Consider the following 123,797-nt stretch of genomic DNA (forward strand, 5'->3'; position numbering starts at 1 on the left):
TGACGTTTAGCGTGTTTGAAGTATAAAGTGAGTGTGTTGTGTAGTGGATAGTTTTGTTGTGTTGTCAGAACAATGAGGTGACTGACACAATTGCTGCCAAAAAGCTACCAAAGGCAGATTTAATTGTAAATACTGTCTCCAGGTTAAAAACAGTGATACACCACCTGCTGTCAGGCCTTTGGGTATCAGGCTTGTGATGTTCTCCTTTATCTTAGTGGACAGAAGTTATTTTTTGGAATGGCAAAAATAACTTGTATGGCATCTTATTTGATGCAGAACACCTGGTTGTTTTGCAAATAGTTTGAAATGGTTATTTTAAAAAAAACACCTTGGCTGCATTTTTAGATAAATAGCTGCAAATAACTTTATTGTTTGCAAAACTCAGTAACTTTTTTGAACAAGTAACTAGTAACTTCTTCATTACTTTTTTTAAAATTACTTTTTCAAAATGACTTGCCCAACATTGTTATTATATACTGTATTTTTCAGACAAAGAGTTACAGGACTCTCTCCCAGTGCACAGCAGGAACTTCATGCAGACTCATAAAGTCGGAGCTTTATATAAAACAACTGTTAAGTGTGTTTTCAAAATTGGAGTTCAAGTTATTTTTCCTTCCAATAGTGTTAACATACTACACAGGTCATGACATTTTTTAATTTTCAAGTTCCAGTATCAATTCGCAGCCTGGTTGTCATGGTCCTGGGTCGGTGACCCAGCGCTTTAAGTTTATTATTATCATTTTTCTAGTTTTTTCTGATTTTGTATTTGTTCTTAGGGTTTGAGTTGTGTGTTTCTATCATCCCTACCTGTGCCTCCCCTCTGTGTTCTGTTCGTGTCCCCAGTTGGTAGTGTAAAACAGTCTGTGAGTTTCCTGTTTTACTTTGTAGGTTTGTGTCTCGTTATGTCCATTAGTTCCAGCTGTGTCCCCGCCTGTCTGCCATTTCCTAATTACCTGGTGTGTGTATTTATCCTGCGTGTCTGCCTGTGCTCCTCGTCGTGTTGTCTGTGTTCATCCTCTGTGAAGCTCCCTGCGTGCGCTCAGGTTTGCTACTCTTTGGTTTAGTTTCTCCCAGTTTAGTTCATCCATAGTTCTGTTTTGCCATCCCTACTTTATGTTTGGTATTCTTAATAAATCACCCTCACATCTGAATAAGTGCTGCATTTGAGTCCTCCTTCCACACATCACATAGCTGCTGCCCCAGTCGTGACAGTACGACGCGACCACAAGATGGACCCAGCAGCACTTAATCCGTCTAAGGAGCTATGGGAGAATCTCATCGATGCCACACAAGAGCTCATCGACCTGTGGCTGGAAAACCCGGATGACAAGTCCCAGCGCGCTATAGAGAGGCGGCTACAGCGTCTGGTGACCGGTCTCCCATGGCTCCTGGGCTCGCTATATCCGTGGGAGCAGGAATTTCTCATTTTTGATCTTGGACTTAACCCCCCGTCTGCATTCACTTTCGAGCAGCCAGATGCGGTGAGTGAGTGGGATGCTTTGGCTTCCCCAGATTCCGGGACTTTGTTTTCTGGGGCTATTCAGAGTGGGATGAGAGACAGTATGGGTAGTTTACCTACCTTCGTGGTAACGGACCCTTCCCAAGTGGGTATCTATAAACCCTCTGCAAAACCGAAAGACTGTGTCTCTGCCACTCCTTCCGAGCCAGGACTTTATTGCCATTCACTGGCTCAGTTTTGTGTCCAGCCACTAGCTTCCCAGTCTGTAGCTCAACCGTTAGCCTCCCTAGGAGCACAATTACCTGTTCTGCCGCCACTTCAGTCAGCCACTCAGCCACCATCACCACTAGCATCGCTACAACCCATAGTTCAGTTAATGGCTGAGTCACAATTTTCACTCGCCCCTCTACAGGAAGCTATGTCCATACACCCCTTAAAGGACTGTTTTTCTACCGCTGTTTCTGAGCAGGGAGACAAACTGTTTCACAATGGACCTGTTCCTCAAGAGCTGGCAACATTAGAGACTACTACTCACTCCAGGGCTTCCCCAGAGGCTGGGTTACAGCCCTCAGCTTACTCTGGACCCCTGGAGGCCAAGATGCCAGCTATGGACTGCACCTGGCTGTCACTGCCTGAGCAGGGTTGGGGCTCTGTGCAGCTACAGCCCTCCTCGTGTGTGCCAGAGGCCCACGTGCCTACTGGTTTTGTTTCACGTGTCCCAGAGGCACCCATGCCTGTTGGTTTTGAGCCTGTTTTCGCTGGGGGGACCGAGGGGCCCATCCAGCCTTCGCCATCATCAGCAGCTTCTGCTGAGGGCTCTCAGGAATCGCTTTGGCCTGCTGCTTTTGCTGGGGGGACCGAGGAGCCCATCCAGCTGTCGCCATCACCTGCAGCGCCTTCGTCTCCGGCTTCCACGCCGCCGCCTGCAGCGACAGCCTCGCCTGGTCCAGCCTCCGTGTCTTCGCCCTCGCCTGGTCCAGCCTCCGTGTCTTCGCCCTCGCCTGGTCCAGCCTCCGTGTCTTCGCCCTCGCCTGGTCCAGCCTCCGTGTCTTCGCCCTCGCCTGGTCCAGCCTCCGTGTCTTCGCCCTCGCCTGGTCCAGCCTCCGTGTCTTCGCCCTCGCTGGCAGCAGCAGCTTCATCATTCTCGCCTGCCGCAGCAGCAGCTTCATCATTCTCATCATCGCCTGCTGCATCAGCTTCAGCGTCGCCTGGCCCGGCCTCTGCACAAACTCCAGCCCCGCCTGGTTCGGCTTCAGCAGCAGCTTCTGCCTCATCCTTCTCCTCATCCTTGCCTGGTTCTGCTGCTGGCACGCCGCCAGCCGGTCCACCCCAGACTCAAGCACATATATGTGTGTGTTTGAGTCTGGGGTGGTTTTGGCTCAGACTGAGCTCAAACACACACTGACTCAAACACTCACATGTGTGTGTTTGAGTCAGTGTGTATTTGAGTCAAACACTTGCTGACTGTAATTTGCAACAAATATTTAGGGAAATCAGAGAAAAACACAATTTGCATAATAATTTGGAACACTGTGTAGATCTAGGGACAAACTGTCATGGCTAGATGACTGAGTCATGTGGGTGTCTTGTGGGGTGTTCCCATCTGCAGTAGTCGGCATCAACAGTGGTCCAAGGAAGGAACAGTGGTTAAAACAGCGACTAATGCACGCAGTGAGTTAAAGGTGGTTCTATCCAACAGAAAAGTGACTGTGGCTCAAACAACCAAAAAGGTTGATGCTGGTTCTGAAAGAAAGGTGTCAGAATGCACGGTGCATTAGTTTGTGTGAGGAGGAGGCTAAAAAATTTGAGGTATTGACTTGGCCTTTAAATTCCTCAGATCTCAGCACACCTTCAGAAGTCCAGTGGAGTCTATACCTCAGTGGGTCAGGGCTGTTTGTCAGTAATAACATCAGTGCACCAATTAGATCTGCAGAGGACTGAAGTAATTATAAGCCAAGGGGTTGAGATCTTGGAACACTGCACATAGTGTATTATGTGTATGTGGGCTCCACCCTGTGAAACACTAGAGTGCACACAAAACCTGAACACAATGAACAACCATTTTGGATCTGACCTTTATATACAATGCAACCAGAAAAATCACAAGGACATTTTTTGTTTTTTTTAATTACAAATTGACAGATATTGGACAAAAACTTAAACAAATAAACAATAAAGACTAAAAGTACAAACATTACTGCTTTTAGTTGTATGGGTGCATGTCTGCTTATTGTATGTTTGCTGATTATGCTGTTTTATAACCACGTTCCTTTAAATGTTAAAAAAAATCACTGCAACAGTAGGAACAATTAAACACAACCCCTTAATGTTAATGTCAAATAACAACTTAACAATGTAAAATACATATAGGGTATTACACTGTCTTTTGAATGGGTTTTTCCTGTGCAGCCAGTTGTATTTAGTTTCAGGCAGTAACACGTTAGTGCTCCAGTTCTGCCCTCGTGCAGATTGTAACACGACTACTGTTGGAAATGTTTCAACAACCTGACTTACAGTGAGCTCAAACTGCACCCGTCTCACAGTCAGCGAGTTGAAGTAAAACATGGTTACAAACAATTTCTGCGCCATTAGGAAATTCTGCAGAAGTAAATCAACACTGCTTAAAATAGATTATTATGAAGGTGTAATTTTACATTACATATTTTGAAATATTAGGTAATTGTTATTTTGTTTCATTGTGTATTTGTTTTAATGAAAATTTACCCTCCAAAAATAAAGATATAATTTTTTAGACATTGATTACAGAGGTACGAAGCTCCAAAATATTGTATCTACATAGTTTTTAGTGCAAACCACTTTTGCTTAAAAACCCCCCAAAAAACACAACAACATTAACAACAAGGAAATAAAGCAACAAAGAGCAATAGCAGATACAAACCTGCACCACTTGATTGTTTTGTTTTTACATTGTTACCCCAGTATCAAGCCAAGCGTTCAGACCGTGACCTCTGAGTCAGCTACAGAGCCACGTCCCCTAAATGCTGCCCATCCTCTTCTGTTCCCATTTGGAAGACACAGGTAGTTTGTTATTATAACCTGTTATTACTCCCAAGCCTGGATAATAGGAGGAAGCATACAACACTTTCAAAGCTGCTCAGGACATGATTCATTGTCATATATTACACATCGAGCAAACAAATCACCAACAAGTTAGAGAAATAGTATCTTTTACAAACTTGTTACTCATTAAATTTACATTTATTTAACTGCAGAAAAAGAAACTTCTGCTATCCTATTTTTGAATTTTTATGCAAACTTCTGCAACAAGACATTATTGTTGGATGTATCAAAAACAAATAAATAATATGTTTGTAATAATAAAACAACATTGCATGATGTAGATAGTGGCCATTTGATTCTCAGTTATAAAGAAAGACCTGGGACAAGAAGTAAATATGGTTTTCTTGTGAAAAACTGGAAACGGAGACATTGGTTGCATATTACTATTCTTACCATGCTGTCCTCTGGGGCCTCCGTGTTAGATTTGAGTGGGATTCCTCCAGTGTCTCCAGAGTCATAAAGCTGCAATTTCTCTCTCTTTTTTAGACAGAAAAATACAAGGACCAGGACTGCAACAAAAAGCAGGCATATTCAAAATCAGAGCTCACAGAGTGCTTTTATGTGTGTTATACCCTACACTATTTTATGCAGCATTGTTCACTTCCTAATATGCAATGAGCAAACTACAAGAGAACCCCCAACTAACCCTTACAACTCAATTATTGTCGGAGACTCACAGAACAGTAGGAGGAGGACCACAGGACACAGTATAGTCATTATTCCCAGTAGTCCGAAGGACACAGACCTGCAGGAAAAGGTGTATCAGTCATTTTTCCAAGTGTCAGGGCAAACATTTGACACACCCCATCTTACCCATCCCCTCTTTTGACATTGACATCCACAGGGATGGACTGCCACGTGGCACTGCTGCCATTCAGTGATGCTACATTTTGTGCAGTGATCTGAAGCTGGACATCGTTGGTCTTCTCATAATCTAATGGCTGGAAAAAAGAAAAACATTTTGAAGTTTATGAATACAAATCAGTTTTATATAGGCTGACTTTGCATTAGATGTGATCCATGCAAAAAGCTTCCACCAACGTAACTAAATGATAATAATGAATTGAATAAGAAGCCAGTCTCACCTTTGAGATGTACAAAAGCCCTTCGTTTGTTTGGGGGTCAGTAACTATCCTGAAATTTCCATTTTCATTTCCTTTTGTAGTGACAAACTTTGACATCCAGTTTGATGTGTTTATCAAATCTTTATCTTGAACAGGAATTTGAAGTAAACGTTTTTCACTTTCAGTGACATTATACTACAAGAAAAAAAAAGCATGGGGGTGTTCTTAAGTTGTTGTTTAATTATGTTGGTAAAAACAAAACAAAACAATGTTTTGGTGAAATAAGTAGAATTTTTTTTTTCAAACACTTACAGATGATTTCATGAAGGTTGGTGGATTGTCATTAATATCACTCAGAGCAATTGTTGCTGTTGATGTGGCAAACAGACCATTTGGTGCACCATTCATATCCTGGATTTTTACAGTCACCACATGGTTGTCTTTTAACTTAAAAAGAAATGTTACAAAGTATTATAATAAAAATATGTTGTAAAGCACTTGCATCATCGATTTCAATGCTATTTTCAATTAAAGTTCACAGGTATCACTGATGCAGAGGCAGTGCTCACCTCTCTGTCTAGGGTGTTGGTTGTTGTTGTGATGACACCTGTTTCTGGATGAATGGTAAACATGTCTGATCCAGATACGAGTGTATATTTAATCTTCACATGGTCGGTGCCAATTTGGTCTCTGTCAGTTGCACTCACCACTCCCACCACAGTCCCTGTATTGTAACCCATAATCATTTAGAGCAACTGCACTGAAAGTCAAATACCACAGAATCAACTATTACTGTATGTTGTCTTTCTCACCTGCACTACAGTGCTCAGGAACTGTAAACTGTAAAGGACCTACGAACTCTGGAGCATTGTCATTGACATCATCTACAATCACTGTCAGGGGCAATTCCTCCTCTAGCTCCACATTAGTATGCTTGTCAAAAGCACGCACTACAAACTATAGAGAGAAGAAAGAAACATTTGACTAGTTTGATGCACACAAATATAGAAAGCAGAGTCAGGAACATAACAAGACTCCATATGTGAACTGTGCCAGTTCCAGGTTTGAATGAAAAAATAAATAAACAAAAATGCTCAGTAGAGGATCAAATATTGTCTAACTATTTGAATGATTAATAAATCACTCCTTAAGAATGACTGTGGAACATTATTGGAACTCTTTACAAATCTTCTAAACCAGCGTCATCTTCACACTCACATCATATTCTGGGAACTCCTCACGATCCACTGCTTTGAGCAAGAACAGAGCCCCCGTGTCTGTGTCCATACTGAACACTCCAGTTGGATACGTATCGACTCCTTCTCCTTCGATAGTATAGTACACATCACGGTATTCTGCAGCGTCTATCACTATCTACATCGCAAACCAAATAAGATCATACATATTAAGGAAGAGAAAACCAAAAAAAGAAGAAAAAAGGATTGTGTTATTCATAACGTGTTTATCATGAAGCAGTCTGCTGTGTGCTCTTTCAGCTCGCAGTGTCATGAAATCAAAAGTGTACGCGGTTTCTGACATGCTGTAGCTCGGATTATCAGATCTGTTGGGGGGACAATATGTATTGACAATAAACATTAATGATATGAATTATACATTCAATTCACCGTTGAAAGCTCTTCTGGATAGTTCCCTTTATAATTCTCCAATATATTTAATGTCGGACGTCTCCAATCACGCCGTCTTTTAGAGCGGTTCAGGGAGCCTTGGCCTCGTCGCTGTGACATTCCAACAAGTTTGGACATGTTAGAAAAAAGATGCACAGTTCCTTCTGATTTCTACAAAAGACTCACAATATTCAGTTGCCTTACATGTCTTTTTGGCATTGTACTGCGGACAAGGTGAACTTCCATCTTACTTTCCCGTCCACTCTTGTCCTGAGCACACACAGAAAATGTCCGTCCTCCTTCTCCCACTAAGACAGACGTTAAAGCTACGACTTCCCCGTTACATTTTATTGTGAAACTCGGGTCCTTCACAGTTAACCGCGTTGATTTCGCATCACAGCCGACGGTTTCAACTGAAAAGTGAGAAAGGAAAGTTAAAGAGCCATAAAACACAGGACGGTCAGGCTACCATACTTTCTCAAGGAAAAGAAATGTAAAAAAACAAGTAAGCGGAGCAGCACTTTTTGCTACATGGTGTCCAGGTCGAAATCTTCCAGGTGAATTTACGTAGAGAGATCTCTGGAGAAAGCACGACTCCACACAGGACAGGATCTGGAGGTGAAAGTGAGTTTCAAACTGACTTGTCATGTCTAAATGTTTTAATGCTTCTGGGCATTAAAATGTTTGCTATGGCAATAAGGAATGACAGACGTCACAGAAATGAAACACATATTAGTGATGCAGGAGTGCTATAAAACCAAACTAGAAGCAGTTACCTGGGTTAGGCAGATGGTGAATATTAAAAATTTCCACATCTTTAGAAGAAAACAATAAGCCTGACTTTGTCCTGTATCCAAGTGTGGAGAGTCCAGTTAGTGTTTAACAAACTAATAGATGACAAATGTGTCTCGTCTACTCCAGAGATTTGTCTCCTGTCTGTTCCTTCACTCCTCTATTAATGCAAAAAGGCAGGTTTTTCTCAGATGGCTCTAACTGTCGCTTTTGGGTGAGTCAGCAGACACATCTTTGATGACACACCCAAGTGTGAAGTGAAGTCCCTTTAGGCCAGGGTAGGGAACGTTAATCCTCGAGAGCCGGTGTCCTGCAGGTTTTAGATCTCACCCTGGGTCACCACACCTGAATCAAACGATTAGTTCATTACCAGGCCTCTGGAGAACTTCAAGACATTTTTAGGAGCTAATTTAGCCATTTAAATCAGCTGTGTTTGATCAAGAACACATCTAAAACCTGCAGGACACCGGCTCTCGAGTTCCCTACCCCTGCTTTAGGCTGTGCTCTCTGTTGTTGCTGAGAAAGCCAACGCCCTCAAAGTTGTGTATATTTACATTTTTTTCCAACAAGCAGGGGGAAACTGTTTTTTACTGCAAGACATTAAACCGATACCAAATGCTTTACTATTTCCCCTTAAACAGTTTTAGCAGGACTATAAGAGCTACAAATACACATTATTAAAGCATGTAGCTTTTTTTGTACAAATCCATGCATATAAAGTGAAAACAATATTCTTATGACACTATGGCATTATGCAGGTAAATGCATTAGACAAAATACTGGTGTGTCTGTTTCTTTTGTCAAGACTAGAACTGGAGCTGAACGCTCTAGTGGGAGAGGCTGTGCTTGCCACAGCTACAGTACGTTGAGTAGGCTAACCACGTTATTATATTAATGCATGTAAGGTGAACTAGCAAACATCATCATAGCTACATGCGGCTGTCTTCTTGTTTGATGGCAGATACTCCCTTCACCCTGGCCAAAAAGGCTAAAATGACCAAAGAAAAAGTGGGAAACAGCTAAACATGAGAGGTTTTTGGACAAAGTTTGTGTTTTTTCCATTGTTTAAGCACTGCTTCCAGCCAAGAGTGATACCATATATGCCCCATAGCTGCAGAAAAGGCTAACATTGTTATCTTTTTACAAAAAAACAGCTGAACATAAGAGGTTTTTGGACCAATTTTGTGTTCTCCATTCTTTAAGCACCGGTTTGAGCACCGTTTGAGCACCGGCACTGTTTCAAAAGTACCGATTTGGCACCGGTATCGGATAAAACCTAAACGATACCCATCCCTAATTATGAACCTGGCTGTCTCTCTGTACACACACACAACAGGATTTATAAGGTTAATGGGTATCCAGTCAGTTAGCTAGTTAGTACCTTGGGTTCAATATCGGCACATGCACATATGACAAAATAAGCAGCTTCTCTCATCCCATTTCAAACAGGACAGTGGTAACAACAGCAGGCTACGGACAATTTTAAGTTTTTGATTTTAAATAGGCTCTAAAAATTTCAATGGGAGCAACAGGACGGTTGAATGTCGCTGATTTTACTGCAGGTATCCAACATCGCTCTAGCAGAAAGGGCACTAGGGGCGAGATGAGCTGGAACAAACCGTTTTTTGGAGGGGGGAGGGGCATATCTATACTTTAGTTGTTAAAATATTACATCTCAACCAGGTACTGTATGGTTTTTATATTTTTAGTAGTATGTCACATAAACAGCAAATATTGTATAAAAAAAGTAAGAAATCTTTGGGGGTGCTTTGATTCATTTTGAAATGGGCTAAAAACGACCCTGGTTTGAACACATGATTCCACGTAAATGCTGGAGAGCTAAGAGAGGCTGTTGTGAGAATCAGTGTTTTAAAGGAAGTTAAAAATAAACTTCAAATGCCCGTATAAAGGGAGTATAAAAGCTATCTAAGCAGCCATTTCAGTGGTTATGGAAAACACATGTTCAAGTCCCTCACCTGCAAGGTTTCCTACCACTGCTGTGAAAGCACAGACTAGTTTGCATTAAGCAGGCTTTGTGTTTTAAGTGCTTATTAATGTTGCACTAATACAAATTATAGGGGTTATTGTTAGGTTTTGTATTGTTGATTGTCATTTATGCTTAGAAATATCTACTTATATATACTTAGAGTTTTATAATTAGTTTTAGATTGGTAGAGGTTTGATCCTTGATAGTCTGCAAACTTTGTGTGCATTAGAGAGCACTCTGGGAGCATAAGAGAGGTCGTACCTTGTCGTATTGTTTTATGGTAGGATTAACGTAGCTATATCTGTCTTAGTCTAAGTGCCTTTTGGTTTGATGAACTGTTGGATTTCCAGACCAGCAGGTTTAGGGAAGTCATTTATGGGGTCACACTCTGACCCCACACACACACACACACACACACACAAAGGCAAGGTACTCTTTGTGTGTATGTAGACGTCATATGTTAATGAACCTATGCATATTCATGTAACCTCAATAAAAGAGCAGTGTTACGGGGGGACGGACGAGAGCAACTGGGGTCAAGCGAAGGAACGGCGTTTGTCCAGTTCTCTCCCGTGCACGAGAAACATGAAGAACTTTGCCTACTTCGTGTCTTGCTTGCTGTGTAATTATATTGTCTTCAACGTTCCAGCGAATAGGTTCAAGCTACAAACCTATCAGTTATTCTATGAAATCTCATGTTTTTATTTCATTTCATAACATTTCATCCCAAAGAATACTCTTGCTATCTTCACTTTTAATAAATTATATTTAAATCTGATAACCTATGTTTTCTTTTTCTCTAAAATGAAATATGAATATGAATATAATGTAAAAAAAAATAAAAAACTTAAAAATTCATGCAGCCTGCTTTCTGAAACTTTAATTAGGGATTAATCTTATGTTTATTAATATCACATAAGATAGCTACACATTTTAAATAGTTTATAGTTCAAAATTTGGTATAAACCCTTATTATGAGTGAATAAACAGCCAAAGCTGATCCTGACTGTGAAGACATGAAATATGAACAATATGCAAGGGTCAATTCAGCATCTCAGTTTATGACAGTGACACACATGCTTGACATTAGAAAGTTTCTGGATCCACCCAAACCAGCTTTCTTCACCCTTTGCATGCGTGACAAATAAATCCACATGTCACGTGTAGGAGAGCAGAATTCTGGTGAAACCATTTGAGGATTAATTCTCTAATGCCCAAATCATTGTTACTAATACCTGGTTTGTTTCTTAAACGGACATTCATGTGGGTGACAGGAAATGACTCGAGACATTCAGCACACCTTTTGTCAGCAATGATAAAATGAGATCAAGTAAAGTGAATTTACATTTGTAGTTTATAAGATTATTATTTAAATAAGATTATGTTTTCCAGCTGGCTCGGAGAAAGTGGACGAAAGGTCGATGTCCACAGTCCTGTGTTGTGTGTGCAGTGACACATGGAGAGGGAACATGTTTGCAAGCACCTCAAAGAGGGCAACATTGTCCTCAGTGCTAAGCTAACAAGTTTAAAAAAAAAAGAAAAAAATCTTCCATTTTCCAAAACTCCACACAGCTCCAGCACATTTGACAACAGAAAAATGGCAGAGATCCAGCCTGAATGTGTATTCTCCACAGTCTAACTGGGAAAATGGCAGGTAAGTCATCCATGAAACAAACAACATAAGGAGACATGGACATCATCTCTTTTGTAGTGAGTTTCCCCATACAAGAAAACCCTCAAAAGGGTCTGGCTGTTACTGAGAGAGCTTTACAGATTATTTTAAGATCAATATTAGTAAGGTGGGAAAAATATCATCTTTCCATGGTTTTAGCAGGAGACTGATGTTGGCTGAATTTGTATTTTCCTTGATTTCATGCAACATTCTGTGGAATAATGGTGCAGAAGTGTTCAGAATTTTGCTGGAAATCCATCTGGACCTGGAGCCTTATTATTAGGCATATTTCTCAGGTTTAAGGACGCTGTGATGAGCGAAATACTCTAAAGCCTGAAATCCTTCAATCAAAAAGCCTCCACATCTGCTGTTTGAAATTCAAAATATATACTTTACCATTTCCAGTGTCTTCCATTTGTGTTTGCTGATTCATAGACAGCAGCATTACCTAAATTAAAAAAATGAGCAACAATTATTTTAATGGTATTAGAGCTAATGAACATGGATAATTTGAAGCAAATAGTTGAGAATTCACTTTAGTATTTAAAGTTTTGTTTAACTTTGATATATTTGTCAGTTGGCTGTTTGACTGTTTGCCCCTTAACAGATTTTTAAGAACAAGGTGTTGTGGATTTGAATACTGACAGCCATGAGCTGCATGTACATCAAGGTTAATAAAGACTTGATGGCAAAATTAAAATCTTCCTCTTTTGGCTGCACCCTTGAAGAGTCACCACAACAGATCATCTGACATCTCAGCATCTACCTGTTATCCTCCACAGTCACATTGACCCTCTGCATGCTTGACTTCTAGTTAGATGACACCTTATGGAGTGTCACATTCCCGTTACTGTGTTGATACAGTGTTGGCGTGTCACTCAATAGCAACATTAGAAAAAACAAATCATTTTAGGCCACTGGGACCCCAGATGATACCAGACTGGAGAAAATGTGTTTTTCTCTGCAGTTTCATTGTGTAGTAAAGGATAAACAAGCCAAAACCAAAGATCGTCTCCTCTCCTCCTGATTCATTAGACATTGTAATGATTTTGCCTTGGTCATGTGATTTTTCTTAAGGCAATACAGGCACCGATTAAACTTTTCTGTGGTCTTCCTCTTTTGCTCCTCTCTGGCAGCTCCATCTTCAACTTCCATTGTCCACTATGTCCACTATCCCCCCTCTGCACATGTCCAAACCATCTCAGCCTCGCCTTCGATCTTGTAAACCTGAGCTGTCCCACTGATGTAACTGATGTAATTTCTATCCTTGTCTATCACTGTCAATGAAAATCGTAACATCACAAATCACCCCTCAGACTTTCCACCCACTCCATCCAGCCTGCACTCTCGACTTCACCTCTTTTGTCCCTTTGCTTTGGATGTTTGACCCCAGGGATTTAAACCCATCCTCCTTTATGACCTTGCACGTTCATCTTCCCACACACATTTATTCTGAGCATACCTCCACCTCTTCACGCTCTCTTCCACCTGCTCCCAACTGTCACTACAGATCACAGTGTCATCTGCAAACATCATAGTCCACAAAGACTCTTGCCTGACCTCCTCAGTCATTCTGTCCAGCACCACTGCAAACAACAAGGGGTTTTAAAAAAATATATAAATCACAAATTTCAAGGAAGAAAAAAACTAGCAAATTGCAAAGCAATGTTTTAAGTCAAGAAATGAATGTTAATTTAAACAAAACAATAAATCAGGGATGAGAAACTCAGTGACGGGATTGTCTATTTTTATACCTCATTATGAAGTCTGACCCCGACACACTTATACAAGTCCATGGATGTGTTGATGGCACTTTTATTTAACCAACAATGTTCAGTATGGTTTCAGCACAAACGCATGGGGCACAGACACCATGCGTTTGTCTCACCACCAGAGATGGGCAGTAATGCGTTACTGTAATCCGATTACTTTTTTCAAGTAACGGGTAAAGTTAGGGATTACTATTGCAAAAAGGGAATTATATTACTGTTACCTTCCCGTAAGAACACTGCGTTACTGCATTACTAAAACCATGATTTTTTGGCGAAAATGTCTCATGACAATGAGAGTATGAGCGTGCAGGTGTAAATAGAGCAACAGGACCGCTGAGTCTTTGATTTTATTTATTTTCTGCTGTGTTTTACTTGCATCTATTTGAAAGACTGAGTGTAAACACAAAAAAAAATATTTCATTTTATGTGCTGGAATGTGCAGAAAATAGGTTAAAATGTTAAACTAATTTCTTCCAGTCAGAGAATGTTGCATATAATGAAACTTTTGCTTGATGCATAAAGTTAAAAGATTAAAACTGATAAAACAAGTTTTAAAAAGAGACTTTTCCATTTGATTACATTTTGTATGATGGATTATGTAGAAAAAGTAGAATTGGGCTGAAAGATCTATCGCTTTATCACCTATTCAGGTTGTAAATCGTGTTTTTTAAAAAGTAACTAAGTAATTAATTACTTTTGAAATAACTAATCAGTAAAGTAACGGGATTACTTTTTGGGGAAGTAATCAGTAATTAGTTACTGATTACTTTTTTCAAGTAACTTGACCAACACTGCTCACCACCACCTCGACTGTCACTATGAACATAAAAAGAGTCACAATCAATCAATTGTCCCAGCACACGTGTTCACCCCGCCTCTGCGCCGCCCTGGGAGCTCACTACGCCTCCTCTGCAGCCAGCCAGAGACCATACCCAAGCCACACTCATATAAAAACTGTAAGTTATCATCTATTATCAAGGTTTACAGTAAACACAGATATTCTCTTTGTAATGAAAATAATCAAAGCTCAAATGCATTACTTGGGCAAAAACTGTCAGTTCAGCAAAGATAATACATAAGTCTTAAGCCATTCTCTTATTTTAGATAAATTGCATCTTAATTTAGACATAATTTGTCATATATCTTATTTGCTATGACAATGTTTTTCTATTTAATTACTTTAAATCTTTGCACCTCCAAAGTTAAGGTTCGAACACAGAGCAGATTATTTCAGTACTGGATGTTATTACCTAAAAACCCAATGGCTGTTTCTGTTCAGTGATAACATTGATAAATGAAACAGCAGGACGACACTCACAGACCAGCTGGAAAAAGCCATTTAAGATTTCAAATAGGCTGCATTTCAGCTGGACGCTGGTATGAATCCTGACTCTGTTGTTGTTTATGTTTTCTGTATATCAAAAATCCAACGACAGCAACAAGAAGAACAGCAGAAAGACTCAGACTGACAATCAGTCCAACAGGTCCATCCTCTGTGTCTCCTCCTGTCTGACCTGCAGGTGAGAAACAGGTGTGAGGTGTCAGCTGTCAGGTAGGTGATGAGTGAAGAACAGAACAGAATCCATTTCCTCTTCAAACTGCTGTCAGACATTATCTACTGCACTCTGATCACATCACTCAGACCAGCTGCTTTCTACAAAGTCTCATCAACAACATCTTTAGAAACAAACATCAACAACCAGGAAGCAGCTTCACCTCTGATCACACACACACTCAACTCTACTCACTCACCTGGAGGATCAACAACACTCAGGTTGATGATGCTGATAGAGGTGTTCTTAATGATGGTCTTCTTGTGGCTGTGAACTCCACCCGGTTCTTAAAAGATGGATGCTGGTCTTCAAGTAAAGACCCTTCATCACGGCACAAAAGAACAAAGAGGTTGAAGGCCAAAGTACAAGTGTTCACTTCTACAGCAGCCGATTAGGGTGAGCAACATTTATTACTGTCTTACCTTTCAGTCATTTATAATAATTTAGAGTAGATGTCATTTAGAATTTTTATAAACAAAACAATCAATGAAAACTCAGTCTGCAAATGAAAACGATCAGCAGTTACAGCCTGATGTGTAGTAAAACTGGGCCACCTCCTTCAAGTTCAGCAGTAACACAACACACGCCTGTAAAAATCTCATCAATAAAAGTTTGCTAGAGGAGTTAAACATTTATGTCTTTAAAATGTTTGAGCATTTTTAATCCAGATCACTACAGTGTCTTTGATTCATGTTTATGATGCAAAATTCCAGTTTCTTAGAGCAGCAGAGTTGCCATGCAATGACAAAATGGCAAATTATCACCATCAGTGTTAATTTAAGCCTACTGTAACATTCATCAGATAACATGTACGTGTTTCCTAAATCATCAGCATGCAGGTCAACTCGGGTTGAGCTACTCGGTGGTATCAGATGGAAGATAGTTGCTTGTGATGTCACAGAAACACATTGATTATAACTTTCTTAAAATATTTGTTATAATATTTTGCGTTATTATCTGGAGATAATATCGACATCTATGCATTCACATGAACTGGAAATAGCAGATCAAAGATTGCAAAGTAAACAAACATGAACAAGTAAACCACTGATGTTAAAAACAGTTAATCTGGAACACCAACAAAGACAGCTGAGGTGAAAAGTGGACATGCAGCCTGCACAACAGAGAAAGGATGCAGGACTTTTTGCACTCACTACAGATGAAGAGTTTTTGAAGTGACTCTGGAGTAAAGATTTAGAATTTGCCAACTGTAATATCAAATATTCCCTGTATCATACGTAGTATAAATTGGGAGGCGTAAGAAAACAGAAATCAGTTAAAAACAATCTAAAATGAGCTGATGGGAAGTGGTTGAAAATGTGGCACACTTAAACTTTAATAGTCAAACATTAACTGAATTACAAACAAAACACCTTAACATGAAACAGAATGTAATAAATTCCGGCGTGCTGAGGAGTACATTGCAGCTCATCTTACCTTGGCTCTGATGAAGGCTGCTGTTCAGAAGGCGATCCTGGTGCAGCTGGGCAGGAATGTCTGTGAGGACAGCTCTGTTTATGTGAGTCCTCGCCTTTGTTCATGCCCAGGATGGGATGGGTGGAGGCATCTCAGATCACAGATCTCAAATCATCATCAGACGTCAGTGTAATCACAGTTAAAGTGGGATTTGGCAGATTTCCAACCCTTACCCGTATTATGAAAACTTTAACCTGCCAAGTACTGTGACGACCTGAGCGGCAGCATTCTGTCGCTCTGAAGATGCTTCCGTGATAAGTCAGCGATGATTCCTGGAGCAGAGGTGCATTCCTTTTACTCGTGCTAAAGTGAGCAGTAGTGCTGTGTGCATAAACCCTGCTTTTCACCTGCTGTATGTGTAATATATATGTGTGGTATTTATTGAACTTAAAGCGAAGAATATGGAACAAACCATCTGTCAGCCTGGTTGTGGCACAACAGACACTGTGCTACAAATGCCAGTTTGTGCCTGTTTATGAGGTTCAAGAGTCCTACAGCTTTGGTTTCACTATTGCAAATAAAGCTAAAAGTCGAACTGCAGTGTGAACTAACCAAGAACTGCAGTTTGCCAATCGTGGCTGCTTAGGAGCTCTTAGCCAGCATAAAGCCAATGTAAAGGGAGAATCTGCCAAATCATAAAATTATTACAAACTGGTAGTTGTCGTTCTGTTAACAGCTGCACTGCAAACAAATCAGTCAAATCAGAGCCTGATGTTCCACTCCTTGTAACTCGTGTAGTTTTGATGCCAAGCAACAACACATACAGTCATACAGTGCTGTGCAAAACTCTTGAGCCTCCTCTCACTTCATAATTGTCATCTTCCAAACAGCATTTTTGTAATTTTTTAAAGTGCTCTTGAGTGATATTTATAGGCTTTCTAAAGGTTTTTCAGTTTTTTCTTTGGACATTAGCAGATTTTTCACTTTTTTCCAGTCCCATCCATGTATCCAGCTATTTTCATAAGAATGTTTCATACAGTTTGGCAGGAAGGTGCACAAGTTGACTCCCAAAGAGCTGAAGACTATCGCAGCATAGTGTGCAGGATTTCCTTAAGAACTAAGAAAGAGAAAAATGAACCAGTGGAGGAGAAAAGAAGTATCAGGCTTGAAAAACAAGCCACTTGCTGACTGAGCGAATGAGACCTATTGTAAGCTGAACTTGCGTCATTACAAATCATGTAGTGATAGTCGAGTGTGTTTATGCTTGTCTGTGTGGAGAGGATTGATTGGAATTGTGATGATGATGTCTGCTATCACTGTCAATTGTCAGTAAACACTAAATCTGGCTGATGAATCTTCACGTGACATATTACATTTTTTTTTATTTTTATACACAATAGGCTATATTTTGAAGTTCTCCATTTAGGAAAAAAGCGTGAATTTGTTTGTATATGGAGGTATCCATTGTTTAATGTCCCAGGGAATCGAAAAGGAGGTAGAGCTGTCGAGAAATGCTAGGAGCTAACTGGGCACTAACCATGTCATTCAAATATATTAACTGTTGCAATGTTGGCAACGACAGGAAGTGATGTAAGATTCGGGCATGCGTGGTACAGATCAGGTTTCCGGTAAAGATCGGGTAGCTACTGAAAACAAGAAATAAAGACAGTCCATGCTATGGGCTGAACACATAGCATGGACCCTAACCCCATAACCCCTAACCCTACCCCCCCCCCACACACACACACACCTGAATTGGGGGGGGGGGTTATGCAACATATTCAGTTTTAGAATTTACATTCAGTGTTACCTGTAGCTAAGCTCGAACTGTTACTGTGTTACTGCTATTTTATTAAACAACTGTCATATGCAAAACTAGGGTGGAACTAGGGGTAGCAAGACATCATTTTAGGGTGGCACATGCTACCCCATGCCCCCGTTCTAGATCTGCCCCTGCTGATGGCTGCTGCCTCTTTTCTACAATCTCATGGGTGTCTTTAATACAATGCTTTTGTCCTGTGAAATCATTTAACAGGAGTGGGATTCCTCTAAAACCTACAAATGAAGAGTGATCCTGGAAGTCTGAGCCAGTGTGACCCTCACCTCACCAGCAAAATGAGAAGAAGGTGTAGAATGCAGGATTAGAACAGCAACCACTTGCTCCAGCTGTGGAGAGTGTGCCTACAAAAACCACTCTACTGTGTTTAGTGCACCCTACAGCTAACAAGAATGCACACACGCGCACAAAATGAAAAACAAATTTAGATCATTTTAGTGGTCATTTGGCCCTTAAACGGCAATTTCTGGTCACTAACGTGCCACATAGGAGTTTCGTTTTGGTCATTCATCAAAAATGATGAATAAAGTAAAAATAAATAATTGTTACAGTTACTGAGCTGTAATCAGTGTTGGGCAAGTTACTGTGGGATTATAATATTATTTTATGCCATGTTACACCCCTAATTAAAGATTGTGAATTATTATGTAGTTTTAGTTTGCATTATTCTCCTGAATTAGACGAAGGTGATAACTATTGCATTTGTTAAACTGATTTGCATTACATTAGACCGCTGATTTATTGTGAATGAATGATATTGTTTTATGATGCATTATACTGCTGAGTTATAAGAAATACTGTTTGCAGAAAGTCATCGCCTTATTTGTCTGATTGGAAGAGAACAGAACATGCTGGAGTTTTCTGCCCCATCTCAGCAGGAGCAGATAAACAGGGAGCCAAGGTCGTAGCTTAGGCGCTGTGTGAGAGAAAGCATGTGAATGTTTAGGCTTTTATGATAAGGTGGGGGCCACTAGAGGCTATAAGAGTTTGATCAATGCTCCACCATTTTGAGATCTGATGCTGTCTGCGTACGGTGTCCATCTCCCACGCGTGTGATCATTAAAATCATCGTTTGACTTAACCCGGCCGGACCAGTGTTGTTTTTTCCTCTTGTATCCATCCCCAATATTTGAATCCGTAACATTACTTGACCAACAACTAACTTGAAAGGAATCAGCGAATATTTACTGATTACTTCCCCAAAAAAGTAATCGGATAACTTTACTGATTACTTATTTTTAAAAGTAATTAGTTACTTAGTTACTTTTTAAAAATATGATTTACACCCTGAACAGTTTTTTTGTATTTACACTCAATCTTTCAAATAGATACAAGTAAAACACAGTAAAAAAAATAAATAAAATCAAAGACTCAGCGATCCTGTTGCTCTATTTTCACCTGTTTAGCAGGGGTGGGGCAGGTGGAGGTTTGCCCTGGTGGAGGTGTGTTGCAGCGGCCATTGGCACGATTCAGGAGTTTCTCTGTGAATTTTATTTTCCTGTGACAGCGTACTCGGTGCTTGCTCAGAAGTTTAGCGTTCTTTTCACTGTAAAAAGAAGTTTTCGTCCCATGCAGTGAACAGCGGACGCTAATGTTTTTGTCACATTTTAAGGAATCAAACTCAAAGTAAGGTCAGTACTTCCACGCTTTAAACCCTGCACAGTCATACTCTCTCACGCACTCATTATATAATCCATTTTTGATCTGCACACAGCTGTTGCCATACACATTTCACTCGCTTACGTCATTTTACAGAAAATAATAGGCCTTTATGTTCCAGGGATAAAGAGATTAAACGTCGAAGACGATGAAGACAACATTTCCAAATACATGAAATATATGATTTTATTAGCTGAGCTTTGTACATTTCCAGACTGGTATTTATGAAGGTATTCAACAAGTAATGGAATCTGAATGTGCAGTATTATAATTACTGTGAAGTGGAGTTGCAGCTGGAATTGGCTGTCAGTGGCAGGGCTGAAGTAGCTACCCTGGACAGTCACCTGCCCCCTACTGCGTACCATTCTCTCACTGCTTTACTCTGTTCAGGACAGGTCATGACAACGATCACCCAAGAAACCCCTCCCTAGTAAACCCCCAGACAGAACCAGCAGGACAACAGCTGCACTTTAACAGATTCAATTCACTGACAGGAAACAAGATTAGAAATAAAATCATCCTTAACTCATCTGCTCCACTGACACTGACACCTTCAACGGCAACACCTTCACTTTACCATTAGTGTAAATGTATGGAATTATTTTATGAGTGAAAGTGTTATTGAAGGTGTGTATGTGTGTGTTAGTGTCAGGATCACAAAACAACAGCTTTCCATTGTTCCAGTCAAGATTCACGCTGATTTTCTGGAACTTCTTCTGAACTGAGAGAGGAGTTTTTGGAGCCAATGGTGAGACTGCGTAGTATTTATCTAATATGTGCCGTATTCCCCATAATCCAGACAGTTTCTCTCCCTTCCTCTCATCAGATTCTGCTAACAGACCCAGTACCCACCCTGTACTGTCTCCAATTTCCATATTCCAGCTGTGAGTCCCTGAGGTAAAGCCCACGGAGCCCAGGATAGAGATGTAATAATCAAACCTCTCTGGATTATCAGGAAACTGCTGCCTCTCTTCTCGTCGTCTCACACTGGTCAGATCTTTAGACAGGATGAGTTGTGGATGAGCAGTGTTTGGGTCCAGAATGAGAGGAGTGTAGGAGACCATGTCGTTCATGTTGTTCCAGATGTTGAAGGTCAGGTTGCCCAGGTGTTTGGCCTGGTCTATCAGAGCTCCTGAGGGCAGCTGTGGATCATCCAGCAGTGAACAGCGCTGGACTATTTCCACTGCAGCCTTGTAGTTGTGCAGTAATGAAACATCTTCAGCTCTCAGCTCCTCCTCTGTGGCTCTGACTGTGTCTGAAAGAGCTGCTATCTCTCTGCTCAGAGCCTCCATCTTCTCCTTCATCATCCCACACTTCTGCTCTATTTCCTCCCTCAGTGCAGCCAGCCTGGCCTCCTCTTCATCTGCTAGAAACTGGTGAAGCTTCTTAAACTGCTCCTTAATCTGCCTCTCTGTGTGTCGGGCCTGGACCTTAATGTGTTTTGCTGTTTGATCAAACTTCACTTGAACGTCTTCATAAATCTTTAACTTCTCCTTTAAGGGCTCCAGAGTTTCCTGTAGTTCCTTCTTGTGTTGTTGTGCAGCTTCATCGATGGGTCTGAATCTGTGGTTGGTGTGTTTGTCTGAAGCACAGCAGACAACGCACACTGGCTGCTGATGGTCCAGACAGAAGAGTTTGAGTTTCTCAGAGTGCAGACTGCAGAGAGCCTCTGGAGCTTTATGATCTCTGTCCTGTAAGAACAACTCACACAGGTTTTTTAAAGCCCGGTTTAAAGGAGGTTCTGACCTTGAAGACCTTCTCTTACAAATTGGACACTCGTGTGTTGGTCTCTCTTTCCACCATCTCTTCAGACAGTCTTTACAGAAGCTGTGGCTACATGACAGAATAACAGGATCTGTAAAGACCTCCTGACACACTGGACAGCAAAGATCCTCCTCTGATCTGGAAGCCATTCTGTGAGTAAAGCTGAAAACAGCAGATAGGAAGTACAGTCAGTCCTGGCTCCTCTCCCGTCAACAGCTTCAAGCAGCAGTGTTGGAGTTTTCCGCTTTTCTGTCCTTTAGCTGGACTCACTCAGAGGAAGCTGATAGTGTTGTCTGAACTCAGTTTGATCATCTGTGTGTCTTTACTAAGAAAGACGAATAGCCTGTTTCCTGGTTAGAGTCGGTTAAGGGCTGTGGAGAAAAATGTTGTTTCACTTGTAACTCAGGTGTTTCATTCCAGACTTTAAATGCCATCCTGCAAGTAGCTAAAACTATGTAAACTAGTTTTTTACAGCTTTTGCTTCACCCATAAACAAGGTTCAAGGATTCAACACATTCGCATCACATGTTAACATGAGGTGGAACAAAATTGTGTACACATGGTCCCGGAGTGAAAAGAAACAAAAATAATGCCGAAAAAGATTTTTTTAAGTAATAAATAAATAGTTGGGTTTTTTTTTTTTTTTTTTTGAACAAACAGAAATGACAAGTAATAAAACAATACAATAAATAATACTATAAGTAGAGTGTAACAACCTGAGTACCAGTATGGAGTATGGGTGTAGAGTGTAGGTATAAATATAGGTGTAAAGAAAGACTTTAGCAGCAAAGGGCATGGTGACCTGCATTGATAAAGTGATAATAAGTGTCAATAATGGTTAAGGTGCTACAATATCAGTTCTTGTCCATTTATGCATTGAGAAGTGGTGGTTTTGCATGTGATGCTCCTCAGCCTCCTGCCTGAGGGGAACGGGACAAAGAGTGTGTGTGTGCTGGGTGAGTGGGGTCCTTCATGGTAGAGGCGGCCCTCTTCCTGCATCTGGAGCTGTATATGTATGTGACTGTTGGGAGGCTGCCTCCGTCCACTCTCTGAGCAGCCTTCACCACCCTCTGTAGAGCTTTCCTCTCTGCCACGGTGCAGTTTCCGTGCCACGCATTGATGCCAGAGCACAGAACACTCTCCACCGCACAGCTGTAAAAGGAGATGAGGACTGAGCTCTCATTTCCTGCACGCTTCAACCTCCTCAGGAAGTAACTTTACTGATCAGGCTGAAAGTGTTATTTTTCCAGGTGAGGCTGCTATCCAGGTACGTACTCAGGTACTTCTAGCTGGGTACTACTTTGACTACAAATCCTCCGATTGTGTGTGTGTGTGTGTGTGTGTGTGTCTTCCCCTCCTGAAGTCCACAATCATCTCCTTCGTCAGAGATCGTTTTGGTTGCACCAGTCCTCCAAGAGTTCCACTTCCTTCCTGAAGCCAGTCTCATCATTGTTTGTGATGCAACCAACCACAGCTGTGACGTCCACAAACTTTACAATATGACAGCCTGGATGGTTGGGCGAACAGTCATATGTAAGCAGCGTAAACAGGAGGGGACTTGGCACACAGCCCTGAGGGGAGCCAGTGCTGAGGACTCTGGAAGATGAGGAGACATTGTGGATCCTCACAGACTGCAGTCTGTAGTCAGGAAGTTCAAGACAAAGAGAGGAGCTCAGTCCCAGGGTTAGTAATTTGTCAACAAGTTAGTTGTATTTAAAGCGGGATAGGGTCCTCAAAGTGGGCGTAGAAGCGGTTGAGAGTCTCAGGCAGAGAAGGGTCCTGGGGCATTGTACATGCCTGGTTTTGTAGTCAGTGTTTCACTTGATACCCCTCCACATACTGTGGGTCCTGGGAAGAAAGATGACCGTGAATCTTCCGTGCGTATGTGGCTTTGGCTCTCTTTACACCTGCAGTCAGTTCTCTGCTAAACCTCCAGAGTCTCTGTGCATCACCAGACCTGAAGGTGGCGTCCCCGGCTTCAGCAGGGCACGGACTCCTGCATTCAGCCAGAGTTTCTGGTTTGGATAGCACATCACAGACTTGATGGTGGTAACATCCTCCACACACTTACTAATGTAGCTGAGGAAAGCCAATGCATACTCCTCCAAATCCAGCTTCCCCTTATACACAGCAGCATCCCTGAAGACCACCAGTTCACATAGCCGAGTTTTTTATGAGAACGTGCATCTAAGAAGTGGCCCTACAACGGCAACTGCCAGGGCTGGCAGTCATTAATAGGTTATTATGAACAGGTGAGTTTTGAGTTTAGACTTAAAAAGAGAGAGGGAAGTGATATTTTCTTATATCAAGAGGAAGGGAATTCCAAAGTTGAGGAGTAGAGAAGCAGAAAGTCCTGCACCCCATGGTGGCTAAATGAGGGGACGGGATGGAAAAAGAAAGAGAGGACGAGGATCTAAAACACTGAGAAGTAATGGTGATCTGAACCATATCAGCGAGGTATGAAGGGATGATGAATAGCATTAAATGTATACAAAAGTATCTTGAAATTGATGTGATATTTGACTGGAAGTAAATGGAGCTGCTGCAGTACAGGGGTGACGTGGTGAATAGAAGGGGTCCTGGTGATAATACGGGCAGCAGAGTTGTGGGCACCTTGAAGTTTATGGATGGACTTTTGACTAAGACAAAAAAGAAGAGATTTGCAGTAATTGATCCGGAAGGTGACCATGCCAACCATGCGATCGGAAAGTCTTTGAAGAAATGATTCAAGCCATACCTTGGATATCAAATGAGCCCTATCAGTCCTACCCAGGTAGCAGACAATAGTTTGGGTTTACTCTAAAGGACAATTCATACTACAGGATGGGGAAACTTTAATTTGCTTCTATTGGCACTCAGTTAAGGGAGCACCAATTTAAGTATTTTCATTAGCTTCTTATTTTATTATATTTTTTTTTTTTAAAGAAGCACTATTACTGTGCAAACTTTGTTTACTGCAATTCATTGTGCAATTGTGAGTGTTTAGGAGTTTTACTGAGACAAATTGGTCCTTAATTGTTCACTTAAGCCCCTTGTGTGAAATCAAAACCTTCTGAACCTAGCTTCAGTAAATGTCTGGGGTCTCTATTTGAATTGATATTGTACTGATCCTGAGAGAGTAGAGGCACTACACAGTCAAGACTTTTAATCTGTTGATTCACATTGCAAACACACTTTCTCCATTTTTTTCTGTTTCCAGACAAGAGTTTGATCCCTTATTGTGGTTTCTCTGAACACCATTTTCCACATGAGCTCTTATAGATGTACTGTTTCATGTTAATGTACAGAAAATGACATTTTCTACTTTTAAATAGTGAAACTTCATAGTCCGGGTTGAAAGGCTTGGCTGGAGACCAGAATCAATAGTTTGAGTCTTAAATGTGTGTAACAAGCTGTCTGAAAGTAGGTGACAAGCAGGGAGTTCACACACAAAGTTTACTTAAATATAAAATAATGTATTACGTGCACATGGAGGACCATGGGGGAATCCACAGCCAGTGAAACAATTAAACAGCATATGAGTGATCATATGCTGTACATAGAAAGAGCAGAGGCCATACTAGCAGAGGTCAGAGAGGGCCTTGACATAAAGAAAATATCTGTAACTGGTTGGGATGCTGGTGGAGTAGTTAGCGATGGTTAAAATGTCACTTGGGGTCTTTTTGTGTGTGCTTCCTCACGTGTTCATCTTCGGCCCACAGTTCACACGTATGCATGTTAGGTTAACTGGTGATTCTAAATTACATATGTATGTGGTGGAAGTGTGTAGTCAAAAGGAGTTTGACTACAAAGCATAATACATTTACTCTAAGCTCAGAGTGGCCTTTCAGTAGATAACAGCACAGAATCACAGCAGGTTCCACTCCTGTCAGCTAACTGGAAGCTGAGGTTACATTTCTCACTGACTCACAAAAAATGCACGGGAGTAGATTAAAGAATGAATAATTCTCAGTTCCTGCTACAATAAAACGCATGAGATCAAACACATTGGTCTTTTTTAATGTTTAAAAAAATGTGTGAATGTCTTCTCTTAACCCTTTAGAGCCGGTAGGAGCGGGCACGCTCTGTTTTGCGTAACTATTTTTATATAAGCTCTGGCGGACTTGGTTCTATGGTAGGTCTTAAAGGGTTTTAATGGCAGTTTGTTTGATAAGAGCTGTCAGGTGTCATGTTCAAGTTTCACCTCGTGGTGGCAGTGTTGCTTCTCTGTTTTAATGGCTGCACCCAGCCTGCAGAAAATCACGATAACAAAATTGTCAAAGTTCTTTGAGTGTTTTCTAAGCTTCAATGCTTTAATGATCAAATATAGATGTACCACAAAAAAATAAAAATAAAACAATTTTATAATAATTCAAAAACCTTCAGAGATTAATATGTGCAGCTTTCACTGTTTTTACAAAATCAGGAATGTGATTCATAAAATCCATAATATTTCTATACAATTTTTTTTCTTTTTATGTTACAACTCAATTCAGCATGAAAGCTGCAGGAAAATGTAATTTCATGTTTTGATTAAACAGAAAAAAATCAACTAAATGTGATTCTTTGCTCCAGTTTTGTTAAGTCTGCTAGTAAGATTTTATTTGAATGCATCAATTGACACATATGTGTGTCTGTGTAGCAGACAGCACTTTTATTTTAGATAAGACTTTACTGATATGATGCACTTAAAGGGAATGAGGGGAGATTTCTGAGAATAAATCACAAATTTGCAGGAAGCAAATTGCAAAAAAATGTTGAGAGTCAAGAAATAAATGTTAATTTAGACAAAAATAATTATAGAGATGAGAAACTCATCAAAATAGTCAGTGATATTATCATGATGATATCTCTCTTTATAGCTGATATAAAAACTGTCAGCAATCATCTATTTTAAAGGTTTACAGTAAACATAGATATACTCTTTGCTGTGAAAATGATTAAAACTCAAAAACATTACTGGGGCAAAAATTGTCAGTTCAGCAGATATGAACCATATCTCCTATAGACATTCTTATTTTATTGGATCTTAATTTAGACTGTCACATATCTTAGTTACTATGGCAATAGTATTCTTTTTAATTACTTTGGATTTTTGCCATTCTGAATCACAGTGGCAGTTATTTTTTCTTGTTGATTTGTTTGTTTTTTAAACCATCACAGATCACCATAATCATAAGAACTGAAAGACGTTACCAGATCCATTTTCTCCAAAGTTAAGGTTGAAACAGAGCAGACTATTCGAGTATTGGATGGTATTACACAAAAAACCCAATATCCGTCTATATTCACTCATAACATTGAGTGTGGAAAAGCAGCAGGAGACTCACAGACCAGCTGAAAAAAAGCCATTTAAGATTTCAAACAGGCTGCATTTCAACTGGAGGCTGGTATGGATCCCGACTCTGTTGTTTATGTTTTCTGTAGATGAGAAAACCAACAACAGCAGCAACAAGAAGCACAGCAGAAACTAACAGACAAACAATCAGTCCAAATGATCCAGCCTCCTTCCCTCCATCCTCTGTGTCTCCTCCTGTCTGACCTGCAGGTGAGAAACAGGTGTGAGGTGTCAGCTGTCAGGTAGGTGATGAGTGAAGAACAGAACAGAATCCATTTCCTCTTCAAACTGCTGTCAGACATTATCTACTGCACTCTGATCACATCACTGAGACCAGCTGCTTTCTACAAAGTCTCATCAACAACATCTTTAGAAAAAAAAACATCAACAACCAGGAAGCAGCTTCACCTCTGATCACACACACACTCAACTCTACTCACTCACCTGGAGGAACAACAACTCTCACGTCCATGATACAGATAGGCTTGTTGTTAATGAGTCTCTTCTTGAGGCTGGGTCCTCTCTGGACAACATGACACTCGTATGTTCCAGCATCATTAATCGTCACATCCTTCAGAATCAAAGACACGTCTCCATCCTTCATCTGTCTGTCCTGCAGATCCACGCGGTTCATAAAAGATGGATGCTGCTGTTCAAGTACAGACCCCTCATCTCTGTACAAAAGGACATACTCATCCAAGTCAGCTCTTCTCCACTCCACAACTATGATGTTGTTGTTTGGAGCTCGACATGGCAGAGTGACGTTCTGTTCAGATTGAGCTGTGATGTTTTTCTGTTCTGAAAGAGGAAACAACACAGAGCAGAGAGGTTAAAGGTCGAAGTACAACTGTTCACCTGAACAAGGTGGAAACACCAAAAGAGCAGAGTTGCAGACTATGTTTTTCTCTGTTATCACTAATCATTTATTTTTAATTCTAACTTATTTGGGAGGCTTTCTCTTTAACGCATGAGATAGTTGATGGCACTGAGTGTGCCTATGGTGAGGTAATAAAGAGGAGGTGCCAGGACTCCAGACTGGAAATAAGTAGAAAGAGGAGAAAATGTGAATTGTTCATTGTGACTGTCAGCATCAGGGCAAATGCTACCAATGCATTGCAGTGCAAAGGCACCCCGACCTCCTTGCATCAGCAGATCTGCTGATACTGTAGTCCTGTTGACAGTGAAGTATTCTCTTCTTGTTAAAGGACAACCTGTAGTTACTTTTTTTTTTTTAAATTATGTGCAAGAATTTTTGTTAGTTAGTTTGGAGAACATTTTTTAAAAAACCAAAAATGTCACACTTTGACAGCACAGGCTGAGAGTTTTGAAGGATGCTCAATCATCCAGGTAAGTAAATCCCAAAAGGTTGATTCTGTTCTTCTATAAATGCTACGTCCAGATTAACAGAACAGAACCATCTTCGCATCAATGCCAGCAAGACAAAGGAGCTGGTGATTGACTTCAGCAAGGAGCCACCCCCTATTACACCAGTAAACATCCAGGGTTTGATACGGTAGAGGAGTACAAATAACTGGGTATTCACCTCAATAACAAACTGGACTGGTCTACAAGCACACATACACTTTACAAAAAGGGTCTAAGTCGTCTCCATCTGCTACGGCTGAGATCCTTTGGCGTGAACAGGACTCTCCTAAGGACATTTTTAAAAAATGTCATTTTAGGACACTGTGGTGGTGTCTGCTATTTTCTATGCTGTGGTCTGCTGGAGTGGTGGAATGGCAGAGAGGGACGGGAGGAAACTCAAAAAACTGGTCAGGAGGGCCAGCTCTGTGCTGGACTGTCCGCTGAAGTCCATTGAGCAGGTTGGGGAGAGAGGATGTTGTCTAAGCTAACATCCATCATGGACAACACCTCCCACCCCCTGCATGAGACTGTACGAGCTCTGAGCAGCTCGTTCAGCAGGAGACTTTTACACCCACAGTGTAGGAAGGAGCGCTGCTGCAGGTCATTCTTACCAGCACCTGTCAGACTCTATAACACAGTTTAACACTGTTATCTTACTCATCACCTGTTTAATTGACGGATCCATATGTTTTTTATTGCTGCTACTTATTTGCAGCTTGTTTGTACACTGTTTATTTCACCAGGAGCATCCATACACCCCCCACACTTACATGTACAAATCTCTGTACATTTTTATCTGTGCATACGGTTGCTTATGTATATAAGACCACTTTGTGTCTTCCTTCTAAATGTCATATTCATCTTGCTATAAGAGCTGTGCGACGGCCAAATTTCTCATTTGTGGGATATTAAAGGTTCTCCAAAAGTTGATTCTGTTCATCTGGACATAGCGTTTTGTGGGAGAAACGTTTCGTCACTCATCCAAGTGACTTCTTCACTCTCAGCTGACTGCAGGTCAGATATTAAAGGTTTATTCTATTCTATGTCCAGCAGGGGGCGTTGCGCTCGTTTGCTATATATTTGTGATGCATGTTTTTCTGTAACCCCCCCCAAACACACACACACACACACACATAAATTTATGATAATCAATAAAGCAAAGGCCATAACTAATGCAAACTGTATTGTACAACTGAACAGATGGTCTGATAAACAACTGATAGTCCCTGTACTACACTGCGCAATAAAGGAATAATGAAGCTCCTTAAGATTAGGAGAACAGAACCGCCACGTACACAGTTTCTGTTCTCTCCACAGGAAGCATCATAACTAATCAACCCACAGATTCAATTATTTGTATTCTCTGATCAGCAAATGAATGAATGGACGTCAGTAACCTCCTGGCCTGGGTTATGTAGGTAAAATATGTCAAGTGCTCACTACCGCAGGTCATTCTTACCAGCAGCTGTCAGACTCTATAATACAGTTTAACATTATTTTGGTCATCTTACTCACCAGCTTGTTTGTTTACTGTACATTTTATACATATCTCCGAACAATTTTCTAAAATTTTGCTTTACATATTCTGTACACTGTTACCTGTATATACGAACTTCGGTTGCTTATGTTTATAGGACCACCCTGTGTCTCCCTTTTATATTTTATTTTCCTTTGCTTTAAAGGCTCTGTAACACTGAAATTTCTCATCTGTGGGATTATAAAGTTTTTTTTCTATTCTATTCTATTCTTTTGGGCACAGGCTGAGCAGTAACTGTGATTCCCCTTGGGTACCTCAGAGGGTTGATGCAGAGCTTTCTATGACAATATCTACAAAAAAATACAATTGTTGTTTTACATGCAACTGCACAGGTTAAATTTATACTGTAGAACATGAAGAAAAAGCTTTGTAGCTGTCTACTGACCCCTGAAACTACATCACACTGACGCAGACATCTTTGTCTCTGTGGTAAAAGCTGCACTTGACCAAGCACTTACATCCACACAGATGCCACCAGACCTCATGATGCCCTCAAAGACATAAGCAAACTGAATATGAAATATGAAAATAATTATTTGGGAAGTAATGTGTAAACGAGGCCGATACTGTTTATTTTTCTTTATAAGAACATGCTTCGGTCTATAAATCTCACCTGCAGAGACAAACATGAAGACACCGACAAACAGCAAAGCCAATGCAGTTATAGCAGACATTTCCGTGTTGTCCAGGTCTGCTGATCTGACACGTTGATTTTCATAAACGTGGGCAGGTTGGTATTTTCTATGATAGAATAACAGAAATTGAGTTTCAAATCTGACTACATGAGATTAAATTTAAGGATTAAATAAAGCTGAACGATTTGTCTATAATATAGTCGCTCAAACTTGACGCTTCTGTATCAGTTCTCTTAAAGAAGTCACATTAGAGTGATGTTTGGTAGTATGGAGGAGGATCAGAACATGTGTCATCTTTAAAGAGCAGGACAGGTGCAGTTCTTGAATGATCTCCACAGAACAACACAAACATAACCTTTGGCTACACTCATCAGCCAAAGGACTTCAGCATGACGTCACTGTATAAAATGTATATTGTACTATGGAGGAGGCAGCATTTAGCTGTAGCCTCCATCAAACCACAGCTGTTCTGGAGAACTTTATCGACCTTTGATTGTCTTTAAGTTGTGTTGTAGCCACAGAGAGCAAATCTTTGTTCTTTATGAAGAACCAGTGAGACTGTTTGGACTTTCCTATGAAACATCACACAGGAGTCTCTCAGGACATCTGTTTACAGTGAGGGACAAAGAAGCAGCAGAAACTCACACAGAGAAAAAAATCATAACAGTAATCAGAGTACAGGAGAGTAACTCAGTACATTTCCTGTTTGTGATTGATGTGATTTTCTTTTTTAGATTGTGTCAGATAAAGTCTGACAGCTTTTGGTACCCTGGGGCGCACTGACAGAGGCGAGGCTGCCGGACACTGACACTGACCACCACCAGCAGGCAACGGGTGAAGTGTCTTGCCCAAGAACACAACGACCGAGACCGTCCAAGCCGGGGCTCGAACCTTCCGATTACAAGGCAAACTCCCAACTCTTGAGCCACGATCGCCCCTAATAGGCATTTGTCCCTTCACACAAAATACTACGATCGCCCCAGATGATAAAACGCATTGAATTCATTTCATATGATGTGTTTTCATAGATGAAACCAGCCAACAGTAAATCAAATGCTTCACACTAACTACACATGACATTCATCTGTAACCAGTAAAGTGAAGCTTTAATCCTGGTTCAGATGGATTAACATTAACAATCTGCTAATCCACTGAAGCTCACAGACTTCAGTCAACCTGTCGGATTAGCTAAAAGACTGAAAGACATCATTTTAAAGACTTACTGTTGTTTTGAAGGATCTCCGAAAACTATCCACTGACAGGTTAACTAAACTGTGTAAGGTTAATTTATCCTGTTGCCTTTTAATCGGTTCAAAGGATTGATTCCAAGTAAAAAGTTAAATAAAAGTGAAAGGTTTAAAAACTAAAAACCAAAAAGATGAAATACATCAAGTTAAGAATCCAAAAGTAAAGATACCTCTGTACCAAACAGCCACCAACAAGTGCACCTTTATTTCCTTGTTAACCTGGTTTACAAGACAAAACTTTGACCTGTTTTAAGCTACTCATCATTATGTGGATTTCCACGTCTCTGCATCCTGGACAAACTGGCTCAGCAGTGACTAATAATAATAATAATAATAATAATACATTTTATTTACAGGTGCCTTTAAAGACACTGAAGGTCACCTTAAATAAGTAGAACAAAAGAGAAACATGTAAAAATAAAAGAACGCAAGTATGAAAGCATAAAAGCTGACCAAGGGGGGAAAAAAAGACTATGATCATGATGAAGGATATGCAATTTTTAAAACATTGGTTTTAAGGCGTGATTTAAAAGTTAAGAGTTTGTAGATGTGGTGGAAGTGGACTGCGTTCTAAACCCAATCTGCCAAACCTTGAACCAGCTTGTTAAATGAAGTGCATAGTTCGCTCATATGTTTCATTGGCTCTTTTGCCAAAGAGCCGGGAAACACGTCACAAAGGTTTCCCAGGTTTCAACTGAGTGTTCTTTGAATGAAAGTCTCTCTCTGATAACAAACAACACACTGTGCCAAATACCAGAATCCAATCTATATTTGGTGGGTGATGAAGTCTTACAAGTATATGATATTTCTGAAAACAACTTTATAAACTTTATAGTACAATAGTAGTCAAGGGCGTAGATTTGTCATGGAGGGAAGGGATATGTCCCCACCAATAATTTGATCCTTTCGAGTAAAGAACAAAAACGATAGGAAGAAGAAAAAAAAAAAAAAAAAAAAGATCTGTCAAGGTCTCGTTCACCCAGCGGTGCAGAAAGAGTTAAATTACGTTCTCTACTGGAGTCCTACCTCATGTGACAAATATGTGTTTGGCTGTACATTTTTACCTGTTTTAGTTTTAAAACTAAACAGAGCTCCATGAAAGCTGCTAATTAGCAGTGGTAAGCTGCAAGGAGGAGAGGAGGATGGCAGCAAAAAGGAAGAACCTGGATATAAGAAAGTATTTTTCAAAGAAACCTGTAAGTCACTTAACCCTTTAGAGCCGATCGGAGCGGGCACGCTCTGTTTTGTGTAACTATTTTTAAATCCCGGTAGCACTGCAACCACGTAAGCTAGCGCAAAAATTTTTTTTGCATATGAAACCAAAGGAGTTGTACTTACATCTTATGCCATCAGCTTGTCCTCGGTCACAGTTTCCTTCCACATATAGCTTTGCAAAAACTGCATAAAAAGCGCTTGCAGGAACAAAAACATAATATTCCAGAAACACGCTTTGCCGATCCGATCAGCTGTTCGTAACACTTCCTACGTTGGAATAGACGTCAGCGCGAACTTTTGCATTTCTGCCATTACCTGCCCGAAACCGGAAGTGACGTCATTTTCGCGGAAATGTAGTCTTTTTTTACCATCAGGGCCTCAGGGCCTATACTGGTCTTTTTAAAAGTTATCTTTGACTTTATGACTTTCTGTGTCGTTTCTGGGATGCTTAGGACTCATATTGCACTGCTGGAAATAGTTTATTTTGATGCATATGCTGCTTTTTTGCAAATTTGCACTATAATATTTATTTTCATTTTTCCTGCAGTATATGAAAATTTGTGTATTTCAAAAATGAAACTATGAAGACACTCAAAATAAATTTCCTGTGGTGGGAAACTATTTTGTGCAATTTCTTTGTATTTACAGTTTTGAGGGATAAGCCTCTTAAATTTCTCTAACTAGAAATATATATAAAAAAAAAAAGCAAAAACGATTTTCAATTTTTTTGTAGTTTATTGCAGTTTTTTGCAATTTATGTAATTACTATGCACGTAATGCAGACATAATATTAAAATTTGGGCTATAATTGTTGTATTGATGTATACCAACTTGAAATGCTCCCAAAAATGGCACTACAGCATGTAAAAAATATAATATAAGCTCTGGCGGACTGACCGTTTGTTTTACAACTGTAATAGATTACAGGAAGTCTCTGGCAGTGTTGCTGAAGATCAGACATGGATGGGGTGCTGCAACTGAGACCTGCGGTTTGTCTTTTCTGGTCAGCGAGTGGAGAATCACACGGGTCTGCAAAGAGAGCTTCAGGATGCTTCCTCCCACTGTCCACTGCATCGTCCATCCTAAATGCGTGTAGATTAAAGGAAATAATTTTACCTGGATATGATTGTCTCTGATGAGCCTATGGTACAAAACGTGCGGGCGATGACGGTAAGGTTTTTCTAGCTCCTCAAGAAATAAAATTGTCCACACAACGGAGCAACATTTGTTGCCCCTAATATAAAAATATTCGCGCTGTGGCGCTAGCAACGGAAAAACGCGCAAGTTATGTTGGATACTCATTGTTTGTTCAATAAAGTTTCTATGGAGGAAAAAAAAGGGGGCTGTCCACAGCCCCTCACTTCCTCACTTCCTGACTACCTACCCACCCACCCACCCATCCATCCATCCATCCATCCATCCATCCATCCATCCATCCATCTAAGGACACTACCTTGTGACGTAGGTAGGTAGTGTCCTTATGCACATCCTTCCCCTGAATTCGGACACAGCCGTGGACATAAATACACAGAGGGTTAACAAGGGAAGTGGGAGCACCCGGGGAACACAGCTGACACAGATAATCATAACGAGATAATCATATTGACGAGAGACTGTCAAAGTAAAACAGGAGGTGCAGACGTGAGGGGAGAGAGAGCACCGAGGAAGAGCACAGACATAACGGGCAGGGCAAAACATGGAATAAAACACAAGGAGGAGAGACGAGGACTCACAGATACACAGAGGGGCACACAGGGGGTATAGTCACAAGGGGAAATCAAATAAGCAACATCTTAACAGAACAACCTAGGAACCATGGCATAAATAAAAAGCTAAGAATGCTAGGTCAACATGACCCAGGATCATGACAATATCAGCTTTAACAGGACCTCAGTTTGCGGTTTCAGAAAGCTGCTGATCTCAGACCTGCACAGCTTCCCTTTTAAACAATGGATGTACTCAGCTGCATGAAGAGCACAGCTGACTTTCTCTGGCACTATTAAATAAAACCTGATGAAGGTCAAAGGTTGTCATTTGTATGTTGAACTACAAACTTGTGATCTGGAATTCTTTCACAGTTTTTTGCAGATAGTGTATTATTTACCACAAAGTAATCCAGAGTTATTCATACCAGAGTAACCAGAGAGGATCATATATTTTTAAATATATTACTTTCTACAGGACTGAATATAATATCTTTATGTAAAAGTCCTTCTTCTTTGTTTGTTTCCACCAGTTTTATAGAAACGACCCCATCGTAAAACCTACATGGTGTGTCGTAAACTCTGTGTTTGTATGAGCGAGCACGTGAGTGCCAGTGTGTGCGCGTACCTGTGTGTGTGTGTGTGTGTGTGTGTGTGAGAGAGAGAGAGACTTCCTGTCGGTCATCAAAGTCCATCTCCCCACACCCAAGCGACACCGAATGTCAGCCCGTATGACAGGCTGACCCCCAGTGTCCATAAATTCCTCTCCCTCTACACCATTACACACACTCTCAGGCCTACAGCTAAACCAAACTGAAACACACAGACAAATCCTTCCTTATTTCTCTGATCTACTGCTGGACCCCCTCATCTAAGCAAATTTAACGCATTATATTCTAATAATTGTTTTTTGTACTCACAGTAGTTTAGACACAAATGTGAGTTGGTTTAAAATAAAGGTTATTCATTCTCATTTCTACAATAATAAAAATGTTGCTGTCATGGTTCTGGGTCTTTTGAACAAGTCTTTTTGTGTGTTTTCTGGCATTTTGTATTATATCTAAGTCACTTTGATTTTCTAAAGGTTTATTCTATAGTGCCTGGGTTGTTCCGCTTAGTTTTGTTTATTGTCTAAGGAGCTTGGAAATAACTTCTGGATGTGAGGCCCAGGATGTGAGTGGGTGTTAAGGCGTCTGGGAAGAGATCTCAAAACTGGATTATAGATGGCAGACAGTTGGTGTCGTAAACCACCGGCTCTGTTCAAAGATGGTCGCTCACAGTGGACGTAAATGGCCTCTTCTGAGCTCACCTGAGCTTCTCGGATGAGAGGTGAAACGTCTTCAAGCAACTCAAAAGAAGTCCAGTCGCTTTTCTTTCCAAGCTCCTTAGACTACGATGACCTGGATGACTGAGAACCTTCACAGACAGTTTTGTTTATATTTTTTCCCCTGTGTCTTTGCCCTTTGAGTCTCCCTCTGTGTGTTTGTGTTTATATAGTTGTGAGAGCCCTTGCGCCTTGTTTCCCCTGCTTTGTGTTTCATTCCATGTTTTCCGTCATGTCTGTGCTCTTCCTCGGGTTCCCTCACTCCCTCTTGTCTACCTCTCCTCCACTCCTGCATCATGTTTCCTATTTTATTATTGATGTCTTGTGTATCAGTGTTTGTTCTGGTCAATTTTGCTTCCCCTGTTTCGTTATGGTCATTCATGTCAGGTGTTTTTCTCGTGTGTACTCACTTCCTTTTAATCCCTCTGTGTATTTAGGTCAGCTTCTCCCTCAGTCCTTCGTCGCGTCCTCCCGTGTTTCCCAATGTGTGTTATCATTAGTATTTCCCAGTTTAGTTTTGTATCGCCTTTTCCATTCAGCAAGTAAAGCTGGTTTTGAGTTTACGTCCTGTTTCTGAGAGTTTGCATTTGGGTCCTTCTCCTGCTTGCACACGGCCAGTTTCGTGACAGTTGCAGCTACAAGAGCACAAAATAATAATTCATTACCAAAAGCTGGAGCATTTTCTACCGCTGTGAAATATTCATGCTTTAAAACACACTGGAGCTAAAAACCCTGGAAAGTGTAAATAATCACAGACACCATGAACCCTGCAGAGAAAACAGGATTCACACACACCAGAGACAAACAGGATAAAAATCAATCAAACTAAACACAGATCCACGGATGCACTTGTTTTTATACCTTAGCAATATGCTGACAATATATTAAAGTTTAGCTTGCACTTGTAATACTAAATATTTAAAATCTTTAGAATATTCTGTCTGACCGACAACTGCTGCAGACTTCAGGTGGAGCCCAACCCTCCACCTCTCTCATTTCTCGTAAAACAAAACTTACTGCATTATTTTGATTTTCTTTGTGAGATTTTATATATATTTTTTTTTATTTTCAGATTCACTTATACATAAACTATGAAATCCCATGAAGTGCAGAAAACTACATTAGAATTTGCTTTTTTATTCTTATGCTTTTTTAACTTATCTTGGCACTGAAGCAGCACACAATACAAAGAAGAGACTGCACATTTTACATGAGCACAAGCATGAAATTTGAAATTCAAATCATTTGTATTTTACTAAGATATGTGGGACTGATTTGCCTAACTTATCCTGACCTGGCTCTCCTCTGCTCTCCATTTTGAGTCCCTGACTAGTTGTAGTCATAATTCAATAATTAGAAAAGGATTTGATTATTAAAACATATTGGGTTCATTTTTTCCTATTTTTTAAGCCAAAAAAGTTTACTTTTTATGGCCAAAAAATGCCATCTGTTCTGTGTGAAAATGTGTTAAACTATATTAAAGTGCTTGGTTAAACTCGTGCTTTTGTAACATTAAGAATGGCCAGAGATAGAGGCTGCATGCCCCGATGGAAAACTTATATTTGCATTTGTTAATCCGAACTAGGAAATTCACAATCAAAGTCACAAACTCTCACAATCCCCCCAAAAAACCCAGCATCTCCCCTCTCTCCCCAAAACCCCGGGCAAGTTAACAGTGTTCTCCTAAAAAAACACTCGGTCTTCGTCCAAACTTACAGCACTCCTAACCTCCATAGCTTCCTAGGGTCTCCCCTGTATCCCCAAAACCCTTATGTGTGTTAACAGGGATCTCCCTGAAAAGCCTTAGTCTTTCTACACAGGACCCCTCTTCTCACATCCTGCGCTCAGCATAAATTGACTCTCTTACTCGGCCTCTCATCTCCCAAATGCTGCCTACCTCATTTCAAAACTTTGTGCCCACACCAACTCCGCCTTACAAGTGTGCCTACCTTCACCAACTACCAATCACATATCAAGTGGGCGGGCCCAGTGGTCCCGAAACAGCCATTTGGCTACAGGTCCGATTTTAGATTAGATTAGATAAAACTTCACGGGTGGGTTCCTCCGGGAAATTCGGTTTCCAATAGCACAACACTGACAGAAGTTACAGAATGTGCGCAGAAATATACCATATATACACATATATAAATACAGACATACAGACATACAGTATACAAAAGGGAGAAAGAGAATAAATGGAAATAAGAATAAAAGGGAATTGCATCAGGTCAAGTAGTGTGAGTCTATCGCACAGTTTGGATATTAACAAAAAGTTATTGCACAGTGAAAGGCCCTACAGCATAGTGTCCCTCCCTTCTTTGTCCCTCAGGTTTTCCCCCTCCCTCTCCCCTCCAGAGAGGAGTTAAACAGTTTGGTGGTGTGTGGGACAAAGGAGTTTTTAAGTCTGTTAGTTCTTAACTTTGGCAACTGAACAGATTCCTCTGGTTGTTTATGGCCGTGTGCAGAGGAATCCCAGCATTGTCCCATAATGTCCGGCAGTTTCTTTAGTGTTAGGGTTAGGGACTGCTTGGGAGCATTGACAGAGTGGGGTGGTTGTAGCTCAGGTGGCAGAGCAGGTCAGCCACTAATCAGAAGGTCGGTGGTTTGATCCCAGGCTGCCTCCTGGCTGCATGCCAAATATCCTTGGGCAAGATACTAACCATGTTTGCCTACTGGTGGTGGTCAGAGGGCCCGGTGGCGCCAGTGTCCGGCAGCCTCGCCTCTGTCAGTGCGCCCCAGGGCAGCTGTGGCTACAACGTAGCTTGCATCGCCAGTGTGTGAATGTGTGTGTGAATGGGTGAATGACTGAATGTAGTGTAAAGCGCTTTGGGGTCCTTAAGGACTAGAAAAGCGTTATACAAATGCAGGCCATTTACCATTTATAGAGAGACGAGAAGACGAGGCTCCAGTTACAGCAGTGCAAGTAAACAAACAATAAGACACGTAAACAGACATAAAGACATTGTCAAACAACAATAAGAAGAGTAAGACAATAAATATACGCTTTAGGACTCGGGGTAAAGGGATCAATAACAATTTAAAATTTACAGTTTGATGATTTAAAGTCTCACACACAACCCGTCGAAAGGGGAGGGACCGGCTGCTTCCGAATAGAGCACATTTCATTTATAATTTTGTAAATCCAAGCCCATTATGTATTCATGATTTGAATCCTGGGTTATGCGAAATCCCAGAAATAAACCCTAGACAAAGTGAATCTGTGAACTAAGGTGTAAGTTTATTAGGTTATGTTGTGGTGATCCTCGGGTTGAGGGATGGGTGTTCATACTGGAGTGCAAAATTAGGTCCTCAGTTTAGAAAAAAGAGAAAAGAAGAGGAGGAGAAACAAGCAAAAGATCCAGGTAAGCAGATGTGTGATTGGATAATGGCAGGTCATCCTGAAACAATCAGAATCAGAATACTTTATTAATCACTAAGGAAATAATGTGGGTTACAGTTGCTCCAAGAAGAAATGGTAAAAATAGTAACAGTAACAGACTAAACTCCAAACAATGCATTATGTTACAGATTTTAATATTAATTAGTCATTGTCAATTGTTGATTTGTCCTGTTCTCAGTGTATGACGAATTATGATGGCTGTTTGGTGGCCGTTTGCACACTATGCATACTCTCTCTCTCTCTTCATATGTGTGTGTGTGTGTGTGTACAACAGCTTTATGTTAATGTACAATCTTTAATATGTTTTGTCTGTGTGTATGTGTATGTGTGTGTGGGGGGGGGGGGCAGAGGGAGTGCTCGCCCAGGGCGCCAAACAGGCTAGGAACGCCACTGTATAGATATGACGGTGTATCATAAAAGATTGATATCCAACTGATCACTTGACCCATATTACGTTACTTGCTCTTCGAGTGAATCAACAAATGAAATGAAAAGCGAACAGAGAGTCTTACATGTGTGTTTATTTCATATTTTCAGTTGTTAACCTCCACGGCTGAACAAAGCACTCTGAATCGGTTTCAGTTGTGTACTGATGAACACATTAATGGACATAAGGGGCTTCTTTCAAAGAAAAAACTCAGGTAGATATTATTTGATATATTATGCTTTGTATGTTGTTCAATATATCTCTATGCAACTCAAGGGAATTTTCAATATACAGCAGTATATTCACATTTGAAACCAAATATTTACATACACTTTAGAGAAAAAACAAAAACTTTTTTTACTGGTAAACATCAATTTAGGGTAAACGTTTTTGTTTTAGATAAATAAATATTGAAATAACTTTTGAATTAGTGAAATTTCAGAATAAAAAACAGAGAGAGAGCTGTCCATTTTTCCACAGCTGTGGATGCGTATAAGGCAAAATACAGAGCCTGTTTCTTTGACATGGGAAAATCAAGAGATGTCAACCAAAACACCAGGAAAAAGTGTGGCTCAATTTTGAATACAATTTGGTGCCATTTGCAATTAAGAAATACAAACAATTTCTCTCTTTACTCTTAAATTTAACAAATATGTATTTTAATATTTAACAATCTAAAAAAGTAAGTAAGTAAAGTTTATTTATTAAGCGCTTTTCATAGACAGGCTGTCACAAAGCACTTTACACAAAGAAAGAAAGAAAGGCAAAAATAGTAAGTTAAGTCACAGAATAGACAAAATACATATAAATAAATTTAAGTAAATAGTGAGTAAATTTTCAGTCAGGGTGCTTTTAGAGCATCCACATTAGCTCACGAAATAAAAGTACAAACAGTAAGTGTACTTTAACATTTGAGGTTCCAATAGAGTCTTACTTAGATAATGTGAACCAGCTCATGGACCTCTTTTTTTTCTATTATGCATCAAACTTATGCAGATCACTTATAATTTATTTGAACAAATGTAGGAACAAGCGACTCCTTTTGGGCTTCTGTTATGCATTTACCTCTCACACCTTTAACTAAATGTTAGTGTTCTCCGAGTTAACATATCTCATGTTAAAATCTTGTATTTCTAATACCCAGCCTCAGTGTTCGCCCTGTAGACCCTCAGATGGAAACACCAATGATCTAGATATTCACAAAATTCATCAGGACATTTTTAAGGTCTTACATTTTTGTTGTTTTTATGTTTTACACAAAAAACTTCACATTTTATATTTCCAAATGAAAGCATGTGTCATGGAAAGATAAATTTCTTTAATGATGTTGCTGCCACAATCTCAAATACTAATTATTCTGGGATTTTATAGTCAAACTATGTGATTTTCCAAATGTGCGTGGAGTAAAATGATCCTTTTCTTATGTAAATGTTGTGACCAAGAATCATTCAGGATTAACAACAAACTTTTTCGATAGCAGAAACAGTCTGTCTTATAGTTCTCATATGTTACCGCTAGTTTTACAAACACATTCTTCTTTATGTCTGTTTACATGTTTTTTATGAAACTGATTTTCAATAGTACAAGTACCTTTGCTCTCCAGTATAATGCAATCACCTCTAAACAATGCAAATATTTTATGGCTTTTTATCAGCTGCAACACCATGTAGTACCAGGATGTTAGATTCCCTTTACCAGACAGTGTTGTTAGCCCCCAACCCCCCAGGCTCCAGGTGTCTGAGCTCTAACCCTGGCTGCCAAATGTGCCCCCTAGGCCCTTGTGCCTTTTACCACCAGACTAAGTTTGTAGTCCTATCTACTAATATTATTTTATTATAGCACAAGGTTCAGCTAGGTTACTACTTTACTTTGAGCACATTTTGTAACCTGATACTTTATCAAACTTTTACTCGAGTATTTTTGACACTAGCAGCTGTACTTCTACGTGAGTAAAAATGCACTTTTGCCACCTCACTTGCCACTTTTCTTGAGTTTGTACAATTTTTACATTGACACTTTCAACGTTTGACATGTTATCCTTGATCACAGTTCTAAACAAGCTAAATTTCTTGACATCAAAGTAACCCAAAAAAAGCAAATATATGTCCAGTTCTCTTTACTCCAAACTTGCTGATCGGAAAATGTATGTAATTACTATGCACTTAATGCATACATATTATTAAAATTTGGGCTATAATGGTTGTATTGATGTATAGCAACTTGAAATGCTCCCAGAAATGGCACTACAGCATGTAAAAATATAAAGTAAGCTCTGGCGGACTTGGTTCTATGGTAGGTTTTAAAGGGTTAAGTAATGCAGGACAGGATCACTCTCTGTGTCTCTAAAATCCGTGGGGCGATCGTGGATCAAGAGTTGGGAGGCTGTGGCTACAATGTAGCTTGCCATCACCAGTGTGTGAATGTGTGTGTGAATGGGTGGATGACTGGATATGTAAAGCGCTTTGGGGTCCTTAGGGACTAGTAAAGCGCTATATAAATACAGGCTATTTACCATTTAAAATCCAACAAACTGGCAATCACCTCTAAATAATGGGAATAGTTTATGGCTGTTTATAACATGCAACACCATGTAACACCTGGATGCTAGACTCTTTTACCTGGCAGTCTTCCTAGCCCCCAACGCCCACCCTTTACTTCCAAACATTGTGTCATGCTGGAAGTTTTTATCCTGCCCACCTCCAAAAGCAGTTTACCTGTAAGCCAAAATATTAGACTTAAACAAATTTGTGAAATCCCTGAACAATACAGGTTGTGCAGTAGCAGTAGTACTAGAACTAGTACTACAGGGTGGGCCATTTATATGGATACACCGTAATAACATGGGAATGGTTGGTGATATTAAAGTCCTGTTTGTGGCACATTAGTATATGTGAGGGGGCAAACTCCTCAAGATGGGTGGTGACCATGGTGGCCATTTAGAAGTCGGCCATCTTGGAATCAACTTTTGTTTTTTCAATAAGAAGAGGGCCATGTGACACATCAAACTTATTGGTAATGTCATAAGAAAAACAATGGTGTGCTTGTTTCAACATAACTTTATTCTTATATATTCTTAATAATCCATAACAGTCATAAAAACACAAACAAAACCGCAAAACACTGGGTCAAATGACCCAGAACCATGATAGTCTCTCTGTCCCTGTCTGTGGTTCCTCTGTTATCCAGAGCACTGTTACAATCATGTACAAGTACACCAAGTACCTGTTTCTCTGTAGGAGCGTCACACATATCTCTGTTCCCAGGATAATAGTGGAAGAATTGCAGAGACTCTGTGTCTCACTTCATAAGAGAGGTTTTCTAACAGGGACCTGGGAAAGAGGAAAATGGATGGATGAATATTCTCAGATTTGTTTTAATATTATCCATCAGTTTGCACTGAGCAGATACAAAGTCTTCACACAGATCCAAAATAACCAAACCACTTTTACACATCATAACTGCCCCTCAGCTGAAGTCTGAATGCTTTGTTTTAATAAAAGAATCTAAAAAAAGGTTCTTTTTTATTAATTTAAGGTTTCTGAAATGTTATGTTTGATATTTTGTCTTCTTCTTGTCTTTACATCAAATTCCATTAGGAATAAACCAAAGAGTAAATCTGAGTCCACAGTAATCAGAATCTATGTAAAACATGGAAATTGTAAAGTGTTTACACTCAATATGTTCATTTGTTCCTTTATGTAAAAATCACTCAGTTCATCAAATAAAATCAGTCGTTGATTGGTTGATTGACAGGGCAGATAATCAGAGGTGCAGAGTTGTTACCACCATGATTCAGACTGGGACCGAAGTATGGGTGGAGTTTGTGAGTGAAGGAGCAGCCAGTAAAGGAGTAGATCAAAGCTGCAGCATCTACATCATAAAAGGAGACCAGACCCTCCTCATAATCCACAAACACCCCCACCTTCTCAGGACCAGGCTGAAGACAGAGACGGACTGGAGGGGCAGCACACGCTTTGTACTCATTTCCATTTCTCAGCAGGACAGTCCAGAAACCATTCTGAGGACTCAGTATAATATTTGACCTCCTGTCGATCGACTCTCTGGCCACTCCTAAATCCCACTCAGTCTTTCCTTTAACCTCAACCTCAAAGTAAAATCTGCCTGAAGAGAAACTCTGCTCTCCTAAAACACAAACACACTGAGAAAATCTCTCTGAGTTGTCTGGAAGTTTCTTCTTCACATCACTATGATACACTTGTTTTCTATCATCACACAGAATGAGAGCAGGATTTGCTGTATCAGGGTCCAGAGTCACATCCACTGCATACTGCTGGACCCTCTTCAGCTCAGCCTTAAACAGCTTCTTCTTCATGGGTTTCCAGAATGTCTCCTCCAGCTGAGCCACAGCTCTCACCACAGTCCCCTCATATGATGGTGGACGGACTCTGACCTCTGTCCGGTCCTTGGTGGGTGGAGCAGCTTTCAGGGAGGAGAAGCTGTGGAGGAGGTGGAGATGGTCTTCAGATTGTGAGAGCTGCTCCACCTCAGAGCTTCTCTTCATCAGCTCAGATATTTCCTGTTCCAGATCTTTGATGAGACCTTCAGCCTGTTTCTCTGTCATTTCCTGTTTGTCTTCGATCTCCTTCATGAGATCCTTCAGCCGTCTCTCAACAGACTCCTTCAGAGCAGTGAGGACCTGAACACCCACTCTTTTCTGTAAATCTGCACGATCTTTACTCATCTTCAATGACTCTTTGATCTCCTGAATCTTCAGTCGTCTCTTCTGGATCTTCTGCTGAATCTCAGCCTCTGTCTTCTCCAGCTCTGCCTTCTTTCCTTCATATTCTTCTTTCAGAGGAACAAACTCGTGGCTCTTGTGGTCTAAAACAGGGCAGAGCATGCAGACACATGTCTGGTCGGTTTTACAGAACAGCTCGAGAAGTTTATCATGCTTTGTACACACCCTGCCTTCAAGGTTCTCCACAGCATCAATCAGCTGATGTCTTTTCAGACCTTTGACTCTCAGATGAGGCTCCAGGTGAGTCTGACAGTAGGAGGTCTGACACACCAGGCAGGACTTCAGGGCCTTCAGTGTGGTTCCAGTGCAGACGTCACAGGGAACTTCTCCTGGTTTGGCAGCTTGTTGCTCTGAGCTGCTGGCGTTCTGCAGAGCTTCACGTCTGCACTGAGCAACCATCTCAGAGAACAAAGTGTTGATGTCTAGTTCAGGTCGTCTCTTGAACACCTTATTACAAATAGGACATATATATCTTCGATTAGTTTTCCAGTGCTGACTGATGCAGTTTTTGCAGAAGTTGTGTCCACATGGTGTGCTGACTGGATCAGTGAACACATTCAGACAGATGGAGCACGTAATCTGATCTTCAGATTGCAGATTACCGGCAGCAGACATGTCTGCACTGTGAAGGAGAAAGAAAACAATTTTTTTTTTTAAATTCCATTTTGTTTCATTTTTTAAAAAGAAAGTGTCAGTATTTTACTCTTTACATGTGTCCATCAACAATTTTGAGTTATTGCTGCTCTGCTGTGACGGTATGTATACTGTGATGAGCAGATGAAGCACTTTAACCCTCTAAATGAGCAAACCTCCAGGTGAGAGTGAAAAAGTGTGAAAATCACCAGAATGATGCCACTTGTCACAGCCACAACAGATGTCATTGGCAGAGTTTCCACTTTCTGATGGTTCGTGGACCGTAAAGTTCTTAGGCAAATTAAAGCAGCAGAAAATGTTATAAAAAGGTACCTGGTGTTGAAAACAAAATATTAGTTAAATTTAGTTCAAATTTAATTTAGTTAAAATTAGAGTAGAATTTGGAAACTCCACAGTTTTGATCTACTGGTCTGAGTCAGTGACCCAGTGTTTTGTGTTCTGGTTCAGTTTCCATTATTTGATATTATTCGTGGTTCTGTTTCCTTGCTCTTCCTCATTTAATCTTTTGTGTTTCCTGTTCTCTTAGTTAGTTTATTCCTCTTTAGGTTCTTGTTACTGTGCCTCACCTGTGTGTCATGTTTAGTCTTAGTCTATGCTGTTTTGTCTGGATGTCTCTCGCTCTCTCTCTCCCTCCATGTTCCTCTCTCTCTGTGTCGCTCGCTCTCTCGCTCCATGCCTTAGTCATGTCTGTATCTGCCTTAGCTGTTCCCATGTTTGCCTCCTTGTGGTTCATCCATTGCCTCCCCAGTCTGTCATGTGCTTCCCTGTCTGATAAGATAAGATTTGCTGATGGTATTGCACCACCATTTATTTAACTTCCTGTTCCTGTTTTTATTATTCATGATGAAAATGGTGGCATGTGAGACAGCTCTACTGACAAAACTCCCCTCACTCTGTGACAAACAGAGTATTTCCTCTCAATGCTTCATAATAAAGGCCTGCCTTCGCTTTGCTTTTAATGTGAAAGAGCTAACTGAAACAAAAGCACTAATAAAAAGAGGAAATGTGGAGTCAGACAGAAGTCAAAAAGACAGAAGGTGCGTTCCAAAACAACCCCCACATTTTTCCAAAAAAACCCCCAAAAACACAGCAATCTGCAAAGAACAACACAAATTATTGGCTCAAAAATCCCAACGAGGGAGTGTGAGAGAGAGTGCCGCAGGCCTGCTGACCACAACCGTCGAGTGTGCGCTCAGGTGCAAGTGTTTCTCTGTGAAAACTGCCGTCCCAGTTATTATGTTACTGTGACACGTGCATGTATGCTCGTATTGCTTCTTAGCTCTAGCAGCATTCTCCACAACAGGTTTTGTGGATTTGGCATTAAATTGTGTGTCATAAACTTTCTAAGTTACATTTGCATGACTCATTGAAATGTCTTCCTGAAAGTAAAACTCTTACAAACACATATTCCTTAAGGCCAACTGCAAAATGGTTTATATGCCATTCATAAAACATTAGCGTGTTAGAAGACCTCTTCTAACTCCAGAGAAGCTCTAGCGTTTTCTAATCTTTTGCCATTCTCAGCACACAGCTCTTCTCTTTTCCTAAGTCCTTATCATATCTCCTACCAACTTTTCCTTGACCTCAGTGACGTCTTCATTAAGGTCAAGGAAAGCAGGTTAGGAATATAAGATAGGAGGTACTTTTGGACACCTCGAGGTTCATTCCAAAGTCCTGAGCAGTGCCTCAGTGAGACTCTTTCAAACAGCAGCTCAGTGTTTCTACAGTGGATCTGTGGCTATATGAGCACATTTCTATTGAACCAATGTGACTGTGATGAACAGAGTAATCAGCTGCACTCACCACTGTTGCTGAGAGAAACCTGATGGACAGCTGAATCTTCTTTCAGAGACAAACAGGACTCAACTGCAGCTCTGCTCTCTCACACGTTTACTTTCACTTCTGGAAAATGATGTTAAATTTCTTGCTCCGCCTCTGGCTGTACATATTTGCATTTCCTGCTTCTCCCATTAGGATCACCTGGTTTGTAGCAGCTAACTGGTGTAGCAGGTGAAAGGAGTGGATCCTGAATTTACACAGTAATGATGGTGTTAGGTGAAACTCAGATGTTTCCTCTGAGCTGAATTGATGCTTTTTTATTACTTAAAAAATGTAAATATATGTTTATATTTATATACATTCATATTTTTAATTAGTGCTCTTAAATGACTACAACAATAATAATAATAGTTATTTTTGATTTGACTAACCAACTAGTCTGGCTCTGGTCGACTGTGAGGGGAAGTAAGGTGGCCAGCAGGCTGACACGCTCTGGTAGTGCAGGGAGCTGCAGTCATGGAGGGGGTCACTGACTTTTTGATGTAGAGTGTATCCTCAGTAAGCAGCCCAGGAAGGTAAGCTCGGGACTGGTGGCGCGTGTAGTTTTTCAGCAGGTATACACTATACACACATCTAGGGGGGGGGTGCCACTCCTCTCAACAGAAAGTCTTTCAGGTTTATGAGCTGCTGCGTGGCAGTTTGAAGCTTCAGTTCCCTTTACAGATTTTCTATAGGGCTGAGATCAGATCTGGAGACTCTCTTTGCTTTGATCAGCGTATCCTATCAGTGTATACGTATCAGAGTGATTTATTTTACTACTCATTATATTACTTTCATGTTATTCTGTAAAATGTCCTGAAATACACTATAGATTTATACTTTTAACTGGTTAGGGAGAAACAAAATGGACTCGCCCTCTCCCGTGATGCACCACTGTCCAGCCCTCAGAGTCCATCTAGGACTTGAATTTTTAAATATTTCTCTTGTAGTAACCACTAAACTCAACATTGATGTTTTTTGTCTCAGCCATTTAATCTCAGATTTATTCTGAATGTTACAAGGACAGATATGGACAGTTTCAATACGAAGCACAATGCAGTGTACATGAATAACGAGTAGGAATTCCTCCCCCTCTATACTTACACTCAATGAGCTCCTCCCTGACAAATACCAAGTTATCATCTCCATACTGTTTGTGTGTGTGTGTGTGTGTGTGTATTCATCGCACTTTTTGAGTTTCATCGCTAAATCGGTGTACTTAAGTGCATAAGATGGAAAAGAATTTATTCTGAAAAAAATACAGCCCTATCGACAGCATAGATCATTTTTTTTAACCTCTCACCAGGTCCCCGGTGACGGTCTAGCCACGTCAGATGCCAGTCATTTGAGGGACTAATATTTTTTGGGAATTTAAATTGTGCTAACTCACTTTGTTCAACACATTCCACAGTAACATTAAAAATAAAACATTAGAACGAATTTTGTTAGACACAAGAACAACCCAAGCATCTTTTTCGGGAGCCGAACTAGGGATTACAAATTTTGCCGTGCCCATGGGGCCAGTGCAAGGTTGTGCAGCAGATCCTGGCATGGAAGCTGAGGGTCCAGCCAGCCCCAGCACCCCCATAGCGCAGACTTTGCTACCTGCACAGAGCGTTTCTGGTGTTGTTGTTCTTATGAAAAAGAGAATTGCAAAAATACAGGTGTTTCTCTGCTCCAAGATTCCCTTTCACACGGTAAGCATGTCTGTTGTATCCTGTGCTTTATAAATGTCTGTTTGATTATTAAAACAGTGTTGAAAATGTGACTCATCTGTTATCCAAAAACATTTTCTCTAGATATGCAATGTTACTGTTTTGAAATATATGTATATTTTCAAGTTTTCAGCTCGATGTCAAACATATGACTGACTCTTGAGCATATTTAACTAGCAAAAATCCACAATGGTATAACCATGTTAAATAAAAGATGCCCAAGTGTGCACCTTAATGCATGTCTTTGAACTGTATGTTAATATGTACATGTAGTGTACCTCTACCTCTGTATGTACTCACTCACTTTTTATTATTATTTGTAAATATGTGTACAAATGGTTGGGTTTTTTTGTACTGTTTTTATCAATAAATCTCAGCAACAAAGGAAATACACCCATGTGTGTTGATTTCTCCCTAAGATGGCAAACTGAAACACAAGTTTCCTTGTGGCTCAGGAAATTAACCACTCCAAGTTGATGACTTTTGGAGATTTATTTCCCTGGATGATTGAGAATGCATCAAGACGAACACAAAAGGAAGTTCACAGCTTTTAGCAGCTCCCCACACACAAACAAAGAGGCAGTTGGCAGTTAGAAATCAGCAATCATTCACACACCCCCGCTCCCCCACTTCTCAGGTAACGACCTAATTTACATATGAATGACTAGCCAATTTAGCTTCCACTTGGCTGAAGCTAAAGCCTAGCTAAAAGCCTGCCAGCCATTTGGCTGGAAGGCGGGTTTTAAAGGTAGAAAGCCAAATGGCTGCTCTCTGGGACTCTAAGTGTTGCAGAGCTTTCTATGACAATATCTACAAAAAATACACTTGTTGTTTGACATGCAACTGCATAGGTTAAATTGATACTGTAAAACATGAAGAAAAAGCTTTGTAGGTGTATACTGACCCATGAAACTACAACACATCACACTGACGCAGACATCTTTGTCTCTGTGGTAAAAGCTGCACTTGACCAAGCACTTACATCCACACAGATGCCACCAGACCTCATGATGCCTTCACAGACATAAACAAACTTAATATGAAATATGAAAATAATTATTTGGGAAGTAATGTGTAAACGAGGCCGATACTGTTTATTTTTCTTTATAAGAACATGCTTTGGTTTATAAATCTCACCTGCAGAGACAAATGTGAAGACGCCGACAAACAGCAAAGTCGAGCAGAGTGACGCAGTTACAGGAGACATTTCCATGTTGTCCAGGTCTGCTGCTGTTATAAATGTGTGAGCCTGTTGGTATTTTCTATGACATACGAGAAATGTGTGGATTTCCATGTCTCTGTATCCTGGACAAACTGGCTCAGCAGTGACTAATAATAATAATAATAAATTGTATTTATAGGTGCCTTTAAAGACACTGAAGGTCACCTTAAATTAGTAGAACAAAATAAAAACATGTAAAAAAAAAAAAAAAACAAGTACGAAAGTATAAAAGCTAACCAAGGTAAAAAATAGACTATGACTGAATCATGAAGCGGGGTATGCAATTTTTAAAACATGGGTTTTAAGACGTGATTTAAAAGTGGAGAAAGAGTTTGTAGTCTGGAGATCTGGTGGACGTGGACTGCATTCTAAAAACAATCCGCCAAACAAAACTTGAACCAGCTTTTTTAAAATATGAAGTGCAACAGCATGGTTGGCTCATGTTTCATTGGCTATTTTGGCAAAGAGCCGGGAAACACATGTCACCAAGGTATCTCCCAGGTTTCAACTGAGTTGAAACTCTGATAACAGACAACACACTGCGCAAAAAAACAGAATCCAATCTATATTTGGTGGGTGATGAAGTCTTAAAAGTATATTATATTTCTGAAAACAACTTTATAAACTTTATAATACAATAGTAGTGACACAGCATGATACCCAATGACACAACATAAATAACATGTAAACACTAAAGTACCACAGGTGATTTTTCTCCTTGGAAATTTTAACTAAACATATAAAATAGCTGCTTAATAATTTAGTTGAACAATTACTGAAGTAACTTAACTTTTTACTTGTCAGTAACTGCAAGACTGAAAAAAATAGTTTTCTACTTATCTTGTACCTGGAGTCTTTAATTAGCCACGTGAACACAGCTTTTCCCACCATGTAACTGCATCATCAATTTCCATCCACGGTTTTGTTCTGTCATATGATGTGAGAACAAATACTCCAGTGATGCTTGTTGGGCTTGTCAGCAGCTGCCAGTATCTCCTCTGTAGCCTGTTGTACTGGAATGCTGTGTTTTTACCTCTAGTTTGTAAAACAAATCTATTGTTTCCACATTTACAGAGAGACATTTTTACAGATGGACATGATAATGATAATGTTGAACTAGTTTCAGGCTTGATGGCAGACTAGGTTCAGATCTTATTTTGAACTAGACTGAGATTTTATGTCAGATAAATTTTGAATGTAAAATTACTTCCAGATTTGATGTTTAGTTGGTTTCAGACTTGTTGTCTATTGTGGAAATCGTGTGCATTAAATAGAGGTAGTCACATTGGTAGCATTTTCTCAAGTGTTTATTCTTGTGAGAAGAATTGTGAATATCTCTAAAATATCGATATTCTGCGTTCTACTAAGAAATTCACCAGAAGAGAGGAAACTGACCCTATTACCACAATGTCTTCCTTGCATGCTTATTGCCATATTGCCAAGGAGAAAACCAGCAGCCTACAAAGGTTAGACACAGTTCAAAAGGCTATAAGTAGCAGACAGGTTAAATAAGAACAGGGGCAGGAAGTAGGATACTGCCTCAGTTAAGGAATGAATGCTGGGGTAAAGGGGTTAGACGTAATTTAGATACAAGAGAAAGAAAGCTGTATGTAACAAAATGATCTTCTACATGTTGAAATAGTTTTCAGATTTGATGTCAAAGTTTCAGATTCAAAGTGAAAGTAGTTTTAAATGCCAAACTAGCTTTAGATTTGATGTTGAACTAGTTTAAATATATGTGGAAGTGCTAATACAGTTATATCATACACAAGTGATTTAGAAACGATAGGTACACTATTATCACTATTACACAACTGTAACATGACTAATTCAATACATATCAAATCAACCACATTGATTTATTAACTATTATAGTTATTTTATCATGAGATGTTTGTGCATAAATAAGACAAAAAAATTGTTGTCTCTTTGTACACCGCCTCCATGAAACAGGACAATAAAAACACATGTAATTATCTGAGATGATCTTTTTGCAGTCCAGTCTGGACTTTGGACTTCATGTCAACACCATCTATCATCACATTGTTTCCTTATTAATTCTCATTTACGTCTTCAATTTACCCCATTTTTACCTTTCATCTGGCTGTAAAGGTTGATAAGGTATAGTCGTCACCCTGCTGGGCAGATGTGGGTGGTGCTAGCACCCAAGTTTCTAAATGATGAGATAGGATTTGGAAATTCATGCTCTAGCTGCACCTAAAAATTTCAAGTATATATCTAAGTTACTTTAATCTCAATGTCTAAGTCACAGGTCATATTTTCTAAAACTTTTGTGAAGTTAGTTACTGTCAGTTACTTCAAGAGGGAAGTCACCTAGGACTGTCAAATGTACATGCATCTGATGGAGGCTGAGGGGATATTGCTGGCAACCACCAATATTTGTGTAATTTCCCAATGATTTCATGGGGGGATGAAACCAACAGACATGCTGGGTCTCCAACTGCTGCATTTGTAACAAAACAGACTAGAACAATAAACTGCAACTGAAAGACAAAACACAGGGGGATACACAAACAAACATGAAGTTTTGCTGTTTGTTTCTATGTGTGTCTGTGTGTCTGTGTAGGTGTGAGTGTGAGAGAGAAAAAGCAAAAGAAATAATGTGAGTTTGTCATGAAACATACTCGAAAATGAGAGTGAGTGTGGTGGATTTTTGGATGACATGTATACAGGTGTACCTGTATACCTCAGGCATCTGACAAGGATGAGGTGTTCGTGGCATGTCCCACCAGGAGGACGCTCCGGGGCAGACCCAGGACATGCTGGAGAGATTATATCTCGCCTTGGTATTAGTTGGTATTGACACTTGTGTTTGATGCATTTCTGCAGCTCATTCATGATTCAGGCTGTGAAAGTTTGGGCGATTATCAAAGGGTTTATCTACTTAATGTCTGCACGTCATTGCTCCTTGCATCTTTGGCATCTTTCTGTTTATGTCTGTAAAAACTACAAACTCTTTTAGAAACATGCTTTCTTTAAGTCAGTGTCAAAGGTGCGAAAACTGACTGCTAAGAGATGAATATGGAGAGAGCCAGAACTTTATTTTTATTGGTCACCTGAAACCTAAATACGTAGTCAACAACTTTTATGTGCTCTAATAAGCAGCTTGTCATGTGAAAATCCTCCAGGCACCTTCTGTACAGAGTGTAGAAATAAGTGTCAAAATGATCCGGAAACTATATTCAGAGTCAGAGAGACAATTACTCAGCAAAAAATAAAAACCATGAAACAGTTTCACAGTTAAAGGGTTTTCATGTGGAGATCACATTCATTCCTGCATTCTTGCACCTCCTTAAACTCACCAGCTTTCAAGCTTTCACTCCTTAATATTTAATATCATCTTTCTTTAAAGATTAGGCCTTTCCAGATTACACATAAATTATTGTTTTCTCAGATATTCCACTTTATATTATGTACTTTAAAATAACAAATTTCCACAGAGCACAGAGAATTGATTTTTGTTACTTTGATTTAAAGCCAGTATCATGTCACGCCATCATCAAATAGAGGGCGCTCTAACATAAATAGATGTGGATCTTTGTGTTTTCTTTTTCAGCTCCAACAACAATTCTTTAATCTGCACCTCTTTCATGAGCCTCATTGTACTCTTACTATTTTTAGACATACAAGCTGCAAAGTTCCTTCATCTAACTGTTCATCTTACATGTGTAAGAGTGAATCGTCTACAAAAAGGAAATATCCAGTTAGCGTGAACATGCCTTGTTGATGTCAGACGACAGAGGAGAATTGCCAGAATGCAAAAGGGACTCAAATAACCAGAAGACCACACGAGTTTCACTAAGAACAAAAGACGGGAAATACATGTCCTGGTCTAATGAGTCTGTGATAATGATTACTGCTATGACTTTCATTGTGACATGAACTAGAGTAAGGAACAGTGGTGAACCAGCAACTAATGCACGCAGGGTGTGAAGGGTGGTCTGTGTGGTTCCATCGAACAGAAAATTGACTGTGGCTCAAACAACCAAAAAGGTTGATGCTGGTTCTGAAAGAAAGGTGTCAAAATGCATGGTGTATTGCAGTTCATGTGAGGAGGAGGCTAACAAATTTGAGATGTTGACTTGGACTTTAAATTCCTCAGATCTCAGCACACCTTCAGAAGTCCAGTGGAGTCTATACCTCAGTGGGTCAGGGCTGTTTGTCAGTAATAACACCAGTGCACCAATTAGATCTGCAGAGGACTGAAGTAATTATAAGCCAAGGAGTTGAGATGTTGGAACACTGCACATAGTGTATTATGTGTATGTGGGCTCCACCCTGTGAAACACTAGAGACAAAACCTGAACACAATAAACAACCATTTTGGATCTGACCTTTATATACAGTACAACCGGAAAAAATGATAAGGACATTTGTTTTGTTTGTTTAATTACAAATTAACAGATATTGGACAAAAACTTAAACAAATAAACAGTAAAGACTAAAAGTACAAACAGTACTGCTTTTAGTTGTATGGGTGCATGTCTGCTTATTGTATGTTTGCTGATTATGCTGTTTTATAACCACGTTCCTTTAAAATCTTAAAAAACAACACAAATAACTGCTACAGCAGCAAAAATTAAACACAACTCCTTAATGTTAATGTCAAATAACAACTTAAAAACGCAAAATACATATAAGATATACACTGTCTTTTGACTGGGTTTTTTCCTGTGCAGCCAGTTGTATTTAGTTTCAGGCAGTAACATGTTAGTGCTCCAGTTCTGCCCTCGTGCAGATTGTAACACGACTACTGTTGGAAATGTTTCAACAATCTGACTTACAGTGAGCTCAAACTGCACCCGTCTCACAGTCAGCGAGTTGAAGTAAAACATGGTTGCACACAATTTCTGTGCCTTTAGGAAATTCTGCAGAAGTAAATCAACACTGCCTAAAATAGATTATTATGAAGGTCTAATTTTACATTACATATTTTGAAATATTAGGTAATTGTTATTTTGTTTCATTATGTATTAGTTTTAATTAAAATTTACCCTCCAAAAATAAAGATATAATTTTTTTAGAGAATTGATTACTGACGTACAAAGCTCCAAAATATTGCATCTTCATAGTTTTTAGTGCAAACCACTTTTGCTTAAAAACAAAAAACACAACAACAAAATAAAGCAACAAGGAGCAATAGCAGATATAAACCTGTACCACTTGATTGCTTTGTTTTTACATTGTTACCCCAGTAACAAGCCAAGCGTTCAGACCGTGACCTCTGAGTCAGCTACAGAGCCACGTCCCCTAAATGCTGCCCATCCTCTTCTGTTCCCATTTGGAAGACACAGGTAGTTTGTTATTATTCCCTGTTATTACTCCCAAGCCTGGATAATAGGAGGAAGCATACAACACTTTCAAAGCTGCTGAGGACATGACTGAAGGTCACATATATATTAGGGGTGCAACGATACACAAAATTCACGGTTCGGTTCGACTTGGTCAGTCGATATTTTTTTGATACAAAAAAAAAAAAATGTTCATGCCTTTTTAATTTGTCATTTATTAAAATTATAAATATATATTTTAACTCAAAAGTACAGTTTTTAAATTTAATGTTGCTGAAACAACAAAGTAATAAAAAAAATTAATCTATCTCATCGAGAAAACATTCATCTTTGGAAAAGAGAGTTTATTACAGAGAAATGGCTCTTTCCAAAATAAAAGCTATACTATACGCTTCTTCTGGGCTATACTCTCAGCAGCATATTAAACATATCAGGTCCCCATGAGGAGAATCATGTGCTAACGGCTGTCTAAATGACTCGGGTAAAGTTTGTAGCATGCGTGCTTGTTGTTTTTGTCTGCTTCCACTTGTCTTTGCACTAGGATGATGTCGGAGTAAATGTGCAGTCATATTCGTTGTGTTCACACTAGTGCTATCAGCGTTAATCTGAAATGACGTTAACGCCACAACATGGCAAATCTCTGTTAACGAGCTACCGCGGATCGCCCGTGCGTGGGGCTGGACAGCATCAACACGTTAACGAGCAAACTGCGCTAACACACTAGCTCCCACCCATGTAATTGAGCATTGCGTGGCACATCCAACATACTGTTTTACTTTAGTCCATGACGCGCTTACCTTCAGGGTCATATGCAGAGATGGGCAGTAACGCGTTACAAGTAACGCGTTACAAGTAACGCGTTACTGTAATCTGATTACTTTTTTCAAGTAACGAGTAAAGTAAGGGATTACTATTGCAAAAACGGTAATTAGATTACCGTTACTTTCCCGTAGGAATGCTGCGTTACTGCGTTACTAAAACCGTGATTTTTTTGCGAGAATGTCTCACGACAGTGACGTAAGCGAGTACGCCGTTAGTGACAACAGCTGTGTGCAGAGCAACAATGGATCATATATCGATTGTGGGAGAGAGTATGAGCGTGCAGCGTTTAAAGCGTGGAAGTACTGACCTTATTTTGAGTTTGATTCCATAAAAAGTGACAAAAACATTAGCTTCCATCGTGCGTGGGAAGAAAACTTCTTTTTACAGCGAAAAAAACCCCTAAACTTCCAAGCAAGCACCGAGTGCGCAACGACGTAATGGGAAACTCACAGAGTAACTCGCGGATTCTTCAACTGACCGTGGCACACCTGCACCAGGGTAAACCTCCGCCTACCGCAGTCCTGCTTTACAGGTGAAAATAGAGCAACAGGACCGCTGAGTCTTTGACTTTATTTATTTTCTGCTGTGTTTTACTTGCATCTATTTGAAAGACTGAGTGTAAACGCAAAAAAAAAAAAATTATGTGCTGGAATGTGTAGAAAATAGGTTTAAATGTTAAACTAATTTATTCAAGTCAGAGAATGTTGCATATAATTTCATTTTTGCTTGATGCATAAAGTTAAAAGATTAAAACTGATAAAACAAGTTAAAAAAGAGACTTTTCCATTTGATTACATTTTATATGATGGATTATGTAGAAAAAGTAGAATTGGGCTGAAAGATCTATCGCTTTATCACCTCTTCAGGTTGTAAATCGTGTTTTTAAAAAGTAACTAAGTAACTAAGTAATTAATTACTTTTGAAAATAAGTAATCAGTAAAGTAACTGGATTACTTTTTTGGGGAAGTAATCAGTAATTAGTTACTGATTACTTTTTTCAAGTAACTTGACCAACACTGGTCATATGTCACATGAAGACCAAAATAGTTCCAAACACCACATCTGAATGAGGGTGGAGGAGGTTCAATTTGCCATGTTGCAAGGGGAGCTTAACTTCTGTCTTGCTAGCTTGCCCTGCACTCAGTGAATCTGCGTTCGACTACTCCGCCTAGGCTGCACTGTCGAGCGCAGATCCACTGAGCTCTCAACACAGACAGCATCGTCAGAAGGAAAGTTGATAAAATAAATTAAAAATTTTGTATTGTGCGATACATATGCGTACCGAACCGAAAGCACTGTATCGAACGGTTCAATATCGATATGAGTATTGTTGCACCCCTAAAATAAAATAAATAAATATATATATATAAAACACATCGAGCAAACAGATCACCAACAAGTTAGAGAAATAATATCTTTTACAGACATTCACAGACATTTATTTTACTGCAGAAAAAGAAACTTCTGCTATTTTATTTTTGAATTTTTTTTGCAAAGGTCTGCCACAAGACATTTTTGTTGGATGTATCAAAAACAAACAAATAATATGTTTGTAATAATAAACAACATTGCATGATGTAGATAGTGGCCATTTGATTCCCAATTATAAAGAACAGAGGTTCCCAAGAGCCACTGCAGGGGTGCGTGATATGAAAAGAAAAAAAAAAAAAAAAGATTGCTTGGACACTGCTAGCATAACTGACAGGTTATTGATGCGGCTTCTTGTAAAGTTTGTATCTGTCTTGTGTGAAACTTGTATGAAAAGCATACAAGAGTGAAAACAGATATAAGATCCCTTGAAAAATTATATAAATGAAATGTAACTAAACGTAACTACTCCTGAAATTTTGGAGATAATTTGTAATACTTTTGGAGATATAATAAGCCACATGGAAAAGATATATAATGATATATTTAATAGATATACATATATAATTCCACAATTTGTTCCCCCTGTCCAAATCATGAACAAACAGTACACTCTAAGAAATGAAACATGGGCTTTTTAAAAATTAATTCTTAGTTTTATGTTCAATATACTTAAAATTGTTAATCTCATGGGTGTAATTAATATTTTTAAATTTGATTTAATTAATTCTATACCGTTTTAATGTTAAATAATATTGATATTTCCAATTTATTGAACACATTAAATTAAATCCAAAGAGCCCTTTCCACATCCTTTCTGAGCATGCGCAGAGAATGAAAAAAAAAATCTTCGCATATACGCATTGACCTTCTTCACCTACGCCACAGTGTGCTTTGGCCACGTGTCTGGAAAGAGAGATTAATCCGTTGGAGTTAAGGTAATTCCTTCCTATTTTTAATAGAATATAATTTAACTAGTACTTTGTGATAATATATGGCGTATATTTTTCCGGTAAATATGTGGGCAGTATGTGTTCTGTAGGTTGTAGCATTTTGCTAGCATTGGAAACATTCATTTGCATATTCGACGTTACTGCACATCTGAATATTGTCCCATCTGCGTTTAAAATTTCATTCGAACTCCGAATAGCACACTTATTTTATTTGTTTTATTGCACTATCAAGTTAGGAGAACGTTAGCCCGAACGAAACGACAACAGCCAAAAATAGGCCAAAACATGCCACAAAATGCTCTGCTTGGTTAGTGCTTGTTTGTACCGTTAAAATTAACATTTGTGCTGCTAAGGTTAACCAGTTACTAATGTTTTACTTTTTCGCGGTGACGTCAAGGGCGCCCGTAAGCACGCTCCCCGTGCTTACGGGCGCGAGTAAGCGTCCGGGTGATGTAGACGTCGTAGGAAACGCTCTCTCCCACCCGAGCATTTTGTGGCATGTTTTGACCTATTTTGGGCCATTTTCGTGTTGCTTGGGGGGGGGTGAACTCTGAATGACCTAATAAATAAAAGTGTAATATCTTTGACACCTAGCGATACAAACGATGATTTTACCAGCACGAACCGACACAAACGGAGCACTAACCACGCAGTATACTTGATTTTATTTTTGGGGGCAAGTGGGTCACGCTCACAGACTGGGCTGCTCCGGTATATAATGGTAAATGTGCTCACAGGAAAAGATTTATGAAATGAGTAATAGAAATTTTGGAGCATTTGAAATTTAACTTGTATTATTAATACATTTTAAAAGAAACAGGAGTGTTCTTAAGTTTTGACCATCTCTGTGCTACCCCTTTGCATGTGTCTCACTGTACACGATTAATTTTTTCTGTTTTTCTTTTTCTCTCAGGTTGCTGGTTGTGGAATTTGGAGCTGCGGAGATTTGAGCTGTGCTCCAAAAGTGCATGTTGAAGGTACCTAATGCTTGCATATTATTTACTTTTTCCTTAATACGCAATTTTACATTTTGAATTCTCTTATTTGGTCTTTTAGGTTATCACCACAGTTCCACTGCTGTCCACATTCATGAGCAGTCTTGACCAGTACTCTGACCAGTTGATGAAGATTCTACGAAAAAAAGGAGGGGAAACAGCCCGGCGGATCACAGCAGCGTTATCTGCAATTTCACAGGTATTCTGTCTTGTTATAATGTTCTGTAACTAATAGATTAGTTGCAGGTTGATCTGAGGTCTGGTTATTAACCTGTATTTTTAACTTTCTTGGGTTATTTTATGCTTGTTCTCTCCTGCGTTATACTTCTCATCTCGCTTTTGGCTTATATTCTGGACTTAGTTCTGCTTTGTGTCAGGACCAAGTAACTCATGCCCCTAGAGGCCATAAGTGCCGTTGCTGGCATTGTAGCTTTTTTCTTTTTTTTTTGTTACTCATTAATTGTCCAAAGGAATAATTAGCTACACTGAGAAAAAACAAAGGCAGACAACATTTCACATTTCGGCACAACTCAGTAACACAATAGATTATTTTTTTTCACTCAAACTTGGTATAAATACTGCAAATGTGGTGGTAGCCCGCATACCTCATATTAACGTGACAGTGTGTAGTTTTTGTCATTAATTTTTGGAAATCTCTATCAAAATGTTTTTGATTTCTTTGAACAGCACTCCTATGCAACAACACTTTTCTTCCTTCTTTCGGGTGGTACACCACACTAAAGCTGCATTTTCCGCGACCCAATGTATCGCAATCAGTGTAATTGGACTCATAACTTATAATCTTTATGGGAATGAATTGGTAAGCTTCTCATTCTCTAACACAAAATACTACTTGCTTGCAAAAAGCATGTTTAAAATGACTTAGAAACAATTATGAATTGGTTAAACAACAATAAAAATTGACTTAAGTTCTGTGGGGGTCTCTAAAAACTTCAAAAAAGTAATTGCGCTGCATGTGTTGTTTTGTTTAGAGTTCCCGAATCGAAGTGAAGCGCGAATGCATCCTTAAAGCTGTGATTATATACCTGAATGAGAACCCTGAAAATCTCATCAAAGAGTACATGGTAAGTTTATTTTTAAAGGGATATTCCACCCCTCAGTAAAATTTTGACTGTCATAATTCCCAGAGTTTTGTAAGTTGAAAAATGTATTTTCTAAACAAGCCCAGGCATTCTCCTGTTCCGGCAGCAATCAGTTTTCTTTAAATTAGCTTACAACAATAAAGTGCATGGGAAATACTAGGATTTTGTTTCCATTCACTTACATTGTTTTATGCGAAACTAAAGAAAATGACCCTGGTCAGCAGAATATTGATAATATTATTAATGCATACTCCTTCTGCCCTCTGTCCATGTTTCATGTATCTTCTTCTTGGTCTTTATTTGGTGATAGTCTTGAATCCACATTTTTCTTTGGTCTGTTCTCCTCAGTCTCATTCAGGGATATGTGTAATTAGGATAGTGTGGACCATTTTAACTCAAATGGAGCGAATAGATAGATGATGCGATGACCAAAATACAACTGATTTAAAATATTTCTGTCCTTTTCAGGCTTTCAACGTGATGGAAGCTGAAGAGCTTGAGAGGATGGATTTGGCGTGTTTATAAGAAGAGATCCAGATGAAGGAGCACAGCCTGATGACTCCCTTGAAGATGTTGGCATCATTATCGAGAGATGCACCGTCTTGCAGGATCTTCACGATGTGGCGAGCGGGTGTGCACTTTTGTTTGGGCTAATTTACTGCCTCAATCTGAGTTACCCAAAGCCACTTCGCTACACATTTGAGTTCTTCCAGAAGGTGCTCATGGGACTGGAAGACAAAAAACTGTCTAACAAAATACAAGTGCTGAAGAACAAACTCTGCCAAAAGGAGACGCAATGACTCTTCTAGATCGAAATGTCTCCCAAAATAAGTGCTCTGTTTCACTGTTTAAAAGTTTATAAATATATATATATATATTGATCCTTGTTTGTAAATATTTTGTCAGAGCTTTTAATATTTAAGAGATTTACTGAATGCCATTTTTCTTTTGATTGTGGAAAAGAAAACATAATTCAGAAACTGAGTTTTTGGAACTGGGGACAAAATTACGCAGATGGATATATTTTCTTGTTTCACAACATTTTCTTTAGTTTGAGTTGCTGTGGTAATTCTGCAGACTGTAGCCATTGCAGACCTACAACTGTAGATCCTGAAATCATTCTGTCAGGTTTGACATCCTACTCCTCACTACACTGTCACTTAGTTGAAACTGGGAAGTTGTTTCAGATGTTTACATTTTATTTTACACACTTCATTTAATGTTGCATTATGCAGTGTTGTTTCCCTGTTTAAGCTTTGCCTCGTTGAAGGCTTTTGTTCAAGTTGTTAAAGCAACACAATTTATTTTGTATTTACACTTCATATTAGTTCTTGTGTACCAGGTTTCCATTGTAGGTCAAGGATCTTGAGTGTTATAAATGTTAAAGTGTTTGTGCAAACAAATGTGAAAAGGTTCTAAGGTTGTCACCTGTACTCAAGTTAAGTACTGGATTTTTGGTCTTAGCATTTAATTAAGAATATTTTGAGATTTGCTATATGCATTTTTTTTTATTGTAAAATTTATTATATAATAGAAAACTTGTAATTCTGAATCAGATTTTTGTAACTGGGGACTAAATCGTTTTTACCTTTTTGTGTCACTTAAGTATTTTCTGTAATTGCATTATACAGTGATTTTTAAGTTGCTGTGGTAAATCTGCAGTACTGACTATAATCACAAGTTGTATTGAATTTGACATCTTACGGCACACTACAATGTCACTTTGTTGAAACTCGGAAAGTTGTTTCCAATGTTTAAGTTTTGGTCATGCACTTTAAGCATTTAATATTGCCTTACGCGATGTTGTTCCCTGTAGAAGCTTTGCCTTGTTAAGGCTCACCGTAAATAAAGTTGTTGATGCAGCACCCTTTTTGCATTTACACTTTATGTAAGCTTTGGTGTAAGAGTTTTCTATTGAAGTGCAAGGATCTTGAATGTTATAAATGGTAACTCGTGAGCAAGTGTAAAAAGGTTTTTGAGTTGTCACCTGTACTCTGTAGTTAAGTGTTAGACCTTTGCTGAAGACTTCTGAAAGGTCCAAACACCTAATTACAATGTATAGATGACAACTCAGGAACCTTTCTAGACTTGTTTTGTTGATACCTAAACATTTAGCATATAGATGAAACTATTAATTAAATCATAATTAATCAAATTAATTAGGTCCAAAACGCAATCTAAATGATGCCATTAAATTCAAATTAATATTGTCAATTGAACCTAAAGCAATACAGTTAATAAAATGAACAAAGTGTTTAAATTCTATTTAATGGTGTTAAATAGTAACAATGAAAGGAAAGCTGTTGCTTTTATAGAACAATTTCACTTCTGATATACATCACCATTGAAATTGCAGATAACAACCATATTGATTTATGTTTAATTGACCAGGTTTTGTGGAAAAGATTGCCTTAACTTTGTCAATTAAATCCAACATTTTATTTCTTAGAGTGATATCCCATAGTTGTTTATGTTTTTAAACCCATTTTTCAAGAAGATTTTCCTTGTAAAACAAAGGAGGCAAAACAAAGTAAATGTGTGTGGTTTTTTTTAGAAGACCTGGAAACGGAGACATTGGTTACACATTGCTATCCTTACCATGCTGTCCTCTGGGGCCTCCGTGTTAGATTTGAGTGGGATTCCTCCAATGTCTCCAGAGTCATGAAGCTGCAATTTCTCTCTCTTTTTTAGACAGAAAAATACAAGGACCAGGACTGCAACAAAAAGCAGGCATATTCAAAATCAGAGCTCACAGAGTGCTTTTATGTGTGGTATACCTACACTATTTTATGCAGCATTGTTCACTTCCTAATATGCAATGAGCAAACTACAAGAGAACCCCCATCTAACCCTTACAACTTAATCACAGTGGGAGACTCACAAAGCAGTAGGAGGAGGACCACAGGACACAGTATAGTCATAATTCCCAGTAGTCCGAAGGACACAGACCTGCAGGAAAAGGTGAATCAGTCATTTTTCCAAGTGTCCAGAAAGCAACCACACCCCATCTTACCCTGAATCCATATGTAACAAGTGTCACCTGGCAGTTTGTTGCTCTCTGCCAGGTGATTGGCTGAAGAGCTGTGAAAAGGTAGTGGGTGTGTGCGGTGAAGTCAGTGCTCTTCTGTGGAAAAAAAACAGAGGTGATTAATTCACTTGGGTGTGAGTGGGTATACCAAGCCTATTCAAATGGCGGCCCGCGGGCCAAATGCGGCCCAGAAGCAACCTGCGAGTGGCCCTGCCTGTGGTCCTGGCAGAAACACAGAGAAAACGCAAAAAATTTGTTAATTAAAAAAAAAAATTTAAAAATTCCTACAGCGTAGTGTAGACTGTGAATGCAACACTCCTAGTAGCCTAGCAATATTTAACCCACAATGCACCGTGATGTAAACATATTAAACAATCATCGTAATATATGATGCGACAACAGCATATCTTTCTCACACCAAAAGCGCAAAATTGACAATGAAAACTGTCGGTTTAACCCTGCCTGGACTGACAAATACTTATTCATTTTACCGAGTTTAATAATCTTACAACCGGAGTTGTACTACCATGGTGAGGGTCCTGTACAGCCCAAGAGAGAGCTGCAGCAGCTTCCCTTCGTGTTTGCTTCTTGGCGAAGAAGAAAAGGCCTTTCACAGATTCTGAAACAGCGAAATACTGCATGCTGGCCGTGGTGGATGCGGTGAAAAGTGATGAAAAAATTAAAGTAAGTGTGACATCTGCTATTAAAAATGTACCCCTGTCAGACAGTTCAAATATTCGTAGAGTTGAAGTTCTGGCATCAGACGAGTTTGAAATGCTGTTAGATGACCTGAAGAAAACTGATGTAATGTCTATAGCAGGAGATCACTGACAGAACTGATAATGCACAGTTGTGCGTATATGTCCGTTTTTTGGATGGGAAATTGCTCGGCTTGCTACCGTTAGAGGGACACACAGCTGGCGAAATAATATTTGAGAAGATTTCAGCTCTTTTTTGAGGAAAATGGTCTGGATATGAAGCGTGTCTGTATACTTGTGACGGATGGGGCTCCATCCATGGCAGGAAAAGTGAGTGATCAGCGAAATATTTATTTTAATTTGAAAGGGAATTATCAAAATGTTTTTTTGTTATTATTATTATTATTATTATTATTTCAAATGTGCAAAAAATAGTTTAGTTATAGCTCCCTTTTTTTAAAATGGACCTTTTGGTGTGCATTTGTGAGAGGTCACCAGATTTACAGGTGAATAGGAATAAAAAAAATACTTGTTTTTCAATACAGTTGTGTGGGTTTGAAATTGATCATGATCTGCTGCTTACTGGCTTCAAAAAAAATATCTGGCCCAGATAAGTTCCTCGGTTTGAAAAATCTGGCCAAACTAACTTCGTAGTTGAATAGCCATGGGGTATACTGTTGGTAAGAGTCTTTTGCCATTTTGTTTGGATCATTTGTTATTGTAGGTGCCCATTTTTAATGTGTGTCGTTGGACTTTTTTAGTGTTTTAATAGAAGAATTGAATTTAATAGAAGAAACGGCCCTAGATCGACTGCATGCAGGGAAACTGATCAATATTGTAGGTATATTGATTGTTTTTTTTTAGCTTTGTGATTTTGAATGGTTTGAAGTCCCGTCTCTCTTGTTTATCGCCCAATTTGCACCAGAAAGGGGAAACCGGCAGATGTCACGCTAAACAACAGCAGCAGGTTTAAGCTTGATGAGCTGTTGTTAGAATTTATTTAATATTAATTTCTAGTATCAGCTGATATTTGCTGGAGCCAACAGCTGTAAAAGCTGCTGGTCATGATATCAGTTTGGTGAGAGGGAAGCATGAAGGTGAAACCAGGAGATGTCCTTACTGAATCATCAGAGCTGAACAGGTGATGGAGAAACAGGTTTACCTTTTAGGTGACATGAATGAGTTGAAAGGAAGTTATGAACTGTTTCTGAGAGACAAATAACACCAGGATCCTTTTCTAAGTAGCTGACAGCTGGTAACTATTTGCACACTCTTTATTATTTGCACACTCTTTACTATTTGCACACTCTTTACTGTAAATTCCTAAGTTAATTTGTAAATTTTTGTAGTAAACTGTAAATTGTAAATATTGTAAAACTTTTCTTCTGTCATTTAATGGTCGGGCATTGTACAGCTACAAGCATTTCACCCCCATGTCATACTGTGTATGGTTGTGTGTGTGTGACAAATAAAATTTGAATTTGAATTTGAAATTTGAATTTAACTGTGCAGGGGTGGATCTAGCAAAGTTTTGCCAGGGGGCCAGGTAGGGCATTAACAGGGAGAGGGGGCACAAAGAAATACTTTTCTTTCTTATTCTCATTTAAAATGTCTGGCTGTTATTAAATAATTGTCTGAATCTTACAACCAAAGTTTTTATCTGATGTAACATGTATAGAAATCCTGCATATATACCAACAAGACTGTACATCACTGTCACAACAGCGTTTCTTTTCATTCACAGGCTTTATTGCTTTTCCTATAATACCTGGTGGGCGGGTCTCTGGTCAAAATGCCCAGGCCGATCTTTTGTCCCAGTCCAGCCCTGACTGCATCCACTTTTTCAACATTGACATTCACAGGGATGGACTGCCACGTGGCACTGCTGCCATTCAGTGATGCTACATTTTGTGCAGTGATCTGAAGCTGGACATCGTTGGTCTTCTCATAATCTAATGGCTGGAAAAAAGAAAGGCATTTTAAAGTTTATGAATATAAATAAGTTGTATATAGGCCGACTTTGCATTAGATGTGATCCATGCAAAATGCTTCCACCAACATCACTAAATGATAATAATGAATTGAATAATAATCCAGTCTCACCTTTGAGATGTACAAACACCCTTCGTTTGTTTGGGGGTCAGTAACTATCCTAAAATTTCCATTTTCATTTCCTTTGGTAATGACAAACTTTGACATCCAGTTTGATGCTTTTATCAAATCTTTATCTTGAACAGGAATTCGAAGTAAAAGTTTTTCACTTTCATCTTCTTGCACAGTGACATTATACTACAAGACAAAAAAAGCAGAGGGGGTTAATTGCTGTTTAATTATGTTGGTAAAAAGTATTTTGGTGAAATAAGTAGAAAAAGGACGCCAAAATCAATCGATATGATTTCAGTTATTCAGCCAAATTACAAACTGACACTTCTTTCAAACACTTACAGATGATTTCATGAAGGTTGGTGGATTGTCATTAATATCACTCAGAGCAATTGTTGCTGTCGATGTGGCAAACAGACCATTTGGTGCACCATTCATATCCTGGATTTTTACAGTCACCACATGGTTGTCTTTTAACTTGAAAAGAAATGTTAGAAAAGTATTATAATAAAAATATGTTGTAAAGCACTTGCATCATCGATTTCAATGATGCAAGTTTTCAATTACATAAAGTTCACAGGTATCAGTGATGCAGAGGCAGTGCTCACCTCTCTGTCTAGGGTGTTGGTTGTTGTTGTGATGACACCTGTTTCTGGATGAATGGTAAACATGTCTGATCCAGATACGAGTGTATATTTAATCTTCACATGGTCGGTGCCAATTTGGTCTCTGTCAGTTGCACTCACCACTCCCACCACAGTCCCTGTATTGTAACCCATAATCATTTAGAGCAACTGCACTGAAAGTCAAATACCACAGAATCAACTATTACTGTATGTTGTCTTTCTCACCTGCACTACAGTGCTCAGGAACTGTAAAGTGTAAAGGACCTACGAACTCTGGAGCATTATCATTGACATCATCTACAATCACTCTCAGGGGTATTTTCTCATCTAGCTCCGCATTAGTATGCCTGTCAAAAACAATCATCAAAATCTATAGAGGGAAAACAAACAAACGTTTGACTAGTTTGATGCACACAAATATAGAAAGGAGAGTCAGGAACATAACAAGACTCCATATGTGAACTGTGCCAGTTCCAGGTTTGAATGAAAAAATAAATAAACAAACATGCTCAGTAGAGGAACAAATACTCTGTAGCTATTTGAATGATTGATAAATCACTCCTTAAAGATGACTGTGGAACATTATTGGAACTCTTTACAAATCTTCTAAACCAGCGTCATCTTCACACTCACATTATATGCTGGGAACTCCTCACGATCCACTGCTTTGAGCAAGAACAGATCCCCCGTGTCTGTGTCCATACTGAACACTCCAGTTGGATACGTATCGACTCCTTCTCCTTCAATAAAGTACCAATAACGTCTGTCTGAGGGATATGGCCCCAGCTACAGCAGAAACCAAATAAAATGATACATATTAAGTAAAAGAAAAAAAAAGGATTCTGTTATTCATAAAGTGTTTACAATCTTTACAATCTGATGTGTATTGACAATAAACATTTGTATACCACAGTGATCATAAATGATAAAAATTAAACATTAAATTCACCCTTTCAATTAGTTTTGGATAGCTCCCTTCATAATTCTCCACTATCGTTTGCCACGGGAGAACACGAAAACATCTTTTAGAGCGGTTCAGGGAACCTCGGCCTCGTCGCTATGACATTCCAACAAGTTTGGACATGTTAGAAAAAAGATGCACTGTTCCTGCTGAGCTGTATAAACGACTCACAATATGCAGTTGCCTTACGTGTCTTTTCGGCATTGTACTGCGGACAAGGTGAACTTCCATCTTTCTTTCCCGTTCAGTCTTGTCCCAAGCAGACACAGAAAATATCCGTCCTCCTTCTCCCACTGAGACAGACGTTAAAGCTACGACTGCTCCGTTACTTTTTATTGTGAAACTCGGGTCCTTCACAGTTAACTGCACTGATTTTGCATCACAGCCGACAGTTTCAACTGAAAAGCGAGAAAGTGAAAGTTAAAAAGAGCCATAAAACACAAAACATTCGGCTTACAACACTTTTTCACACAGAAGGAATAACACAAATACACAGAGCGGCACCTTTTGTTACTTGGTATCCAGGTGGAATTATTTCAGGTACAATTACGTAGAGAGATCTCAGCAGAAAGCACGACTCCACACAGGACAGGATCTGGAGGTGAAAGTGAGTTTCAAACTGACTTGTCACATTTAATGTTTTAATACTTCTGGGCATGACAAAAGTGACAGAAAGTAAACATGTATCAGTCATGTAGGTGTGCTCTAAAACCAAACTAGGAGCACTTACCAGCATTAGGTAGGTGGAGGAAATCAAAAGTTTCCCCATCTTAGAAAAAAAAAAGAGACTGACTTTGTCCTGCGTCAAAGTGTTGGGAGTCTGGTTAATGTAAGTGTGTTAACTCAAGAGCTTTGTCAGTTGTCTATTGCTTCACTTCTCTATCAATGTAAAAAGGCAGGCGTTTCTCAGACGGCACACCCCACTATCGCATGAGTGCTGCTGTTTGACTGAGGATTAATAAAGTAGTCGTGGTAAACCAATCACATGACTACTTCAAGATGACAAGCAAGAAGATGATATATAACAGTTTTTCAGTTGTGTTGATAGGCCACGTAAAACCAGAGTCATGATAAACAATATATACGTGGCATCTTTTCCTCACCTTTAATGTCTAAGGACAGCTCTAGCAAGCACTCTCAGCTTATGAGCATAAAAAAAGAAACAAAACAAAGAACACCTATGTTGGTGGAAATATGTAAAATGTTGACCAATCAAAAAATGTTCTGGCAACATGACATTTGGATGTTTAGAAAGAGGGGGGAATTTAAGGAGTGATGGTGAGAGAGAGACACAGAGAGTTTGTGAGAGAGTTAGCGTGTTTGGAGTGTGTATATGCGGTTGTTACAGTAAAAAATGTACCTTTTTCTAATCAGAGTTTGTTTTTGTCTGACTTTAGATCAGTTGTGCTAATACAGTATGTCAAAATGAAAACATAACTGTAAATTCACACATGTGAGGTTATGCTGAAAAGAATGACATAAGTGAAACCTAAAATGGGACTGAACTAAACAAACTATGACGACAATGACAGGCCACTGAGTGTTTGCTTTCAGCAGTTCAGGTTCATGCTCATGTCATGTTTGAAGTACTTCACGTTCAAGGTTTTTCATTCACCTGTTCGGGTTTCATCTTATGTCTCGTGTCATTGTCTCCATAGTTTGTTTAGTTCAGTCCCAGATTAGGTTTCACTTTTGTTTGGTCTCGCCTTGTTTTTCTGTTTTGTTTTTTCTTTTTTTTATCAGCCGTAATAAAGGCTCACTTTTTGTTTGATCATCAGTTTATTTCTCCTATGCTTGCTTTTGGGTCCGCTCCACAAACACACCGGCCATGACGGCCGTGACAATTTTGTTTTTTCTGGGACTTTTTGTTATACCACTGTGGTTGTGAATCTTACTTCACAGCACAGGTAGTCTAAATCTCAAATAGCAACAAGCAAGGTTAGAGAGTGCATTAAAGGTGAAAGTGAGTTTCAAACTGACTTGTCACCTTTAAATATTTTAATACTTCCTGGCAGACAAAAGTGACAGAAAGTAAACATGTATCAATCATGTAGGAGTGCTTTATTTATATATAGCATTATTTATATAAATCTGTGCATATAGAGTATAAACAATATTCTTATAACACTACAGCTGCAGGTACACGTATTTGAAGAAATACTGGTCTGTCTGCTTTTTTTGTCAAGACTTGTCTGCAGTAATGAATTAGTCATTGCTCATCAGGACTAATACAGTTTCCTAATAATAATGTGTGGGCGACCGTGGCTCAGGGGGTTGGGAATTGCATCTGTAACCGGAAGGTCACCGGTTCGATCCCTGGGCTCTCTGTCCTGGTCGTTGTGTCCTTGGGCAAGACACTTTACCCTACTTGCCTACTGGTGTTGGCCAGAGGGGCCGATGGCGCGATATGGCAGCCTCGCTTCTGTCAGTCTGCCCCAGGGCAGCTGTGGCTACAACTGTAGCTGCCTCCACCAGTGTATGAATGTGAGAGTGAATGGATAGTGGTATTGTAAAGCGCTTTGGGTGCCTAGAAAAGCGCTATATAAATCCAATCCATTATCATTATACAACACATCTACCAGGATTCACAGTTGTGGCCAACCAGCAAACCAACACTAGTATCAACACTAAGATTTTGCTTGAACTCCACCAAAAACTAACCTTAGACCGAACCAGTTGTCACAAACAATTTTTCTTGTTGCCACCTGGAAAAAGTAAAAGAAAGTCAATAATGATAACACTATCTATGCACTTCCTAGGAAAATGTTTTAAATAAGTCAGTGTTTCATAGCTCTTCTCATTGCCAATAAAGCCAGCATTTACAAAAAACAAACAAACAAACTAATCTGTATGTTGTTAGGTGGGACATAAGCTGTGCTTGTTACTTGTGATACCACATATAACAACCCATTGTATAGTTTGCTGTGAAAAATATGCCTATAGGGCACACAACATCAGGCCTGACATTAGAAAGTGATCATGGCTGTCATGACTGGATATAAATGTTGATAATATGATATACTCAGGTGGCTCAAGCCATATACATTTATTATTTTTTGGAATTTTTGTCTGTGGCCGGGACTGTGACCAGGCGTTTTGAGTTATTTTTTTTATTTTTTATTTCCTGATGTTAGATTGAGATTATATTAAGTTCTTGTGTTATAATTGAGTTAGGGAGTAATTGAGTTTCATTCTAGATTTTGTTTCATCTATGTCTCCTGATATGAGTCTTTTCCTCTCCTCTATGTAGTCTGTCTTGTCCTCAGTGTTTTTACTTTCAGTTATCTCAGGGCGTTATTCTCTCCCTGTGTTACATTTTCTAAGCTTGTGTTGTCAAGTCTCCATTATGTTTCCTGTTGTATTTTGCAAGTGGTTTTTTTAAATTATTATTTTCAGTGGGTTTAGTTTTGCTTCCCCTGTGGCGTGATGTTCATTTGTGTCAGCTGTGTTTCCACTTCCCTCATTACCCTCCTGTATATTTAAGTCCTCTGTCTTCCTCTCCTCCTTGTCATGTCACCATGTCAAGTCAGGTCAGGTCACTGAGTGTTTCCTTTCAACAGTTCAGGTTCATGCTCATGTCATGTTTGAAGTACTTCACGGTTTTACATACACCTGTTGAGTTTTCATCTTATGCCTCGTGTCATTGTCTTCATAGTTTGTTTAGTTCAGTCCCAGAATAGGTTTCACTTTAGTTTCACTTGTTTTACTGTTTTTTTCTTTTCTTAATATCAGCTGTAATAATGGTTTGATCATCAGTTCATTTCTCCTGTGTTTGCTTTTGGGTCTGCTACACAAACATGCAGGGCATGACGATTCTTTTTTTATACCACTGTGTTTTTGAATCTTACTTCATGGGGTAGGTAGTCTAAATCTCAAAAAGCAACAAGCAAAGTTAGAGAGTGCATTAAAGGAATGCCACAGTTATTACTCATGTTTCCTGAGTAGAATATTTCTCATTTCTAACTTTTTTTTTTTTAAAATATTCAAGTTTATTCAACAAAACATTATAATGTATTTCAACTGAGAGAATCTCCACCTCCCTTTTCAACTTTACTTCCACATACGTTGACCTACAGACACCATTCAAACTTAAAAACAAAGCCAAGTCATTGAGCCATTCAGCTTGCATGTCTCTTTTCAATATCTTTTATAGCTTTTCCTTCAGTTCCTGTTCAAGTTCCATGTTTTATTCCCACATTTCAGAATTTATAGTAGGTGCCTATATGACGGTATGTTGGCAGTTAATTCCCTGTTCCATTAGTACCTACTTGGATCAACTCTGCGTGGTTTGCAGGGTTTGCCATCAGGTTATAGTACGTGCTCAGCCAGATTTCCAAGTGATCCATACAGGTACTAAAGTGTGACACCGTCAGACTGCATGCCACTGATTGGCTGGTCAGTAGCATCATTCGATGAGTCACTAGAGCATCTTGTTCACGGAAATAGCATTTTTGAAAGTAAGCAATAAAGGAAATGGTTACAAAAAACAAATTTAAGTTCAGATAGTGGCACATTACACACACTGTAATGCTCAATTTGTTTTTAATTTTTTACTGTGTTTTCACTGTGCAACCAGTTGTATTTAGTTTCAGGCAGTAACACTTTACCTCTCCAGTTCTGCCCTTGTGCAGATTGTAACAGGAGACTGTTGGAAATGTTTCAATAACCTGCACCCATGTGACAGTCAGGGAGTTGAAATAAAACACAGTAACACAATATTTCTGTGCCATTAGGAAATTCAGCAGGAGTAAATCAACACTGAGTAAAATAGATCATAATGAAGGTCTAATTTTTACATTACATATTGTGAAATATTAGGCAGTTATTTTCTTTCGTTATGTATTTGTTTTACTTCAAATATATCTGCAAAGATGAAAATTAATAACAATAAAAACCAGCAACAAGGCGAAAAAAGAAATGCACTTTCTTACTGCAGACAATGATTTAAATAAAAAAAGAGTAAAACATACCATAGTTGCTACTAACTAATATACAGACAAACACGAGTAGCTGAATTTCAACCCAAATTAACCAGAACTTCTAGTCCATGAACTAAGAGCTAAAAGGTTCCCTTAAGGTAGTTTTGTATGTTCTCTTACCAATAGCTTGAGTGCAAGAAAAACCAGTTTTGTTTTTGTTTTGTTTTTCCATTTCCCTTCACAGCTTTCTGAATTAATTTAAGTTGGTGATAATCAACAATTTATGTGGTATAGCCCAAAAACAGCTGGATTTTTATGAGAAATTGCTTTCCAACAAGAAACGTCCATGCACCAAAGACTCCTGAAGTGTAAGAAGGTGCTGTCCTCCAAAAATAAAGATATGATTTTTTTTTAGATCTTGAGGTACAAAGCTCCAAAAGATTGCTTGGTAAGGAGCTCCTGTGGTGGAAATGTTGCTAAAGCCATACAGCACACAGTATGCACAACTAACAGCATCTGCTTACTTTTTAGCCCAAACCACTTTAACATTAAAAAATATAAACAAAGGAACAACAAAAAACTCACAACAACAATAACAGCAAAGAAATAAAGCAAAAAACAACAATAGCAGATACACACCTGCATCACCTGCTTGTTCTTTTTTTATATATATATTCTTACCCCAGAAACAAGCTAAGCATTCAGACCCAATCTGCATCTTTTACAGCTTAAAGTAAACAACATTAATCTGGAGTGACTGTTTTCATTTCTTTCTGCAGACCTTTGCAAGATTTTTTAACTTTCATCCGAATGTATTCAGAAAGTCACGGTTATCGTTTTCATTATTATCACTGCAGCATCTGATAGAGCCAGTTACACAGCCACATCCTTTGAACCTTAGAAGTGAATGATATCGTCTGCGTATTGCCCTTTTGTTCCCATTTGGATCCGTTTCTAGAAGACAAAGGCAGTTTGTTAATATTCCTTGTTATTACTGACGGTCAGATATTGCACATTGGGCTAACATATCACCAACAAGTTAAAGACAAAATATATTTTACCAAAAGCTAAGAAATGCTGAGGTTTGCACAGGATACTATCCAGACCTAGAGAAAAAGACGATATTACAAATGGGATTTAACTCATGTTTGTAATCATAAAAAAATAAAATAAAAATTACCTGATGTATATAGTGACCATTTGTTATACAGAAAACCTCTTAAGTCAACACCAACAGGCTGACCAATGGTGCTTGAGGTTTTTCTTTCAAGCCAAGATTAATCATTACACCCTTAACATAAACCATTTAGTGTTTGGTCAGTCTCGAAACGGAGACGACTGATGAGACTTACATCAATCAAAGCAAAAGCAGCAATAAAACAAATAAAGCCAAAGGAGGGGGGAAGAAGCAAATATGGTTTCTTTGTGAATAACTGTAAGCCGAGACGGTGTTTCCACGTTACTAACCTTACCGCGCTGTCCCCTGGGACCTCTATGTTGGATATGAGTGGGATTCTTCCTGTGTTTCCTGGTTCATTAAGCTGCAATTTCTCTCTCTTTGTTAGACAGAAAAATGCAAGAAGCAGGACTGCAACAAAAAGCAGGCGTGTTCAAAATCAGAGGTCACAGAGTTCTTTTATGTGTGGTAGGCATCACAAGAATGAGCATAGCAGCATTATACATGTAATACTCTGATAAATATCAGTGGTATTTATTTTGGGTTTTCATGAGAATAAGTCGAAGAGAAAATAACAGTTCATTTTGAGGTCAAGAGTGGTATAAATATGTGATATAAATGTTTGTATTAAAATGCATAAAAAGTGTGTGTGTGAAAAAATCAGTTACGTTAAAAAACATAATTTCATGGAATGTGAATGTCTGTTAAAAGAGAAGAGGTGTAACTTGTTTGTATGCTACGTCACGAGAGGTCATGACTTGCAGATGACTTCCGGGGGGAAAAGAGACTCGGGAGGAAGAGAGGAAAAAAAGGAGGATTACTAAAATGGCATAGACGAAGCATGGACTTCGGGACTGCTTATGTCACCAAAGTTGTTCGGCAACAACATATCACCCGTCTGCGGACTTCCTGGTAATCGTTTGGAGCGTTTGAGCCGGGCTTCCTGTATCTTCTGGGCTTGGCTAAGCACGAGGCACGTTTGGCTACGTTGGCTAGCTGGAGCTAGGCTAACGCCACGGTCCTGGCTAACGGAGATTCCGCCGGAGCGGAGAGACGGAGTTTGAGAGTTGTCTCGGGAGAGAGTCGCTAACCGTGGATGATTCATTGCTCGTGGCCGCGAGTGGAGATGGTTGCTACCACAACGAGCGAGTTATTCATCGGAGGAGGTGGAGACATCACGGACACTTGGAGGTATTGTTGTTATTAAGAGCTCCAACTAAAGCGCGCCAACAATAAAAATAGACTAAGAGTGCACTCTGGGGAAAGAATAACATTGGACAGGTTAAGGGAAAAATACTAACATCTATCCCCCGGGGGTTTATTGTATGTTTTGTATATGTGTTTTATCATGAAGAAAAAAGGGGTTGGATGTGAATTTCCTGCAATTGTTTAATACATTTTCTAACCCTGAGATCCTGCGTTGGGTTTATTGCATGGTGTCTTATCATTTGAGTATTCACATGTATTAGCCTTAATTGGTTAAGTGTATTTCCTTAGCCTCCGCTTGTCTGTGTAGACACGAGAATCATATGAACCCTAGACTGATATTTATTTTTGAGATGTATCTTTTATCACAGAATGTTTAAGTAGAGTCAAGACTGCACCCGAGGACATAAGGGGGGGGGAGTCTTGTCACACAAGCCGGTGGCAAAAGTGTTACATACACTACACTATTGTATGCAATAGTGTTCACTTCCTAATATGCAATGAGCAAACTACAGGGAGTGCAGAATTATTAGGCAAATGAGTATTTTGTCCACATCATCCTCTCCATGCATGTTGTCTTACTCCAAGCTGTATAGGCTCAAAAGCCTACTACCAATTAAGCATATTAGGTGATGTGCATCTCTGTAATGAGAAGGGGTGTGGTCTAATGACATCAACACCCTATATCAGGTGTGCATAATTATTAGGCAACTTCCTTTCCTTTGGCAAAATGGGTCAAAAGAAGGACTTGACGGGCTCAGAAAAGTTAAAAATAGTGAGATATCTTGCAGAGGGATGCAGCAGTCTCAAAATTGCAAAGCTTCTGAAGCGTGATCATCGAACAATCAAGCGTTTCATTCAAAATAGTCAACAGGGTCGCAAGAAGCGTGTGGAAAAACCAAGGCGTAAAATAACTGCCCATGAACTGAGAAAAGTCAAGCGTGCAGCTGCCAAGATGCCACTTTCCACCAGTTTGGCCATATTTCAGAGCTGCAACATCACTGGAGTGCCCAAGAGCACAAGGTGTGCAATACTCAGAGACATGGCCAAGGTAAGAAAGGCTGAAAGACGACCACCACTGAACAAGACACACAAGCTGAAACGTCAAGACTGGGCCAAGAAATATCTCAAGACTGGTTTTTCTAAGGTTTTATGGACTGATGAAATGAGAGTGAGTCTTGATGGGCCAGATGGATGGGCCCGTGGCTGGATTGGTAAAGGGCAGAGAGCTCCAGTCCGACTCAGACGCCAGCAAGGTGGAGGTGGAGTACTGGTTTGGGCTGGTATCATCAAAGATGAGCTTGTGGGGCCTTTTCGGGTTGAGGATGGAGTCAAGCTCAACTCCCAGTCCTACTGCCAGTTTCTGGAAGACACCTTCTTCAAGCAGTGGTACAGGAAGAAGTCTGCATCCTTCAAGAAAAAACATGATTTTCATGCAGGACAATGCTCCATCACACGCGTCCAAGTACTCCACAGCGTGGCTGGCAAGAAAGGGTATAAAAGAAGAAAAACTAATGACATGGCCTCCTTGTTCACCTGATCTGAACCCCATTGAGAACCTGTGGTCCATCATCAAATGTGAGATTTACAAGGAGGGAAAACAGTACACCTCTTTGAACAGTGTCTGGGAGGCTGTGGTTGCTGCTGCACGCAATGTTGATGGTGAACAGATCAAAACACTGACAGGATCCATGGATGGCAGGCTTTTGAGTGTCCTTGCAAAGAAAGGTGGCTATATTGGTCGCTGATTTGTTTTTGTTTTGTTTTTGAATGTCAGAAATGTATATTTGTGAATGTGGAGATGTTATATTGGTTTCACTGGTAAAAATAAATAATTGAAATGGGTATATATTTGTTTTTTGTTAAGTTGCCTAATAATTATGCACAGTAATAGTCACCTGCACACACAGATATCCCCCTAAAATAGCTAAAACTAAAAACAAACTAAAAACTACTTCCAAAAACATTCAGCTTTGATATTAATGAGTTTTTTGGGTTCATTGAGAACATGGTTGTTGTTCAATAATAAAATTATTCCTCAAAAATACAACTTGCCTAATAATTCTGCACTCCCTGTACAAGAGAACCCCTATCTAACCCTTACAACTTAATCACAATGGGAGACTCACAGAGCATCAGGAGCAGGACCACAGGGCACAGCATAGTCATAATTCCTAGTAGTCCGAAGGACACAGAGCTGCAGGAAAAGGTGTATCAGTCATTTTCCAAGTGTCCAGACAAAGGAAACAACCATACCCATCTTACCCTGCATCCAATTTTTCAACATTGACATTCACAGGGATGGACTGCCACGTGGCACTGCTGCCATTCAGTGATGCTACATTTTGTGCAGTGATCTGAAGCTGGACATCGTTGGTCTTCTCATAATCTAATGGCTGGAAAAAAGAAAGACATTTATAAGTTTATGAATATAAATCAGTTGTATATAGGCTTACTTTGCATTAGATGTGATCCATGCTAAATACTTCCACCAACATAACTAAATGATAATAATGAATTGAATAATAAGCCAGTCTCACCTTTGAGATGTACAAAAGCCCTTCGTTTGTTTGGGGGTCAGTAACTATCCTGAAATTTCCATTTTCATTTCCTTTAGTAATAACAAACTTTGACATCCAGTTTGATGTGTTTATCGAATCTTTATCTTGAACAGGAATTCGAAGTAAAAGTTTTTCACTTTCATCTTCTTGCACAGTGACATTATACTACAAGAAAGAGCAAGAAGATGGGGAAGAGAGGGGGTGTCTTTAGTATTTCTTTAATTATGTCAGTAAAAAGTATTTTGGTGAAATAAGTAGAAAAAGGAGGCCAAAATCAATCGATATGATTTCAGTTATTCAGCCAAATTACAAACTGACACTTCTTTCAAACACTTACAGATGATTTCATGAAGGTTGGTGGATTGTCATTAATATCACTCAGAGCAATTGTTGCTGTTGATGTGGCAAACAGACCATTTGGTGCACCATTCATATCCTGGATTTTTACAGTCACCACATGGTTGTCTTTTAACTTTAAAAGAAATGTTACAAAGTATTATAATAAAAATATGTTGTAAAGCACTTGCATCATCGATTTCAATGCTATTTTCAATTACATAAAGTTCACAGGTATCACTGATGCAGAGGCAGTGCTCACCTCTCTGTCTAGGGTGTTGGTTGTTGTTGTGATGACACCTGTTTCTGGATGAATGGTAAACATGTCTGATCCAGATACGAGTGTATATTTAATCTTCACATGGTCGGTGCCAATTTGGTCTCTGTCAGTTGCACTCACCACTCCCACCACAGTCCCTGTATTGTAACCCATAATCATTTAGAGCAACTGCACTGAAAATCAAATACCACAGAATCAACTATTACTGTATGTTGTCTTTCTCACCTGCACTACAGTGCTCAGGAACTGTAAACTGTAAAGGACCTACGAACTCTGGAGCATTGTCATTGACATCATCTACAATCACTGTCAGGGGAAAATACCTGAGCTCCACATTTGTATGCTTGTCAAAAGCACGCACTACAAACTATATAGAGGGAAAAAAAACACACACATTTGACTAGGTTAATGCACACAAATATAGAAAGGAGAGGCAGGGACATAACAAAACTCCATATGTGAACTGTGCCAGTTCCAGGTTTGAATGAAAACATAAATAAATAAAAAAAATAAATAAACAAATATGCTCAGTAGAGGAACAAATACTCTGCAGCTATTTGAATGATTAATAAATCACTCCTTAAAGATGACTGTGGAACATTATTGGAACTGTTTACAAATCTTCTAAACCAGCATCATCTTCACACTCACATTATATTCCTGGAACTCCTCACGATCCACCGCTTTGAGCAAGAGCAGATCCCCCGTGTCTCTGTCCATACTGAACACTCCAGTGGGATACGTATCGACTCCTTCTCCTTCAATAGTAAAGTACATATCATGGCTTGCTGAGGGATCTGACACCATCTACAGGAGAATCCAAATAAAATCATAAACAAAAACAAGGATTCTGTTATTCATAACGTGTTTATCATGAAGCAGTCTGCTGTGGGCTCTTTCAGCTTACAGGGTCATGAAATAGATCAAAAGTGTACGCAGTTTACAATATGGTACTGTAGCTCAAACACATAACATCAAAGAAAATAATAACTTTGTCAGCTGAATGTAACCTGAATCAGATCAAATGAAGGGGGTATATAAATTTAGCATTCAATTCACCTTCTCAAGGAGTATTGGATAGTTCCCTTCATAATTCTCGACTACAGACGTCGGAAAACGACAGGCCCGTCTTTTAGAGCGGTTCAGGGAGCCTTGGCCTCGTCGCTGTGACATTCCAACAAGTTCAGACATGTTAGATAAAAAAAAAAGGACTGTGCCTTCTGAGCTGTATAAACGACTCACAATATGCAGTTGCCTTACCTGTCTTTTCGGCATTGTACTGCGGACAAGGTGAACTTCCATCTTTCTTTCCCGTTCAGTCTTGTCCTGAGCAGACACAGAAAATGTCTGTCCTCCTTCTGCCACTGAGACAGACGTTAAAGCTACGACTGCTCCGTTACTTTTTATTGTGAAACTCGGGTCCTTCACAGTTAACTGCACTGATTTTGCATCACAGCCGACGGTTTCAACTGAAAAGCGAGAAAGTTAAAAAGAGCCATAAAACACAAAACATTTGGCTTACAACACTTTTTCAAACAGAAGGAATAACACAAATACACAGAGCGGCACCTTTTGCTACTTGGTATCCAGGTGGAATTATTTCAGGTACAATTACGTAGAGAGATCTCAGCAGAAAGCACGACTCCACACAGGACAGGATCTGGAGGTGAAAGTGAGTTTCAAACTGACTTGTCATGTTTAAATGTTTTAATACTTCCTGGCAGACAAAAGTGACAGAAAGTAAACATGTATCAATCATGTAGGAGTGCTCTAAAACCAAACTAGAAGCACTTACCAGCATTAGGTAGGTGGAGGAAATCAAAATTGTCCCCATTATTGGAAAAAAAAAAGACTGACTTTGTCCTGCGTCAAAGTGTTGGGAGTCTGGTTAGTGTAAGTGTGTTAACTCAAGAGCTTCTTCTCTTGTCTATTGCTTCACTTCTCTATCAATGTAAAAACACAGGCGTTTCTCAGACGGCACACCCAAGTGGAATTTTAAACAAGCGAAGTAGCTTCGAGCTGTGCTCGCTGATGTCTGCTGAGAAACCTCCCTGAAAGTTGCAGATATTCAAGTGTTTTCCCCCATCAGCAAGGGCAACATGTCTATTTTACTGCAAGACATTAAACAGCGACTAAATGCGGTTTAATGTTTGGAAAAAGACATTAAACTGCTAAAACTCTTCCCCTCAAAGAGTTTTAGTGGGACTGTAAGAGCTACAAATACACACAATGAAAGCATGTAGCATTATTTATATAAATCTGTGCATATAGAGTATAAACAATATTCTTATAACACTACAGCATGCTGCAGGTACACGTATTTGAAGAAATACTGGTCTGTCTGTTTTTTTTGTCAAGACTTGTCTGCAGTAATGAATTAGTCATTGCTCATCAGGACTAATACAGTTTCCTAATACAACACATTAACCAGGATTCACAGTTGTGGCCAACCAGCAAACCAGCACTAGTATCACCACCACGATTTTGCTTAAACCCCACCAAGAATTAACCTTAGACCGAACCAGTTGTCACAAACAATTTTTCTTATTGCGACCTGGAAAAAGTAAAAGAAAGTCAATAATGATAACACTATCTATGCACTTCCTAGGAAAATGTTTTAAATAAGTCAGTGTTGTATAGCTTTTCTCATTGCCAGTAAAGCCATTTGAAGCTTACACAGCTACATTCTCACTTGAAAATAACTTAAAAGTTTATTTTGTGACCCAGACAGAGTAATAATTCAAACTCCGCCACTCTGTGTTTCTCCGCTGCTGCCTCATTTGCGTTTTGGACGAAATGGATTCTGGGATATTGCATTTTGTCATTTCGAGCTGATTGGAGACCAAAACAGCCAATCAGATTTTTTTTCCATCCAAGTCTGTAATTGGCTGTTTTTTTGGCACAAATATAACGGTGTACAGAAAGAGTTGAGCGCGCACAGGCAGAAATGTTGAGAGCGGGAGCAACACATCGCGAGCGAGCGCAAATGCAAAAATCGAGCGAGAAGGGCTGCTATTGTGAGTGTGTGTGGATAATAGCAAACACTGAAATACATTTTTTGCACACAGCAATGAATTTTGTTCACTCAAATTCAGCTTTTCTTTGCTCAAAATAAATTTCTCCTCAAAATGCTACACTTGCACCTGCAATTTATTTTACGTGTGCTCAGAATAGTGGCACAAAACTAACGCCATACGTAAAAAGTCCAAAACACGTAAAAACTCCAAAACACTTAAAAACTCCATAGCACGTACAAACTTCGAAGCACGTAAAAACTCCAAAACACGTACAAAACACAACAGAAGTGCTCCAGGATGCTAGGCGCAGTGTTGAGCTTTTGTTACCTAGTGGCTACACAAGCCAGGAAGTAACAAAGATTTTTTTTTTTAATTATTTGAATATATATGAGTGCTTGTGTATAAATACACAAACAATACACATATGCTTTCAATTGTGTAATTTAAGTGATCTAGGTAGCTCTGTTTTGGAAGTTCATTAGATCTGACATTTAGACAATCAGGTTGAAATCAAGGAATGTAAGAAGTCACTTACTTCCAAGCTGTCCACTCTGAATATCAAGATAACAAGTATGGAGGGAGGCACACAATATTTTGCATCTACAGAAAGTACACAGCCCATCTGCAGGGACTCGTGTGCTACAAAATAGGTTTGATGATTTACAAGTCTGATTGCAGAGGAAAAATGTCAGTTGTCAAAAATGTGTTTATTCTTCTAAAGTGTATGTAGCTTCATATCTCCCATACTAGTGTTGAGTTGTTACTGTGGTTTAACTGTTGTAAATCATAAGATGGTAAACAATACAGAGCTGTGTAATCACAGTCCTACACTCCATTTACTTTAGATACAAACTAGTGTGGCTTCAGGGCAGTAACCAGGTAAAGTAAACAAAACATCACTGAGCCAGTTAAACCTACTATGCAATCCTACAGCTGACTCCTTATCAAAGTGAAAGTGACAAAAAGAGAAAACAAACAAAAAGTCTACACATTCTCTTAGGGCAGCAGATCAGCAAGTCCCATGCAAGAAAAAAAATTGCGCCACAGCAGTTGTAAATCCGAGTTAAGTTTTGTGATGATAATAACTTCAATAATAAAACCTGTATGCACTTTTTTTTGCATATTTATTATTTTTTTAGATACCTTTCTGAACTACAGAAATAACTATGTTATGTTTTGATTTGATTTTTCACCTTCTACCATAACAAAAAACATTATTGATTATGTATATATATATATTTATTTATTTTATGACACAATATATAAACATTTTGTATTATATTTAAATGTTAATTACTTAGCGTTATTACATTTGGGTAACTGTTAATATTAGAGATATTTTTTATCCAGAGTCCAGTTTGCAGGTGCTGGATCTTCATTCTTGCTCTCAGTTTTTATTGTGTAGCCTGTGTAGGTGTTTGGTTCTTCAAGATCACCATTTTTACACTCTTCAGGGGTTTCCAACTCTAGGCCTCCAGGGCCGGTGTCCTGCAGGTTTTAGATCTCACCCTGGGTCAGCACACCTGAATCAAATGATTAGTCCATTACCAGGCCTCTGGAGAACTGCAAGACATGTTGAGGAGGTCATTTAGCCATTTAAATCAGCTGTGTTGGATCAAGGACACATCTAAAACCTGCAGGACACCGGCCCTCAAGGCCTGGAGTTCGACTCCTGTGCCTTAGGTGTTCCTCTTGTTTTCATGGAGCCTGCAGTGCAACAGTAATGTGGGCATGTTGGCACACAGGAACAATTGCAAATATAAAATTTAACCTACAGCCTACTTTATGTGAAGAACTGTAGACTTTAACCAGTTTATTGAATAATCTGAAACTCTTGAGAAAGAGTTTATTAATGGAATGACCCCAGAGAGAATGGAAGAAATTGAAGAAAAAGTAACAAATCATCCACATAAAAACAGATTTTATGTTCTACACTCTTGCATCATATGCACTTAATAATTATAGCCTGTCTAATTGCTGCTGATAGTGGTTTGATAAAAATTGCAAACAGTAAAGAGGAGTGTCATGGTGAAATGGGATTAAAGGACTCAGGTGCGAGACTCCTTGCAGAGTGACAGTGAATTTATTCACAGTGAAAAGGTGAGTCAATAGTTCGAGTCTGTAATCCAGAAAGAGCAGTGCAGTAATACGGTGACTTCTCCCCGCAGTGACAGTGCTGTAATAATCCAAAACCGGTCCTTGTGCCGGCTCCTCCTCCGATCTCTGAATCCTGAGGGCAGATGAGAAAAGCACACGCACTGTAACACAACCGTCTCTCTTTCACAAGCTGAGTATACTAGCCACGATTACGCTACCCGGTTTAGTTCAACGTTCCAGCGTTGGTTGTGACTCGACTGCACCGTTAAATAGGGCTGCTTCAGATCAGTTGTAGCCGGCGAAGTAATTAGCTTCCAGCTCCGGACCCACCCCTCGGGTCAGCTGCCGTGCCGTGCCACGGCTTCCGGAGGTACAAGGAGAGTGGGCATCCCTGCCTGGTGCCCCTCTAGAGACAAAAATTGGAGGATGTTTGGTCATTCAGCCTGACAGATGCTTTTGGGGAATTATATAATATTTTTAATCAGTTTATGAAACAGTTTCCAAAACCAGATTTGTGTAGATTTACAAATAAAAACTTTCCAGTGTACTCTATCCAATGCTTTTCCCGCATCTAGAGACAATATTGTAGTTTCAGTGCTTTTATTATATGAACAGTCTATTAAATTAAATAATCTATGTGCATTTTTAATGAATGGCTCCCTTTTAAGAAACCAGTTCGTCAGGATGTATTGTGAGATGGGTTATCTTCTCTAATCTTTTAGAGAGCTTTGCAGATTGTTTTAAGATCAACATTAAAATGGTAGGAACGTCTTTGCTTTGGTTTTAGCAGGAGAATAATGATGGCTGAATTCATATTTAATGGTAGTCTGCCATATTCCTTGATTTCCTGCAACATTCTGTGGAATAATGGTGCCAGAATTGTCCATACTTTTCAGGTCTTCCTGGAGTTCACATGATGTCAGCGATGAACTTAGTGCCATTGCTTGACTGTCACATACCAACCATGCCACTGCCAGTGTTGGGTAAGTTACTTTAAAATAGTAACTTAGTTACATTACTAGTTACTTCTCTCAAAAGTAACTCAGTTACTTCAAGTTACTCGTTACTTTCAAAGTAACTAGTTACTAGGGAAAGTAACTTTGGTTTTACTCAGAATTCTCTTGTTAATGTGTTTCTTCCATAACGTTGCCAGTCTTCTAGCTTGCTTACTTGCCATAAGTGCACTGTGCCACCTACCAATAGAAAGGAAAAGATAATGTGCACATTTCCACGAGAGAAATCCTGGACTGGGACAGAAAATCAGCCCAGGCATTTTGACTAGAGACTGGCCCACCATTATAGGAAAAATCTTAAAGCCTTTGAATGAAAACACTGTTGTGACAGTGATGTACACTGTTTTGATGGTATTTATGCATCAATCTATCAATCGTTTGTTGTAAGATTCAGATAATTATTTTAAATGAGAATAAGAAAGAAAAGTATTTCTTTGTGCCCCCTCTCCCTGTTAATGCCCTACATGGACCCTGGCAACACTTTGCTAGATCCGCACCTGCACAGTTACCAGCTGTCAGCTACCTAAAAAAGGATCCTGGGGTTATTTGTCTCTCAGAAACAGTTCATAACTTCCCTTCAACTCATTCATGTCACCTAAAAGGTAAACCTGTTTCTCCATCACAGCTCTGATGATCCAGTAAGGACATCTCCTGGTTTCATCTTCATGTTTCCCTCTCACCAGATAACCAAACCATATCATGACCAGCAGCTTTTTTGCAGCTGTGGCTCCAGCAAACATCAGCTGATACTAGAAATTAATATTAAATAAATTCTAACAACAGCTGATCAAGCTTAAACGTGCTGCTGTTGTTTAGCGCGACATCCGCTGGTTTCCTCTTTCGGCGCAAAGTGAGCGATAAACAAACAAGAGAGCCGATCAGCTGATCATTGATCAGTTTTCATGATTGAAGTAGAAACAGGAGAGGGAGGGGGAGAATGAGAGAAGAGGAGGCAGCTGTGCAGCAAAGACACAGAATAACTCCAGCTTTGTGCCTTTTTCATTGTAGCTGAATTACGGGACAAACTGTTCCCTTTCACCTCAATAATAAGAAACGCGTAATATTTTTTCTGAATACCAGACGGGACGGTTGGCAACTCTAATAACTTATGAACAAAATAAAGTTCAACATCAGTAACATCATAGCACCACCCAGCTGCATAGAAACTCCGTCATGCTAGCTAGCACGCAGTACGGAAAAAGTCAGAATAACGAAAATAAACTCCACCTAAACTTGGTTTATATCTGACCCAGAGAGACTGCAGGTCATAACTTCTTACCTGAAGTTCAGTTCACATTTGGACTGGCGGCCGCCTCGGGTCTCTTTTACTTCTGCCTCCCTTTTCCTTCATCCTCCTGCTGGCCTCCACCACTTGCTAATGTTACTGAATCTGTGGAAGCTCCGCGATAGCCACCACACGAAGTAACGAGTAACAAGCCTATCTAAATCCCAGTAACGAGTAACGCGTTCCTGATTTTGGCATAATAACTAGTTACCGTGCTCGTTACCACAATAATAACGTAGTTACTGTAACGCGTTACTTAATAACGCGTTAGTCCCAACACTGGCCACTGCACACATCAGACATACAGATGCTGCTCCTGCTTTTTGGGGGTTGTTGTGGTGGAAGGTGGTTCTCCTCTAATTGGCCCACAGTACCTCCAAAACAGTTTCTTGTCATCTCCCTGTCATTTACCCAGTAGTTAGAATTTCTACTGTGGGGTCCTGAATGGTCAAAAGATCCATTCTCATTCATTCAAACAACTTTGACATAGTGGACATAATTAAAATGTCTGCTGCCCTATTCTTGCTCAAAAAAGGACACATTACAGGCCATTGTAAGGCATTTGTCTCATGGGCGATCGTGGCTCAAGAGTTCGGAGTTCGCCTTGTAATCAGAAGGTTGCCGGTTCTAGCTCCGGCTCGGACAGTCTTGGTCGTTGTGTCCTTGGGCAAGACACTTCACCCGTTGCCTACTGGTGGTGGTCAGACGGCCCGGTGGCGCCAGTGTCCGGCAGCCTCACCTCTGTCAGTGCGCCCCAGGGTGGCTGTGGCTACAATGTAGCTTGCCATCACCAGTGTGTGAATGTGTGTGTGAATGGGTGGATGACTGGATATGTAAAGCGCTTTGGGGTCCTTAGGGACTAGTAAAGCGCTATATAAATACAGGCCATTTACCATCTTTCATCAGACACTCAGCCTTGCAGACCCACCACAAGTGCTTCAATTTTCTGCTTGATATTCAAGATTTCACCCCAGTTTTGTGTTATACGCACATCAATCCCAATATGTGGAGACAAGCCATGCGGTGGTGTGTGTGGTGGACCCAGGTGCGAACACAGGTGAGGAGACAGGAGTGAATTTAAACTGAAAGTGAGCCTTTATTATGGCTGATGACATAGAGGTTAAACAAGGCAGAAGCACAGTGACTAACCTAAACTATAACTAAACCGGGAAACTGATACTGCAATAACCTATGAAGACTCAGAAAACTAAGAATGCAAAGACTGGCCGTGAAAACATGGAGGGTAGGAACACAGACGACGCGACAGACCGAATGAAACACAGGGACTAAATACACATAAGGGATGATCAAGGGAAGTGGAAACACATGAGGGGGAACAGCTGATACACATGAACCTAATGACATACACTGACATTAGACACAGACTTTCAAAGTAAAACAGGAAACATAGGGATTAGATGGACGTGACCTGAACTGAACATAATCACGCAGACATGACGCATGACAGGTAGACGCACGAACCAGGGAGACTGAGTACAGGAGGAGATGACATAAACAACTAAGAAACAAAGGGCTAAAAAGCACCCTAGAAATTAACAAGACGAACTAAGCTAGAGCATAAATGAATACAAAAGATACATAAAACTAAACACTGGGTCGCACAACCCAGGACCATGACACTATTAAAATCCACACAAAAAAAATCTTAGCTTAGTAATGTGGAGCAGGGAAATTATTTTACTGCTATTGTTAAATAATTGTCATCATTACCATTGCATTAATAATATAATCTGGAGTTTATATTGCGTTTAGAGGTTGAACAGTGTGTCTTTCAGAAAGGCTAAAAGTAACAGGACAGGAAACAGGCTTGGAGAGAGTTTGTAAAAGCAGAAGGTTATTTTGAGCAGCAGGCTAAGACGAGGCTTTAACAATGTAACAGATAGCTTTAAGAAGGCCTTAAGATGTTATGCATACAGTTATTATGTTAACCTTGTATTTCAGGTGCAGTTATAACTATTTTATACACAATGCATATCTGTGCTTATTTGAGTTGATGTTCAGGTTCTTTAAAGGTTTGAAGCTTCACTGACGCGACTGTTCAGGTGATACATGTTGAGGGAAAACTAGAACATAGAAGGATGGCGTACATGCTTACAAAACACTTATATCAGGTTATTTTTAATATCTTTTATATGCTTCATATTTTTATATTAAACTTTTAGTAGAGGTTCTTGATTAAAACATTTATTTAACAGATGATATATCCATAGTTTCAGTTCGATTATTACATATACGAGAGTGGTTTCTGTCTCTCTGTCTGGTGAGAGGTCAGGAGCTAGTCGGCGAGGTGAAGTAGGGTGCAATTGCGGTTAACACACACACACACACACACACTCAGTTAGAGAGAATCATTTATAGGTGAAAGTTTAATCATGTTTTGCTTGGGGTTGCAAAAAGAGCAGTTTGTCGCAGAACTGCTGCTGAGGTGTCAAGATGACAAGCGAGCATCCGGCAGTAACAGGATGTACCTGTTATGAAGACGACGGCGGTGTTCTTTTTAAATTGTGTTAAAAGTCATTGTGGTTTTGATCTGATCTATGTATAAAATGTATCTGTGACGTTGAAGGGGCGTCATTAAATTTAAGCCCAGATGCTATAAAAATCTGTGTATGCTTTGATTAAGTCGAAGATCAATTGCTGTCTGCGTACAGAGTTGTTCTTCCCACGCGTGTATTCATTAAAATCATTGTTTGACCAAGATCTTCTGGACCTGGTTGTTTGTACTCTCCTTCCTCAATATTTGAACCTTAACAGTAACTTCAATTTGTCTTGAGTCCCCTTTCTATTTCTATGGATCTAAATCTAACTTCTGGTCTTTTCTGTCACTGAAGCTTAATTAACTGTCCACACATAAACCAAATCCACTTTGCTGCATTCAGATTCTGACATGGCTCAGACATGGAGTTTACCTCAGTGAGGCTGTTCTGTGCTCAAGAAAAATTTTGTTTGTTGAGCCCAGGAAACAGTCACTGCTTCAGTCTCTCTTCCTCTGTCTCCATCGTCACTGTATCCAAACAGAGGCTTAAGCTGAGCGCACACATCTGCCTCGCTGCCACACCTCCACGCCACCCTGAGAGCTCACTATGCCACCCCTACCCTACAGCAGGCCAAAGACCACCACACCCCTGCCACAACCTCATTGACTAAATTCAATCCAGATCGTCATCACTGTAACAATGAACTTCACTTCATCTCTCAAGACTGCCTTCTTTCCCAAACAAAGTAAAACTAAGCAGGCAGATTCATTCCATATTTTATTTGAATATAACTCTGTCTTGACCCTTTACAAGTCGTTGTCCTTTACCTCAAGCTTTCTCCTGAACTTGTTCTGAAATATGCCAAGTCTCCATCACCACAGTGTGAAGGCAGACGCACAAAACAGTTAAACATTTTAAAACAGTGAAATCATTCATAATTTTGGAGCATCTTGTTTCATCCGGATCAATGCTCATCTTATTGTTTTAATATGACCAAAAATTTGCCCAGAAAGTCACCGGGAAACTGTGACTGCTGCCATGATTGTGAGTTGCTCCCTGCTTGTCAATAAAAAGAATGCAGGTGTCAATAAAAAGAACTTATCAGAGCTGGAAGCTGCATCTGCATCAGGTCTGCACTGAAGAATCATTAATGACTTCAGACTGTAGTTTGCAACTGCCTCACCTTCATTACTTCTGTATGTATGTAAACTAGAGCATTAGGCAGCAATTCACTTTAAATAATGCATTAATTCTGACCTCTCTAGATTGTTTTGAAGTGTTTAATGACGTTAGCCTGAAAGAAGACATCACACTCACTCTGATCATGATCCCAGCACTCTTCCTGCACAAACAGACAAATAAATGAATGAGTTGGTTTGTGTGGACATGTCACTTTAAATCTTCTCTGTAGCTCTTACACTTTAGTTTACTGCAGCAGAAAAAAATGTAATTTAATTTTTGAGTTTATTAGAATCAGAAAGGGTTTTATTGCCAAATGTTGAGCAGGTTTACAACATTAGGAAATTGCTGCGGTGCTTCAGTGCAAACATATTGTCATAAATTGCGCTTAAATAGACATGAAAAAAATAAAAGTAAGAATAAGAATTAAAAGTGCTACGTAGAAAGATATATACATGAGTGCAGGTGGTGATCAGTGCCAAACATGGAATGATGCAGTGACACAGCGTAGGGTCATGTGTTAGTGGCGGGGACAGTCATGTGGTTATTGTTCATGTGTCCAACAGCAGAGGGGAAGAAACTGTTCTTATGGCGAGAGGTTCTGGTGCGAATGGACCGGAGCCTCCTGCCTGAGGGGAGCAGGTCAAACAGACTGTGTCCAGGGTGAGAAGGGTCAGCTGAGATCCGAGCTGCACGCCGCAGTGTCCTGGAGGTGTACAGGTCCTGCAGAGATGGGAGTCTGCAGCCAATCACCTTCTCAGCAGAGCGCACAACACGCTGCAGTCTCTGTTTGTCCCTGATAGTGGCTCCAGCGTACCACACGGTGATGGAGGAGGTGAGGATGGACTCGATGATTGCAGTGTAGAACTGCATCATCGTCCGTGTTGGCAGGTTGAATTTCTTCAGCTGCCTCAGGAAGTACATCCTCTGCTGGGCTTTCTTGATGACGGAGGTGATGGTGGGCTCCCACTTCAGGTCCTGGGTGATGGTGGTACCCAGGAAGCGGAATGAGTCCACAGAGGTGATGGGGGTGTCAGTCAGGATGATGGGGGGAAGTGGGGCTGTGTGCTTCCTGAAGTCCACAATAATCTCCACTGTCTTCTGGGCATTTAGCACCAGGTTGTTGTGGCTGCACCAGGACACCAGACGTTCAACCTCCCTCCTGTAGGCAGACTCATCCCCGTCCGAGATGAGTCCAATAACGGTGGTGTCATCTGCAAACTTGATTAGCTTGACAGACTGGTGGGTGGAGGTGCAGCAGTTGGTGTACAGGGAGAAGAGCAGAGGAGAAAGAACACAGCCCTGAGGGGAGCCGGTGCTGATGGTCCGGGAGTCCGAGACATTCTTTCCCAGCCTCACATGCTGCTTCCTGTCCGTCAGAAAGTCGGTGATCCACCGGCAGATGGGATCAGGCACATTCATCTGGGAAAGCTTGCCTCAGAGATGGTCTGGAAGGATGGTGTTGAAGGCAGAGCTGAAGTCCACAAACAGGATCCTGGCGTAGGTTCCTGGGGAGTCCAGATGCTGCAGGATGAAGTGTAGGGCCATGTTGATGGCGTCATCTACAGACCTGTTGGCTCTGTATGCAAACTGCAGGGGGTCCAGGAGGGGGGCCGTGAGGGTCTTGAGATGGGAGAGAACCAGGCGCTCAAATGACTTCATGACCACAGATGTCAGAGCCACGGGTCTGTAGTCATTTAGTCCAGTGATCCTAGGTTTCTTGGGGATAGGGATTATGGTAGAGGACTTGAAGCAGGCAGGCACATGACATGCCTGCAGTGAGGAGTTGAAAATGCCAGAAAACAATGGGGCCAGCTCGTTTGCACAGTGTCTGAGGGTGGCAGGAGACACACCGTCTGGGCCTGGAGCTTTTCGAGCATTCAGACTCCTAAACTGCTTCCTCACATCTGCTTCATGAATATGAAGAGTTGTGGTGGGAGGAGGTGGTGTGAAATCCTATTTTGTGTGGGGTGAGGAGGGGGGTGTTGTAGGTGAACAGTTTGAAGGTGGTGATGGCTCTATGGAGGGGGGAGAGGTGGGGGAATGAGTGTCCAAAGTACCTCTATTGTTGGGGTCGTTGGAGGTGTGAAGGCTGCCTGATGGCTCGTCAAAACGACAGTAGAAGTCGTTAAGGGTGTTGGCCAAGAGCAAGTCGTCAGTGGAGTGGGGGGTTTTAGGCTTGTAGTTTGTGATATTCCTAAAACCTTTCCACACAGAGGCCGAGTCATTCTCTGAGATCTGCTGCTGCATCTTCTCAGAGTGCTGATGTTTAGCAATGTCCACTTCTTTAGTGAACCTGTACTTGGCCTCTCTGTAGCAGTCCCTGTCTCCGCTTCTGAACGCCTTTCTCTTTTCCATCCACAGCTTTTTGAGTTTAGGAGTAAACCAGGGTTTGTCATTGTTATAACTCACCCTGGTGCGTGATGGCACAATGCTGTCCTCACAGAAGTGGATATAGGAGGTGACAGTGTCCGTAAACTCGTCCAAGCTGTTAGAAGCAGCCTTCATTGTGTCCCAGTCTGTGGTCTCCAAACACGTGCGAAGCTCCTCCACAGCCTCGTTGCTCCACAGTTTTTTAGTCCTCACGACAGGTTTGGAGAGCTTCAGCCTCTGTCTGTATGCGGGGATCAGGTGGATCATGACGTGGTCAGAAAGTCCGAGTGAAGCGCGGGGCACCGCACGATAGGCCCCGCTGATCGTGCTGTAGCAGTGGTCCAATGTCCTCTCCTCTCTGGTCGGGCATTTAATATACTGCTTGTATTTGGGAAGCTCATGGCTCAGATTGGCTTTGTTAAAGTCCCCAAGAGCAATGATGAGAGAGTCCGGGAATGTCCGCTCCGTGTGGAGTATCTGCTCCGCGAGTGCGCACTGAGCTGCCTGCGCATCTGCGTCTGGCGGGATGTAAACAGCGGCCAGGATGAATGAAGCAAACTCCCGCGGAGAATAAAACGGTTTGCAGTGAATAAAAAGGTATTCCAGAGAGGAAGAGCAGTGCTGAGCAATCACTGTCACATCTGTGCACCAGCCACTATTGATGTAGAAGCAGACACCTCCACCTTTGGTCTTACCGGAGAGAGAGGCCTGCCGGTCCGCGCGCAGCAGATGAAAGCCCTCCAGCTTGAGCGCGCAGTCCGGGATCTCCTCACTGAGCCACGACTCCGTAAAACATAACACACAGGAGGAGGCAAAGTCTCTGTTCATGCTTCTAGCAGGTGTATCTACTTGACTGCATGCTTCGTTTAAGAAAAAGAGGACATTATGTAAATGTTTGTCCTAAATTCCTCTGTGTGGTTTGATGCTCATTAAAAAATCATGGATGATCATCTCACAGTCTTATTTTCCTGCCTCATTACTCTTCATGTTTCAAATGTTTCTTTACCTTACAATATAAAGCACCTCTGGGCAACACTTGTTGCAATTTATCACCTTATGATTAAAATTGAACTAAATGGTCAGAAACTTTGCTCTTTAGATGTTTTTAGTGTTTACAAATGTGTGGAGGTATTTTTTTAATAAACATTTGGAGGATGAGAATTATCTGGTGTAATGTCCCAGTTTGACCTCATGGTGACAGTGTTGTCTCACTGTTACCAATGCTACACTGAGGCGAAAAGATGACTGAGAGAGCAGTGTTACAGTGTTGGAGCGTGTTTTATGGCCAAAGTTATCAAAGCAATTACTCAAAGATTTTCAAATCAACATATTTATTATTAAACGTCATTTATGATAACACAGCACTGGTGTTAACAGAACTGGTATTAGAATCTGGTATATCTGATGATACAGAGCTTATGTGTCCTGCAAGTCTGTGCGTGCTGTGAGGCTGTTGTGAATGTGCTGCCGTTGAGCTGATGTGTTTGCGTGATCGTGGTGTGAAAATATGGAGAAATAGAGGGTGTTGTTTGTAGGTGAGTGGGGAAGTAGGTAGGTGAGTGGGGAAGTAGGGTATTTCCCCAGATTATACCAACAGTACCTTTCTTTGACTGAATTCAGTTCCTCCTCATGACGTTTCACCACCGTACTGTGAGACAAATATAAAGCATGAACAGATAAAACAGGATGAAATAAAAAGAGGAAATGAGAAACTTCAGGCACTTGTGAAATATGAGGAAAAAAAGAATGTTTACTTTGCCTCACAAAGTTTTTCTCCCATCTCAGCCAAACTGTTTGAAAACATCATAGAGAGGTTATTCACAATATACAATATATTCACTCAGCCCCTTGGTTAGAAATACATCTGTATCTACAGTTTTGTGTACAAGTCCACCACCGGATTCAGCAGCTTGTAGAACAAACTTTAGCAGCAGTAACCTTCAGTGATGTGATTTATCAAGTCTTGTGCTTTGTTCACCCCTAGATTTGCAAACCTAAGCCATTTAGTTATGTTATTTTATATAGAAGAGGATTTCTCTTGCAATCCTTACAAGCAGCTGTGCTTGTTCAGTCTTTTTCTAATTGTGATGCCATTAATGTTAACCTTTAACCTGCTCACTGAGGCCTGTAGAGTTCCTGGGTTTGTTGCACAACCTTGTGATGAATTTGCTGCAACATACACTCCTAGGAAGAATGTGTTGTTCTCTAGCATATTGACATGAACTCTCCATATGTAATGATCCCCCACCCTTTGGTTTTGTTACCTGGATATTTCTTTAACCTCCTAAGACCCGGACTCCTCCACGGCATGCATTTTTAATTTCTCTTTGATATTTGGGCATATTGGGACCCGATGAATGTAAAAACCAAGAATTTCCAGATTTTTTTTTTTTTTACCTATTTTATGTTTCTAAGAAAAATGAGATCCACATATGAGGATATTCGTTTAAAATTTCAATAGAACAGTAGCAGTATAATGTATGTATAACCTGTATGTATCATCAAACCATCTTTGAACAGAGGAGGTGGTTTACAACACCAACTGTCTGCCATCTATAATCCTTTTTTGAGATCCCTTCCCAGACGCCTTAACGCCCATTTACATCCTGGGCCATCTGACCTCAGGAAATCACATGATAGGGTTTCACAATGAGCTCACCCGAAACCCTGGCTGATTAGGACCCACACCCACATTCACACCTTGGCTCATGTGATTAGGTAGAGGATCATCAGGGGGTCCTTTGTCCCTCTGTGGGGGGTTACTCCCACTAGGTTTATATCTGGGACTCTCCACCATTTGACCCTTAGAACTGAAGAAGCTTCTCGGATGAGAGGTGAAACGTCTTCAAACAACTCAAGAAGTCCAGACGCTTTTCTTTCCAAGCTCCTTAGACCACACTTCCTGATGCTCAATGGTCTGGATTTTTGGAATGTTTCTTTTCTTTTACTTACTGAAACCAGTAAAACTAAGTTTAAAAATCAATATTGTCAGGTTTCAGGGGTGGATCTCATCCATCTCTCCACCCTCATGGGAAGGGCTGAGGATCCCCAGACGAGGGGTCACCCAGTAGCCACCGAGCAGAAGCTAGAGGGGGCTGTACCGGCGTACCAGCTGTGCCAGAGTGAACCGAGCCGCAGGCCCAGAGGCCTGAGGGCCCCCCGTGGCCCGGAAGAGGCCTGACCGAGCAACAGGCACCAGGCCCCGCCAAGTAGCCACCGGGAGTGAGCTGGTACATACCTGACCGCCGAGCCCTGGACACCAAGAACCACCAATGCACCAACCCCTGAGGGCATCAGTCACCGGCAGGGAGTGTGGTGAGGGGAGATAGGCCACACTTTGGAGCGCCTGGGAGTTCCCAGAGAGGTGGAGTCTAAGACCCGACCTGACATATAGACAGTGTTGGGAAGTTTACTTTTAAAATGTATTCCATTACAGAATACAGAATGCATGCCCCAAAATGTATTCTGTAACGTATTCCGTTACGTTACTCAATGACAGTAACGTATTCTGATTACTTAATATATTATCATGCTTTTTACAACAACGTGAATGTACTATTGCTGTGTGATTTATTACTATTACTGAAGGTCCGCGACTCTGAACTGTAGTAAAGGGACCTCTGACTAATACGGCGGGGTCCCTGTCGGCTCGTAGCCGAAAAATAGCTTTACTTTGTTGTCTGGGTCAACTTTTCTTGCGAGAGACAGAGAGAGGCGTTGAAAGGCTGCTCCAATGGAACTTATTGTTTTCGGAGGAAAACACGAACAGTCGAGTCTTAATAGCTTACTTACAACTGGGCTCGTCAGGCTCTCTTCTTGGCTGCAGTGGTTATTATTATATTTACATGCTTCCAGCTCCCGTTTTTCCTAGACGACAACTCGTACCTTTCCACTCTCTTTTTCTCCCTCCTCGCGCTCACAGACCCATAACGTGTATGGCAGTCCATTCTCCCTGCAACACGGACTACACTGCCCATGATGCTACATTCTTTAGAGCTATGCTTGTAGCATTCTGCCTGTTAGCTTAGCACAACAACAACAACGCGCTCTCTCACCCAGGAAACACACAGTCGCAGAGAAAGAGAGAGAAAGCGTCGCCCTGTAACCATGGCAACCGTAGCGCTGCCGCCTGGAACAACAGCACGTAGCTGTCAAACAAAACCCAAACAGTCCTGACCCGCGACAAAATGAAACAGGAAAGTACCGCAGTGTAATCCATTTATTTCAACAAAGTAACTGTATTCTGAATACCACCTTTTTAAACGGTAACTGTAACGGAATACAGTTACTCATATTTTGTATTTTAAATACGTAACGGCGGTACATGTATTCCGTTACTCCCCAACACTGAACATATACTATATATATATATATATATATATATACACTGACGATACCTATCCCTAACTATGAGCATCATTCATTATTCTCCCCCAGTAATTAAGGTTAGGATATTTATTTATTTTATTCCAATCCATTCTTCTTTTGCAGCATTTAAATGACCTTGATCAGATTTGATGGTTTTGTTACAGATTTTTCAAAAAAAGTGTTTTGCTTTTTTTTCACAAATTTGGGGATTAAATTGTGTTGAAATGTACAAAACAGTGATGTCATGTTTTGAGACTTGATGAATTTAAGATTTTTGTGATTTAATAAAGAAATTTGCAGACTTGCACAGAGATGGTAAAATTATGATGACTGATAACGGAGATGAAGACAACAGACAACGAGGACAGGGAGGGACAGGGGTTTAAATGCACAAAGGAGACAGTCAGAGGGAACTCGGGACAACTGGAGACGTTTAGGGATGCAGGGACTGACAGAGACAGGGAAGACGTCTCATCGTGACAAGTAAAGTTTATCTTGCTTGGCTGGGCAGCTCTCCTGATGCTCAGCACCCCCAAAGCTCTGATCCTAGAATCGTCCCTGGTCCAACCAAACATCCAACAATTTCAAATCTGCAAGCCACTGCACAGCTGCACTGTGGTGATATTTTGTATGCAGACTATAGAAGTCCAATGTCCAAATACTTATGGTTTATTTATCCGTTTTTGCAAGCAATAACAAAGACCCATTTTTGTTTCTTCCTGCTGCTTCTCCTGCTTTGGTAAAAAAAAAACATAGGCCCACCCCAGTGCATGCTGGTTCTATACCAGTCTCTACAGTTCTTCCTGCGTGACTTATCAAGATAAACAACAAAATAAAACAAAACGAAGTAAATATTAACCTACAAATAAAAATTGTAAATAACCCAAAAACATAAACAAACCAACAAACTTTAACAAACTTCAAAATAAAAAAAATTAAAGAATAAATAGCTCCAACACTGAGCTAAGACTCACACACATCTATAAGCTTATGCTTTGCATATTTAGCTATTTAAGTAAACATCGTTCTGAATTGCAGAAATAACCAATATGCTTTAAGTTGGGTGATTTATCATGCACCTTCTAGCATGATAAAACCAAATAGATTTGATCATTTATTTATTAAATAACACAGTAAATACACACATTTTAGGAATTTTACAGGCAGTTTCTCAGGACTTTGAAGTGCGTATGTTACCAAACCTCATTGTTTTGCACTGTCTGTGTTTTTAATTAAATGCTGACTGGACTCATAGGGTTGTCCAGAATGATGATGGTTCCTCTTGCTGTCATGGATCCTGCAACACAGCAGTAATATGAAAAAATGAAAAATGTGGACAATTATTAAGTGTCACCTACAGTGCCTCTTTATGTGAAGAACTGCAGACTTTAACCAGTTTATTGGATAAACTGAAAGTCTTGAGAAAGAGTTTATTAATGCAATTACCTCGGAGAAAAGGCAACACATCATCCTCATGAAGACTGATTTGAGGTTCTACGTTCTTGCATTTTATGCCCTTAATAACTATAGTCCGCCTAAATGTTCCTGCTAGTGTTTTGATAAAAATTGCAAACAGTGAAAGGGAGAGTGGGCATCCCTGCCTGGTGCCCCTCAGGAGACAGATGCTGGAGGATGTCAGGGTTAGGGTTAGGCGTGAAAACGTCCTCGGCTCTCTCTGAATACAGCCGTCTGCTCTGCTGACACGTGTTGAACTGCACTTATGTACAGTTTATTTCAGTGATCAGATCAAACAAAAACAAAAGAGGTGCAGCCTTCTTGCTGAATAAGATGTTTGAAGTAAGAGTCAATTTGTACATCACTGGGGCATAAAATAAATATGATTATTCAGACTTTAATTCCTTGGTAAATAGTGGCCCAGCTCTGACCTAAGGATACAGTTAAAGTTACAGCCTGTGCAGTGGTGGTGAGCATAAAAAGAAAGGGAGAATATTGTCTCAGTACATGTGTAATATAAATGTGAGAAGGCTTTTTAAATTCAAGCCATTCTAGACATTTTCAGTTTTGATGTACTGATAGCTAACCTGTTTTATCAGTTTAAAAACACATCCTACGGTCATTATATTACCTTTATAAAAAGAGTAAGGTAAATATGCAAGCGAACTGTATATCAGTGGAAAATGGTATGTCTGATTTTCATTGAAATATAGTGTACCAAGTGATAGAATGTGTGCAGCAATGACACCAAAGTGAAATTTGTGTTCTTTCATTTCTCTTAAAACACATTTTCCCATTTTGTTTTCATTCTGTGCTGAAACTGTACAAGAAATGAAACTTTCTTCAAGAACACAAACTGATTGCATGTTTAAAGAATGCTCTGCTGACAATTTAAAAAGTCACTTTTCATTAAAAAATAAAAAACAATTTATAGATTATTCATTCAAATATCAGATACAAAAATCCCTTAAAACTTTTAATAACACTAAAATTTCAAACAAATGAACAAAATGAAACTAAAACAACATGTTCATGAGTTGTTTCCCAATTCCTAGGCTGCATCCTGCAAAGAACCTGGCCTTCGCAGTCTATGTGGGCCAGGTCCTTCGGAGACCGAGGAGCCCAGAAGTGCAAGGTTGTGAAATTGGACGGTCTAGCCTAGATTTGCGTCACCAGCTGTCTTGGTGGAGTTTAATAAACTCAGCTGCAGGTAATGTTTCATCCATACCTGCTCCTTATCTGCACCTACCCCACAGGGTGAAGAGGATGTGCATGGATTATTTTTATGTTCTCTGAGATTCACCTGGCCTAGCACACCTAGTGAGATGTACCTAAAAATCTGGCCAATGAGTGTATGCACTGTGGAAAAAGTCACAAAAGAATAAGTGCCAGTAGGTGGCAGCAGAAGAGCTTTAGTTTGCACGTGACATGTTTCCTCTGACCTTGAGTCTGGCCCCAGCTTGGCTGCCTTCAGGCCTCATGTCCCATCAGTAATATATTCATATACAATAATATATGAATCTCTATGTTACTTTACTGCAAATATATATAACTGCTGATATTTACTGACCTAGTAAGAGAGAGGCAGCAGGCGCAGGCCTACACATTACCACATTTAAAGCCTGAGCCCCACAGATCATACAAATGACTGATCAGTTCTTAAGTTTTTAGAAAAAAAAAGACAAAACAGTGAAATACTTTCAACATATTCCAGCCGCTCGTTAAATTCTACACTTACCGTTCATCTCAGTGTCCTCTTTAAACTCCATAAGATGGGTTATACACATGCACAGATGAAGGAATATAATCATGAAAACATGAGAATTGTCCCTGAGGAGTTTGTGACATTTTACTTTTATCAGAACATTAAAACCTGCTCTGATACACCACTGTCTAGTGTTCTGTGTCACGCCTCACATCTGTCCCATATGAAGTGAATGTAAGTGGAGGCAGCTACATCCCCCATTTAAACATTTGTATTGTGAAGCCTTTACTTTGAAAGATGTTTCCAGGCTAGCAAAGTGTTTTCTTTTTGTTATGTTATGCAAAGTCTTTAGTCTCTAATCAAAGCAGCTCTGCTCTCATCCAGACTGTTTGATACACAGAGATAGGCATAAAGGTGTATTGATTACAGTTTTTACACATGTATATCTCTTCTTATAGAGGAGGAAGAGTCCAAAAAGCTGAATGACCACACAGCTGTTTGCGTTTGTTACCCACAGGCTGGAAAAAAGACCAATTGCACTGTGATGATTTGTAGACTGTGACTAACTTTAATTTTGTATCAAGGATCATAAATAATATAATATAATCATAAACCTTTTCTTTAGCAGAAAAGTGTGACCTTCTTGATTGATGCTGTGAAAACAGCACATAAAAACAACCTGTGATATCCTGCAAAAGTTAGTTATACTGACATAACATACAAAAGAAGGACTTAGTGACAGATCACAGGAAGAGGTGTAACAGCTGAAATCTGTAACATCAGCTTCATTTTGTTGCTTCTAATTACAGGAAAAGGCCCAGAGCAGCCAATTAGAGCCAGATTATGTCTTTAATCCCCGGCCACAGAATAAAAGGTTAACAATAACAGTAAAGAGCTTGCTTTTTTTATGTTTAATATGTGTGATTTAAAAGTGAACACAGCCAATGAGTGTAAGGAAGATTTAAGACTGTTTTCATAAAGTGCACTAAAGGTTAATCAGGAGGAGGATCAGTGATCCCTCTAGTTTCCACTGACGGTTGCTTGGAGCAAAGCTCAGGAGGGTGAGCTGTGTGCTGTTTGACGATTCAACAGGAATCCAGAGAGAATACGGAGCAGAACAACAGCTTTTATAATCACGTCTGCGCAACAGAAACTAACTGGGGCTCAAGTACCCCTCATATTCAGCGTCACTTTACTGAAGAGACATTACAAGTCCTCCATCCATTTTCTTCTGCACGTCCAGATCAGGGGGGAGATAAAGTCTACCCCAGCAACATTTCAAGTTCTCCTAAATACAAATCTCTTTACTAATATTAAAACTAAAGATGTATTCCTCAAATAAATTCACATTACAATACAATAATGCGACTAATGTAGTGGTGATTCCCTTTGTTTGTCCAACCAAACATCCTACAGCTTAAAATTCACAAGCCACTGCTGCACTGTGGTAATGTTTTGTATGCAGGCAAAAGAAGTCCAACTATCAAACTCGAAAGTTGTGTTTTATCTTTTTTTTTCCAGTATGGCAAGCAATAACACATACCCATCTTTGTTCCTTCCTGCCGCTTCTCCTGCTCTGGTAAAAAACCATAGGCCCACTTAAGTGCATGCTGGTCCTACACCAGTCCCTTTATTTATACTAAATTTGCCTACAGTTCTTCCTGGCTGACCTAACAAGATAAACAACAGACCAAAACAAAATGAAACAAATATTAACCTACAAATAAACTCAACAACAAACTTTAACAAATCTCAAAATAACAAAAATAAAGAATAAATGGCTCCAACACTCTGGCCCCTGATTGTGCATACAATCACAATTACTTTAAAGTTATAAAAAAAGGAGCTATTCCCTCAGGCAAGTCTTTAATCTCTGTTCATGATGTTATTTCTCTTCCAGTAGCAAAAGAAGTTTTGCAACTGGCCTCTCCGCACGTCGTTGTTTGTAGTCTCACAGAACGCACCAAGCCTTTTGCATCTTGGTTTACATTTAAGACTTTTGTCATCATCCATGATCCTCTTGGAGCTGTAGCGTCTGTAATCAAGACACTATCTCCAGGTATAAGAAATATTTTAGTCCTCGTCCATTTTTGTCCTTCTTGCATCTTGCAAACAACTCTGCCATGTACTGTACCTGTTTACACTTTTTCCTGATATCATATCAGTGCTTCATGAGTCATCTGGAACTCTGGTGATGGGTCTGTCGTTCAATATAGCTTCAACTTCACAGAAGACTGTTTGGAGTCTTTCATCACCCAAAGCTTGTTCTTTGAGAACTGAGACTAAAGTACTCCTTATGGAACGAATGAAACGCTCCCACACAATCCTTTGCCAATATTATTGAGAATAGCTCCAACAACCCCCGGCTTCTTTTCTCAGTAGCTGACTGAATATTTCCCCTGCTTCTCATATAAAAAGCTCCACAGAAACGTGTGAAAGATTTTTTTTCAGTTTTTCATTAATAAGATAGAACAACTCTGATGTATGACCGCCCTACCTTCACATGAAGTTTTTACAAAATTCACCTGCTCTACTGCCTTTGACACGTTTGAGCCTGTGTGTTTTAATCAGGTAGAAGAACTTTGTAATGGTATAAAGACATCATCTTGCCCAAAAAATGCCATGCCAACACATTTCTTGAAAAAGATTTTTAAGGTTGTTGGTTCTGACATTTTAGAGATTTGTAATAGCAGTCAGTTTTATGTCATTAACATGTTTTGGGATTAAAATCAGAGAATAAATGTTGGAAACTTTCTGTCTGACCAACAGTGGCTGCAGGCTGCAGCCTTTCCAGACACATTATAAAGACTTCTAAATAAACTTTGAAATCCCATGAAGTGCAGAAAGCTTCAGTAGAATCTGGTTTTATTTATTTGCTCTGAGGTTATCTTGGCACTGAAGCAGCACACAACACAAAGAAGAGACTGCAAATTTTACATGAGCACAAACTTTACATCAAATTTGAAATTCAAATCATTTGTATTTTACTAAGATATGTGGGACTGATTTGCCTAACTTATCCTGACCGGACTCTCCTCTGCTCTCCATTTTGAGTCACTGTCTAGTTGTAGTCATAAGTAGTTTATTTGACTTAAGTTCCTTTAACAGCAAAAGCAGAATAAACACTTGTTTTCTATTCAACTTTATTCATGTACAGCAGTTTTCTCTTCAGTTTTTGAAGCACTTTAATCCTTGCTGTTTAAAAGTTGAGGAAATGATGAGCAAAAGATAATTTCAAATATAACAACACCCAACCTGAGGACAGATTCTGTTACCAAACTACACCCTCCACTTTGACAAAGGTAGTGCTACTGTCAGTTAAGGGAATTTTTTTTTTAACTTGTGGCTTCTGGCCTGCTGCAGTGGTGAGGTGGTGCAGGGAGCTCAGGGGGCCGTGTCAACAGAGGGGGACAGGTGTTCATGTTCAATTCAGTTTTATTTATACTGATACTGTGTCAAATCACAACAGCATTTGCCTTATATTGTAAGGTAGACCCTACAATAATACATACAAAGAAAAACCCAACAATCATACGTCCCATATAGCAAGCACTTTGGGAGAAGTGGGAAGGGAAAAAAGAAAACCTCAGGCAGAACCAGACTCAGAGAGGGGCGGCCATCTTCAGCGACCGGTTGTGGTAAGAGAATGAAGACATGATAAAAGACATGCTGTGGAAGAGAGCCAGAGATTAATAATAAGTATGATTCAATGCAGAGAGGTCTATTAACACATAGTGAGTGAGGAAGGTGACTGAAGAAGAAATACTCAATACATCACGGGAATCCCCAGCAGCCTACAACTATTGTAGCATAACTAGCTTAAGGTCACTCTGAGACATGATATTTCTACTTTTAGAGATATTGCTCAAATGGAAGGAAGCAGTCCTACATATTTGTTTAATAGGAGCGTACATTGAGGGACATATCCTGGTCAAAAATGAGTCCAAGGTTCCTCACAGTGGTGAGATTCTGTAGACCTTTACTCTGTTCAGGGATGAACACAGGTGGTGACTTAAAACACCACCTATCACCGACAGTGCAGTCCTACCCGGCTGTTTCAACCTCTAACCCCAAAAACTCAGTAGGGTGGGGTGATGTCTTAGTAAGGTTTTACCTCTTGGACCCAGTGAATTTTTCCATACCTTGGTTGGAACTCACATCATCATTTTATCTTCACTCTGGTTCACGTCTGGATGCTGGAATGTCAAACTATATCCAACAACATTTTCAGAGTGGTCCTGGCAGAGTGATGTGGCAGATTCAGCTGTGATCTTTTGTGGGAAAAAGTTCCAAGCATCTTGCCCTGGATCATGATTTTTCCAGTCAGGCTGAAGAGGGGGATCGTTCAGCACCAATAAGGCGCTCAGCCAGCGGCACTTCTGGGTAAGGTTACTAAAGCTATGAGTTTCACCTTCCTGTCCGTGGAACCCCTGCCATTGAGAAATTATTCAAGTTTACATGGCTACAAACAACATTCAGACCAAAAAAAACCAATGTCCTGTTTAAGTTACTGTTTCTTATTAAACACACAATTTAACATCTTGTGATTGATTGCTGTCCCACAAATGCACAGTGTAGTGTATATACAATGTGTGTAATGTTGTATCTGTAACTCCAACAAACCTGAGCAGCAGTGTCTTTGAAACTGTAGTAAACAGCAAGCTGAAGGTTCTGAAGGGTTAACTTTGTGTATTCATGAACCTGAAACAAATAATGAAACCTGTCATTGATCTTTATCACAGAAGCTTCAGGCTACATCCACACGCACATGGGTATTTTTGAAAACGGAGATTTTCATTTAAAAAGAAAAACAAACGTCCACACGTAAATGCCCAAAATGAAGGAAAACACTGCCAGGAACATGCCAAAACAACAGGTGGTGATATATTCCTAACTGTGTAGAAATTTTGGCCAATCAAAGTCTAGAAGCCTCGGTGGGAAAGAGTAAAAAAAGATGGCGCATAGAAGCAGAACTGAGTCCTATGTGTCGAGGGACAGTAACTTTGTGTGTATATTCATTATATATTTGTGTGTATAAGTAAGCATTTAAACACAGCAAAATTAACAGTAAGAGTATTTTGTGTAAGTCCGCCATTGTAGAAATTCTTTTCACCGAAACAATAACGTAGCGCAGGGTGTGATGTCAAAAAAGGCGCACATCTTTGATGCAGCGTTTTCTCAGTTTTCATCCACATGTAAAAGCAAAAATTGATTTTCCCAAAAAAATAAGTTTTTAAAAATCTCCATTTTCAGTGACTGAAAACACCGTATACATGTGGACGAAAGGTGCAAACGCATAGAAAAACCTGTGTTTTCCAATATACCCATGTACATATGGACGTAGCTTTAGTGATCATGTTTAACACATCCAAAACACATTAGTACCTTCTGAGATGCTTCAGTGCTGTCCGCATTAAGCTTAAATACTGACTCTATCTCTTTCTTCTTCTGCTCTATTCCCTTTGCCCCAGATTGAAAGTTGCGCTATAATCATCAGAGGGAATGAAAATATTTTTTATACAAGAAAAAAAGTTCACACTACACTCTGATCTCACCTCGTTAGACTGTATAATGTACCTGAATGCCAACTTTGATTGGCTCTGGGTCGCTCTGAGCTGCCTGCTTGATTTTAGGCTTGATTTTAGCCCAGTCATTCCTCAGTTTTTCATACATCTCTTTCAGCCTGGTTTCATTCACTGGGTTGTTCATGTTTTCAGAGTCCCCCGTCTTTAGTTTAAGATCAACCTCCCCTGCCATTCTGATAATAATAATAGATAATGTTGAACATGAAAAAAAGATGGTGATGTCTGCACCATCATACACAGCACTGTTAAATCCAGTGTTTCTGTACAGTACCTGTCTTTGAACGATTTGAATTCTTCTTCAGTTTCTTTACGTGCAGATCTGTGGAATAGTGTTTGGTACAAATAAATGATTTGTTTCTGTGCTCCACAGTTCACATGACTATAGATATTTTTTGTTTCGTGAGTGATTTCAATTTTCTTTATTATCTGAAAAAATTGTAAATTAATAATTTGTCATGACCTTCGGAGTTAGTATTCTTATTTTTAGTTGAATCTAAAAATAATAATACATCCACCAAACTAATTCTGTGTTCACAAGCACACAGCCACACCAACAGAGGAGTTCCTTAAAAATGAAAACTGGAGAAAATCACATTTAAAGACAACAAGTAGTCATTTGATTAAAAGTTATGAACATGAATACCTTGATATAAATATCATTGCTGTGTTTGACACATTGGCGTGCTCTAACATTAAGGTATAAAATATTTCTGTAATTTCTGCAAAATGTAAACAGCTAATACCTAAAAAGTCTGCAATCTGCACTTTTATTATTTCATGTCAGTTTCTAAATTACATATATTTTTTATCTTGAGTACAGGGTAGAAAAAGGAAAAAAATGTATCTCTGTTCCAAAATATTATGAAGGTCGCTGTGATTGAGGACACACATGTTTCTATTAATAAAATAATAAATAAAAAAATTAATCAAATTATAAAAGTGGGCTGTCACTACTGTCATGATTCGGCTGTGTACAGGCAGGAGGAGGACCCAAAATGGAGAACTCATAACACACGGGAAAAACTCAAAATGCAGCTTTATTGCTGACATGGAAATGATACAGGACCAAAGTAAAATGAAAAATATAAACTAACATTCACCAAGAGACATAGACGCATGAGGGAGGACACAACACTGACACAGAGAAACACAGGGCTTAAATACACTGGGGAATAAAGAGGTTAATGAGACACAGAAGGAGCGCACAGCTGGGAGAAATCAGACATGACGAGACCAAAAGGAAGAAAAACTCAATACATTCACGTAGGACACAGAACTTCAAAGTAAAACAGGAAACGTAACACTGAGATGCAGACTTGAATAGGTGATACAGCTGACAGGGGAGACAGAGCAACTAAGAAACATAGAGAGCAAACATAAGGGAGGCACAAATAACACAAAACACCGGGTCAGTGACCCAGGACCATAACAAGCACAGCCTGAATGTGGATTTGAAGCATTTTTAAGTCTTTTATGTATTAAAATGTGTTTACCTTTCTTCTTGGATTTTCTGTTTGTAAAACTTTTCCATTTCAGCCAAACTGTTAAAACATAAAAACAAGAAGAAGTTATTCTGATACAGGTTCAATTTCAATTTTCATCCCCCTTTTAATGTTATTTTTTACAACCAATCTCTTAGTAAAATAGTATTGTGTAAAAATGGTATGTGCCTTTTTGGAAGAAATTTAACAATTAATTCAAAAATATTTTGAGGATAAAAATGCAAGTCTAAAATGAACTAATATTAGGAACAGAATGATTTAAATAATCATGGACATGTATATTGAGCGACAGTGGATAGAAATGCTGGTTCATGAGTGTCCATAAAAATTGCAGAAATCTAATTACCCTGGTTGTTTGAGGTTCACTTTGTAAACTTCTTCCATTTCACCCAAACTATTTAAAAACATAAACAAATTCATGTGTTAAAATGCATCAGATCATACATTCATCGTTAAACGCAGATTCTGTGAACAATATCAGATCAAGCTTCTTTTTTTTTTTAAATAATACCATACATATAGAAAACAACACTAACAGTTTAAATTCTACATTTGTTTCTTTAAACAAAATAAATCTGTTTTGTTTGATATTGTAAATCACTGTTATTAAGCTATTATGAAGTTGTTGATCCGTTCCATGGCACCCTTTGGTATCCTTCTTTTGAGCCACTGAAGGAACTCCATGAACTCCAGTGAACTTCATGCTCAGTTGATTTACAGGGATAAGGGTGGTCATCTGTCTCAATCCTGCTGAAGGTATGCAACACTGGTCCAGTGTCTTGCACTGGACCAGTGTTGCATAGGATTTTTTGATTGCTTTTGAGAGATTTTTACTCACTGAAACTGGGAAAAAATATTTTGAAAAATTAATCTCAGCTGGTTTTCAGTTGATGCGTATTATCAAGCATACCAGTCTGCAAAAGACTAAAATTTCACTGTTAAAATACTTTAACAATATGAGTGTAATTATGTGAGTTTGTACAGCAGACTTTGATGTTTCACCAGAATATGCCAACAGTACCTCTGTATGACTAAATTCAGTTCCTCCACTTCTTGTTTCACCACTATACTGTGAGACAAATATACAGCATGTAAAGCAAAAGTCTTGGTGAACAGATTAAAAAAAGGATCAAATAAAAAGAAGAAATGAAAAACTTCAGGCATTTATGAAAGATGAGAAAAACTATTTACTTGGCATCATGAAGTTTTTTTCCCATCTCAGCAAAACTGTTTAAAAACATTTTAGAAAAGTTATTCACAATACACACAACAATTTTGAAGAATTCATTTCAGAGATGATCATAGACGTTTCACAGACCTGTGAGTGAAAATTCATGGTTTTAGTGTAATTAAGCATATGTATTATCAAGCATACCAGTCTGCAAACGACTAAAATGTCACTGTTTAAAATAATACTTTAACAATGTAGGTGTAATTATATGAGTTTGTACAGCAGACTTTGATGTTTCACCAGATTAATCGAACAGTACCTCTCTATGACTGAATTCAGTTCCTCCTTTTGATGGTTAACCACCATACTGTGAGACAAATATACAGCATGTAAAGCAAAAGTCTTGGTGAACAGATTAAAAAAATGAAATAAAAAGAAGAAATGAGAAACTTCAGACTTTTATGAAAGATGAGAAAAAAATGTTTACTTTGCCTGATGAAGTTTTTTTTCCATCTCAGCCAAACTGTTTAAAAACATAATATAGAGGTTATTCACGATATGCAATATATTCAGTCAGCTCCATGATGAGAAATACATCTGTATCTACAGTTTTGTGTAAAAGTCCACCACCTGATTCAGCATCTTGTAGAACATACTTTAGCAGCAGTAACCTGCAGTGATGTGTCACTTTATCAGCCAGAAGTCTTATGCTTTGTTCACCCCCAGCTTTGCAAGCCTAAACCATAGCTATGTTCTTTTATATGGAAGAAGATTTCTCTCACAACCCTCCCAAACAGCCGTGCTTGAGCAGTTTTTTTCTAATTGTGATGTCATTATTATTAACCTTTAACCTGCTCACTGAGGCCTGTAGAGTTCCTGGGTTTGCGATGAATTTAGTAAAACGCCCACTCCTAGGAAGATTGTTATGTTCTCGGGTATATTTACATTACCTCTCCATATGTAATGATTCCCCACCCCTTGGTTATGACACATGAATATTTCTTTAAGGCACTCCAGCTAGCCCATCCATGCCCAAAAGCGTACATATAAAATGGCTGTACAGAAGTAAAACCAGCGATCGTTGACCACTTGCGCTTTGTGTGGTACCATATGTCGAGGCATTGTGTGTCTGTTTACGTTTGTATCACTGCAGCTTCTGACCCAAGCTCAGAAGCTGCAGTGATAATATTTGCTGGTGCCTTGTCTTGCACTCTCACATCCTGCAGTTCCTTCAGTCCCAGATGGAGGCGGTGAACCTACATGGCATGGTGGTGATCAGGCAATTAAGGAAGTTTGCATTGGACACTCAGCATTTAATGGGGCCGAATCCACTTTAATCTCCTGGCACCAAAGGGCAGCCAGCAACTTAAAATTTGCATGCCAGGGCCCCTGGCTCCCCCCTTAGACCTGGACATGTTCTATGGCACTCTTCTTTTGAGCTGCTGGAGGATTAGTGAACTCCATGCTCAGGGTGGTCATCTGGGTCAATCCAGAGATTCTGCTGAAGGCCTTGTCCAAATTTCACCAATTCCAGTCCACTGAGCTACGGACAGATTCCACTAAGAGCCTTGACCAGGAGGTGGCTCAGCAGGCTACTCTGTGCTCAGGTCATTGCAGGCGGCAGGTGTGGGTTAGAGAAACCTAAATTTCAAGACGAACAAACTGCTAAAACCTCCCTTATTGAGGTTATAGAGATGCTTTCACTTCCCGATGATCAATAACATAGGTCTGCGACCAGTGCTGATTTTTTGACTGTTTTTGAGAGATTTTTACTCACTGAAACTGGGAAAAAATATTTTGAAAAATTAATCTCAGCTGGTTTTCAGTTGATGCGTATTATCAAGCATACCAGTCTGCAAAAGACTAAAATTTCACTGTTAAAATACTTTAACAATATGAGTGTAATTATGTGAGTTTGTACAGCAGACTTTGATGTTTCACCAGAATATGCCAACAGTACCTCTGTATGACTAAATTCAGTTCCTCCACTTCTTGTTTCACCACTATACTGTGAGACAAATATACAGCATGTAAAGCAAAAGTCTTGGTGAACAGATTAAAAAAAGGATCAAATAAAAAGAAGAAATGAAAAACTTCAGGCATTTATGAAAGATGAGAAAAACTATTTACTTGGCATCATGAAGTTTTTTTCCCATCTCAGCAAAACTGTTTAAAAACATTTTAGAAAAGTTATTCACAATACACACAACAATTTTGAAGAATTCATTTCAGAGATGATCATATAGCAACATAGAGTATAATCCATGCAGTCTATCCTGTGTCCAGCTGTGAAAACCATGTAAATGAAGCAATTTAAAACATTTCTGATCAGAAACATCAAATGATATTAAAAAAAGAGCGAATCCTTACCTCAGCTCCTGTGGAGCTGCTGCTTGATTACAATGTCTAATTTGAAGGTAAAGAGGAAACGCTGATGTCACAGATATTTAGGCAGATATCCAGAGAGGAAAAATACTAAACCTTATCTGCGCACTTCATACTCTGTCATATCATTTCAAACTAAGGAAAACTGTTATACAAAACTTCAAATTGCATTTAGGCATTTTCACGTTTAAATAGTTTTAATTAGTGTAACCTTTAAATCTGCCAGTTTATACAGATGACAAAGGTTGATATAATGTATTTACCTGCTGTTCTTTTGTTTACTCATCGTGGTGTCTTGTCTTGTTTAGTGAAAGTCTTTTTCCAGTCTGACACAAGTACGACTGTTACACTGAACTCCACAGACCAGGGGGTGGAGTTCAGTGAGGTCCGCCCCCTGGTTTGTTCATAAATACTCTGTAACTGCTGCTGTTCAACACTGTTTCCACAATGGATAACTCATACATCATAGCGATAGACTTTGGCACTGCGTACAGTGGATATGCTTTCAGTCTGACAAAAAGAGAAGCAGAAACAGAACCTCGTTTAAAGTCCTGGGGTAAAAAGGCTTCACTGACGACCCCAAAGACTCCAACCTGCATCCTTTTTGATGAGCATGGAAAATTTCTCAGCTTTGGTTATGAAGCCCAGTCAGCTTACATTAAAAAACGTGGCGATGAAGCCAGAAATAAATTCTTCTTTGAATGCTTCAAGATGTCCCTCTATGGCAAAGTAAGTGTAACGATCTGATTATATCAATATTCTGATATCTCTCTCTCTCTCTCTCTCTCTCTCTCTCTCTCTCTCTCTCTATATATATATATATATATATATATATATATATATATATGTGTGTGTGTGTGTGTGTGTGTGTGTGTGTGTGTGTGTGTGTGTGTGTGTTCTGCAACAGAAAAAAAAAACGGAAGAAAACAATGAATGATCATTAACGGATGCAGCTGAAGTAAAGCAGAGCAAAGTTACAGAGGTTTTATTAGAGACACAGCTAAGCATTTTGCAATTTTGCACAATTTTAAAAAGTTTAAATTTGTTCAGTATTGAACAGCAGAAATCAGTCTTTCTTGTCGGAAGTAAGTAAAATAACAGCGCTGTAAACAACGGTAGACTGGTGGGCAATAAGCAGAATAATGCAGAAAACAGATTTTAAGATGGGAAACTGTTCTTTAAGTGCACTGAGAGAGAGGGAGGGGGAGAGAGAGAGAGAGAGAGAGAGAGAGAGCTCTGCATGAAGTCTGATTTTATCGTGGTGGAAGCAAAATAGCAAAAGTAAGAACGAATCCATGACGATGGTTATGTAAAGCGAAATGCAAAGCGTAGTTTGGATCTTCTTTTGCTGCTGATTCAGTGAATTTTGTTGGGACAGACAAAACCTGCAGCTCAGAAAGATGCAAAAAAGGGTAAATACAGAGCGCGTTCCTACCGACGCATCAGGATCTGTGAGCTGTCGGCTTTCAGTCCTGATGGCATACGGTGTACGTGCCGTCGGTCACTGACTCTGATGCGTCGACAGATCCGCTCTTTGAGTGGTTGTCGAAATGGTTTTGTGAAGTTTAACCTGAGATTCTGACGTTTTGGGCAAAATGCATTTATATTAAAAATCGATTCGGGAATTTAATGAATCTATATCACGTTATCCAAGTAAGAATTGATTTTAATCGATGAATTGATTATCAAAACCCACTTCTATTCCAAACCTATTAACTAATATCCAGTCTGCCATCATAGAAGCTTAATAGTGATGTGACAATTGAAGCTGCAAATGGACGGTCAATGAAGGCACTGAAGGTGTTCACAGAAGCTCTGAGATACCTGAAGGAGGACGCTCTGAAATTCATCTCAGAAAATGCTGGTGGGAAGCAGTTCATAGCCTCTGACTTCACCTGGGTGGTGACTGTACCGGCCATCTGGGATCCTTCAGCAAAACAGTTCATGAGAGAAGCTGCGATGCAGGTAAAACGACAATAAACAGATATGTACAGTACAGTTGTTTTAAAGAGAAAAAGGATTTATTTACCTTTGATTTATAGGCAGGAATTGTGACCGCAGGAAAGGAAGACAGACTGGTCATTGCACTGGAACCAGAGGCAGCCTCAGTCTGGTGTAAGAAGCTGCCAGCTGATGGTTTTGAAACAGAAAATAACAGTGGAGTCACATTTGAACAGGCTTCAGGAACACGATACATTGTGGTGGACTGTGGAGGTACTCTATGTTTTCATAGTGCAGTTTTTCTTACTTTTTATGTTTTTATGGTTTGAAAGAGGAGTGAAAGAAGCCATTTATGTCCACTGTGAGCGACCATCATTGAACAGCGGTGGTGGTTTACGACACCAACTCTCTGCCACCTATAATCCAGTTTTGACATCCCTTTCCAGATGCCTTAACGCCCACTCACAACCTGGGCCATCTGACCTCAGGAAATCACACGATAGGGTGGGGTTAGGTTCCACAATAAGCTCACCCGAAACCCTGGCTGATTGTGACCCACACCCATTTTCATGCCTTGGCTAATGTGATTAGGTAGAATAGAATAGAATGCCTTTACTTTCACTATACAGATATACAATGAGATAGCCTACAGAGCATCTCCTGATCAGTGCAAATGTGTGTGTGTGTGTGTGGGGGGGGGGGGGGGGGGGGGACGGGGGGGGACGGGACGGACAATGGCTCATGTGATTAGGTAGAGGATCATTAGGGGTCCATTGAATTCGAGGCAAATGTAATGTTTATAAGATTGGGGAAACCTGCAGTCAGCTGAGACTGAAGAAGTCACTTGGATGAGTGATGAAACGTTTCTCCCACTGAAACCGTTACATCCAGATGAACAGAATCAACTTTTTGAGATATACAGTTTCATACAAATTTCCTGTATCATATTTATATACACTTACTATGTTATTATGTATGTTTGTATTTAGATAAATTATTTGTCCATTGAAGCATGAAACCAGACTGTTATGGGTTTCTAGACTGATGTACAGTGAATAAACAGAGGAGCTCCAGGTTTAAAGATTAGTTTGTTTCCACTGTAATACAGTCTAGCACTGTTAAAATATATTTGTATCAACTCTTTATCATTGTATGCGGCAATATACACACTTGTGTATAGTTCTGTGTATTCACCAGTGAGTGATAAAGGCCCCAAACTCTGCATTAGGAGGGTGGAGGAGAGAATAATTTGTAAAGATGCTATCGCTTGTCACTTTTAATTATTTTAAATTACTTCCTGTGTGTTGCAGGTGGAACCATTGACATCACTGTTCATGAAGTCCTGGAGGGAGGAGCCCTGAAAGAGCTGCACAAGGCCTCAGGAAATGATTTGGGGGGACAAACTGTGGATAAAAAATTCAAAGAGTTCCTCAGAGAAATCTTCAGTGATCGTTTGTGGAATGAATATGAAAAAAAGCATCCAGGAGAGATGCAGAAGTTGATGTATGAAATCTCAGTTTTAAAAGAGAATGATGATGATGTGGAGATCAGCTGCCCATATAACCTGGGTGAAATAGCAAAAGAAAAGCAGAAAATGGAAAAGTTTTTTGAATCAGTGAGAGGTGTTTCCTGGAATGAAGGATCCATCAAAATCTCAAGAGAGAAAGTACGATCTTTCTTTGCTGAGAGTCTGAATGGCATCACCAAGAGTGTCAGAGAAATCCTGAAGAAAGGTTTCACCATTGAGTACATTCTGTTAGTCGGAGGCTACGCTCAAAGCCTGATTCTGCGTCAGCATATTACCAATCAGTTTGGTGATCAGTGTAAAGTTCTGTGTCCTTCTCATCCTCAAGAAGCAATCATGAAAGGAGCTGTGCTGTTTGGAAGAAACCCAGCATTGGTGGCATCTCGAATAAGTGCCTTTACTTACGGGGTTTCTTTGTCTCTTAGGTTTGATGCATCCAAGCATAGAGCAGACAAGAAATACACAAACAAAGAGGGCGAGTGGTGTGGTGATATTTTCTGTGTACTGGTGAAGGAAAATGAGGAAGTGGGCTGGGATAAAACCAGTGAGTACAGCTGCACTCCAATAGAAAGAGATCAGACAGCGATTACCTTTGCATTTTATCGCACAGAGAGAAATATCCAAGGTCTAGTGTATGTGGATGAGTGGGGAGTAGAGAAAATTGGTTCTATTATTCTTGAGTCACCTGTCACAGCACGTGGCATGAATCGTGAAATCAAACTAGAAATCAAGTTTGGTGCCACAGAAATGACGGTCACAGCCATAGACGTAGATTCAGGTTCCACAGTTAAAACTGAGCTCGACTTCATGGCTAAATTAAAGAGATCATTCAGAAACGTGGCAGAAGTGATTTCCTGAAACATTATGGACAAACAAATAAATATATAGATGTCAGAGTCACTGCTGTACTTAAGCTATAATAGGTACTCTAACAGTTTCTTTTCTGTATCACACAAGTAGTGAAAACATCTTCTTATGAGATCTAATGAGAACCTGTGTGCAGTTACACTGAAGTTTATTAAAGCATTTTTGTTTTATTACCATTTAAAATGTACAGATCATTCTTACAGCCAACAAGTGTGTGTGGGTGTGTGTGTGTGTGTGTGGGGGGGGGGGGGGGGGGATGCACAGTTCTGAATTCCACTGCATGAAATTGTCTTCATCAGTGCATGTGTGAGTTAAGGGTGATTATGGCCTTTGGTAATAAACAATAGGGGGTCCGTGTCCCTCTTGGGGGGACACTCCCATAGGGTTTAAATCTGGGACTCTCCACCATTTGACTCTAGATCTGAAGAAGCTTCTTGAAACTTAGAGAAGTCCAGACGCTTGTCTTTCCATTTACATTCTACTCATACAATGATGTTTTATGCCAAAGTTGACAGGAGTTCAGATAATTTAAGTTTATTAATGTATTATTAATACAATGAAGATAATTTAGTCAGAACACATCTCCCACATAATGTTGTGTTTTGGATATTTATTTATGTTAGCCTGAGAGGATGAAACTAAAATCATGCAGGTCTCACAGTTAAAACATTAAATCGACCAGAGTTAGTTGATACCAGATAACTCAATTGATATTGCTCCCAAAATTTAGAGAATCAAATACAGGGAAGTTAAACTAAGAAAACACGAGTTTGGTGCTGGTGTCCTTACACACTTGTGTATAGTTCTTTGTATTCACCAGTGAGTGATAAAGGTTGTAAAGTCTGGAAGCATTTTTGCTTTATTACCATTAAATTATTACCATTAAAAATGTACAGATCATTCTTACAGCCATTTAAAGCAGACACAGACTTCCCCAAGACATCAAACTGTATAAATAAAACTTGTGTATAATTCAATCCACCTTGACACACCTGGAATTTTGATTTCTCTTTTTCTTTTCTTCATAAAAATGCTAAACTGTACCTTAAAGTCCAAAGACTTTGCTTATTTTAAATCCTTCAAAATGTATCATTTTTAATATTTTTATTAGCATATGGTTCCTGTATATATGTTTTACAATCTACCCAGTGAGTCAACAATTCTTAAATAATTTAACCAAAATTACATAGAACAAAATGTAAATAATGTTATTGAGAAGTTATTTTGAAGAATTACTTCTATTACTTTAATTTGAATGATAATTGGGACATAAAAAGTTACATTTATCCAATCTGGGGGAAAAAATGTTGATGTTTTTTCTTCCCTAATAAGTGTCAAAATGTTTTTCCCCCTTGGAAGGTCACAGTTACTGCTATCAGTGCTCATTGCTAATACCTAATAATAACTAGACCCTGTATCATAATGATCCTGTACAACACCCATTATTGCTTGTTTGACCACAATAAAGGGCTTTAATGTGTTGTTTTAAAGTCATTGTTCAATAAAATATTTTATTTTTTTAAGTTATGAACATGTTTCTTCCTGTAAGGAAATTAGTTGTCTTTATAAGCTGTGGACTCATCGCATTCCCTTATATATGAGGCGGAGTAGGAGGGTCTTCGTCCACTTCCAGTAACAATAACAAACTAATTTCTTGGTTAGTTTTCTAACTCACCAAAATGACCAATCACATTGTCTAAACGATCATGACATTTGGTAACAAATCCTTTCCAGTTTAAACCAACTAGAAAACTCTCAAAACCACATTACCCTTATTATCAGTGTCAAACTATGCTGTAAACAACAGGTAAACAAAAAATTATTTAAGAATTTTCTCATGAAATTATTGTAAAAAAAAAAAATTGCTTTATTTTACAATCTTTATGACTCTGGAAGTGAAATTTAATAGTGGTAAAGTTACCTGTTTACCGACTGCCAGAAGCAGTTCCAGGCTTGAGATCCAGTGGAGACTGATCTCCACTCTCCTGATCTGACCACCCGATCTGCTGAACTGCTAACAGACACATTTAATGAGATCATCGGATGTAAATTAACAGCTGGACCTAAAAACAAATGCAAGCTCTCAACCCTTAAATGTTAAATTTCTTTCTTACTTTTCAGATATGTTCACTGCAGTGGATGCCTGGTTGTGTGTTGCTTAACTGTGGAACATGTGGCACCAGGATGACCTACAGGAAGTATGTGAATGTGACACTTGTGGGATGTCCTGGAGAGACATGTCTGATCCATGGAGGCTCACCTCACGGCTTACAGGACTTTTGCTAACATCTTGGTCCAGATGCCACAGTACCTTCAGGGGTCTAGAGGAGTCCACGCCTTAACAGGACAGGACTGTTTGGCCAGCAAAATGGGGACAAACACGGTGGTAAGCAGATGGTCATAATGTTATGCCAATTTGGTGTGTAAAAATGTACATAAATAAATTTTCAAAGACTCAAAAAAAAGTCCAAACTGTCGTTTTTGTTTGTTTTTAATTGATTTCGATATAAAACTCATAAACAGGAACTCTGTCACTTTATTATATTTCATTACAATAAAAACTTAAGTTATATCAGTTTAAAAATGTATAAACATTGATTGATTAGAATAAAATTTATTACTGAAGAAGTTTCTTAGCTGATTTCTAACAGCTGTATTGTTAGTCAATGTCCAACAGAGGGCAGAGCAGCACTGTAAAACAGTGTAAAGCAAAGCAGAAAAAAATGGTGAAGCATTTAATTCCATCAGTGTCTTATCCTAGTAGCACACAATCACAAAACAACAAACAGAGACATCCCAGATTCATGAAACCTCTTGAGGACAACAAACTCGCCATCAACACTAACAAGACAAAGGAGATGAGAGTGGACACGACAAAGAACAGGAGGACTCACCAGCTGCTTTTTATCCAGGGCCTGGTCGTCTACATCTCTGAGGACCTCACGTGGACACTGAACACCACACAGCTGGTCAAGAAGGCTCAACAGGGGCTGTATTTTCTGAGGAGGCTGAGGAAATCTGGTATGATGGCCAAGATCCTCAGCAGGTTCTACAGCTGCACCGTGCAAGCACCCTGATCAGCTGCATCACTGCATGGCACGGCAGCAATACTTCTATGGACCGTAAACGCCACAAACGGTGAAACTGTTTCCTGGTTGTTGATGTTTGTTTCTAAAGATGTTGTTGATGAGACTTTGTAGAAAGCAGCTGGTCTGAGTGATGTGATCAGAGTGCAGTAGATAATGTCTGACAGCAGTTTGAAGAGGAAATGGATTCTGTTCTGTTCTTCACTCATCACCTACCTGACAGCTGACACCTCACACCTGTTTCTCACCTGCAGGTCAGACAGGAGGAGACACATACTACAGTGAAAACTCAACGCTGCTTTGCAGCCATCTACATTCATTGTATTCTTTCTTTGAACTGTGAGTAAAGTAGCGTATCACATCAACCAGAGATGGTTGTATATCCATCCATTCACTTCCGCTTATCCTTTTCAGAGTCGCGGCTGTCAGCTGTCATAGGGCGAGAGGCAGGGCACACCCTGGACGGGTCGCCAGTCTGTCGCAGGGCTAACACACAGGGACAGACAACCATTCACACTCACATTCACTTGCACATTCACACCTAGTGGCAATTTGGATTATCTAATTAACCTATCCCCACAAGCTGCATGTCTTTGGACGGTGGGAGGAAGCCGGAGTAACTGGAGGGAACCCAAGCAAACACGGGGAGAACATGCAAACTCCACACAGAAAGACCCCGGCCTGATGGTGGAATTGAACTCAGGACCTTCTCGTTGTGCTGTGAGGTGACTTTTGTTGTGATTTGGTGCTATATAAATAAAATTGAGACTGCTGCATCAGTAAAGGACTAATAATAAGGGCATTATAAATACAATGTCATGCACATGTGCATCTTGTAAGCTCTGTGAGGAAATGATCTTCAACCTGGAAGTCTAAAGTATGAATGTGGACTTTATGCTATCAGTTGTACTCCTGTAAAAATTGAAATGGCACATTGTCTGATTTCAGGGCATCATCGGTATTATTATGTGTTGAATTACGAAGACTAACAGCAAAAGGGCAGGAGATGCACGAACAAGAAGCCAAGAAAAATGAAAGGTCATTTAGCAAGGCATATAAATCCTGGAAGGAGTTAGCAAGAGGTATTAGAACAAAACTAAAAGGTTTCTGCTCAAAGACCTATTTTGAACACAAATGGACAAATAGACAAAAAAGCTCAAAAAGTCACAAAAAAGCTGCTGCTAACTTCTCAGGTTCACTTTAACAAAGAAGAAGAAATAATAATAAATAATCTTCCATCCACTGCAGAACTCCAGATTCCTATTTTATTGCATTAAGTGGTGTTTCATGCACACCTGCTCTTCATCTGCCCCTGCCTCACTGGACGAGGAGGATGTGCGTGGTTCACATAGCAAGGTTTCCCTAAAATGTGGCCAATGTGTCTATGCACTTTGTAAAAAGTTACACAGTAATAAAAGTCAAAGGTGGCAGCAGAGGGGCTTCAATTTGCTCAACCCATGGTTTTCTTCTGACCTTGAGTCTGTCCCCAGCTTGGTTGCCTTCAACAGGCCTCATGTCCCATCAGTGATATATTCGTATACTGTATAGTAAAATATGAATCTCTTTGTTACTTTACTGCTAATATATATAACTGCTGATATTTACTCACCTAGTAAGAGAGAGGCAGCAGGAGCAGGCCTACATTTTACTGCATTTAAGGCCTGAGCCCCACAGATCATACAACAAGTGAGAAGTGAGAAGACAAGTGAAAAGTGCTCAAAGTCCTTGACTTATCAGTGTTTATGTTTTTAAAAAAATGAATGAAAAGTGAAATAATTTCAACATATTTTAGGAGCTTGTTAAATTCTATACTTACCGTTCAACTAAATGTGTCCTCTTTAAACGCTATAAGCTGGTTATACACATGCATAGATCAAGAAATATGATCATTACAACAGTCCAAGCAGCTCTGATCGCATCCAGACTCTACACGCAGAGATAAGCATGAAAGTTGTATTGATCACAGTTTTTACTCATGTATATCTCTTCTTATAGAGGAGGAAGAGTCCAAAGACAGATGAACATAAACTTGATGTGATTTCACCTGGAGCCATTTCTCATAAAGCACCTCCAGAAGCTTCCAGATAAACTGCATTTTGTATGACTGAAACACATCTGCATAGATGTCTGTTAAGAGCAGTGCACACGTCATGAATGTCAGAAGTCCGCATAAATGGCATTCCTGAGCTCTGACCTATAGAGGTTCCCAAAGCTCCAGCAGCTGTTTATCTTGTAATGAACTAATTTGTTAAAATTGATTTGTTTCTATCTGCATATTAAGAGAAAATCAGTAGTGAAGCTTCTGTTGGTCCATCTCAGACACACACTGTGATTTTTATGGCATTAAAAGGGTTTCAAATGACTTAAATCACCAATTCATAATAACCTATTTGAATAACCAATGAAATCCCCTGGATTCTTTTATTCTTTTGGATATCTTTTTTTGTGTGTGTTTTCAGTTTAACTTGGCACAGAGTCATGAAGCAATGGGGGAACAAAACAGAGCCAAGTTCCTTCTAAAGCATTGGCTTCAAATTAAATTAAATACTTAAAAGCCAGTGATTTTTCTTGATCTTTGTGAGGATTTACGTTAGAGAGACTAAAAGTTTCCCCACTCTGATACACTTGGGTCAGTGCATATTCATGGTCAGAACATAAAGAAGAAAACAGACTTCAGTGTTCTTGTCTGTGCCCGCAGAGCCCATCTTTAAAAACAGCTGCTGTAAACCTTCACAGCTCTCAGAAAGTGAGACGTGTTTTCTTGAGGATACTTGTTCACAGTGATTTATGATTAAAAGAAGCTACATACAAAAATACCCAGTGTAGAGAGAAGACAAGAGGGGAGCAGCATAAGTAGAGACTTAGATCTAAATAGTTGAAGTTAATTGAATTGATCAGACTCAACAGTGTATTTTACAAACCACTGAACGTGTGATTTCTTATCAGCTAGCAGCTGAATGCATTCCAGTCAAGTTCAGATTACTGTGTGTGTGTGTGTGTGTGTGTGTGTGTGTGTGTGTGTGTGTGTGTGTGTGTGTGTGTGTGTGTGTGTGTGTGTGTGTGTGTGTGTCAAGACAGATTTTGTTTGTGGCTCTTTACTTTTCATCACCTTCACACATTCCTCCTGTCAGTCAATACTCAGGGTTTGATAAATATGCTTAAAGAGCAGAATAAATGTTAGAAATCCATAAACAAATGTCTGTCCTGTTTATAGGTACAGCTCATAGTGTTTATTACTGACCTCCAGAGTCAACTTTACAACTTGTTCACTTTTTCTGTGTATTTAACAGAGTAAAACCTGCAGCAAAACCTATGATAATCCATCTGAGTAATGCACAATGAGTTACATTTCATTAAAATATTGCTTTTTATGGATTAAAATTGGAGAATAAATGTTGGAAACTTTCCATGTGACCAACAGTTGCTGCAGGCTGTGGGTGGAGCCCAACCCCCCACCTCTCTCATTTCTTGTAAAACAAAACTTACTGCTTAACTTTCGTTTCCTCTGTGAGTTTTTTTTTTCATACTCATGGTGACTTATAAATAAACTATGAAATCCCATGAACTGCAAAAAGCTCCAGTAGCTCAATTGTTGCAACTGTCAAGATCTTGAGTCTGTTGACCCAGTGTTTTGAGTTTTAGATTATTTTAGTGTTTTTGGTTCATGTTTAAGTTTCCCTCACCCTTTAGGTATTTCATATTTGCGTGCCATATGTTATCAAGTTCATGTTGTCATATCTGCAGCCAATCCTGTTTTATTGTCAAAGTCCCTGTCCTGTGTGCAGTGTGTCTAGTTTTGCTTCCCCTTGTCTCGTCAGGTCTGATTGATTCCCACCTGTTCCCCATCCTCCCATTATCTTGCTGTGTACTTATGTCCTCTGTCTTTCTTTGTTCAGTGTCAGGTTGTCTGTTGTTCCTCGGCATGTTTCCGTGCCTATATGTTGCCAGGATTTTCCATGTTCAGGTTTTTTATCATGTTCAGGGTGTTGTTCTTTCTGTTTTGGGTCTCCCGGTTTAGTTCTAGTTAGTTTCTTTCCATTCTGCATTTGCCTTTTGTTTTTGTACCTTTTTCATCAGCCTTATTAAACAGCTCACCTTTTGTTAATATCAAGTTCCTTTGTGTTCGCATTTTGGGTCCACTCTTCACAAATTCATACAGTCTGCTTCAGCACACTGCGATGGCAACTTTATAACTTGTGCACTTTTTTTCTGTGTATTTAACAGAGTAAAACCTGCAGCAAAACCTATGATAATCCATCTGGGTAATGCACAATGAGTTATATTTCATTAACATGTTTTTTATGGATTAAAATAGGAGAATAAATGTTGGAAACTTTCCATGTGACCAACAGTTGCTGCAGGCTGTGGGTGGAGCCCCATCTCTCTCATTTCTTGTAAAACAAAACTTACTGCTTAACTTTCGTTTCCTCTGTTAGTTTTTTTTTCACACTCAGTGACTTTTAAATACACTATCCATGAACTGCAAAAAGCTCCAGTAGAATTTTGTTGTTGTTGTTGTTCTGAGGTAATCTTGGCACTGAAGCTCCACACAACACAAAGAAGAGACTTGTTGACATGAGACCAAACTTTCCTCAAATTTGAAATTCAAATCTTTCATGTTTTACTAAAATATGTGGTACAGATTTGCCTGACTGGACTCCTCTACTCCCAATTTGTAGTGTCTGATTAGTCGTGGTCAGAATGTTTATTTGACTTAAGTGCATTTAACTTCAAAAGCAGAATAAACACTTGTGTTTTCTATTCAGTTGCACTTACATACAGCAGTATTCTCTTCGATTTTTGATGCTATTTAATCTTTGCTGTTTAAAAGTTAAGTTAATCTCTAATATAACAACACCCAACCTGTGGACAGACTGTGTTACTAAACCACACACTCCACTTGGGCCATTTTATCTCACTCAGTTCATTGTCCTTGTTAAACCATGTTTAACTGAGTTCTCCTGTGAGTTTAACAAACTGCTGACTGTTTAAAACATATCACACAGCATCAAGCTCTGCTGTAAGATGCATTATGATTGCAGCATTCATTCACATGATGATGTGTCACGCATTAGTCATGCTGACTGTCTGTTCTGATGGTGCGATGGTTTCTTATTTCCTCTCTTTTCATGACTCTTCTGCTCTGATTAAGTCACTTTTGTTTTGCAGAAACATTCCTGAGAATAACAAAATATATAATCTTTTTCTGTGTTGAATTTGTTACTTATGTGGTTGCAGTTTGTGACTCTGAGTTATAGGAAAACAGCAGACTGACACGTGAGAGCCACTGGGAACATTTCACACTTCTTGCAAACAGACTCTATTGTTTGCCCAATAAACAGAGAATAAATGAACTCAGACAAAATCAGGCGAGGACCAGATGACATGTATTGTTGGCTAAATAAAACAGAATGATGTGGGATAAAATTTCCACCCTGAGCTGTACCAGCATCAAATTTCACTGCTCTGAAGGATGTTTAGATCATTCTCATTGATCTCTCTCATCCTTTTGCTACTGCTGGAAAAAAATAAACACTATTGACTCCAAAACACTTGTGATGCTCCTTTATTCAAACCTCTGTGGAGAGGGAGATCATGCAATGTAAAAAGCAGATCTGAGGGGCCGTGCCTCAGTCCTACACATATATACCTTTAGTCTCACCCTTTGGGGTGGGGGCTTCAAAACATGCTCTAAAACCCTGGGGATTCCCTTATATGGTAACCAAAGCAACGCATAGCCAGAGTGGTGTGTGTGTGTGTGTGTGTGTGTGTGTGTGTGTGTGTGTGTGTGACATAAGCACGTGCAGAGTGGATGTTGAGCACATAATCATTAGTGAGAAAAACCAAACCATGAAGCTAACATCTTACTGAAACATTGTATGCTCACGACTTACATTTTACTATGTTCTGTGCACCTATACACCCCCAGCTGTGGGTTCCTGTTTCTCTACATTCCACAGGGCCTCATCTCTCAAGGTTTTTTTCTATCTACTTCTCACAAGGACAACTCATCACCTTTGTCTTATGGTGTTAAGCATGCTGTTGATCTTCCACCTGGTCTGTTTCCAGCTGCTCCCTCTGTGGTCTGAGCCCCTCAGTCTGTGTTTAGGATGAGAGCTTCAGTTTATCCTTCTGACAGAGTAACACACTCACATCCCACTAAGTAGCTTCCTCTACTCCCAATTATACACAGTTCATATTAAAACCATGGCTGAAAAACTCTTCCAAGACATAAATCCCACTTTAGTTTGTTTTGTGTCTTTTTGTCCGTGGTGTCT

General features: G+C 39.6%; 5 protein-coding genes and 2 long non-coding RNA genes across 18 annotated transcripts; 2 read left to right on the top strand and 5 right to left on the bottom strand.

Annotated features, from left to right (window-relative positions):
- Positions 1-3,860: 3,860 nt before the first annotated feature.
- LOC120742617 (desmocollin-3-like) lies at positions 3,861-8,215 on the bottom strand. The gene is made up of 13 exons (XM_040046039.1): positions 8,006-8,215; positions 7,751-7,841; positions 7,434-7,642; positions 7,230-7,340; positions 6,823-6,978; positions 6,417-6,561; positions 6,174-6,328; positions 5,917-6,051; positions 5,626-5,799; positions 5,354-5,481; positions 5,218-5,285; positions 4,934-5,049; positions 3,861-4,534 (listed from the first exon to the last, which is right to left on the bottom strand). The coding sequence occupies exons 1-13, from the start codon at positions 8,042-8,044 to the stop codon at positions 4,523-4,525; spliced, it is 1,539 nt and encodes a 512-aa protein (XP_039901973.1). The 5' UTR covers positions 8,045-8,215; the 3' UTR covers positions 3,861-4,522.
- Positions 8,216-42,900: 34,685 nt separating this feature from the next.
- On the bottom strand, positions 42,901-47,263 carry LOC120742616 (E3 ubiquitin-protein ligase TRIM21-like). Its single transcript, XM_040046038.1, has 2 exons — positions 47,068-47,263; positions 42,901-45,232 (listed from the first exon to the last, which is right to left on the bottom strand). The coding sequence occupies exon 2, from the start codon at positions 45,223-45,225 to the stop codon at positions 43,579-43,581; it is 1,647 nt and encodes a 548-aa protein (XP_039901972.1). The 5' UTR covers positions 45,226-45,232; positions 47,068-47,263; the 3' UTR covers positions 42,901-43,578.
- Positions 47,264-53,272: 6,009 nt separating this feature from the next.
- LOC120742614 (desmocollin-2-like) lies at positions 53,273-80,446 on the bottom strand. 9 transcript variants are annotated; one of them, XM_040046030.1, is made up of 15 exons: positions 80,263-80,446; positions 68,719-68,936; positions 68,493-68,583; positions 68,178-68,386; positions 67,977-68,084; positions 67,661-67,810; positions 67,253-67,397; positions 67,010-67,164; positions 66,744-66,878; positions 66,402-66,587; positions 66,067-66,257; positions 63,613-63,696; positions 63,454-63,521; positions 63,171-63,286; positions 53,273-55,370 (listed from the first exon to the last, which is right to left on the bottom strand). In XM_040046030.1, the coding sequence occupies exons 2-15, from the start codon at positions 68,755-68,757 to the stop codon at positions 55,359-55,361; spliced, it is 1,689 nt and encodes a 562-aa protein (XP_039901964.1). In that variant the 5' UTR covers positions 68,758-68,936; positions 80,263-80,446; the 3' UTR covers positions 53,273-55,358. The 9 variants fall into 9 exon arrangements, with proteins under 9 accessions (XP_039901964.1, XP_039901963.1, XP_039901966.1 ...); XM_040046029.1 differs by having other exon boundaries at positions 67,661-67,813; positions 80,263-80,445; XM_040046032.1 differs by lacking the exon at positions 63,613-63,696 and having other exon boundaries at positions 67,661-67,813.
- Positions 58,280-59,609, top strand: LOC120742619. The gene is made up of 3 exons (XR_005697904.1): positions 58,280-58,459; positions 59,388-59,451; positions 59,531-59,609. It is a non-coding gene; the product is annotated as an uncharacterized LOC120742619 (long non-coding RNA).
- Positions 80,447-83,505: 3,059 nt separating the features above from the next.
- Positions 83,506-83,891, bottom strand: LOC120742627. The gene is made up of 2 exons (XR_005697911.1): positions 83,800-83,891; positions 83,506-83,714 (listed from the first exon to the last, which is right to left on the bottom strand). It is a non-coding gene; the product is annotated as an uncharacterized LOC120742627 (long non-coding RNA).
- Positions 83,892-102,287: 18,396 nt separating this feature from the next.
- On the bottom strand, positions 102,288-110,559 carry LOC120742631 (golgin subfamily A member 6-like protein 22). 3 transcript variants are annotated; one of them, XM_040046053.1, is made up of 16 exons: positions 110,364-110,559; positions 110,086-110,121; positions 109,846-109,881; positions 109,676-109,723; positions 108,203-108,238; positions 108,035-108,082; positions 107,736-107,771; positions 107,566-107,613; positions 106,891-106,938; positions 106,536-106,583; positions 105,314-105,361; positions 105,035-105,215; positions 104,843-104,941; positions 104,081-104,158; positions 103,616-103,887; positions 102,288-103,126 (listed from the first exon to the last, which is right to left on the bottom strand). In XM_040046053.1, the coding sequence occupies exons 1-16, from the start codon at positions 110,384-110,386 to the stop codon at positions 103,060-103,062; spliced, it is 1,152 nt and encodes a 383-aa protein (XP_039901987.1). In that variant the 5' UTR covers positions 110,387-110,559; the 3' UTR covers positions 102,288-103,059. The 3 variants fall into 3 exon arrangements, with proteins under 3 accessions (XP_039901987.1, XP_039901988.1, XP_039901989.1); XM_040046054.1 differs by having other exon boundaries at positions 103,600-103,887; positions 110,364-110,549; XM_040046055.1 differs by lacking the exons at positions 107,566-107,613; positions 107,736-107,771; positions 108,035-108,082; positions 108,203-108,238 and having other exon boundaries at positions 110,364-110,550.
- Positions 110,519-114,640, top strand: LOC120742630 (heat shock 70 kDa protein 12A-like). Of its 2 annotated transcripts, none has more exons than XM_040046050.1 (4): positions 110,519-110,829; positions 111,841-112,065; positions 112,143-112,314; positions 113,352-114,640. In XM_040046050.1, the coding sequence occupies exons 1-4, from the start codon at positions 110,548-110,550 to the stop codon at positions 114,422-114,424; spliced, it is 1,752 nt and encodes a 583-aa protein (XP_039901984.1). In that variant the 5' UTR covers positions 110,519-110,547; the 3' UTR covers positions 114,425-114,640. The 2 variants fall into 2 exon arrangements, with proteins under 2 accessions (XP_039901984.1, XP_039901985.1); XM_040046051.1 differs by having other exon boundaries at positions 110,759-110,829; positions 111,828-112,065; positions 113,352-114,638.
- Positions 114,641-123,797: the final 9,157 nt, after the last annotated feature.

This window comes from Simochromis diagramma, unplaced genomic scaffold (genome assembly GCF_900408965.1).
Source record: "Simochromis diagramma unplaced genomic scaffold, fSimDia1.1 OVJJ01000660.1, whole genome shotgun sequence".
Lineage (NCBI taxonomy): Eukaryota > Metazoa > Chordata > Actinopteri > Cichliformes > Cichlidae > Simochromis > Simochromis diagramma.

Bases quoted from the DNA above. Each gene is read 5' to 3' on its own strand.
- LOC120742617 (XM_040046039.1), bottom strand. From the start codon at position 8,044: ATGTGGAAATTTTTAATATTCACCATCTGCCTAACCCAG. The intron at 7,643-7,750 runs GTGCTGCTCCGC...CTCACTTTTCAG, and splicing joins TGGACACCATGTAGCAAAAA to TTGAAACCGTCGGCTGTGAT. The intron at 6,329-6,416 runs GTGAGAAAGACA...GTTACAATACAG, and splicing joins TCCTGAGCACTGTAGTGCAG to GGACTGTGGTGGGAGTGGTG.
- LOC120742616 (XM_040046038.1), bottom strand. From the start codon at position 45,225: ATGTCTGCTGCCGGTAATCTGCAATCTGAAGATCAGATTACGTGCTCC.
- LOC120742614 (XM_040046029.1), bottom strand. From the start codon at position 68,757: ATGGGGAAACTTTTGATTTCCTCCACCTACCTAATGCTG. The intron at 63,522-63,612 runs GTGACACTTGTT...CTTTTCCTGCAG, and splicing joins AGAGAGCAACAAACTGCCAG to GTCTGTGTCCTTCGGACTAC. The intron at 63,287-63,453 runs GTGAGTCTCCCA...TTTTTGTTGCAG, and splicing joins GGTCCTCCTCCTACTGCTTT to TCCTGGTCCTTGTATTTTTC.
- LOC120742631 (XM_040046053.1), bottom strand. From the start codon at position 110,386: ATGAGTAAACAAAAGAACAGCAG. The intron at 105,216-105,313 runs GTACTGTACAGA...TATTATTATCAG, and splicing joins TTCAAATCGTTCAAAGACAG to AATGGCAGGGGAGGTTGATC. The intron at 103,888-104,080 runs GTTTGTTGGAGT...TCTCAATGGCAG, and splicing joins TCAAAGACACTGCTGCTCAG to GGGTTCCACGGACAGGAAGG.
- LOC120742630 (XM_040046050.1), top strand. From the start codon at position 110,548: ATGGATAACTCATACATCATAGCGATAGACTTTGGCACTGCGTACAGT. The intron at 110,830-111,840 runs GTAAGTGTAACG...CTGCCATCATAG, and splicing joins AGATGTCCCTCTATGGCAAA to AAGCTTAATAGTGATGTGAC. The intron at 112,315-113,351 runs GTACTCTATGTT...TGTGTGTTGCAG, and splicing joins CATTGTGGTGGACTGTGGAG to GTGGAACCATTGACATCACT.